The following is a 137,855-nucleotide window of genomic DNA, read 5'->3' as shown; positions in this document are numbered from 1 at the left end:
CGTGTGAAAAAGAAATCGCTTGGGCCCAAACGTGCGGAAGTGGAAAGATTGTTTTATTACTAAACTGTATTCCTTATTGTCAGCGTTGGGCTTGGTGGTTTTGTGATAGTTTCAAAGTCTTCAACATGTTTGGTAAAGGAAGAAAATGGCTCTTCCCACTGAAATTGTGGGTAGGCACAGGCATTCCCTGGAAATCTGAAAGGAAAACAGGCAACATTACCACAGTGATCATCCTCAGGGGACTCCAGAGCGGTTCCGCGCTTTCTCCTCCGGTTGCTCCCAGTAGGCCCTCCTGTTATCTGTCACGGCATTCTGTTGCTTTCATAGCACTATGACAATATTATCATGAAATGTGTATGCCTCGTGATACTTTTAGCCCTGTGATGTCAGGGGACAATTTTTTTTCACCTTTTTATATCTTTCTTATTTTTCTGAACTTTATTTTTGAAATACAGTTTACATTCAGGATTATTTTGTACTAGTGGCCCGGTGCACAAATTTGTGCACATTGAAAGGAAATTAATTAGAAGGAATATTTTAATATTGCTATTCGCCCTTTTTCTATAATAGAAGTGTCAACCAAATTCACGATCGACAATGACAGATGGAAACACACGCATGCGATTGGCGCCAGTGAGAGCTTTATATGTATCGCGCATGCATGAATTAGCCTTTTATAAATACAGAATAAACTTGCTTAATTAGACCTGCTTTCTAATTTAGCTAAACTTTTTCCAGCCCAGTGAAGCACCCCAACTTCTCTTTCAGATAATTGTCAGCAATACAGCAGTAAATATCAAAACGAAGTAGATTATTATTGTAAATCACGCAGGGAGAACAAAGGGTAAAATATTTAACTGCAGCAGTGTTTTACTATATTATATTTACTATTCAAAGCCCTGGCCAGGTAGCTCAGTTGGTTAGAGCATTGTCCTCGTATGCCAAGTTTTCAGGTTCGATCTCTCATCAGGACAGATAGAAGAATGAATCAATGAATGTATAAATAAGTGGAACAACAAATTGATGTTTCTCTCTCCCCCCCTCCCTCCCTCTCTTTAATTAAAGCTAACATCTTGCTATTTTTTTATTTTTTCTCATGTTTTCTGTGTTCCTTGTTTGCTGCCTTGTTTTGGATTAGTTGAGTATTGATTCCATTGTATCTCCACTGTTGGCTTAGTAGCTACTCCTCTTTGTATGTGTGCATGTGTGTTGTAGAGGTTGCTCTACGATTTACAATTGTGCATCTTTAACCTATCACAGTCTGCCTTGAAATGAAGTCACATCACTTCATGAGTAGTGTAAGAATCTTACAACAGTGCACTTCCATTTCTCCCTTCCTGTCCTTGGTGCTATTGCTATCATATATTTTAATTCTACATTTTATGGGTTTTTAATTCAATTCTGTTTGGTTGGAGAACATATTTTGTGTGATTTAAATCTTTTAAACTTTAATGATACATGTTTTATGGCCAAGCATATGGTCTTTATTGGTAAATATTTTGAGTGCCCTTCAAAAGAATGTGCATTTCTGCACTAGCTGATTTGGCTCAGTGGATGGAGTGTTGGTCCGTGGAATGAAGGGTCCCAGGTTCGGTTCCAGTCAAGGGCACTTACCTCAGTTGCAGGCTCGGTCCTGGCCCTAGTGGGGGTGCGTGGTGGAGGCAACCAATCGCTGCCTCTCTCACCTCGATGTTTCTCTCTGTCTCTCCCCCTCCCTCCACTCTATCTAAAAATAATCAATGGAAAATATCATCAGATGAGGATTACCAAAAAAAAGTGCATTTTTGTTTGGGGGTGGAATATCTATCCATATGAAATAGTTCTAATTAGTTGATATCTTGTTCATAATCTACATTCCTACTGATTTTTCAGTCCATTTCTATTGATCATTATGAGAGGGCTGTTATGTAGATTTATCTATTTCTCCTTTCAGTTCTGTCAACTTTTGCTCCATGTATTTTGAAGCTCTGTTATTTTATTTATTTATTCATTTAATTAATTAATTAATTAATTAATTATTTTTATTGATTTCGGGGGGGTGGAGAAATAGAAACATCAATGATGAGAATCATTGATTGGCCACCTCCCACACACCCCAGAGTGGGGATCAAGCCCACAACCCAGGCATATCCTGGACCTGGAGTCGAACCGCAACCTCTTGGTTCATAGGTTGGCGCTCAACCACTGAGCCACAAATTTATTTATTTGTTTTTAAATAAATAAATAAGTCTTAGGATAGTTTTGACCTCGTGAAGAATTAGCCCCTTTATCATTATGCAATAGCATTTTTTATCCCTGGTACTACTTTTCATTCTGAAATCTACTTTGTCTGCTATTAATATATCTATTCCAACTTTCTTTTGAGTGGTGTTGGTATTTTATATCTCATTCCATGCTATCATGCTTGATCTGTGTGAATCTTTATCATCACAGTGGATTTCTTATAGGCATCCTATAGTTGGTTCTTGCTCTTTTTATCTAACCTGACAATCTCTGCCATTTAATTGCAGTGTTTAGACCATTTTACATTTACTTTGATTAATATAGTTTACTTTAAATCTACCATGTTGCTATGGGTTTTCTAGTCCCATTTCTTATTCCTTTTTACTCTTTTTTGGCCTTGTTTTAGGTTGTATATTTTTATGATCCAATTTTATGTCTTGTAGGCTTATTGTATCTCTTTTTTTCTTTTTCTTTTTTTTCTTGTTTCTAGGGTTTGCTTTACTGGTTAAAATATATATCTTCAACTTTTCACAATCTGCCCTCAAGCAATATCATACCCCTGCAGATATAAGAACCTAATAACAGTATAGTATTTTTTCTCTGCTAGTGTCTGTGCTATTGTTGTATACATTTCAGTTGTGCATTTAAAATATACCACATAATATACTATATTATTTTTTAGTTTTATTCCTTTGTTTGGATATTGTCAGTCTTTTTTATTGAATTTATTGGGGTGACATTGGTTTGCAGAACCATACAGCTTTCACGTGTACAACTCAATAAAGCATCATCTGCACACTGCATCATGTGCCCATCACCCCAAGCAAATTCTCTTTCCATCCCCATGTTCCCCCACTTTGCCCACTTCCTCCTACCCCCTGGCTATCAACCACTGTTGTCTGTGTTCTGTGGGTTATGTATATATCTTCTTTGGCTAATTCCTTAACTATCCATTGTTTTAAAAATAAAAAAACATTTTTATATTTAATCACTTACTTCAGAGCTTTTCATTCCTTTGTGTAGGTCCAGATTTTTATCTGATTTCATTTTCCTTCTGCCTAAAGAACTTGCTTTAATGCCTCTTGTAGTCGAGGCCTCCTGGTAATTAATTCTTCCATTTCACAATGTCAGAAAAATTCTTTATTTCACCTTCGCTTTTGTGAGATATTTTCATTGAGATATTTTGTGAGATAGTTTCACCTATAAAATTCTAGGTTGAGCGTTTTTCTCTTTTAGCACTTTAAGATGCCAGTCCACTTTCTTCTGGTTTGCATAGTTCCTAATGTTCCGCTTCCTATATTTCTTATCTAAGTATCTCTAAGTGTCTTTGTAACTATATGTCCTTTTTTCCTCTGGCTGCTGTAGATTATCACATCTTCAGATTTGACTGTGATGTACCTTGGCATGGCTTTCTTTATATTTATTTCTTTATATTTCTGCTTGAAAGGTGTTGAACTTCTTGGATCTGTGGGTTTATCTTTTTAATTATATTGGGAAATTTTTTCACTCATTTCTTCAAATATATTTTCTGTCCTTACTGCTCTCTCCTCTCCTTCCGGCACTCTAATTGCATGTTCTGGGAAACAGAATAATGACTCCTCAAAGGCACCTGTGCCCTAACCCCCAGAATCTGTGAATATGTCAGGTCACATGGCAAAGGGGACCTTAAAACAGGGAGATTACCCGGGATTATCTGGGTGGGCCAGTATAATCACAAGGGTTATTAAAAGTGAGAGAAAGAAGCGTACGAGGAAGTCAGAGTGATGAATGTGAGGACCTGACTCACTGTTGCTGGTGTTGAGGGAGCTGGAGGAAGCCTCGAGCCAGATGCAGTGCCCTCTAGCAGCTGGAAGAGGATTCCTCTCTGGGGCCTCCAGAAGGAAATCATCCCCCTCACCACTGTGAGGCCCTCGTTAAACACAGTCTTCAGAATTATAAGGTAATGCATTTGTGTTGTCTCAAGCCATCAATGTGTGTTAAGCTGTTATAATAAAATTGCAAACGAATACACACATATGTTAGACTGCGTGATATTGTCTCACAGGTCACATGGGCTCTTTTTTTCTGCTTGCGCTTTATTTTGGATAGTGTATGTTGCTTGAAGTTCATTAACTCTGTCTTTCTCAGTGCCCAATCTGCTACTAATCCCATCTAATGTATTTTTCTTTTCAAATCTGGTATTACTTATTTCTTGAAGTTTCCATCTGTTACAGATATATATATATTCATTCACATCTGTCCTTATTATGTTCATATTGTCAACATAAAGAAGCATACAGGAGAACCAAGATGGCGGCATAGGTTAACGCCGGAGTTTGCTGCTCTGAACAACTACTTCAAAAGTGAAACCAAAAAACGGAAGGGACATCACCCAGAACCACAGGAACGCTGGCTGAGTGGAAGTCCTACAACTAGGAGGAAAGAGAAACGCATATGGACACTCAGAGGAGGCACAGTGCTGAAGGCAAATTCTGAGGTGCAGAGTGCGCGGAGCGGGCTGGCGGCGGAGGGCGCGGTTGGCGTTTTCAATCGGGAGGGAGTCGCAGACTCTGAGCTCCAGATCCGGGCGAGTCTTTAGGGACCCAGACTCAAACAGGAGAAGCGGGACTGTCTGGCTTCGGTCAGAGTGAGTGCAGCTTTCTCTCTGAGCTTTGCAGCGGGTGCTGGGACTCAGAGAGGCAGAGCCCCTGGGGACAGGACTGAGAGCCGCCATAACTGCTCTCTCCGGCCCACCCTGTTGATCCTGTGCGACCCGCCCCGCCCAAGCCCTGCACACAGGCATTTGCCGGATAGCCTCAGGCAAACACCAGATTAGCACCTCCCTAGAGGACAGAAGTTCTCTCACTGCTGACACAGCTGATTCTCATAGCCACTTGGCCTGGAGGTCAAACCCTCCCTGGAATTAACTACAACAATCAAGATTTAACTATAAGACTGTGAACAAAGACCACTAGGGGGTTCACCAAGGAAGCATAACAAAATGCGGAGACAAAGAAACAGGACAAAATTGTCAATGGAAGATATAGAGTTCAGAACCACACTTTTAAGGTCTCTCAAGAACTGTTTAGAAGCCGCCGATAAACTTAATGAGATCTACAAGAAAACTAATAAGACCCTCGATCTTATATTGGGGAACCAACTAGAAATTAAGCATACACGGACTGAAATAACGAATATTATACAGACTCCCGACAGCAGACCAGAGGAGCGCAAGAATCAAGTCAATGATTTGAAATGCGAGGAAGCAAAAAACACCCAACCGGAAAAGCAAAATGAAAAAAGAATCCAAAAATGCGAGGATAGTGTAAGGAGCCTCTGGGACAGCTTCAAGCGTACCAACATCAGAATTATAGGGGTGCCAGAAGATGAGAGAGAGCAAGATATTGAAAACCTATTTGAAGAAATAATGACAGAAAACTTCCCCCACCTGGTGCAAGAAATGGACTTACAGGTCCAAGAAGCGCGGAGAACCCCAAACAAAAGGAATCCAAAGAGGACCACACCAAGACACATCATAATTAAAATGCCAAGAGCAAAAGATAAAGAGAGAATCTTAAAAACAGCAAGAGAAAGAAACTCAGTTACCTACAAGGGAATACCCATACGACTGTCAGCTGATTTCTCAACAGAAACTTTGCAGGCCAGAAGGGAGTGGCAAGAAATATTCAAAGTGATGAATACCAAGAACCTACAACCAAGATTACTTTATCCAGCAAAGCTATCATTCAGAATTGAAGGTCAGATAAAGAGCTTCACAGATAAGGAAAAGCTAAAGGAGTTCATCACCACCAAACCAGTATTATATGAAATGCTGAAAGGTATCCTTTAAGAAGAGGAAGAGGAAGAAAAAGGTAAATTATGAACAACAAATATGCATCTATCAACAAGTGAATCTAAGAATCAAGTGAATAAATAATCTGATGAACAGAATGAACTGTTGATTACAAATAGAATCAGGGACATAGAAAGGGAATGGACTGACTATTCCTGGGGGGGAAAGGGGTGTGGGAGATGCAGGAAGAGACTGGACAAAAATCGTGCACCTATGGATGAGGACAGTGGGTGGGGAGTGAGGGCGGAGGGTGGGGCGGGAACTGGGAGGAGGGGAGTTATGGGGGGAAAAAAAAGAGGAACAAATGTAATAATCTGAACAATAAAGATTTAATTTAAAAAAAAAAAAAAAAAAGAAGCATACAAACCTGTAGAGAATTTTTATGAGTGTATTTGAGCCAAACTGATGACATATGCCAGGGAGCAAGATTCAAAGGCTCCAGAGAATAACAGTTTTGCAGTTTCTTTTATGCATCTAAAATTAAAGAGCGAATGTAAGGAAGATTGCATGAGGGTGGGAGAAAGCAAGGCAGGGATCAGATCACCAGCTACTTAAGATTCTAAACTCCTTTGAGGAAGGTCGTGCTTTAGAAGGGGGTGTTAACCTAGATGCACAGAAACAATGGACAGGGCGTGCTTACGACAGAGAGAAGCCTTTAAGTAAAGCAGTTACATGCCTGGGGCGTGACTACCCTCTATGACCTGCCCAGTTAGGAATTTAAGATCAGGTACCCTGTGAGGTTACTTCCCATAGAACCCCTTTTCACCCACAGTGTTTTCATTTATGATCCCGAGCAAATCTATATTTATATACCTGTATTTAAGTTCCTGTCAGCTGATCTCTTCATCTCTATCCTTTCTGGGTCTGTATCTATTGATTGCTTTTTCTCGCAGTTAAGGGTCGTCTTTTCCTGCTAGGAATTATTGATCAATGCTAAATATTGTGGATCCTAAGTTGTTGACCGGTGGATTTTGTTGTATTATTTTACGAAGTGTTGATTTTGTTCTAAGATGGAATACTTGCAGGTCAGTTTGCTTCTTTTGAGGTTTGCATTTATGCTTTGTAGGGCAGGTCAGAGAAGCCTTTACTAACTTGACCTCACTAAGGTGTGACCCTGCCAAAGACTCTCCCTTCTGGCTGATGGGAAAACAAACTATTCCCAGCTTTGTGTGAGCTCTGGGAATTGTTAGACCTACTGACTTCCAAGTTTTCCCAGTTTTGAGGCATTTCTATGCACTGATCGGTACTTAACCACACTCAAGGGAATGTCTTTACAGATATGCAGAGCTTTCTCTCAGTGTACTTCCCTTCTCTCTTATACTATGCTCAACAAATTCTATCTTCCTTGAACTCCAGTTCCACCTCAGAGATCTCCAGGCCGTTTGGGTTATCTTCATCTGTGCTGCAGCCTAGAAACTGCTCGAGGCAGTAAGCTGGGGCAATAGTCAAGGCCACTTCTATTTGAACTACCTTCGAGAATGATAGTAATAATATCAGTCTCTTACTAGGCATGAAACAGGATAGTATTTTATTTACATCTGGTGTCTTATTTAATCCATCTGGGGTTGGGTGATTCTGTTCTCTCCATTTAAGAAAACTGAAGCTGGGGTAAAGCAGGCCAGGTACAGAAGGTCAGCAGGGTGGGAAGCCCAGGTGCCCAGCAAAGGACAGTTGCTGGGTGGAACCTCACCCCCAGGGTGGCTTTTCCTCCCCTAGCATATCCCTGGTCTGGCAGTTTGGGCCCCCTGCCTTTACTCCCTAGAGACAACATTTAGGCCACAGTTGTATTTCAGCTCTAGGTCCCAAAAGGCAACAAAACCAGACTAGTGACCCCATGGCTGACCTCAGGACCAGCTGCATTGAATAATGACCCCCTGCCCTGGTGCCGGTCAATCAGTCAGTGGAGACCACAACCCTGAAAGGACACACCTGAAAAACTGCTGAACATTCTATTAAGATCAGAGGTTCTCAACCTGTGGGTCGCGACCCCTTTGGGGGTCGAATGACCCTTTCACAGGAGTAGCCTAAGACCATCGGAAAACACATATATAATTACATATTGTTTTTGTGATTAATCACTATGCTTTAATTATGTTCAATTTGTAACAATGAAATTGGGGGTCACCACAACACGAGGAATTGTATTAAAGGGTCGAGGCATTAGGAAGGTTGAGAACCACTGATTAAGATCTTCCCCTGGGACCTCTCCTAAAAACTCCACCTTAAAACCATTGGGACAGAGGACCCAGCATTCTCTCCCTCCTGGGTCCTCTCTCGTTTCCTTCCCCTGAGTCTTTTCCATTTCCTTCCCCTCCCTGAGGCAGGTTACCATTACCTTCCTCATTCCCAAGCAACTAGGGCCCTTCCTTTAATTCTATAACTTGTTTCCTAAGCCCATTTCTTCTAGAAATTATTTTTCCTATCTCTGTGATTTTATAAATAAACTAGAGGCCTAACGCACGAAATTTGTGCAGGGGGCTCAGCCCTCGCAGCCCTGGCTTCATCTGGAAGGTCGTCCAGAAGGACATCCGGAGGTCATTCAGCTGTTCGGACTAGAGGCTCAGTGCATGGACGTGTGCACTGGTGGGCCCCTCGGCCTGGCCTGTGGGGATCAGTGGACCTCCATGCCGCTGCAGCCCGACCTTATCTGCCAGCTCATCAGGCTCCAGCCGCTCCCTTTCCATGTCAATCCCACACAGCACAAAGTAATGAGGGAAGCAGCAGGTGGCCGGGGAGGAGCCCGGGCCGGGGCTGGGTGCCGCACTGCTTCCACTCATCCTGGCCCACTGTGCCTACCGCCACTTGGGCACACAGGGGGAGTGTCCACAGGAGAGGTTTGTACCCCTGCAGCTGCACTCGCCAGCTGTGAGCCTGGTGTCTGGTGCCATCTGTCAGCTGAGCGGCGCTCCTGCTATGGGAGCACACTGACCTATAGGGGGCAGCTCCTGCATTGAGCGTCTGCCCCCTGGTGGTCAGTGTGCATCATAGCTACCAGCCGGTTGTCCAATCGTCCGGTCACTAGGCTTTTATACTAGTACTAGAGGCCCGGTGCACAGATTCATGCATGAGTGGGGTTCCTTAGCCTGGCCTGCACCCTCTCACAATCCAGGACTGGGCCGAAACTGGCAGTCTGACATCCCCCCGAGGGGTGTAGCAGTGCTGAAGCAGCAGGCAGCTGGGGAGGAGCCCCAGCCAGGGCCAGGCGCAACTCTGCTGCCACTCATCCCGGACCCACTGCGCCTGCCACCACAGCTGTGCTCGCCAGCCATAAGCCTGGCTTCTGGCTGAGCGGCGCTTCCACTGTGGGAGCGCACTGACCACCAGGGGTCAGTTCCTGCATTGAGCAACTGCCCCCTGGTGGTTAGTGTGCGTCATGTGACCAGTCAACTGGTCATTCCGGTCGTTCAGTCATAATGGTCAGTTAGGCTTTTATATATAGAGATGTTCTCTTATAGTTTGGGTCTTGGCTCTAAATTCTTTCCTGGCCAGAACCCATGTACCAAGGTTGCTGATCCCAGGTGCCTTTTGTTTACAACAAAATGACAGGAACTTATTTTAACAATGTTCATAGAATGGTTAGGTTTCCTCCTACAAAATGAATTGATGATTCACAAACACAAAATAGATTTTGTTATAGTGTTCCTTTTTTTCAATCAATAGCCCAGCTTACCCATCCACCATCTTCATCAGTCTTGGGTCTAATTAGGTTTGACTGCTTCCTAAAAATCAAATTTATCCTCAACAGGTGAAATAGTGACATTCCGTCAAACCTGTTTTTACAAATGGGTCATGTATACTCTAGTTAACTCCCAAGCAGGTGTTCCAAACATATCCTGAAGATGGCAGCATTGTTAGAATACGAGTTGAACTTTAATGTTTACTAAAAATACTATTGACATTATTTTATGGTCATACTTTGGGTACAATTCCAAATTTAGACACCCCCCCCCCAGTTAATTAGGTAAAAAATATTCTTTTATAAGAGAATTTATAGTGATCTTTCTTTAAATATTACAACCCTAATAACTACCTATCATGTCTTAATGTAGCCATGCCTGGCCAGTATGACTCAGTGACTGAGTGTTGACCTATGCACAAATAAGTGGAATAACAAGTTGATATTTCTCTCTCTCTCTCTCTCTCTCTCTCTCTCTCTCTCTCTCTCTCTCTCTCAAACAAAAAAATCAATAAATATATTTTTTAAGAAGAAAGTTTTTAAGAGAATAGATCTTAAAAGTTCTCATCACAAGAGGAACATTTTGTAACTAAGTATGGTGACAGGCCTTAACTAGACTTATTGTGGCCATCATTTTGTAATATATGCAAATATTAAATAATTATGCTGTACCCCTGAAACTATTATAATGTTGTATGTCCGTTATACCTCAAAAAAATAAATGAAGTAAATAACTAATAAGGAAAATTGAATTCCTTTCATCTGAAAACACTGCCAAGCTTTGAGGGGTGGTCCTGTTGCAACACTAGGCCTGTCTTCAGGACACAGCAAGGCCCTGGGCCTCAGAGAAGTGACGGTAGCTGAGACCCTCCGCCAGGGCTGGGCAGAAAAGAAGTCCCATGGATCAAATGAGGTGGAAACGACTATGACATATACTTCTTTCCCTCTGGAGGTCCAGACTTTTTTACATTTAGAAGAAACAGAAATTCTATATCAAATATACACTGCCCATAAAATGTTAAATTGCTTCAATCTGAGTTTAACAGCCACCTCTCCTTTCATCTCTTACTAAATCATCTAAGGCTATATCTAGAATTCAATAAGAAAAATTATAATAAAAATGGGTTTTAGAGTTTTCTCAGGTTTATTTAATATCTCTACTGAGAATGGGTAACCCACAATTCAGAACTGCAGCAGGAAACAATACCTTGAAGCTACACTTAGGAGGAAACACATTAGATACACAGAACCACAAGAGACAGTATATACACCATTTCAAAACAGGCACGAGACTCTTATCCATTATGATTCTCCAGATCCTGCAGAAATGTAGCAAAGTGGAATTCACTCAGTACTGAAGGCTATAGACCATCCGTATCAACACTCAGGGAATGAAGATGCACGCTGAAATTCTTGTTAGAATAAGACTGGGTTAGCCTGATTGGACATACTATCCATTGAAGAGCAATGGGCATATTCTGCACATATATGTCCCTCGTCTAGAACACGCTCCACCCCCACTCTCTGTGTGCCTGGCCTTGAAGGGCTCTTCCTGGAGGAGGCTTTCCTACCCACGCTGCCCAGGTAGTTACGGGGTTGTACAGAGCCTAGTGACACAAGGCACTCAAAAAATATTTGTTGCCCTGACCAGTTTGGCTCAGTGGATAGAGCGTCAGCCTACAGACTGAAGGGTCCCAGGTTCGATTCTGGTCAAGGGCATGTACCTTGGTTGCAGGCACATCCCCAGTAGGGGGTGTGCAGGAGGCAGCTGATTGATGTTTCTCTCTTGTCGATGTTTCTAACTCTCTATCTCTCTCCCTTCCTCTCTGTAAAAAAATCAATAAAATATATTTTAAAAAAAATATTTGTTGAGTGAATATAATGATTAAAGGCTGTTTTTAAATTTCATTTTTCAGTCTTCTCCGACACTGTTTTACAATGACCAGTAGTGAGATCTGAGAGTATATAAACAGAGTTAAGCACATCACCATGTTGAGTTCTAACAGTATATGCCCCATCACTGGGGGGTGGAAATCCCTATGGGAAACTTTTGAAATCTCATGATGTTAAATTTAACCCAAGTTAAAAACAAGAAACCAGCTATCTTCTGTCTTTTCCCTTTAAAATTTTTGGTTCTTGCCTCCTTTTGAAAGGAGGCACTACAAATAAAATTCTAATTCAAGGATTCTCACACTTTAGTTTGACACGAAATGTTTTTTAAAATATTTTTATTGATTTCAGAGAGGAAGGGAAAGGGAGAGATAGAAACATCAATGATGAGAGAGAATCATTGATTGGCTGCCTCCTGCACACCTCACACTGGGGATTGAGCACGCAACCCAGGCATGTGCCCTGACCGTGAATCGAACCGTGACCTCCTTGCTCATAGATCAACGCTCAACCACTGAGCCATGCCAGCTGGGCTTATTCATCCTTTCAAATTAAATTTTATTTATTAATTTTTAGAGAGAGAGAAACATTGATTTGTTGTTCCATTTATTATGCATTCATTGGTTGATTCTTGTATGTGTCCTGAACGGGATTGAACCCGTAACCTTGGCATATCGAGAGGATGCATTAACCAACTGAGCTACCCCGCCAGGGCTGTTCACACTTTTAACTATCTTTTTATTACCAAAGACAAGCTCATTGTAGGAAATCTGTAAATAACAAGAGAAAGAAAAGTATTCATTTTTTTTTAGCATTGTTAATATTTAGTGTACTCCCGTTCAGTCCTTTTTCTATGTGTATAAAATGGAAATTATTCTCAATATAGCCATGCATCCTGTTCTTATTTTCCCCCTAAAGAGTCTTAGGTGTTTTCTAAAATTAATAAAACTAATAGTTGCTCATAAAAATGTTTTTAGAGTGCACAATAAAAAGAAAAGGACATCTCCCACCCCAAACCCAAATGTAGCAGTAACAACTTGAAGTGCTAGGTGTGTATTCCTTTTTTACTATTATAAGCATTTTGCCATATTAAATATTCTGCACAAAATGCTTCCAAAGTCTGCATTATATTCTACTTAAAAGTATGCCATATTTCTTTAACCATTTTCCCAGTTTTTCCTACAGAAGCCACTCTATTTCCTTAGAGTGTATTCCTAGAAGTGGAATGACTAGGTCAAAAGATAGGAACATTTTCCAGACCCTTGACGCCTACTACAAAAGTACCCTCCAGATGGGTGGCCCCAATTCACACTCCACCAGCAGCACATCAGCATGCCTATCTCACAAACTCGATCTAAGTCTTTTTGATCTTTATACCCCTAGAGACTAGGATCATGCATGAAACACTCACTTATTCAACAAATAATTACTGAATGCCTACTATGTGTCAGATGCCATTCTAACTTCTAGAGACCCAGCTCTAATGGATGTTGTGCTGTAGCAGAGATAGGGGGAGAGTGAACAAGGGTAAAATTATAATATGTCAGGTAATAAGTGCTCTGGTCAAAATCAAATCAGGGAAAAATTAGAGGGACGAGGGAGAAATAAAGAGTTTGCCATTTTATAAGGGGCAGCGAGGAAAGGCCTCACTGACCAGGTGGCTTTGGAGCAGATATTTGAAGCAGCATGCTGTGCAGGTAGTGGTGGGATGAATACTTCAGGCGCTGGAAAGGCCTGGAGTTGAGCACATGCTTAGGGTGTGTGAAAAGCAGAAAGGCCAGTCTGGCTGGAACAGTGAGGGAGAGAACAGTAGGAAATGGAGAGAGAGAGAGAGAGAGAGAGAGAGAGAGAGAGAGGAAGGAGAGGAAACTCAGGGAGGACTTGTTAGCTTCTTCAGGACTTTGTTATTTTGTGTGAGATGAAAAGCCATAGGAGGGCTCTGAGAAAAGAAATTACATGATCTGACATATTTTCAAAACATGACAAGCTGCTGCGCTGAAATAGAATGTGTGGGCTAGGATTGCGGGGGAAACCAGTTAAGAGGCTATTTTGAAAATTCAAGCAAGATAGGATGATGGCCGACATTAGATAATAATTGAGATGATGATAAATGAGTTCCAAATATACAGCAGTGAATCTTGCTCAGGTGTTGAATGTCCATTGTATAAGAAATGGAAGAGTTAGGCATGAGTCCAAGGTTTTGGGCAATTGAAATTATGAAAATACCACTTACTGATAAGAACAAGACTGCAAGAGATTTTTTTTTTTTGACAGTGAAAAAATTGGGGATTTTGCTTTGGGGTATGTTGAGTTTGAAATATTAGTCATCTCCCAAATTTCAGTGGTGCTCACAACACATTGGTTGGTTGCCTTTCTGTCCCATATCTTTTCCATTAAAAAAAAAATCTAGGTAGAAAAACAGCCCCTCTCTGAAACATACCATTCTCAGGGAAGAGGGAAAACAACTATGGCGGAATAGTGCGATAGCTCGTGAAATACCTGCTCAAACATGGCATATGCCACTTATGCTCACATTTTATTGGCCAAAGCCTGTTTCACGGCGGAGTCTACTGTCAATGGGAGGTACTGCAAGTCACATGGCAATGGGAGGATTATTCACCCGAGATGTATAGTACTCTTACATAAGGGCAGTGACTAATGGGGACAACCATATAATCTACCACCTCAGCCAAGTGGAGATGTCAAGAAGGCAACTGGATTTGAATCTAGGGTTCAAGGTTCAGGTGTCAACAATGGTTTTTGAAGTAATAGGATTGGCTTACTCAGAGAAGGAATGTGGACTGAAAAGTATAGCCTTGGACACTCCAATGCTTGGAGGTAAGAGAAATGAGGAGGAACTTGCAAAAGGCACTGAAGAGTGGCCAGTGGGGTAGGTGGAGAACTCAGAGAGTGGAGTTCTGGAAGCCAAAGAACTCAGTGTCAAATGCTGCTAAGAGACCAAGTAAGGTGAGAATTTAAGATTGATCACTGTGCCCGGCTGGTGTGGCTCAGTGGTTGAGCATGGACTCATGCACCAAGAGGTCACCTGTTAGGTTCCCAGTCAGGGCATATGCCCACGTTGTGGGCCCGATCCCCAGCAGGAGGTGTGCTGGTATAGGAGGCAGCCAGTAGATGTTGATGTTTCTCTTTCATTGATGTTTCTCTCTCTCCCTTCTCTAAAATCAATTAAAAATATCTATAATAATAAAAGGGTATTATGGTTATTAGACTGGACACCTGAACCACCTTCCGGATGTCTGAACATCCTTCCTGACAAAGCCAGGGCCCAAGGGAAGCCGGCCCGGTCCTGGATGCCTGCAGGTGGCCGGAGGAGGGAAAGCCCAGGACCCGGATGCTGGAGGGAAGCTGGTGCTGGCAGCTGGGGTCAGGAAGGCCTACTTTGGCATGAATTTTCGTGCATCAGGCCTCTAATATATATATATATATATATATGATTGACCACTGTACTGAGTGGGATGGAGGTCAAGGACAGGGTGAGTGGAGATACTGACAAAAGCCTGATTGGAGTGGGCTTCTGAGAAAATGGAAGAACTACAAGTATAGATGACTCCTGTGAGTTTTGCTGTAAAGGGAAATAGGAAAGTAGTTGAAGGGTTTTTTAGTGTGTTATTGTTTTAGTCTGTTTTTCTAAGATGGCAGAAATAACAGCATGTTTATAAAAATCCAGGAATTTTGTGTCCAACCAGGGCTGGGGATGGAGCCTGCAACTGAGGTACATGCCCTTGACCAGAATTGAACTTGGGACCCTTCAGTCTGAGGGCCAACATTCTATCCACTGAGCCAAACCAGCCAGAGCCACAAATAAATTCTTTATTGGCATAGCTCAGAATACCTCCCATTCAGTGAATTCATATTAGGATCACAACATAGTCTATACTTGAAATAGCCTGGCCATCACTGGCCCACAATTACCAAGTGCTTGTTTCTGATCCAGGCAGACCTCAGTGAACCTAAGAAAGCCAGAGGTCACAGCCAGGAGTAATTTCACTGTTCTGGTTCTCAGAGGAGGGGATCATCTGGATGAGACATCCACTGCCCTAGACCAGCAGGAGTGACTGGGTTGTTAACACTGCATTATCTTCCTTCTTCTAGTCAGTCCCCCCCCCCCCCCCCACACACCATAGTATATAGTAAGCGCTCAATAAATTTTGACATGGGCCAATCCATACAAAAAGTATCATAAAGAAATTAAACCAATCCAAGCAACTTCTTGGAAATTCCAATACTATTGGTATTAGACCATCTATCACCCAATTCTTTAATGTCCTTCTAACTCACCTGACCTGCTATAGTTCCAGGAGCAATCTAGTCAATCACCTTTAAACAGGATTACACAAAACAGAGATAATAGGATTCACATGGCAAAAGGATTTCTTTAAATCATGATCTTTAGGTGCTTTTAAAAATATTTAATTTACACAACTTCCAGGAACTTATTTCTTACATAAAGTGTGGTAAACTTGTAACTTCTCTCCTCATCATTTGGGCGCACCAGTGCTCAGTTTCATCATCATCAGGTGAGGAATGGTGTGATAATGACAGCACCTCGCTGGAACACCATGTATATCAATATTATCCTTCATCATTACGTAATAACCATGGGCAAGAACTTTGAATGGCTCAAGAACACCTTAGGGTTGACTTGTTACTTAACATTCAGAATGTTGATTGTGCATTTGAATGAGAGTTAAAGTCAAGTTCAAACTATTTTGAAGATGAGAATTTTTTTTTAATATATTTTATTGATTTTTTACAGAGAGGAATGGAAAGGGATAGAGAGTTAGAAACATCAATGAGAGAGAAACATCGATCCGCTGCCTCCTGCACACCCCCCACTGGGGATGTGCCCGCAACCAAGGTACATGCCCTTGACCGGAATCGAACCTGGGACCCTTGAGTCTGCAGGCCGACGCTCTATCCACTGAGCCAAACCGGTCAGGGCATGAAGATGAGAAATTTACTTGTTCTAAGTAATACTAGTTGGTAGCTTCAAGTTTTAGCCCAAGAGCTAATTATATATCAATACATTTATAAGTGCCAAGCTAGAATTTACCTTTGACTCCAATAAAAACTAGGCACTATTCTATTATACACTATAAAGATGCTCTCAAATATTAAAGAGGTTAGGATTACTTTAATCTGCCATATTAGTGCTGTGCAAAAGAACTTTCTGTAATAATGGAAATGTCCCATACTTGCCCTGTCCAACAGGTAGCCACCAGCCAGCCACATGTAGCTACTGAGCAAGTAAAAATGTGCTAAAGCCACTGGGGGACTGAATTTTTAATTTTCTTTAATTAATTTAATAGCCCTATGTCACAAGTGGCTACCATATTAAAGGACAGTACTACATTGTTATATCCTGATATAAAAACTTTCAGTGAACACAAAACTCTGAAAACTGGCTGTGTACAGATCCATTAATGTATATGTATTTTACCATTGGTGTAGAACGGAGGAAGTATATATTACAAACTTATGGGGTGTCCTCCCAAAATGTATACACACTTTGAATAATTTTTAATTCCAATGGGCTAAATCTGAAAAGAAAGAAACATCAATTGAGCTACCAGCTGGTAAAGTGTGTATACATTTTGGGGGACACTCTATATGTGTGTGGGCATGTATACATCAAATATAAGAACACATCACAAGCTTGTAACATTAGATGCCTCGAAAAAATAAATGGGTAACTAGGGATCAAATACAATTTTAAAATTTTAATAGTCTGATTAATGCTAATTTCCACACCTTACCCCAAATTTCTTTCCTACGTGGTTCAAGTCAATGACTGGCAGTTGAACTAAATATTATCTTGTGGATAATAAGGTGGCCTTTAAGTAATGTTTGCAAGTAAATCTCCACTGTAACAGACAATTCCTTGGCTTCCATCATATCAACATCCCACCACAACCCATCCTGCCATCCCCGTTGCAAGCAATCCCTGTTAGATCTGGCTAGTTGTTCTGACTACTGAAAATGCATACATTTGCTTATTTTAGAACACAATGAATATTTTGTTTCTACTTTCTATATAGTGTTACTTCTCTTGGGCTCTTCTGCTCAGCAGTGACTTACAGAGCTAGACCATCTGATTTCAAATCCTAACTGCTCCTTACCAGCTGAGTATCCTCAGACTCGCTGTGTATCTCAGTTTCCTCATATACAAAACTGAATAAGATCCCTACTTCACTGGCTCTTTGTAAGGATTAAATGTTTTAATGCATATAAAATGGTACCTGGTATAACTAGCTAAAATTATCCTGTTGATAGCTATCCTATCTAATAATAGACAAACATGGTAATTAACCATACCTCCAACACGCTTCCCATTGGCTAATCAGGGCGATATGCAAATTAACTGCCAACCAAGATGGTGGCCGGCAGCCAGGCAGCTGAAGTGAACAGGAGGCTTGCTTGCTCCAGTGATGGAGGAAGCCAAGGTTCCCCGCCTGCCGCTGCTGGCCTCTGAGCTTGCACTCTAAGAAACAATGTTGCAATTATAAAAGTTAAACAAAACCCAGAAACCTGCTTTCGGCCAGCCGGGCTTCAGCCAGCAGGATTGCAACAGTGTTTCAATTATAGAATCCAAACAAACCCAGATCTCTGCTTTCAGCAGCCGAGGTCTCAGAGCTGTAGCCGGGCCTCAGAGCTAAAGCTGGCTCTCAGCTCCAGTGACAGCCACAGAAGGTGAATAAATCCCAGAATGAAAGAAAAAAAGGAGAAGTTGGGAGCTTCAGTCGCCCGCCAGCCTGAAAATGGCCCTCAGCCCCTCACCCAGACTGGGGACCCCCACCCTGAAGGGGGTGCGACCAGCTGCAAACAGCCATCATCCCCTCATCCAGGCTGGCCAGGCACCCCAGTGGGGATCCCCACCCTGAAGCAACAAGATGGCAGCTAATTTGCATACTGAAGGCGGGCGGCAGCGGGCAAGGCTGTCCGTGGCCCGGGACCGGATCTGTGACCCTGCTGGATGGGGGGCAGCGCTTGAGGCTGTCTGCGGTCTGGGACCCAGATCCATGACCTGGCGGGCGGGAGCAGTGCTTGGGCTGTCTGCTGTCCCGGGACCTGGATCCGCGACCCTGCTGGGCGGGGGGCAGTGCTTGAGGCTGTCCGCAGACCCGGGACCCGGATCCGTGACACTTCCCGGTGGGGCGGCAGCTCGCACAGGGGCGGATCGACCGGGGTTGGGCAGGGCAGAACGCCTGGCTTCCGCCCAGCCCGTCACTCTGGGCAGGTGAGCAGCGCAGAGAGCCTCTGGACAGGGGAGGCAGGCTGGCGGAGGGCGGCCTGTACTCCCCACATGGCAGTGGTGACAGCTGTGAGCGCGTCAAGCGGAGCCTGCAGGCTGAGCTGAAGTAGCGCCTGCAGGCCATCAGCACCCAGGAGTGGCTGCTCAAGATCTGCCTTCTGGCCCAGAAGGTACAGGATCGCTGGGACAGCCACCATGGTGGGCCAGACTGACGTCCTCCTGGCCGCACCACAGGGGTTTGCGGATCTGCAAAGCCAGAGGCCCCAGCATGCGAACATCCCCAGCACACTGTCACCCTCCCGTGCCTGCAACAGTTGCAAACCAAGGTGTGCACAAGTTCCCCCCGCCTCTCCACCGCACTTCCATCAACCCAGCATGCCTAACACCCCCACAGGATGTGCACACATCCCCTCTGATGCACTCACGTCCTTTGGAGAGTGTCTGGGTGTTCTGGGTGCTGAGGGTGGGCGCCTGTGAGATGACAGTGAGAGGGTGGAGTGGTGATGCCCTGTTCCCACGGAGGCCAGTGCAGCTACGAGATCACCTCTAGGGGGTTAATGCAGGTGCTGAGGCGGGAGCAGATACAGACAGACACACCTGGTGGGTGTGGGCGGCCCTCACTGAGGTGGCTTCGGTCAGCATTCAAGATCAAGAACCCAGAGGTGGAGAGGAATTCCATCCTCTCAGTGAAACAGTGGGATAGTTGGGGCGACTGTAGAGGAGCAATGTGCACTTTGGGTGCCAGCACCCATGAGTGAAGGCTGCCCTGACTGAGCCTCCCTTGCTTGGGGCCTAGTGCACTCCTGCCAGGCAGTGGATGACAGGACGTGCTTTTCCAAATTAATAAGAGAAAACGTTGATTCTCCTGCTGCCCACAAAGGTGGAAAGTGAAGTGGGGAGACGTGGGGAGTGAGCAAGGTTCTCTGTCTGGGGGTTCCAAATCTGCTGTTGGTTTCTTTCACCGCTGACTAGAGATATACAGGTTGTCCCCCCAAAATGTATACACACTTTGAATACCTACTAATTCCAATGGTTTTAAGCATAAGAAAGAAACAACAATGGAGCTGTTATCTGTTAAAAGTGTGGGCACAAACAGATAGTTGGACATAATCTGAGGGGTCTCAGATTGGAGAGGGTGAAGGCCAGACTGAGGGGCCCTTCCCCTCCTCCTTACCCCCGTGCACGAATTTCGTGCACCGGTCTACTAGTCCTATATAATAAAAGCCTAATATGCTAAGTGTCTGGTCGGACATTCAACCAATCAAAGTATAATATGCTAATGATATGCTAAGGCTGCTCAACCGCTCACTGATGTGCACTGACCACCAGGGGGCAGACGCTCCAACCAGTAGGTTAGCTTACTGCTGGGGTCTGGCCAATTGGGACTGAGTGAGATGGGCTGGACATGCCCTGGAGCCCTTCTGCGATCCCTCCCCGGCTGGCCAACCTCCTATGTCCCTCCCAGGCCCTGATTGTGCACCAGTGGGGTCCCTCGGCCTGGCCTGCACCCTCTCGCAATCTGGGACCCCTTGGGGCACGCTCTAGAGCTGGTTTCGGCCTGATCCCGCAGGCCAGGCTGAGGGACTCCACTGGTGCACGAATTCGTGCACCGGGCCTCTAGTAATAATATAAACAGGTATGTTTTTACTTTAAAATCTCATTTTAAACATCTATAACCCTTAAAGATGAACACACAATTCTGTATTTTGCTCGTTTATCAAAATGTAATATTATCTATCACTAAAGGATATATTTTCTTAGATTTGTGCTTTAGCAAACACATGACATCCTAATAGCAGACTAATAACATTTCTCTTTATACTGAAAACCGATTTTAGAATTAAGAATTGTTGAAGTCCTAGCCAGTTTGGCTCAGTGTATAGAGCATTGGCCTGCGGACTGAAGGGTCCTGGGTTCGATTCCAGTCAAGGGCACGTACCTCGGTTGCAGGTTACTCGCTGGCCCGGGCCCTGGTTGGGACTTATGCAGGAGGCAACCAATTAATGTGTTTCTCTCACATCAATATTTCTCTCTAAAAATCAATGGAAAAATATCATTGGGTGAGGATTTAAAAAAAAAAGGTGTGATAGTTTTGTGAAACCAGGAAACTACAATCTAACAAATATACGCAATGAATAATAAATTCTGTAAAAAACATAAGCATGATTTTTAAGGTAAAATGTATCCAATTACACAGTTTAGCTCTTTTTTTTTTTTAATATATTTTTTATTGCTTTTTCACAGAGAGGAAGGGAGAGAGGTAGAAAGTTAGAAACATCGATGAGAGAGAAACATCGATCAGCTGCCTCCGGCACATCTCCCACTGGGGATGTGCCCGCAACCCAGGTACATGCCTCTGACCGGAATCGAACCTGGGACCCTTCAGTCCGCAGGCCGACGCTCTATCCACTGAGCCAAACCGGTTTCAGCCACAGTTTAGCTCTTAACACATGAGGTAAAAAAGGATTTATGTTACAAAAAAAAAAACCCAACCATTTATTTATCAGGGGGAAAAATCCCAAACTAATAAGTGAACTGCTCTTATTTACGTAAGACATTTATTAAGGAAAAAAAGCATCTTGAGGGACCAGGACCATCTTAATCTGCCAGTGAAATCAGACAACTGAAACACAATGTAATAGAAATGAAATTTCTCTTTTTCCATAAAACCAAGTCTAGGAATGCTAGTAAACTTAAGTGCAAATGTAAAGGCTGCAAGACCAATTTTCTATATAAATCCTTCCAAAGTCCCATTTCAGAGACAGGGATGAGGGAGTTAGGAGAGACAATCTCTGAATCCACATTTTACATTCAATTCTTTGCTTCACTGACTTCTGACAGTTTGGCGAATTGGAGGTCAGAATTTTTTTTAAATGCCAAAACTTGACAAATACAATTTGAGAAAGACAGTATAAATTCCAAATGCCTGTGCAGTTTTCTGTAGTTCCTAGCATTCTACCTCAAAAAGTTATCAGATTTAAGACATGTCATTTCCTTTATTTAGATGGTACAATTTTAGCAAAAAACATTATCCAAATTATAGGATAATTAAGGTAACACTAAAATCATATACCCAAAATTCAAGTGTTATTATGCCTTTTGTTATTCTGGGTTATGTGGGGTCTGTGTAGGATGATGTATGCAGAGATTAACTTTTCTGGGTGTGTGTGTGTGTGTGTGGCGGGGGGTGGATTTCCAATCTGATCCTAGCTCAGTTTCCTATGTTCAAAAATCTTCCTCTTTGGAACTGGATACTATTGGCCACCAATATGGCCCACTTAAATATAGGTTTCCATCCCTCATCCTCCCTCCCTCTGCCACGGTCTCAAAAAATGTGCCACCTTACCTAGTTCAGGACCTGATTAGAGATCCATTCTCAGCCAAAGCTGAAAACAAGCACACTTGACCTCCGATAGTTCCCAGATTTCAGCTTAGTATAGAGAGGAGTCATGGGCCCTTGACCATCATCTTCTGTCCAACATTATTCTTACAACTATTCTACTACAGGAACTATTTTCCTTTAAAATACAGTGGGGCCTTGACTTACGAATTTAATTCGTTCCGTGACGGTGCTCGCAACTCAAATTACTCGTATGTCAAATCAAAAAGTGAACGAGTGAGACACGTGATGCTGGGCTGATGTGGCGTTCACTGTGACATTCGCTGCGCCAACTAGCAGTGGGGTATCTGAAGCTGGCTCGTAACCCGAATTTTAGCTCGCAACTCAAAGCAAAAAATCGGCTGAGAGACTGCTCGTATCTTGAAAAACTCGTTAGTCAGGACACTCGTAAGTCAATGCCCCACTGTATTGAGCTTTGTATGTTTAAATATTGAAATGCTACGGAAGAGGACAAGACTTAAGAAGTATTAATTTGGAAACACACACACACACACACACACACGAAACCTGAATGAGATACCTTACTTTGAGACCCAAATTCCCTGGTTTTCAAATTCAAATTTGACTCTAGTTTAAAAGGAAAAAGGTCCAGAGAGGTCTTACATTTCCTAATCCCACAGAAATATTCAAATTGCTTGATATGTACTATGCTTCTTCATATCCAACTTTGCTCAAACAAACTGTAAAATACCAGTGCACAACAGCACTAAAATAAGACAGAAACATAAGCCTTCAATTCTTATTTAAGAATAGGTATGACCTCAATTAAATCAGATTAGAAAACCAAGTATTGGGAATTGGCCTCTTTTAGGGAGTCCTAAGAAATTTGAAATAACTTCTACACATCAATTTTTATAGAAATTTGTGCACTCAGGGGGGTCCTTCAGCCTATGCCCTCTTGCAGTCTGGGACCCCTCGGAGGATGTCCACCTGCTGGCTTAGGCCCGCTCCCTGGGGGATCAAGCCCAAGCTGACAGTCAGACATCCCTCTGGCAGCCCGGCAGCCCTCGGGGGATGTCCACTTACCAGCAGGGAGCAGACCTAAGCTGCAGTCGGACATCCTTAGTGCTGCTGAGGAGGCAGGAGAGGCTCCCACCACCACCGCTGTGCTGGCAGCCATCAGCCTGGCTTGTGGCTGAGCAGAGCTCCCCCTGTGGGAGCGCACTGACCACCAGAGGACAGCTCCTGCATTGAGTGTCTGCCCCCTGGGGGTCAGTGTGTGTCATAGTGACCAGTCATTCTGCTGTTAGGGTTAATTTGCATATTACCCTTTTATTATATAGGACAGGGGCCTGGTGCATGGATGGGGGCTGGCTGGTTTGCCCTGAAGGGTGTCCCGGATCAGGGTGGGGGTCCCACTGGGGTGCCTGGCCAGCCTGGGTGAGGGGCTGATGGCTGTTTGCAGGCTAGTCACACCCCCTTCAGGGTGGGGGGTCCCCACTGGGGTGCCAGGCCAGTCTGGGTGAGGGGCTGAGGGCCATTTTCAGGCTGGCCAAACCCCCCCTGGTGACGGAAGCTCCCAGACTCTCCTTTTTTTCTTTTATTATTCTGGGATTTATTTACCTTCTATAATTGAAACTTTATAGCCTTGAGTGGAGCTCAGAGCCGGCTAGGGTGGGCGGGAAGCTTGGCTTCCTCCATCACTGGGGCAACCACGCCTCCTGCTTGCTCCAGCTCCGTGGCTGCAGGCCGCCATCTTGGTTGGGTTAATTTGCATATAGTCGCTCTTACTGGCTGGTGGTCGTGGCTTAAGGCATAGTACAATACATAGTCAATTTGCATGTTTGTCTTATATTAGTGTAGATAGGTATGACCTCAATCAAATCAGATTAGAAAACCAAGTATCAGGAATTGGCCTCTTTTAGGGAGTCCTAAAAAATTTGGAATAACTTCTACACATCAATTTTGAGATATTTTTTAATGAGTTAAGTTATTCTTATCTAACTATGTGAAACTTTTTAGAGTAATTTTACAAGGAGGGAATTGGATAGAATTTGGTACTTTCCCATCTTGGCAGTGACATGGAAAAACAAATGGCAGGTGGAAAAGAGAAGAGAGGAAGAACACAAAGTACAGAGTGAATTATAATGGGGGAAAAACAGTTTCAGAAAAAAAATGAGTGAAGAATTTGAAACCATAAGAGCAGAGAATCAAATTGTGTATGTACAATAATTTTATATCTTAAAAAATAAAACTGGAATGTAATTTCATTTAAAATGTACAGCATGCAAAATGCTCTGTAATGGTAAAAATAAATGTACCACAATGTACACTTCCACAATTTTCCAGTAGATGACATTTATGGATCAAAAATTATCATTATAAACCCTTTAATCAAATGTTATTTGTTTCAGCATTACAATTTGCTTTAATTCATTAACTTCGATCTAAGTAAGTTTTAGACACTGACCTCATATAGGTAGTTAGGTCCTTATTGCAAGCACTCATTTACCTGCAAAGAGATCACACAGCCATCACTCGTGTGGACAATGCTCAGTGCTGCCTGAACCATCTAAAGTGCATATGAATTGTTCTGATGAAAGGAGACAGAGCTGTAGTTTTGCACTAGATTTTTAATTACTCAATTGTATTTCTTTTCACCTTGGTACCGTTTGATCATTAGAAAGCTACTCACTGAATGTTATAGCCATATTTATGCTAACTGCCCAAGGGGAACTCAGGTTACAGACATGATACAGACTATGGTGTTATAAAAAATCAAGGACACAAGTTCTGCATAAGAGATTTACTTCTCTCCCTTTCTCTTTAAAGCAAGAAGTATCCCACAGTTCAGATTTACATAAGTAGTGCCTTTTTAAATAAATTAAAAGTAAAATGTTACCTTATCTATAAAATTATAAATATTTTTAGCCCATTTTATAGAATGACAAAATACTTATAAATGCATTATGTCCTAGTAAATACACATGATGGCACTGAAGCCAGTTAAAAAACAAAAGCAAAAAAACAGTTATTACATGTCCCATCAGAAAAATTAAACCAAATAAGAAAAAAGCAAAAGGAGAAATAAGAAATTTTACAAAATGGCAACTACTATGACCTCAAAGGCTGTATTAAAATGCCTTCCTTCAATTCAATAACCAAGGCCATTCTGGAATGAACGTTTATGGATAACCAGGTTAGGAGAGTGCTCCTCTTCATGCTCAGGGCAAAATCATAAGGTATGTAAAAATAATTTCCACATTCTATAAAGGCAGACAGAAATGGAGTGACTTTAAAAACCACAAACCAAGATTTAGCCCGCATGTTAAGTATTGGCAGGTTTCGATGGAGTGAAGTCTTCAGTGGAAATAAAATTAATAACCCTATGGATGACTGAAGGTACAATATACTCTGACAGGCCAAAAAGAGAAATTGTGATAAATTTAAGTTAACTAAAATGTTTCCTACTAAAACATAAAAACATGATTTCCAAACCGGTTCAAATTGTAATGTGTCTCTTAGAAATAAGTAGTAGTTTTAGTTCCGTAGTTTGTTGAATTGCCCTTTACATAAAATATTTCCTTCATCTTAAAAAAAAGTGGCTTCTGAATGGCGTTGACTCCTTCAATGTGGGAGAGAAGGCTCAACAAACTTGTTTCCAAGGTCCCTCTCAAGTGATTCATTCCATCAAATCTATAGTATCTCCAAATCAACATGTCGAACTTCAGGATTTCGTTTCTGGAAGGAAAAATCACCACCATGTTATTCAGAGCAACACAGAATCTTCTCTTTCTTGTATTCCTTTAAATCACTAAAGCCACTGAAAACATTTGGTCAAACTATTTCATTGTAGCATAGTTTTAGCAAGAGAAATGATTTGATAAGGAAAAAAATAAAACCAATAGATGAATAAATCATACTATAAACGATATAGTAAGTAGTCTCACCAATATGAGTTTGTTCACATGTGCTAAGCATTACAAAGCACTGAAAATATGCTCATTTGTGGTAAAAAGAAAATCACTGCAAAACAATAATCAGAAAAAAATACATTGATATTCATTTACTTTAGTAACAATCCATATAGTGTTGGGCCAGGCATTTTGCCAGGAAATGGAGCTATGATTATTATTTTTTAAAATATATTTTTATTGATTTCAGAGAGGAAGGGAGGATAGATAGAAATATCAATGCTGAGAGAATCGCTGATCCGCTGCCTCCTGCACACCCCCCACTGGGGATTGAGACTGCAACCTGGGCATGTGCCCTTGATGAATCGAACCTGGGACCCTTCAGTCCAGAGGTCGATGCTCTATCCCCTGAGCCAAACCAGCTAGGGCTGGAGCTATGATTATTAAATAAGACTTAATACTCAGATGCCGAGGAACTCAGGTTAGACAGGGAAATAAGTATAACAATAACCATCCATGAGCTTAAGCACTATAGTTAATAATAATAGTTAACATTTAATTAACACTTACTCTCATGTCAAGTACTGCACTAGTAAAGGGTTTTATGTACATGTAATTTTAAATCTATCATAATAACCCAACTGTTTTACATATGGGAAAATTTAAGTTTGAAGAAATAACCTAACCTGTCCAAAGTCACATGGCTAATTAGTGATGCAGTCAGCGTGGATTCCAGGCCTGATTCCAGACCTCAAGCTCCTAACTGTTACAATATACTAAGTAATAACTCTAGGAACAAAAATGTGAGATACATCACATATGCTCATGAGATCCGGAAAGGCTTCACCGAGGATATAATACGAGGTTTGAACATGGTACTTTCCAGACAAAGGATGAAGAGGGTCTAGAGCAGCCGTGGGCAAACTACAGCCCGCGGGCTGGATCCGGCCCGTTTGAAATGAATAAAACTAAAAAAAAAAGACGGTACCCTTTTATGTAATGATGTCTACTTTGAATTTGTATTAGTTCACACAAACACTCCATCCCTGCTTTTGTTCCGGCCCTCGGTCCAGTTTAAGAACCCATTGTGGCCCTCGAGTCACAAAGTTTGCCCACCCCTGGGAGTCTACTAGACAGAAGAAACAGCATGAACAAAGTCAGTCCAAAATGTAGGCAAGAAGCCAGGTTGTGAAAAATCTTAAATGCTAAGCTCAGGAATTTTCAACTCAGTAAAAACAAAAATATCTTTGAAACACGCCTACCCAGGACCAGGCATTGAAGTATGTACAACAAGCATCTCAAACTCAAAGGCTAACATGGGCCAAATAAACAAGGTTTAAGTTTATGTGGGCGGCAAAAAAACCAAAAGCTTCAATTCTCATAGAAACGTAGGTTTATTTTGATAGAGATATGATGAACACAAAGGGCTGAAATAAATGAGTAATCATTAAAATAATAGAACATTTTAATAAAAATATCTTTTCTTGAACACTAACTTACAAGACACTGAATAACAGCACAAATTAAGCATAACGCAAATAAACCTATTTTTCTTGTTCTCCGAAAGCAAAATATTTCTGGTTGTTCACACCAAACAAGTCAGTCCAAGACTAATGACATGGCAATCAGCTGCTAAAACATTCGCTGCTAGTATTAGTGGAGAGAAATGGTGTGCCTGCACGTAAGACGCGTAAGGGAAATGAATGCAACACAATTATAGTAATCAGTCATTAGCGAACATTGTAGTTCGTTATTGATAATTATGTATAACAAGATATTTTTATAAAAATTAAGTTAAAAATTTTTTATTAAAATGTTTCTTATATACCACTAGAGGCTTGGTGCACAAAAATTTGTGCACTCGGAGGGGAGGGGGGTTCCTCAGCCCGGCCTGTGCCCTCTGGCAGTCTGGTATCCCTTGGGAGATAACGACCTGCTGGCTTAGGCATGCTCCTGGGTGGCAGAGGGCAGGCCTAATCCCTAGGTGCAGCCCCTGGTCGGGCTCAGAGCAGGGCCGATTGGGGAATTGGGGCACCGCCCCCTGTCATGCACAGAGCAGGGCGATCGGGAGGTTGTGATGCCACCCTCAGTCACGCTCAGGGTAGGGCCGATTGGGGGGTTGGGGCACCGTCCCCTGTCACACTCAAGGCAGGGTCGATGGGGAGGTTGCAGTGCCACCCCGTCACGCACAGAGCAGGGCCAATCAGGGGGTTGGGGCACTGCCCCCTGTCACTCACAGAGCAGGGCCCATCAGGGGGGTTGGGGCTCTGTACCCTGTCACGCACAGAGCAGGGCCAATCAGGGGGTTGGGGCACTGCCCCCTGTCACTCACAGAGCAGGGCCCATCAGGGGGGTTGGGGCTCTGTACCCTGTCACACACAGAGCAGGGCCCATCAGGGGGTTGGGGTGTCGCCCTCTATCACCCACAGAGCAGGGCCAATCAGGGGGTTGGGGCACCGCCACTCTCACACTCAGGGCAGGGCCAATGGGGAGGTTATGGCTCTACCCCGTCACACACAGAGCAGGGCCGATCAGGGGGTTGGGGCGCCACACCGTCACACACAGAGCTGCAGGGCGATCAGGGGGTTGAGGAGCTCCCCCCTATCAGGCACAGAGCAGGGCTGATCAGGGGGTTGGGGCGCCTTCCCCTGTCACGAACAGAGCAGGGTGGATAGGGAGGTTGTGGCCCCGCCCCCTGTCACACACAGAGCCACAGGGTGATCAGGGGGTTTGGGCGCTGCCCCGTCACGCTGATCCCGGTGCCAGGAGGCCTCGCGGCTCCGCTGATCCCGGTGCCGGGAGGCATATTACCCTTTTACTATATAGGGTAGAGGCCTGGTGCATGGGTGGGTGCCGGCTGGTTTGCCCTGAAGGGTGTCCTGGATCAGGGTGGGGGTCCCCACTGGGGTGCCTGGCCAGCCTGGGTGAGGGGATGATGGCTGTTTGCAGCTGGTCACACACCCTTCAGGGTGGGGGTCCCCACTGGGATGCCTGGCCAGTCTGGGTGAGGGGCTGAGGGCTGTTTTCAGGCTGGGGGTGACTGAAGCTCCCAACCGCTCCTTTTTTTCTTTTTTTTTATTCTGGGCCAGCTTTAGCTTTGAGGCTTGGCTCCAGCTCTTAGGCCTCTGCTGCTGAAAGTAGGTTTATGGCCTTTGCTTACAATGTTGCGATCCTGCTGGCTGAAGCCCAGCGGACTAAACCCCCTTGGGGTTTTGTTTAGCTTCTATATTTGTTACATAGTTGCTTAGAGTTGCAGCTCAGAGGCCTGCAACAGCAGGCGGGGAATGTTGGAGTCCTCCGTCACTGAAGCAAGCAAGCCTCATGTTAGTTTCAAGCTGCCTGGCTGCCAGCCGCCATCTTGTCTGGCAGTTAATTTGCATATTGCCCTGATTAGCCAATGGGAGAAGGGTAGTGGTCGTATGCTAATTACCATGTTTCTCTTTTATTAGATAGGATTATATTGGCTAGGCCGCAGAAATATTTGTTGTGGGCCACATGTGGCCCGCGGGACACAAGTTTGACATGCTTGGTGTACAACAATGAACAGGAAACAAATACTACTTGTCCTTGATGAACTTATGTCTAATAAGGATAAGCAGGCAATAACAATAGTTTGCCACTACAGAGCAAAGGAAAGGTGTTGGCTTATTTTTTCCCCATGGGTACATAATGAAAGTACACCTAACTCAATTTGGGAGGGAATTAAAAGTGCAAAAAAAGCCCTGGCCAGGTAATTCAGTAAGTTAGAATGTTGTTCCAATACACCAAGGATGCGGGTTTAATCCCATTCAGGGCACAAAGAAGAATCAACCAATGAATGCATAATTAAGTGGAAAAATAAACTGATGTTTCTCTCTTACTTTCTCTCTCTCTCTAAAATCAATCAATAAATAAAAAAGTTTAAAGTACAATAAAGTGTAATATAATGATACTGTGAGAATTCTCGGAGGGGAAAAGAGAGTATATAAAATAACTAAATCTATACCTATTAAAGACAAAATAATGTTTAAATTAGGAGCAGTATAAGACTTTAAGTAAAAATATAACAGTAAATATAAAAAATGTGAGAAGTATTAAAAATGATTATCTCTGAAAAATAGAATTAAGGAATGAGGAGGGTGAGGCTGGTGACACTTATTTCTCTTATAAGCTTTTCGGTTCTGTTTGATTTTATAAACTTTGTTAAAGTTTGGTTAAAATTGTAAAAATACATCAGCAGTCGCCAACTGGTGGTCCACAGACCACTGGTGGTCCTTGAGGTCCAAACAGTTGGTGACTGCTGGTTTAAGGAAACCTATGGAGCAGCAGTTGCCAACTGGTGGTCTGGGGACCACTGGTGGTTTACGAGGTCCGAAAGGTTGGCAACCACTGCTCTAAGTGATCTGATAATCTGTCAGGATCAATAATTCTTAACTTAAAAGGTATGCTGGGAACATTTACATATTACTCATGTTAAAGGAATCTATGTACATAAAAGCCTAAGCGACCGAAAGACTGGTCAACCAGTCGCTATGACACGCACTGACCACCAGGGGCAGTGCACACCATAGCTACCGGTCAGACTGTCAAACGATCAGCCAGTCGCTTAGGCCTTTATATATATACTAGAGGCACAGTACACAAAATTCATGCACTGGGGGGGCGGAGGGTGGTGTCCCTCAGGCCAGCCTGCGCCCTCTCGCAGTCCAGGAACCCTTGAAGGATGTCTGACTGATGGCTTAGGCCTGCTCCCTGCAAGTTGCCATGGAGGCAGGAGAGTTCCCGCCACTGCCGCTGTGCTCGCCAGCCGTGAGCCCAGCTTCTGGTTGAGCGGCACACCCCCTGTGGGAACGCAATGACCACCAGGGGGCAGCTCCTGCACTGAGCATCTTCCTCCTGGTGGTCAGTGCACATCATAGCGACTGGTCGTTCCACTGTTCGATTTGCATATTAGCCTTTTATTATATAGGATAGATGTACTAACAAAAATCTGGTCTCGAGTAAAAGAAACCAAAAAGTTAATTTACTCTGCTGTTTTAAAAATCATTTTCAGAGAAAAAACTAATCAAATTCCTAAAATATAATGTGACCAACACAAAGCAGATACACAGGGTTTGCTGAATGAATGAATAAATAAAAGAGTATGATTAATATCCTTAAATGTTAATTTAATAATAATATTAATATTTAATACCTAACAAGCTGCCATATACATAATAGAAACTGAATAAATATTTGTTAAATAGAATTGAAAATCAATAATTGGTGTCCAACTTTTAATTTTCCTTCACTTATTGATCTATTGTGTCCCAAGCACTGTTTAATGCAAACTGGAACATTTTACATACCACAGATTTTATTCCAACACTCATATTATGTAGAGATAAAGACCCAATTATGTAACCTATTTTGAAATGCTACAGTCTCAAGTTAAGAAAATGCTATAGGAGAATGCAATTAGAGAAGCAAACGACAAAAGTACAGAGTATTTAACTGGAACATTACTTATTAGGAATTTGCAAATGCTATGGCATCTTCCCATTTCCAACAGAATTATTTCCTTCCAAACACAAAAAACTTCATGGAAGTATAGAGAAGGGTCGACCAACAGATTGGAATATAGAGGCAGGACAACAACAAAAATCTTTCAAGTTAACAGTTCAAAGAACTTCAAAATAAGAACAAGATGTATCTCACATTTATAATATGGGACTTCGTAAATTAGCTTCTATTATTTTTTACATCTTTACATAGAACTATGCAAATTATACAGTTTAAGCTAAAAGTACCACCTATCCTAGTAGTTGGATCAATGGCATTACTCAACAGAGATCACTATTCTGCTGCAGAATTTTCTCACTGAGTGTGACCTTCCAAAGTACTTCAATAATTAGGAAAATTTAAACTTAGAAGGCAAGCATTCTTAGATACTAAAAAGGAGGGAATATGCCAGTGTACAATGGTTCTGTTTTCAAAGAAAATCAGTTTATTTTCATAAGAAGAAAGGAGAATTATATTCATGCATTTTCTGTCTGTGCCTTAACTATAAAGAACTTCCTTTGACTTAAGATTACTTATGCCTTATTACCTTAGTCTGAGATGTTTTCACCTGGAAATGTGGGTTAATTTGGCTTCCTAGTTTGAAAGGCTTACATAATTGAAAAACACTTATGACATAGTTCAAACTATTAATGATTAAATAGTCTTATTAAAACATAAAGTTATATAAAGAACAACCTAGACTGATGAACAGGGACAGATCCAAAGACAGAGAAACAGCGATCAGACTATCAATCCCCAGAGGGAAAGTAGGGGAGGGAAGGGGTAAGGGGAGAGATCAACCAAAGGACGTGTATGCATGCATATAAGCCAAACCAATGGACATAGACAACAGGGGGATGAGAGCATGAGTGAGGCGGGGGGGGGGGGGGGGGGGGACCGGGGAGGTTGGGGGTTAATGGGAAATGAGGACACTTTTGTAATACCTTAACCAATAAAGAAATTTAAAAAAACCATAAAGTTAGCAAAAAATAGTAAGCTTATTTGATTATAATAAGAGTATAGTTGAGAATGATCAATTTTGTATTTATTCTTAAATCTGGCTTCTGACTTCTTGTTTCTATTAAACAGTAAAGCTAAAATATTGAATTTAAAAGTCCATTATTTTCTCTGGAAAAGACAGAATGCAAAAGCAAAGTTTATTCATGCTTGTGTTATCCTGCATAAAAATAATCATCTCATATTTTATTTAAACAGTGGTTCTCAAAATGTGCTCCAAGGATCACTGGGGTTTTGAGACCTTTTGAGGAGAACTCCAAGGTAAAACTATTTTCATAATAACACTAAGATGTAATTTGCCTTTTTCACTATGCTGACCTTTCCTCTGATGGCATAAAAGCAATGGTGGATAAAACTACTGGCACCTTTGTACAATTCAAGGCAAATGGTACCAAACTACAATGGCAGTCATTTTGTTCTTTTATTGACACTCACAATTAAAAAAGAAAAAAAAAAGTAATTTCACTTTAAACTGTCCTTCACGAAGTAGTTTAAAGTACTGGTTTAGCCCTAGCCGGTTTGGCTCCATGGATAGAGCATCGGCTTGTGGACTGAAGGGTCCCAGGTTCGATTCTGGTCAAGGGCACATGCCCAGGTTGTAGGCTCGATCCCCAGTAGGTGGTGTGCAGGAGGCAGCCAATGATTCTCTCTCATCACTGATGTTTCTCTCTCTCTCTCCCTCTCCCTTCCTCTCTTGAAATCAATAAACATTTTTTTTTAAAGTACTGGTTTATTAAACCTGAACTCCTGAATACACTTTAAAAAATATTCTATGACCAAACAGGAAATATGTCATCAGACTTCAGTTTGATGTCACAAAGAAAAGCACTTCTGTGATTGATTCAGTTATGAGCTGAGTCAGATGCTTTTTTAAAAAAATCAACACCACTTTTACATAAAAGAATAACTAAAAAACTACAGTTATTCAGATTTGGGTATTTGGCAGGCATCTGCTAAAAAATAAACAAAATGAGTGTTCAAAGAAAACAGCTAAAAGTATTTGTTGCTAATAATGCAAGCTTTCAAGTGAAAATCAGAATGTTGGAAAACTCATAACCATCATTGTGAACCTGACAGCTTCTACTTTAAAATGTAACATTCGAAAGATGTGCATAGATTCAGTCAATCACTTGTTTTCCAAATGACCAATGCATAATACTAGAGAATCACGCATGGGTAAAAGATCCATTCAGAGTACCAAGACAGGCCAACAGATTTTAACATAAAAGTACCTAGTAGAGAATTAATCATACCCAAAGAGAGGTCTGGTTCGTCCTTGGCTACTGGGAGGTGATCTCCAATCCCTTAGAACATCCTGACTGCTAATTATGTCTTTACCTCCAGCCACACAGTGTCTGCTCTACCTCCAGAAGGAGCTGAAGATGTAAGGTCAGCTGCTTAGACAGTCAACTATGAAGACTAACAAAATCTCTTGATACGAAGGCTTAGTTAAGCTTCCCTGATTGGTAATATTCTTTGCAAACTGTCAAACAGTTGCTAGGAAAGAAATACTGTCCATGACTCTATGGGGAGAGGACAACTGAAGCTCTATGTTGGAACTCAGACCTATGCACCTCTTTTCCCTTGGCTAGTTTTAATCTGTATCTCTTCATTGTAATAAAACCTAACTGTGAGTTTAATAGCATTTAGTGAGTTCTGAAATTCCTAGTGGATTATCTAACCTGATGGTGCTTTTAAGGAACCCCTCAAACTTTGCAACAGTGTTAGAAACGAGGGTGGTCCCATGGACTGTGCCCCGTAACTTCATAAAGATATAAAAAGTTCATTGATATGGTTTCAGAACCACATTGCAACTACGCTTTAAGAGGCTACCAGTTGTGCCCGGCTGGTGTTGCTCAGTGATTAAGCATCAACTCATGAACCAGGAGGTCAGGGTTCGATTCCCAGTCAGGGCACGTGCCTGGGTTGCGGGCTCGATCCCCAGTAGTGGCATGCAGGAGGCAGCTGATCAATGATTCTCTCTCATCATCAATGTTTCTATTTCTCTCCCCCTCTTCTTTCCTCTCTGAAATGAATAAACTATATACTAGAGGCCCAGTGCATGAAATTTGTGCACGGGTAGGGTCTGTAGGCCTGGCCAGCGATCAGAGCTGATCTGTGGGGTGACCGGTAGGGCAACTGGGGGTATCCCCGCTGGCACCTGCCTTGGCTGGCCTGGCACCGCCCGCTCACCAGCCCGGCCCCCCTCCCCCTGCCACTGGTCACCTCCCTCTGCAGGGTGACCAGTGGGATAATCGGGTGGCTCCCGCTGGCACCCGCCTGGGCTAGGCTGGGGGCAGCTCCTGCATTGTGCGTCTGCCCCCTAGTGGTCAGTGCGCGTCATAGCAACCTGTCGTTCCGCCGTTCAGTCAATTTGCATATTAGGCTTCTATTACATAGGATTTTTTTTTTTTAAAGAGGTTATCAGTTGTCAGTCGTTGGTATCAAAAGAGAATAACACTATCATTTAAAAAGGCATAAGAACACGCTTAAGAGCTGCTTCCTTTCTTCATATTCTTCAACCAAAACAATATATGGCAACATACTGAATGTAGAAACAGATATAGGAATCTAGCTGTCTTTGATTTTTACAAAAGTATGAAACAACTAGAGGCCCAATGAACAAAAATTTGTGCACTCGGGGGTGGGGGGCCTCAGCCCAGCCTGTGCCCGCTCGCAGTCTGGGACCCCTCAGAGGATGACCACTTGCTGGCTTAGGCCCGATCCCCAGGGGACCAGGGGATTGGGCCTAAGATGGCAATCAGAAAATCCCTCTGGCAGCCGGTCAGCCCTCGAGGGATGTCCACTTGCCAGCAGGGAGCAAACCTAAGCTGCAGTCAGACATCCTTAGCGCTGCTGAGGAGGCAGGAGAGGCTCCCACCACCACCGCTGTACTGGCAGCCATCAGCCTGGCTTGTGGCTGAACAGAGCTCCCCCTGTGGGAGCGACTGACCACCAGAGGGCAGCTCCTGCATTGAGAGTCTGCCCCCTGGGGGTCAGTGTGTGTCATAGTGACCAGTCATTCCCAGTCTTTCTGCTGTTAGGGTCAGTTTGCATATTACCCTTTTACTATATAGGATAGAGGCCTGGTGCATGGGTGGGGGCCAGCTGGTTTGCCTTGAAGAGTGTCCCAGATCAGGGTGGGGTCCCGCTGGGTGCCTGGCCAGCCTGGGTGAGGGGCTGATGGCTGTTTGCAGCTGGTCACACCTCCCTTCAGGGTGGGGGTCACCACTGGGATGCCTGGCCAGCCTGGATGAGGGGCTGAGGGCTGTTTTCAGGCTGGCCGGCGACTGAAGCTCCCAGCCTCTCCTTTTTATCTTTTTTTTTTATTCTGGGATTTATTTACCTTCTATAATTGAAACATTGTTGCCGTCACTGGCGCTCCCAGCTCTGAGGCCGTGGCTGGCTGAAAGTAGGTATCTGGGGTTTGTTTAGCTTCTATAATTGAAACATTGTTGCTTCAGGAGCTCAGAGCTGGGCCACAGCAGGGGGGGAACCTTGGTTTCCTCCATCACTGGAGCAAGCAAGCCTCATGTTCGCTTCAGCTGCGTGGCTGCTGGCCGCCATCTTTGTTGGCAGGTAATTTGCATATCGCCCTGATTAGCCAATGGGAAGCATAGCGGAGGTACGGTAAATTACCCTTTTGTCTTTTATTAGATAGGATACCACTGTTCTCGCTAATTTTTTTCATTTTAGAAAACTTATATTTTGTTAAAATGTTATTTACATTAATATGTAATCAATATATGTTTTTAAATATTTTTCAATTTCTCAGTTTTAATTTATGAATTGGTAAATAACAACAACTATAAACAAACAAAAGCTCTTTGGGTCCTCGGTAATTTTTAAGAATGTAAAATATGTGAGAATTGCTCATGTACAAACTTCAAAAATACGGCCTGACAAAGTTTGTGAACTATAATATTAATATTAATAAAATTATCTTAATTGAAGTAATTCTATTAATCTGATCAGATCTGAATTGTAAAAGAAAAGAGAGAAAGCAGTGATATGTTTCCCCTCAATTTTTGCTTTTGTTTCCCTTTAATTTTTAACAAAACTAAAGAATGGCCAACATCAACTGAAAAAAAATGCATGACCTTCAACAAGCTATGTTAAAGATCATTCACAAGTTTTATTTACTGCAAACAAATAGAACTCAAATGTCAATAAATGATAATCTGAGAACACGGAGAGTTTTTAAGTCTAATCAAGTAATATTTCAGTAAAATAACCAATAGCTTGTTAGGATCTCCAAATGAACAAAACAAACAGAAAATATAACATCAGATGGACTAAAAAAGTAAAATGCACGTGTATGTTTCAGGTCACACGCCATTTTTTCCCTAACTTAACAAATTAAAACATTTGACTATTTTAAATACTAAGCAAGCAGTATAGAATAGCGATAGAAGTAAAAAAGTTAGAATTGAGCTCCATAGGTTCAAATCCCAATTACCCTACTTACTTCAACAAATCATCTAATTTTTCCAACCCAATCATTTTCTCACCCAAAGCAACCAATACATTATGGGCTACTGAGAGAATATACTTAAGATGCAATTAGCATAGTGTCTGACATACAGTAAGTACTCAAAAAATAAATTATATTATAGTATATTATATTATATTACTAGTAGCCCAGCCTCTTCCCTGCCCCGCCCAGCTACTCTGATCACTGGCCGGGGGGGCGTGCAAAGGTGGCCCCGGTTCTCTGATCACAGACCGGGAGGCAGGGCTCTTGCCTGCCGCCTGGGTTTCCGATCACCGTCAGCGGCAGGCGGCTTCCTCCATCCTTCCCCTTTCGCCTCCCAGCATTGCGCCTACGTATGCAAATTAACTGCCATCTTTGTTGACGGTTAACCACCATCTTTGTTGGCAGTTAATTTGCATATTGCCCTGATTAGCCTATGGGAAGCATAGCGAAGGTACGGTCAATTACCATGTTTGTCTATTATTAGATATTATATTGTATTATATTATAATGAATATATCTTACTTTTAGTTCCTTCTCAAGTCTATCTACTTCAGCTCCTAAAGTATCAATAATGTTTTCTCCATGTTTAAGCATAAAGATCTCTAGTTCTTCAGGAGTTTTTACTTCTTGAATTTCCTATAAAGAAATGATAGCAGAAAAACAAAAAACAAAAATTTTATAAAATCATAGTAATATGTTGATGATTTCTTTAAAAAAGTTATAACACCATTAAGTTTAATGAAAAATAAAAAACTTTTTCAAGCCAGCCCTGCTCAGGTGGTTGGAGTGACGTCACATATACTAAAAGGTTGTGGTTTCGATCCCGGGTCAGGGAGCTTACGAGAAGGCAACCATTGATGTTTCTCTCTCATATCAATGTTTCTGTGTCTGTCTCTGTCTCTCTGTCTCTCTCCCCTCTTGCCTCTCTCTCTAAAAATCAATAATCATGTCCTCAGGTGAGGATTAAAAAAATAAAAGACAACTTTCAAGCCACAGGCAATAAACAATCTATTTCTGAAAAACTTACGTTCAAGAAAAATTGAGTAAAATGCCACATTAGGTAGCATAGAAATTAGTGGTAAACAAAACAAAACAAAAACAAAAACAAAAACACTATTCAATAAATAGTGCCAGGGCAATTATTTTTCTATAAAGAAAATATTAAATCTCTACCTCAGACCGTTAAACAAAACAAAAACAATTCTAAGTAGATTAAAAACCTAAGAGTAAAAATCAAACTGTAAAACTTTTAGAGCAGCGGTTCTCAACCTGTGGGTTGCAACCCCTTTGGGGGTCGAATGACCCTTTCACAGGGGTCGCCTAAGACCATTGGAAAACACATATATAATTACATATGGTTTTTGTGATTAATCACTATGCTTTAATTATGTTCAATTTGTAACAATGAAAATACATCTTGCATATCAAATATTTACATTATGATTTCATAACAGTAGCAAAATTAGTTATGAAGTAGCAACAAAAATAATTTTATGGTTGGGGGTCACCACAACATGAGGAACTGTATTAAAGGGTCGTGGCATTAGGAAGGTTGAGAACCACTGTTTTAGAGAATAAAAAAAGTATGTTTATGATAATGGGATAAAAAGGATTACTTGGGCAAGATTATAAAACACACAGAGAAGAAGATTGTAAGTTTGACATTGAAATTAAAAACCACATTAAGTCTTTTGTACAACGAAGTGGTAAATCACAAACTAGAAAAAGATATTTGCATATACTCAATTGAGAAAGAATTAGAATCAAGCATATTAAAAATAAAATGTTTACAAATCTGTCAGAATAAGAGAAATTAACTTAAAAAAGAAACAAGTAGAGGGAATCCCAATGATCAATGAATTTCAATGTTTATTAACTTTACAACTACCAGGGAAATATAAATTAAAAAGAAGATACTATTTCACAGCTACCATAATGACAAAAATTTCAAAACACTGACAATACAATCTAGTAAGAATGTGAAGCAACAAATTTGATAAATAGTGGAAATTAAATGGACCCACTTTGGAGAAAAGTTTGCCAATATCTAGAGAAGTTGAAGATATGTTCACCCAAAGGCCCACCTACTTTTAGCTATATATTACATTAAAGAAATTCTTATACATGTGAACAAGGAAACATGTATGAGAATATCACTAAAGCACTGTTTCTAATAGCTTAACATGAGAAACAATGTAAATGTCCACTAGAGACTGGGTAAATAAATTTCAGATACTCATATAATGGAATATTATACAGCAGGCCAATGCTCTATCCCCTGAGCCAAACCAGTTAGAGCGTCTTTTAAACTACTCTTAATAAAAGAAACAATGGATTCTGGAGGCACAGAGAACTAAATTCATGTGACCCCATATAAGGCTCTCCAATTTTAGGCAAGTTTCTTAATCTCGCTGTGTCTTTCTTTGCCTATATATAAAAATGAAAATATAATTTCTTTTGTTTAAACTTTATTTTTTGTTAATCCTCACCTCAGAATATTTTTTCTGTTAATTTTTAGAGAGTGGAAGAATGGCAGGGGGGGAGGGGGAGACATCAATGTGAGAGAGACACTGCGATCGGTTGCCTCCTGCACCTGACCACTGGGGCCAGGAGATTAAACCTGCAACCCAGGTACGTGCCCTTGATGGGAAATCGAACCACTGAGCCACACCAGCCAGGACAAAAATATTATTTCTTTACCTCACAGGGTTGTTAAAAGTACATTAGGTAATGTATATAAAACTAGAGGCCCGGTGCACGAAAATTCGTGCATGGGGGGTTGTCCCTCAGCCCAGCCTACCACCTCTCACAGTCTGGGAGCCCTCAGGGGATGTCCTACTGACAGCTCCTCTGCGGGAGGCGACCAGGCTGATCAGGGGAAGGCACTGCCCCCATCACCCCGCTGCTGCCGCCACTGCCGGCCGCCACAGCTGCCAAGGTGTTTTCATCAACATGGACTCCAGTCCCTTCACCACAAAAAAATGACAACTTTCTTTAGGCATTTTCAAGATATCTTTTTCATAGGATATCACATTTCTCTCTTTTTTTTATCTTCACCTGAGGATATTTTTCCATTGATTTTTAGAGAGTGTGGAAGAGAGAGGGAAAGACAGAGAGAAACATCAATGTGAGAGGGACACCTCGATTGGTTGCCTCCTGCATGAGCCCTGATCTGGGCCCCGGCCAGGGAGGAGCCTGCAACCTAGGTACATACCCTTGACCAGAATCAAACCTGGACCCTGCGGTCCACAGGCCGAGGTTCTATCCACTGAGCCAAACCAGCTAGGGCAGGATATGACATTTCTTAGCCCCTCCAGCAGCGGACCTTCGTTTTGTCTTCCAGTAGTGAGGTGGAAAAACCATACATCACCTTCTTAGATTCTTATTACCCAAGTTACCAAGAACACTGTGAGTGGTGTACCGGGAGCTTAGCCAATGAGCGGTCAGAAAAGGTGTTTCCTCTGCAGCTCATGTGCAGAGGCGGGACTGCTGGCACGCCATGGATGGCAGGCCCTCTCCTCTCTGGGCCTGCCCTCAGCCACAGCGGCTGCAGGCGGGGGCAGGCCCGCCCTCTCTTCTCCAGGACTGTCCTTGGCTGCAGAGGATGCGGGCAGGACCACCCCCACCTTCTCCTCTCCAGGCCTGCCCTTGGCCATGGCGGCTGCGGGCAGGCCCAGCCTCTTCTCTCCGGGCAGCGGCCTGTGCCATCCATGGCTTGCCTCACTGCGCAGCAGTCCCTTCCCACCCACCTGCGTGCGCAGCCTCCTCCTGAGCGTTCAAGAAAAATTGAGTAAAATGCCACATTAGGTAGCATTAGGTCGTGACTGTTATGGCGTCCCGGCTAATTTGCATATTACCCCTTTATATATGTAGATGCCTGGCAAGCACTTTATACGTTTGCACTTCTCTCTCCTCTAGTCCACTTTATAGTAAATAAAAGGATCTCTGTCAAATTTTGAAACCCTAAGAAGTTGAAAGCTAAAGTGACTTTATGAGCTATAAAAAAAAAATGTTTTATTTTAGCCCTGGCCAATGTAGCTCAGTTTATTGGGCGTCGTCTGTGCACTGAAAGGCTGCTGGTTTAATTCGCGGTCAGGGCACATGCCCAGGTTGCAGGCTCAATCCCCATAGGAGGTGTGCAGGAGGCAGCCCATCAGTGTTTCACTCTCACATCAATGTTTCTCTCTCTGTCCCTCTCTTGTTTTCTGTCTCAAAAAACCTTTTTTAAAAGATTTATTTCATTTACTTAAAAAGTAACTTTTTAAACCATTGGCTTTATAAGAAAACAATAAATACATACACTTACCTGTAGCATTTGGTCAAAATCTTGTTTTTCCAAATATGATCTTGTAACAACTCGTCCATCAAAATCTACTTCTGCCTTAAATCTTACTTTACCTAGTCCCAAATCTGTGGCTTTAACATCATGAATTGCCCTGCAATCAATAACAATGGTCACAAATGGTTACACGTATATACATTTTAATGGCACATACATAGTCTAGAATTATTTTTTCCACCAGTGATGAAAATGGACTAAGATGGCTTTCAGAGTGTTTACCATTACGTGCACCTATCATTTTCCAAACAAATGTCCACTTAGCTATTTTTACATAATGCCAAAGATGTAAACTTAATAAACATTATTTAATGGTAATCTGAATATAAATTATAAAGTTGATAGATTTTTAATAATCAACTCTAAATTACTTTCCTATAATCTGGTCATTCTATCTCATAGTCCCTTTTTTCTTTTTTAAATAGCTTTTTAAAAAATATATATATTTTTATTGATTTCAGAAACAAAGGGAGAGGGAGAGAGAGAATCATGGACTGGCTGCCTCCTGCATGGCCCCTTCTGGGGATCGAGCCCGCAACCCGGGCATGTGCCTTGGCAGGAATCGAACCTGGGACTGTCAGTCCGCAGGCCAACGCTCTGAGCCAAACCAGCTAGGGCTAAATAACTTCTTTAAAAGTTTTCAAACAACGCTCTAAAGTACTCTATTAGAACAGCTTAGTCATAACTACCTAATGAAACAGATATAACAAACTGAGTCAACACATATGTAAAATGCCTAAAGTTACCAATTCCATGGCAGACATTTATTGAATGGCTTTTACAAAGTAGGTATGATGGTATTTTTATTTTACAGATGATAAAACAGCCCCACAGAGGCACATGTGACTTGTTCAAGGTAATTCAACCAGTCAAGAGCAGAGCCAGGACTCACCCATATCTTCAGATAGCCAAACCCAGTGGTCTTTCCAGTATACCATTTTGCCTCCCAGAAAGAGAAGCTCAAACATAACTGTGTTTCATCCTTTCTGCCCTTACCCTCTGGAATCAATCTTCCCCACCAAAAAAACTATTGAGAAATTATTTTCTTTCTATGATCATCACTATAACATCTATACAGGATATATAAGAGAATAAGAAAACACTGTGAATCCTAGGGACATAGAGAGCTATTGGGAAAACAAGTCTAAATGAGACTACAAGTACTCTTAAAACATTTGACTCTAATTTGAGTAATCTTGAGCAAGTTACCAAATACTGGGTCTGAAATTCTTATCTATATAAAGAAACATATTTATTAACTATCTAGGATAAAAATAAGAATAATTAATATTACCCTGGCTGGTGTGGCTCAGTTTGTTGGGTGTCATCCCATGCATCGAAAGGTTGCCTGTTCAATTCCCGGTCAAGGGCACATGCCTGGGTTTTAGGCTCAATCCCTGGTAGGGGGTGTGCAGGAGACAGCCAATTGATGTTTCTTTCACTCTCAAATTGATATTTCTCTTTCCCACTCCCTTCCTCTCTCTCTAAAAATCAATAAATTATTCTTTTAAAAAAGGAATTAATATTGATAAAGTCATATGTTTCCAAGTTGAAATAAAACTTATCCAGATTGTCAAGAGGCTATACAATTTATTCTTTTTAAAAAAGCATATCTACCTCAGTCCTTACAAAATATTAATAAATTTGAATATTTGGCTAGTACACGAGTAGCAGCTAATGAAAATATTCTAATACACACTTTCCTTGTGTTCTTATATAAAACTAAGCTGTCATAGGTAGTATCTGTCATGGCTCCATATGATCCCTGCCTCCTGTTTTTAAAGCCCTTATACAAGCCTCTCTTCTTGAATGTGAGCTAGACCTAGTGATTGCTCCTATCCAACAGAGCATGGCAAAGTGATGAGATGTTATTTCATCACTTTTATCTTGTTTACCCTCAGTCTCTATTGCCTTCTCAGCTTGTATACTTTGATTAATCAAGCTGCCATGTTGGAGAAGACCACATGGCAAAACAATTAATCTTATTAATAACTGAGTAAGCTTAGAAGCAGATCCATCCTCAGAAGATGACTATTGTCCCAGCTAACACCGTAATGACAGTCTGTGAGAAATCCTGAAGTAGAGGACCTAGGTAAACCATGACCAGATTCCTGACCCACAGAAACTGTGAGATAATAAATGTTGTTTTAAGTCACTGAATTTTGGGGTATTTTGTCACATAGCAATAGATAACTAATACATTATCTAAAAACTATATAGACTTTCTGGATTATCAGCATTTATTTTTTCCAACAATTTAATATACAGATCTTCACTCTTGCAGAAAAGTTCAAATTTGCCAGTCAGTCTTTCCACTTATAGCTCTTTTTTTACACTTTAATTATAAATATAAGCAAAATTATAAACATGTATGTACCTAACAACAAGGTACTAAAATACATAAAGCAATAACTGACAGAAATAAAAGGAGAAATAGGCAATTCAACAATAATAGCCAGAGTCTTCTAATATTCTACTTGCAGTAATGGAAAGAATAGTAGGTGTACCAGTTAATAATGTAGATTTTTTTTTCAACAGATGGAATTACACATATGTTGATATATATGCGATTTGATATGTATGCTATTTTGTTGTATTGACAGCAACCTTTAAAACTTCATATGGCCCTAACCGGTTTGGCTCAGTGGATAGAGCGTCGATCTGTGGACTGAAGGGTCCCAGGTTCGATTCCGGTCAAGGGCATGTACCTTAGTTGCGGGCACATCCCCAGTAGAGGGTGTGCAGGAGGCAGCTGATCGATGTCTCTCTCTCATCAATGCGTTGATGGTAAAACGTCCAGAATGGGCCAGAAGATGCGGCAAAGTAATTTTGCTTCATGATAACACACCATCACACACTTCAAAACCAGTTAAAGACACATTAAAAGATCTTGCCTGGGAAGTATTAACCCACCCGCCGTATTCACCAGACCTTGCTCCTTCAGATACCACTTGTTCTGATCGATGGCACACGCACTTTCTGAGCAGCACTTCAAAACATACGAATAAGTGGAAAATTGAGTCTCTGAATGGTTTGCCTCAAAACAAGAAAAGTTCTATTGGGACGGTATCCACAAATTACCTGGAAGTGGGGGGAATGTGTAGCTAGCGATGGACATTACTTTGAATAAAGCACTTTTGATGTTTCTCTTGAAATTATCGTGTTTTCTTTGATTACAAAATCTGCCATTATTAACCAGTACACCTAGTAACTAGACAATAAGATTAACTAGAAAATAGAAGACTTAAACACTATAAATGAATTAAATCTAACAGACATCTATACAACATTATCCAAGATAGAGCATATGCTACGTCATAAGCCAATAAATTTAAAGAACATGTTCTCAGACCAAAATGAAATAAAGTAAGAAATCAATAACACACAGACATCTGGGAAACTCACAAATACATGGAAATTAAGACACTTATAAATCACCAATGCTAAAGAAGAAATCAAAAGTGAGATTAGAAAATTATTTGAAATGATTGAAAATGAAGCCACAAAATACCAAAATTTATAGGATTCAGCAAAAGTAGAGCTTGGAAGGAAATTTATAACTGTAAAAGCTTATGTTAAGAAGAAAGACAGCAAATCAAAACTTAACCTACCATGATAAGAAATTTGGAAAAAGAGCAAACTAAACCTAAAGCAAGCAGAAAAAAGAAAATAATATAGATTAGAGCAAAAATTCATGAAATAGAAAATAGAAGAATAACAGAAAATGAATTCAACCAAAAGATGGTTTTCTAAAAAGATCAACAAACTGACAAACCTTTAGTTAGACCAACCAAGAAAAACGAGAGAAGACTCAAATTACTAGAATCAGCATTGAAAGGAGAGATATTGCTACTAAACATAAAGAAATAAAAGAACTACAAAGAAATACTATGAACTGTTTTTAGATAACTCAGAAGTAGTGGACAAATTCTTAGACACAAAGTACCAGAACTGACTCAAGAAGAAAAAGACAATCTGAAGAGATGTATAACAAGAAGAGATAGAATTAGTAATAAAATAAAAAAAAAAACTAGTCACACAGAAAAACCCATTCCCAGATGGCATCACTGCTGAATTCTACCAAACACTTAAAGAAGAAATACTACCAATTCTTCACAAACTCTTCCAAAAAATATAAAAGGAAACATTCCCTAACTTATTCTATAAGGTATTACCTTGATACCAAAATCAAAGATATCACAAGGAAAAGACATTAATATGGATTTTCTTACATTAAGTTACTAAGCCTAATACTTATTTTAAGAATGCTCAACTTCTTTTTTTTAATATATTTTTATTGATTTCAGAGAGGAAGGGGGAGGGAGAGAGAGACTGAAACATCAATGATGAGAGTGACTTTGGGTGGTGGGCACATGGCCTATATACAGATTTTGTAAATTAGTAACCCACACACGTAACCTGTATGTTCATGGAAACTAATGTCACCCCAATAAAATTTAAAATAAGGAAGAAGAAAAAACACATCAATGATGAGAGAGAATCATTGATTGCCTGCCTCCTGCACGCCCCCTACTGGGGATCGAGCCCACAACCCAAGCATGTGCCCTTGACCGGAATTGAACTTGGGACCCTTTAGTCCACAGAATGCTCAACTTCTGCTCTAGCTAGTTTGGCTCAGTAGATAGTGTTGGCACGAGGACTAAAGGGTCCCAGGTTCAATCCAGGTCAAGGGCACGTTCCTTGGTTCAGGCTTGATCCCCAGCCCTGGTCAGGGTGCTTGCAGGAGGCAACCAAGGGAGTGTCACTCTCACATTGATGTTTCTTTCTCTCTTTCTCTCCCCCTCCCTTCCACTCTTTCTAAAAATCAATGAAAAAATAGCTTCAGGTGAGGATTAACAACAACAAAAAGAATGCCCAATTTCTAATCTTGATCCATCTAGGTAACTATTTTTCAAGATTAAACATACAGGGCTTAATCACTCATTTGTTTTACCAATTCAGACATATAAGCCATTCTTAAAAGATTTAACTCAAAGAGTTTAATTATAACCCAGAAGAAAAATACACTCTTATTTTAAAGTTTAAAATTGGGATTTTAAAGGATTGTTCCTTCCACTTCACTCTGAAATCACACTGTGGCTGAATTTCACTGAAAAATACTATTAGAACTCTGTATCTTGCTCTAGCCAGTTTGGCTCAGGGGACAGAGTGTTGGCCTGAAGACTGAAGGGTCCCAAGACTGATTCCGGTCAAGGGCACATGCCCAGGTTGTGGACTCGATCCCCAGTAGGGGGCATGCAGGAGGCAGCTGATCAATGAGTCTCTCTCATCATTGATGTTTCTATCTCTCTCTCCCTCTCCCTTCCTCTCTGAAATCAATAAAAATATATTTTAAAAAAAATAGAACTCTGTATCTGATTCTCTCCCGTCTTTGTTCTTTATTCTTATACTAGTGGCCCGATGCACAAAAATTCGTGCAAGTGTAGGCCTTCCTTCCCCTGGCTGCTGGCACCAGCTTTCCTCTGGCAACCAGGACCCAGGCTTCCCTCCTCCGGCTGCCAGCAGGCATCCAGGACCCCGGGCCAGCTTCCCCTGGGCCGGCCACAGCGGCACCGGGGACCCTGGGCGGCTTTGCCCAGGCCCTGGCTTAGTTAGGAAGGACATCCAGAATGATGTCCAGAAGACATCTGGTCTGTCTGGTCTAATTAGCATATTACCCTTTTATTAGTATAGATAATTTAAAAGATAAAGATTATAAGGAAAAATTTAAAATAAACTAAAATAAGTTTATTTTCAAAGAGAATATAAATTATTTTAAATTTGGTAATCACTTCCCCATCATTAAAAATCTTCTTAAATTTAGTATATTCAATTTATAATACAAATATAAGGCAAATATAAATATGAAAGATCCACCCAAGTGGTTCCACATTAAGGAGGCAACTACTTTGCAAACTTCTGTTCCTTATTCTAAAAATTAAAGATACACAAAATTTAAAAGGAAACTTAAGGAGTTTCTTAAATGCTTTCACTTGCTAATTGTTGTAAGGTTGCAACTCTGAAAAGTAATAGATTAAAAAGTTCTGAAGGTTAGGAATCCAAAACCTCTTCTGGAAGTATTTACAAACCAAACATACCTATTTCTTAATGATTCTATGAACCTTAGCAGCAGCATAGGAATAAACTGACCTTACTGATGGGTCATTCTCCAGGAGTTCAGTAAGCCGCTGTACTTGTTCCGGCTGGATAGATCGCCCTAGCAGTGCTTCTGTGTTAGTGTAAATGAGGAATGCTGAGACAACACCTAATAAGGTGCCCACACCCAAAGAACCCAGGCTGTCATACAGTGGATTGCCTAAATAAAGCACATAACAAGTCAGTAAATTAACATTTTCTATTATTTCGATGAACTTTAGTGAGCAAAGAACATAATCAATAAATCAAGGGACTTCAAATTCATTCTGATTCCTTTAATGACTTTCTCCTGATAGATTTATTTACCTTACTACAAAATGGGAATGATACAACTTGCCTCATATTACATGGGAGTATAATGGGGTTTAATTATTTAAGATCTGTTTTTTGCATCTGGCCATTATATGGGTGAGGCTTCAGAGCATTTTCAGATTAGAGAATTTATATACATACTAGAGGCCTGATGCACGAAATTCATGCAAGGGCCTTGGCCCCAGCCCCTGCCCTCCGCCACCGTGATCGGGGGGCCCCACCTGCTGCGGCTTTGTCTGGAAGGAAGGACGTCCAGAAGGATGTCCAGTCTAATTAGCATATTATGCTTTTATTATAAATTAATAACATAATAAAGAGTCCATTTCTGTTAGCAGTATCAGTAGCACTTTTCCTATCCCAGGTTGACAAAATAATTGTAAGATCAAAAACTGAAATAACAATTTTTGTGTCTTATTCCTACCAAGGTTCTATGAGAAAATTATAAAAGCCATACAAAAACTTATATGGGTCACTCCTTTATCATTCAACCAAGGGTGATACATAGCTAATACTATTCTGGATACTAAAAAGAAAGTTTATTCATTGCTGCTCTGGGTATGTTTGAGCAGTGGTTCTCAAAGTATAGTCCTTTGACCATCAGCATCAGCATCACTTGACAACTTAGTAGAAATGAAAATTCTCAGGCCTTACCCTAGATCTTCTGAATCAAAAACTCTGAAGGTGGAGTCTAGGATTCTGTGTCTTCCTAACCTCCAGACAATTCTGATTCTAAAATTTGTTAGGGCTTAATTAATTCTCTTCCAAAACCAATGAGATGATTTATCATCTATAAATGTGTAGATTAATCTATATATTCTATATATACAAAAGCCTAAGAGACCATTATGACCAGTTGACTGAACAACCAGTTGCTATGACATGCACTGACCACCAGAGGGCAGATGCTCAATGCAGGAGCTTCCCCCTGGTGGTTAGTGCGCGCCCACAGCCAACCTTCTGTGGCCGGCCAACCTCCCATGGTCCCTCCCCATGGCCGGGCGGCCCTGATCAGGGCTGGGAGAGACAGTCCCAATTGGCCCCAATCACTGGCTGGATTGAGGGACCCCCCATCCGTGCACGAATTCATGCACTGGGCCTCTAGTATTTATGTAACAGACATCAATTAATTATTACAACACATGGCTTTTATAATTAGAGAAATCTTTATATTCTAAAGATTAAATTTAAGTCTCTTAATGCTTGATAAAACATATTTTACTAAAAAACTGAATTTACATACTAGTTTTACTAATATTTAGTCAAAAATGTAACACTGAAAAGTAAACTGACTTATCTGTACTGAAGTCTTAAAAATGATCCACTTGTGAATACAGTATAATGTACTAGGAGGCATATAATTATAGAGTTTGAAATAAAATATATTGCATTGCACTTTAGAAACTCAAATTTCGTCATTTTTATTTAAAAATAGCCCTGGCCGGTTTGGCTCAGTGGATAGAGCATTGGCCTGCAGACTCAAGGGTCGCAGGTTCGATTCTGGTCAGGGGCATGTGCCTTGGTTGCGGGCACATCCCCAGTGGGGGGGGAGGGGGTGCAGGAGGCAGCTGATCGATGTTTCTCTCTCATCAATGTTTCTAGCTCTCTATCCTTCTCCCTTTCTCTCTGTGGGAAATCAATGAAATATATTTTATAAAAAAAATAAAATAAAAAAATAAAAATAAAAATATATGTATATAAATAATCCTACAGAAGTCACAGAAATATTAGCTAAAAAATATTTTATTTATTTATTTATTGGCATGTTATTTAAATTTAAATGCATTAATTTAACTAATTAAAATTTAATTCATGTGAATACTCTTAAAACAAAAATTTTATGTTTGATTTGACTGGTTAACATTATAATATAAAAGAAAATAATCTATTAAAAGTTGACTTACTTGTCAAGTCACACTTTTCTTAAGCCTGAAATTTTGCTAAGTAATGATTTATGTCTAAAATGATATAGTTAACCAGAAAAACAATAAAACTTATAGAAATATTCTGGATCACAGTGAACATTAAAGAATGCTGGTTCAGACTTAAAATGTATATTCAAAATGAGAAAGACCTGTTCATATTTTAGAGTATTTTAAAAACACTGCAGAACTATGAGAGCTTATCACCTCAAATTATTTAAATATGCAAAAACAAATGGGTAAGAATGGAAGGAGTTCCATTCCAAGGCTCAGAAATTTGAGTCTTTGCATACTAAATGATTCTGATTTACATTCTGTCTTCTGATTCATCTGTATTGTACTGGCCTTTAAAACACTTAACTAGCTACTGAAATGAGGGTAGAACCAACTTGAGAGTCAAGGAAATAGGAAAGCAATAGTACTTATCATTGGGACTAACAGTGCAAAAGACAAATTAACAACAGCCACAATATATATTTATTTAGCACTCTAGAGTTTATTGAAGTTCTCTCTTGCATTATATTAATAAATTTGTCAGGTCACTAGGACAAATATCAATACTTCTATACGCAAAGAATAATTGTGTAACTTATGGTAAAGAATAATTGCGTAATTCATTAAGTCACAATTAGAAAGGTTTAGAGTATTACAGAAATGCACTATTAACAGCCTTCTTTATTTCTAAGAGAAATTCTTAACTCAGAGAAATTTTACACTTTTACTGACCAAATGTTTTATATAAATAAGTTAATAAGTTAGGGTAGTATAAAATTAGCATCTAACAATCTATCAGTTTAAAATTATTCAATGATGTAAAAGAAAATTTCCACATAGGATTATTTAAGTAGTACAAATAAATCACCTGTAATATAAGGAATATTTACCTGTTATAGAAGTAAGGCCCATACAAGTGGCTGCTATTGTCACTCCCAAGACTGCTGCAGTATCCTCCAACAATATAACATTTGTACTAGGATCACGACTTTCCATTACTTAATCATTGGGGAGAGATAAAAAAGAAACTTTCTGAAATCTCGATATTCTCAGATAACATTTTAATAAGTATCCATTTAAAATTAAGATATAAATGAAGATTAAAAATGTGTGAGATCCTACCAATGGACACGGACAACGGGGGGTGAGGGCATGAGCGGGGGGGGGGGGGGGGAGGGTAACGTGGGGACAAGGACACATATGTAATATCTTAATCAATAAAAAATATATTATAAAAAAAAAATGTGTGAGATCCTGATTTTAAAAACACTGCTCAGAGCAAACAATTTCTTGGCTTACATGTTCAAATTGTTTTTTTAAGTTATATAAGCATATACATAAATGCTGTAATTTACGTAAGTTAAATGCAAATATAAAGTATTCATGTTCAATTTACATTACATTTCTCTTTTTCAATGAACTGATACATATATAAGAGCCACACATAGGGAAGACACTGAGATATATTTTGTACATATCTATAAGGAACAAAGCAATAGTACTAGGCAATTTTAAGCAAATAATGGAGATAAAATAATACACCTGGTTTCTAAAGCACATACCATACTTGTAAAATGACATTCCTTTGGCCGCAGCACTCCTACGAAGTTCATTTACAGCAACAAGAAGTGTTGCTGAAAGAAAAGCATTCACATCAGCATAGGAGAAACTTCATGCCTCTCAACTTTAAAGATGGTATCTCAAAAGATAAATAAATATGTATAACACTTTAATGCCATGGTTGGAATTAAGAAAAAGTTCTGTATTAACTAGTCATTATCAAGGAACCAATTAATCATCAAACATAATGAATCCCATATTTCAAAACCATAGCAACTTAAATATCATTACCACAATAACAGCCGTACTTTATTGGACAGTTACTATTTGGCAGGCACCACACTAAGTAAGCATAGTCATTCTTGATCCTCCCAACCTTTTGAGGCAGGTAGTATTATCACCATTTTATAGACAAAGATGAACGAAATAGTATGCATAGAAAGTGACAACGTTTCAGAAGTAAACATACTATGAGTAAAGCAGTGAATTAGGCAGTTTCATACATGATAGTAGCACTTCTCTGTCATAATACTGCTATAGCTGAAACTTTCAGAAACTTTGATGTATTTGTATTACAAAAAATGACAGCCTTCTTTGATTAACATACTAAAACCTCATTTTTTTAGAACTCCGTATATAGTTATATTTTTATATTTCAAATGTTCTGAGTTTTATGATATGACTAGAGGACCTGTGCACAGATTCGTGCACTGGTGGGGGCGTGGCCTGTGGGGATGGGCCTGCTGTGGGAGCGCCGCTCATCCCAGTCAGCCAAGCGGCTGTGGACCCGCCCTCTGAGCAGCTGCTGAATGAGGAAATTAGTCTGAGCTGGTATTTCAGGGTAATGTCCTGGGTAAAGGTGTGTTCTGTGTCCTGGAGGAACCTGGCAGAGAGCTTTGCACCCCAAAGCCACTAGGTGAATGTCCTTGATGTATGATGCCAGGTCAGAGTCACCATTGGTATGTTCAGGGCAGCTGTGCTCCAGGATCCTCAGCCATCAGGACAGCCTACCCAGGGGGTCCACAGTCACGTCCCCTCTTGCAATCCGCCTATGCCAGTTCCCCGTGCTCTTTCTAGAACACACCCTAGAGGGCCTACATCAGCTGGTGGGGTCAGGCCAGAGTTTGGATTCTCTCAGGTATTTGATAGGTGTGGAGATTTGGACTCACCCTGGGCCTGCTAGAGGCTGCATCCTGGTCAGCCGAGCACACTGACCATCAGGGGGCAGCTCCTGCGTTAAGCGTCTGCGCCCCCTGGTGGTCACTGCGCGTCATAACAACTGGTCGACAGTCGTTCTGGTCATTCCACCGTTTGGTTGCTGGGCTTTTGTATATATAGACTAGAGGCCTGGTGCACGAAATTCATACACTCAGGATCCAGGAACCCTTGGGGGAATGTCTGACTGACAGCTTAGGCCCACTCCCCTAAGCCGGCAGTTGGACAGCTGGCAGTGTCTGCTCCTGGTGGCCACTGCGCATCACAGTGACCAGTTGTTCCACCTTTTGGTCAATTTGCATATTAGCCTTTTATTATATAGGAGGATACTCTAGAAGAAATAGCTTTTCTGTTGCCCCCACCCTTTACAGAAACAGCCACAGTACATCATATAGAGTTTACTCCTTAAAAGTAGACAAAGTTTAGATTCCTATTCCCAGTTTTTTTAATGAACTACTAAATATATTTTACTAAATTAAAAGAAATACTACGACAGTACATACCTCCTTCAGATAACAAGGATCCTGCTAAAATACAATATGCCTGAAAAATAAATATTAAAATAAAGCATAAATGAATATTTCACAAAAAATCAAAATTGTTCATACATAAAGTTTGTAATATTTAAAACGGAAACATGAATTTGAATTCATGCCAGATAAGGACCTTGATGGGGAAATAGTTCAAATGAGGAAAATGAGATAGGTGGTATCTTCACATGAGAAAACAGATAAAAGCTTAAAAATGTTATGGTCATCTCATTTTGTAATAATTAGAAGAGTGATATATATATTACTAGAGGCCTGATGCACGAAATTCATGCATGGGTAGGGTCCCTAGGCCTGACTGGCGATCAGGGCTGATCTGTGGGGCGATCGGCAGGGTGATCATGGGACCCTTGCTTGCACTTGCCTTGGCCAGCCTGGCACTGCCCGCTCAGCAGCTCTGCCCCCCACCACTGCCGCTGGTAGCCTCCCTCTGTGGTGCCAGGTTACCTCCCTCTGTGGGTCACCTCCCTCTGCGATGGGGGGGGCAGCACCAGCCCACACCCTCTGTGGGAGGCGACTGGCAGGGTGATCATGGGACAGTGCCAGCCCACTTGCCAGCCGGCCCCACCCCCCGCTGCCAGTCACTTGCCAGCCACCCCCGCCCATCACCTCCCTCTGCAGGGCAAATGGTGGGGTGATTGGGGGGCCCCTGCTGGCACCTGCCTTGGCTGGCCTGGGGCCTGCAGGCTAGGGGCAGCTCCTGCATTGAGCATCTGCCCCCTGGTGGTCAATGCACATCATAGCAACCAGTCATTCCACGGGTCATTCCGCTGTTCGATTTTCATAGTAGGCTTTTATTATATAGGAGTAGAGACCCATTGCATGAATTCGTGTACGGGTGGGGTCCCTTGGCCTGGCCGGCACTATTGGGGGACTGGCTCGTGGGAGGGGAGGGACCCCAGGAAGTAGGCCGGCTGGCCCCCCGATTAGGGCCATCCAGGGGCTGGCCTGGTGGGGGGTTGGGGGAGGCAGGGGCTGCAGGAGGTTGGCCAGCCAGCTGGGGGAGGTGGGGGGGTGGATCACGGGGGGGGGGGGGAGGGGCTGCGGGATGTTGGCTGTGGGAGCACACTGACCACCAGGGGGTAGCTCCTGTGTTGAGCATCTGGCCCCTGGTGGTCAGTGTGCATCATAGCGACTGATCGACCGGTCATTCTGGTCGTTCGGTTGTAATGTTCGCTTAGGCTTCTATATATATATAGAAATGTATACATGGGTGGGCAAAAGAAGGTTACATTTGTGAGTACACTACACAGAGTTTATTCCTGTATTATCTATTAACTAGGGGCCCGGTGCACAAAATTCGTGCACTGGGTGTGTGTGTGTGGGGGGGGAGTGTCCCTCAGCCCAGCCTGCCCCCTCTCACATACTGGGAGCCCTCAGGCGTTGACCCCCATCACCCTCCAATTGCAGGATCGGCCCCTTGCCCAGGCCTGACGCCTCTGACAGAGGTATCAGGCCTGGGCAGGGGACCCTCATATCCCCCCATCACTGGTTCTTCCCCCAGCCCAGGCCTGATGCCTCTGGCCCAGGTGTCAGGCCTGGGCAGGGGACCCCCAGACCCCTCCGATTGCTGGCTCTGCCCCTGGCCCAGGCCTGATGCCTCGGCCAGAGGCGTAGACCCCCATCACCCTCCGATCGCCTGATCGGCCCCTTGCCCAGGCCTGACGCCTCTGCCAGAGGTGTCAGGCTTGGACAGGGGACCCCCATCTCCCCCCGATCACTGGCTCTGACCCCCGCCCAGGCCTGAGGCCTCTGGCCCAGGAATCATGCCTGGGCAGGGGACCCCCATCTCCCTCTGATCGCTTGCTCCACCCCCCGCCCAAGCCTGACGCCTCTGACCCAGGCTTCAGGCCTGGGCAAGGGGACCATCATATCCCCCCAATCCCCGGCTCCGCCCCCCGCCCAGGCCTGATGCCTCGGCCAGAGGAGTTGACCCTCATCACCCTCCAATCACCAATCACCGGATCGGCCCCTTGACCAGGCCTGAGGCCTCCGGCAGAGGCGTCAGGCCTGGGCAGGGGACCCCCAGCTCCCCGCGGTTGCAGGCTCCGCCCCTGCCCAGGCCTGACACCTCTGGCCTAGGCATCCGGTCCGGGCAGCGGGGACCCGCAGTGGCAGCGGCCCCGCGATCATGGGCTTCGCTTTAGGCCCAGGCAAGGGACCCCTAGCTCCCGGGACTGCCAGCTTCGACCGTGCCCAGCTCCCATCGCTGGCTCCACCCCTACTTCCTGCTATCACTGGCCAGGGCAGCAAAGGTGCCTGATTCTCCGATCATGGCTGGGGGGCAGGGCAAAGGCGGACCCAGGGCCGCCTTTGCCCTGCCCCCCAGCTCTTAGCTCCCCACTGGGTTTCCGATCACTGTCAGTGGCAGGGGGCTTCTGCTTTCCCTTTAGCCTCCCTGCATTGTGCCTACATATGCAAATTAACCGCCATCTTGTTGGCAGTTAATTTGCATATAGCCCTGATTAGCCAATGAAAAGGGTAGCGCCGTACGCCAATTACCATTTTTCTCTTTTATTAGTGTAGATTATTATTTAATTTTCCATACATGCCCACCCCTATATATAATATAAGTTCTAGGTTATAAGTACCCCACATTCCAGAATGAGGTGCTATACCATTACAGAATGTATACCATGACCTAAGCTCAATTAATGATATAAAAGGTTAAAGTATTAATTAGTATAAAATTTTTGAAGTTCAAAATTAACACAAATTATTTGAAATCTGGGGTTGTGAATACCAGAGGCAGTAAGGTCCACTCCCATGCTCAAATAACTTCTGGATTTGTTTGGATGCCAATATAAAGAGAATCCTTTCTGAATTCTGATTCCAAAAGATAACTATAAGCAGTAATTTTTTTTGGTAACACTACTTTCCTTATAGTCCCAGGACATTCTTGGAATTAAATAAAGATCTCAGTAACTGTAATCCAAGGTATATAGAATTAAACTAGCAACACAAACTTTTAAAATTTTTAAATGAAATTCAAATCAATCATCTATACAATTTTTAACATTACCTTTTTTGGGCCCCTAAGCTTCCCTAAAATAGAGGTTGAAAATTTTGAACCCTGTTCAACACTTTCATAATTCTGTTAAGGAAACAGATTTCCAAAGGCTATGTGATTTGCTTGAGAACACAAAAATGATACCACAGTAAGAATTAGAACACACACACCAAAAAAAAAAATATTAGAACACAGACTTATTAGTTTCAATTCTAGAGTCTTTCCACTCAATCATGCTGCCAATCTGAAACATAGTAACTAAACTTCCTTGTAATTGTTTTAAATCCTTCTATCTCTTTCCAGAAAGGATTTAATAAAGGGAGACACCATATGTCCACCAAGATTCCAAAATAATACCTAATAAATATAAGCTGGTTTATGGTGTGCTGGATCTATTTTTTATAACAGTCACAGTCTAATGCAGTGGTTCTCAACCTTCCTAATGCCGCGATCCTGTAATACAGTTCCTCATGTTGTGGTGACCCCCAACCATTAAATTATTTTCGTTGCTACTTCATAACTGTAATTTTGCTACTGTTATGAATCGTAATGTAAATATCTGATATGCAGGATGTATTTTCATTGTTACAAATTGAACATAATTAAAGCATAGTGATTAATCACAAAAACAATATGTAATTATATATGTGTTTTCCGATGGTCTTAGGCGACCCCTGTGAAAGGGTCGTTCGACCCCCAAAGGGGTCGCGACCCACAGGTTGAGAACCGCATTTAGTTACTAAAAGAAGAGCTTCTAGAAGCTTTAAAACTTATACACACAATTGAAAATTTAATAATCAATCCCTAACTCCATAGCAATTAACTTCTTTGCTCTATAAAATAATATTGTACAAATTAGATGAATGCGAAGACAATAAGATAATTATAACATGGTCAAACCTCTGCAGAATGGAGGAAATACCCTTCTTCATTTTAATTATCTGAAATGTATTATAGTAAGAGACTAATCAGTAAGAACTATAGAAAAAGCCTAGTTTAATAGGGTGATTATTATGTAGGTATATAGGTGAAACAAGATATTAAAATGAGATGCACTCCAGTTGAGAACAAAGTAGGTTACAAGCACCCCACATTCCAAAACGAGGTGCCAATACCATTTATTCAAGCCTTGCATAGGTGGCCCATGCCTGATTTTACAACTCTTAGCTCCAAACCCACTAGCCCACATAAACACAACTGTGCTCATCAAGGGCACTGCCAAAGCAGGATAATTTCCTTGAAGTGCCCATGACAGAAGAAAACAAAAACCAAAAAACAGCTTTAAATCTCTACAAAGGAAACTGATGCAAAATGACATTGATGCCAAAAGGTAGTACTTTCTTGTCCCCTATTTTCAATGCTGCCGGAAGGCAACCTAGGGGTGGGAGAACATATACAGTGACTATGCTCCCCTTGCCCCATTCCTCCAGTATACCGGTAGCTTACCAGGATGGGGGAAATGAGAAGCTTTAACTTTATAACAATTTCAACATATGACTATTACATGGGACTGGATATTTTAAGTACTGATAGGTAATTGTTCTTGGGACTAAAAGTGAACAGAAGTCTTTCTTCTTATTTTTCAACAGAAATTAGAAAAATTAATGGGACTGCTCAATATTATAACTGTACCTACAAAGATGATCCTGTTCAACATCACTGAATCATGTATTCAGAAGTCATGCTCAACCATACTCTAAAAAATACAACTACAGATACATAACACTATATAACACAGTCAAGAAGGTATATTAGTCCCGTTCTTTAACATCAAGATCACAAAGGTATTCCACGATAATTAAATACTATTTCATATAACTTCAAAACTGAGGGGCGGGGGGTGGTGGGGGGAATAATTACCCAGAGCAGGGATTCCATTGGTTGAGGATGAAGCAATCCCATAATTCCATGGTACCAAGATAATCCTGCACCCATCATGAAAATACCAACACCACTAATTAGTGAAGCAATATAACGCATATTTGAAAATCCATACCTGGAAAATAAAAATGGTAATATAGTTTACAAGAAATGCAAATGGTTTCCTTTTAAAATATATGTCTATAATGAAAATAAAAAGCTTCTTACAATATTAAGGTGTTATGGTTTTATATTTAAGTTTAAGTGCCAAACTCAAATCTAATCAGAAAATCAACATGTAAAGTGGAAAAAACTTAAAACTTATATTTAAAAATACATAACTATAATGAATACAATTTAGTATAAGTATCTGCTAATTCCTTTTCCATATAGTCTGTTTTGATTTAGAACTTTACTATCATGTACCACAACAAATGCTGGTAAAATTAATCTTTTTAAAAAATGCAATCAGATGTTTTTTTGTTGTTGTTTTTGTTTTTTTAAAAATATATTTTATTGATTTTTTTACAGAGAGGAAGGGAGAGAGATAGAGAATTAGAAACACCAATGAGAGAGAAACATCGATCAGCTGCCTCCTGCACACCCCCCACTGGGGATGTGTCCGCAACCCAGGTACATGCCCTTGACTGGAATCGAACCTGGGGCCTTTCAGTCCACAGGCCGACGCTCTATCCACTGAGCCAAACCGGTTTCGGCGCAATCAGATATTTAATGAGCAGGATATTATTTAAATTTCCTCGTAACGCAGCTTCCGATTGGGTTATTTTTGTCTTCTTGTACAGTCAATGGATGATTTATATTACCCATATTTGATGCTGGGAACTTGCTTCTGGTTCTATATAGTTTAACACAGAGCAACTGACTACTATTATTAGTACTAACAGCTTCAGTTTTCTGGGTGTTTTTAATGACAATTTTTAAAATCTAAATTAGCCCCCAGTGGGAGGTGTGCAGGAGGCAGCTGATTGATGTTTCTCTCTCATCGATGTTTCTAACTTTCTATCCCTCTCCCTTCCTCTCTGTAAAAAAATCAATAAAATATATTTAAAAATAAATAAAAATAAAAATAAAATCTAAATTATTTTTTCAAGCATATTTGGTCTTTATGTGCATTCTTTTGTATTTCTATATGTACCAATAAAATACTAAGTTAAAAAATATGACATACTATAAAAGGAAAATAACCACTCAATAAATAAAAATATTTCCTAGGAAATTTACTCCCAAACCCAAATGCTATGGCACCCTTTTGGCAGATGAAAATTTAAACAAGAATTCTTATTAAAAACCAATTTTTAAATTCCTTTTGTAAGTATATAATCTTGACATACAGAATTCTTAGTTTATAGATGGGATAATGTTCTGCAAGCTTGATTTAAAAAATTTATTTGCTTCTAAAAGTTTCCCCCACCAAAGTAATATTGGAGATAAATATAAGTTACAGTAAATGAAGATCTAAATTAAACAGCATTACTTTCATTATGTATTTTCAAGAAATCTGTAGGTTCTTATTAAAATTTTTAATTCAGTAGATCTGCACTGTCCAAAATACATAATTAGCCACATAAGACTATTTAATTAAAACTAAGTAAAATTTTAAATGTAGTTCTTTAATTGCACTAGCTACATTTCAGGTGTTCCATAGCCACATGTCGCTAGTGACTATCATAATGAACAGATTTTGTAGAAAATTCTACTGGGCAGCAATAATGTAGGTTATTGAAAATACCTTAAGAAGAAATCTTCATAACCTACAATTTTAAAATTTTATCCTGTTTTAAAATTTTGGTGAACAAAGCTGTTCAGGAAGTATAATATTTTTAAAATGTTATTATTTGTAAAAAACAAACAAACAAACAGTAGTGTTCCGCCCTAGCTAGTTTGGCTCAGTGGATAGAGCGTCGGCCTGCGGACTGAAAGGTCCCAGGTTCGATTCCGGTCAAGGGCATGTACCTGGGTTGCGGGCATATCCCCAGTGGGAGATGTGCAGGAGGCAGCTGATCGATGTTTCTCTCTCATCGATGTTTCTAACTCTCTATCTCTCTCCCTTCCTCTCTGTAAAAAATCAATAAAATATATTTAAAAAAAAAAAAAAAAAGAGGCCCAGGTTAAATTCTGGTCAAGGGCACATAGATTAGTTGCAGGCTCCTCCCTGGCCCTGGCCATGGTCAGGGCTTGTGCAGAAGGAAACCAATCAATGTGTTTCTCTCACATCGATATTTCTCTATCTTTCCCTCTCTCTTCCACTCTCTCTAAAAATCAATGGAAAAATATCCTCAGGTGAGGATTAAAAAAAAAAAAGAAAACAGTAGTGTCTTGCTTTCAAGTAAAGAAAGGCATTTATATAAAGGATAGAGGTAGACTCCTTTACAGCAATAAAAGTGCTTTTTTTTTTTTGTCTTAAGATTCATTGAATTCTACTACTGAAGAGTGTTTTTTAAAAATGATGCATGTGGAATTCAAAATTTTTTCTGGTTATGTTAGAAGCAACAAAAAACATCTCTGTATCAAATAACTGGTAGAATTCAAAATAATATATTCTAAAAAGCATACTCATTTTACAAATAAATAGTCTTAAATATTAACAATGCTATTTCCAAATCACAACAGGAGGATTAAAGTAGATTAAGTATGGATTTAGTAAGAGTTATTGCTAAGATTTTATTTATATTTTTTAAAGCTCAGTCCTCATGGGCCTTGCATTCTCATTTACATATGTAGACAATGAAATAATTTATATATTTTGTTGTTAATCCTCACCTGAGGATATTTTTTCCAATGATTTTTAGGGAGAGTAGAAGAGAGAGGGAAAGAGAAACATCGATGTGAGAGAAACACATCGATTGGTTGCCTCCTTCATGAGCCCCAACCATGGCCCCGGCTGGGAAGCCTGCAACCAAGGTATGTACCCTTGACCAGAATTTAACCTGGGACCCTTTGGTCCACAGGCTAATGCTCTAGCCACTGAGCAAAACTGCCTAGGGCTATTACTAAGATTTTAGATAGAGTGGTCTGTTCGTCTCAGTATGAAATATGAAATATGTTTCCTTTGACCAAATAAAAGAGAACTCGAAGATCAAAATATGAGCTTTGTTTTTAATTATCAAATATAAAAAGTACAAGATCGCTATGCCATGTTACAAAGCATATAAATAGTTTAAACTCTATTTTCAAATTATATCTTAAATTTACTTTGACACAGCAGTGAGTATACTTCAGTGGAAGAAATAACCAAATCTTTAACATGAACTGCAGGTACAGAAACAGCAGGCTTCTAAAATTAAGTTGCTTTTATTCAATGACTTGCCACAAAACAAACAAAAAAGAGAAAGGCAAGGTCCTTACGGATGACTAGGATCTGGTGTTTGAACAGACTTGCTGATGCCCAATGCCAGTAAACCCTATGGGGAAGAAGCAGAAAGATAAATAAGCACTAGCAAAGGCGGAGTATAACATGGTAAAGCCGATCTGGAGGATGCAATCTGAAAATGACAGACACAAATACAATGTCCAATAGCCCAGCTACCTGCTTTCTACTACTTACCCGAGAGAAGTAAAAATGAACACAAAGGGGTTCAGAACACCACTGCTTATAAAGATGAAAAATCTGAAAGCAACCTCAAATCCATCACTGAGGAATGGCAAAATAAAACCATAAATTACTTCTACAACAGTTAAAAGAATGGATTTGGGATAGAGCTTTATGTACTGAATGCTAAAAGCTCCTACACATACCATTAGGTGTAAGGGAGAGGGGGAGAAGCGAATTTAGAAACAGTATTTACAGTACAGAACTTATGTTTTGTAGTTTTTTAAAACTATATATAATGTACAGCATAAGGAAAGGTCTAGAACAGGGGTGGGGAAAGTCCAGCCTACAAAATCAGTTGGTCTGGCCCTGCCAAGGCATTGGAGGTGAGTTAATTAAATGTTTGACGAAGTATAGCAGGCTAATTTTTAAATTGATAATTTTATATGGCCTGCGAATGATGTTATAAATATCCAAATGGCCCTTGGCAGAAAAAGGGTTCCCTATCCCTGGTCTAGAAAAATGCACGTTTAACTATATTTTTACCTCTGAGGAGAAAAGCAGGATTAGTGGTGTGTGTAATATCTTTTCTTTATATATAAAGAATAAATTGTATAACTGTACAAATCAAAGTGTCAAATTTTAAAACAGTATATATTGTCTATGGACACATACATTGCTAGTAAAACTGCAAAACCATGCACAGGAATTTTACATATCAATTATACAGAGCAGTGATTATCAGGGATGTAGAAGGTGGAAATAAAGATGGAAGACTGGTTATAAATAAGATTTTACTTCTTTACAAAACAACAACAACAAAAAAAACACCTAACATAAATATGGCAAAAATGAGACCATGAATTTTTAAGTTTTGATACTGGAAATTCCACCCTAAATATACAGACTATTACAATTTTGGTTTTTTCTACTGGACTCCAAAGGAAAAGAAGGTTAAAACTACCTAAAAACAAATGGCTTTTCAATGAATTAAACTAAGAAAATAAAAATAAAGAACATATAATTTTTAAGCCTGTACATTAAAACTGAAGTATTCATTAATTCACACTATGTATATATGTATGTGTGTTTATGTTTATGAAAGTCAATGAGGATTCAATTATTTTTAAAATCTTTAATATTAAGGTTGACTCTGCAATAAAGTATAGAAATATCAAGTATTCTATAAACTAAATCTGAACCATATTTATTAGTTCTTATAAAAATATCACATATCCTCTAATCCTGTTCTTCCCCAGAGGCAAGGTTGCATTAGTTATGTTTGATATGTCCTTCCAGACCTTTCTCTGCTCATTCACAACATATGTATATATGTGCATATATATGCTACATATATAACCTACATTTATTTGGTTTATAGCATTAATGAATATTATTAGCACCTAGTGGTTAAGAAGCATTATTAATATTTCCCCTTCTGTGATCATTTTTATCTTTTAAGCTTTTCCCCATACTATCATGCAACTATTTAAATGTTGTCTTAGAATATTTTTCTACTAGTAGCTGTTTTGTGTGTATGACCTGCTTACAGCAAAGCAAGGACTGACTGTCTTCTTTTTCTAAACACTTAATACATGGCAAACTAAAGTGTGCAAAAAATTCATATAAATTAATATCTAGGAGAATCCTCATAGTTTTTGCTGTTATGTTTGGGCCTATGATCTACCTCAAATTTTATATGATCTGTGGCAGGGATCAAGGTACTTTGATTTTTTCCCATAAGGCGATCCAAACCTTTCTAGCGCCACTTGTTAGAGAGTTTCCTTTCTTCATTCAGTTGCTTTGGGACCTTTATCAAAAATCAATTGACCACAGGTAACTGTGATTCTGTTGCTGGATCCTCTATTAAGTTACAATGGTCTATCAATCCTTAGGCCAATATCTCACTGTCTTAATTACTATAGTTTTATAAATTTTGAAGTCCTTCAAATTCTCTTCTTTAAAACTGCTTTGAATATTCCGAGTTCTTTGTATTTCCATTGTAAGTTCTAGACTTTATTTAGTTTTCAATTTCTATCAAAAAAAGTCTTCTGGGATGGTTGCAGTTATATTAAATCTATAGATCAATTTAAGGAGATTTGACATATTACGTCATGTCATCCAATTCATGAACATGGTATATCTCTCCATTTCTTTAAGTCTTCTTTAATTTCTCCCAGACACATTTTAAATTTTCACTGTAAAAGTTTAGCACATCTTTCATTAAATTTACTCCTAGGTATTTAGTTTTATATGATTTTAAATAAAATTTATTAAAAATTTAATTTGCCTTTTGTTTGCTGATAGTAGAAATGCAAATGATTTTTGCATGTTAACCTTCTATTCCTATTGATTTTGAATGTTAAATTAACTTTTTTTTTATGTCACTCATGCCTTTTATTTTTATTTTTTTTAATATATTTTTTATTGATTAAGATATTACATATGTGTCCTCGTCCCCACGTTACCCTCTACCCCCCCCCCCCCGCTCATGCCCTCACCCCCCCGTTGTCCATGTCCATTGATTAGGCCTATATGCTTGCATATAAGTCCTTTGGTTGATCTTTCCCCCTTACCCCCACCCTCCCCTACCTTCCCTCCAAGTCCCGACAGTCATCAGCTTATGTTGTTCATTATATTCCACAAATGAGTGAGATCATGTGGTATTTATCCGCTCTCCAGTTCCATCCATGCTGTGGCAAATGGTAAGAGTTCCTTTTTCTTCTTCCTCTTCTTAAAGAATACCTTTCAGCATTTCATATAATGCTGGTTTGGTGGTGATGAACTCCTTTAGCTTTTTCTTATCCGTGAAGCTCTTTATCTGACCTTCTATTCTGAATGATAGCTTTGCTGGATAAAGTAATCTTGGTTGCAGGTTCTTGCTATTCATCACTTTGAATATTTCTTGCCACTCTCTTCTGGCCTGCATGGTTTCTGTTGAGAAATCAGCTGACAGTCGTATGGGTACGCCCTTGTAGGTAACTGACTGTCTTTCTCTTGCTGCTTTTAAGATTCTCTCTTTATCTTTTGCTCTTGGCATTTTAATTATGATGTGTCTTGGTGTGGTCCTCTTTGGATTCCTTTTGTTTGGGGTTCTCTGCGCTTCCTGGACTTGTAAGTCCATTTCTTTCACCAGGTAGGGGAAGTTTTCTGTCATTATTTCTTCAAAAAGGTTTTCAATATCTTGCCCTCTCTCTCCTTCTGGTACCTCTATAATTCTGATGTTGGTACGCTTGAAGTTGTCCCAGAGGTTCCTTACACTATCTTCATATTTTTGGAATCTCTTTTCTTTTTTCTTTTTCGGTTGGGTATTTTTTGTTTCTTTGTATTTCAAATCTTTGACTTGATTCTTGGGATCCTCTTGTCTGCTGCTGGATCTCTGTAAATTATTCTTTATTTCAGTCAGTGTATGCTTAATTTCTAGTTGGTCCTTTTTCATGTCCTCCATGGTCTCACTATACTTATTGAGGGATTCATTAAATTTATCGGCGGTTTCCATAAAATTCTTGAAAAACCTTATAAACGTGGCCTTGAACTCTATATCCAATCGTTTGCTTTCCTCCATTTCTGCCATTTGTGACCTGTTTCTTTGTCTCCGCATTTTGGCAGCTTCCCTGTGTTGATAGAGTGGCCCTGTGCGCCAGGTGTCCTGTAGGGCCCAGTAGCTCAGCCTCCCCAGTTACCTGGGGTGGACACTCTTGGTGCACTCTTGGTGCCTTGGTTGTTGTAGAATCACTGGGAGGAATTGACCTCCAGGCCAATTGGCTGTGAGAATCAGCTGTGTCTAAAGTGGGAGAACTTCTGTGCTGAAGACACCCTTCTGGGGCAAGACTTGCTTCAGTGGGGCTTTGGTGCTCACTGAGTCTGCTCCCTGAGTGTGTCCCTTATGGATCTGAGGAGTTGCAATCTGGATGGTCCCACTCTGACCACTGGGTACAGTGGCTCCTGGATCTAAGGAGGTGCTAATTCAGCCTCTGCCTGAGGCCACACAGCAGGAGCCACGAAGAGGCTCAGCTGTGAAGCAATGCAAGCCGCTGCGGGGCCTTGGGCCTTCTCTTGGAAGTTCCAGGTCTGCCTGGCTGGGCTGCAGTTAGGTACATTCACATGCAAAAGCCTCTGCTGCAGCCTGGGTGGGGCGGGGTCTCAGGGAGTCAAAGGGCGGATCAAGGAGCGTCTGCCTGGGCTGCAGTTAGGTACATTCACATGCAAAAGCCTCTGCCGCAGCCTGGGTGGGGCGGGGTCTCAGGGAGTCAAAGGGCGGAGAAAGCAGCTATGGCCGATTCTCCGCCCGGAGTCGCGCGTCTCAGTGTCCCGGTAACGGCTGCAAGCACCTCTGAGGGAAAGCCGCCCTCAAGTTCGCCTGCTGCTGGACAGACCAGCTTCTCCCCGTATGAGACCTGGGTCCCCAGAGACTTCCCGGAACCGGAGTTCAGAGCAGTCGGGAGTTTGTGATTCAAAAAGACAGCCGCGTCCTCAGGTGCCACCCCCTTTCCTCGCGCGCGCGAGCCGCCGTACCTCTGCACTTCACCTCCGCAGCGCCTCTGGCTCTCAGCGTGCTTCTCTTTCCTTCTAGTTGTAGAATTTACACTCAGCCAGCCTTTCTGTTGTTCTGGATGATGTTTGCTCAGTCCTTTGCGGTAATTTTCAATTGTTGCGGGAGGCGACAATTTCCCGGTGTTTACCTATGCCGCCATCTTAGTTTCTGTTAAATTAACTTTATATTCCTAGGATAATATTCACTTGATTATGATATATTATTATTTTTATATATTGCTAGATTCAATTTGATTATATTTTAAGGATTTTTGCATCAATTTCCTTGAGGGATATTAGTCTGCATTTTTCTTTCTTGTAACGTCTTTGTAAGGTTTTGATATCAGGGTTATGCTGACCTTATTAGAGGAGTTAAAAAGCATTTCCTTCTTCTCTATATTTGAAAGTCTGTACACTGGCATTACTTATTCCTTAAATGTTTGATAGTACAGTGGGGCCTTGACTTACGAGTGTCCCAACTAACGAGTTTTTCGAGATACGAGCCGTCTCTTGGCTGATTTTTTTGCTTTGAGTTGCGAGCTAAAATTCGGGTTACGAGCCAGCTTCAGATACCCCACCGCTAGTTGGCGCAGCGAGCGTCACAGTGAACGCCACAACATCAGCCCAGTATCACGTTTCTCACTTGTTCACTTTAAGATTTGACATACGAGTAATTTGAGTTACGAGCTCCGTCACGGAACGAATTAAACTCATAAGTCAAGGCCCCACTGTATTCTCTTGATATTGTCTCACAGGTCACTGAAGCTACCTTCATTTTTTTCAATCTTTTTCCCTCAGTATGAATGTTTTCTACTGCCATATATTTAAGTTGATTTATTGTTTTTTCTATAGTGTCTGCTTTTAACTCTACACAGTGAATTTTTCATATCAGACATATTTTTCAGCTCTAAAAGCTCCATTTCACTCTTTTTTATATCTTCCATTTCTCTGATCAATATATACATGTTTTCCTTTCAATACATGAATAATAGCCATTTAACATCCTTATCATATGTCATTTAAGTCTGTTTCTATTGACTGATTTTTCTCCTGGTTATAAGTCAAATGTTCTGCTTCTTGGATGTCAAATTCTTTTTTGTTTTTAATTGAATGCTGAATGCCATGAATGTTATATTGAGTTTCTGGATTTTGTTGTCTTCCTTCTAGAGTGTGGGGCTCTGTTCTGGCAGGTAATTAAGTTACAATTTGATCCTTTAGAGCTCTGACCCTCTGTGGAATTCTGCCTTGTCATTGCTGGCCTCCTCAGACTGGATAAACTCTAATTTCTGCCTTCTCAGCTTAATGAGACCGTTATCTCCGACTATACTACACCATCCCACATGTGCCTCCAACAAAAGCCAGAGAGATCACAGAGTTCAACTCATTTGTTTTCTTTCTCTCCAGGATCATGGTCTTATCCAGGATCATGGACTATTGTCCAAAGTTTAAAAATATTGTTTCATATATTTTATGTAGTTTTTTAGTTGTTTACAGAAAAAGACTAAGTTCAGTTCCCCTTAGTTCATCATGGCGGGAAGCAAAGGTTCTTTACATAATGGTTTACAATTTGATTTTTTTCCTTAATTTATCATGTTATCATTTCAGAACAGTACATACATCACTATAATTAACACATTCTTTTAAACCCTTGAATAGTCTTTCAGAGTATGGACACTGAAAAACTATCTTTAATGTTTTAATAATAACAGCTAATAATGAAACTAATCATCTGTACATATCTCCTTGCCCATATGTACAAATATTTTTGCATTTCAATTTTCGTAAGTCCAAATAAGCTTTTAAGAAAATAGACATTATGTGGTATGTATCTCTCCCCAACCACTCTCCTCTCTCTCCACTCCACAACCAACTGGGAAAATATTATATTGATACAAGTTATTAAATATTTACTGCAAAAAAAATTAATTCAAGGGAAAGATTTGTGAGTACTGATAGCAAATGTTTGACTTGTTTCCTTACTTTTGCAAAGGGTTTTAATCTATTTGACAGTGAGTTAGGCAAGTTCTTGGGTTTAATTTTTAGTTAAGATGGCTCTCCCTACTCCCTACCATTTTATTATTTTTAACTTTGTCTTAAATATTCTTATTGAACCTGCTGTCTTTTATTGTAAGTTCTCCCAAATTCATTCTTACATAATAGTGGTATAAATAAATAAATACTGAAAAGGTATTCTCTTAAAAAAACACATTCTTTAAAATGTGAAATAATAACACAAGCAGAAAGTTTTATTGTGTTCTTTAAAAAGGCTTAAGTTTACAGTATTCAAAATTTGGATTAAAGAAGGTATTTTAATTTTATAAAAATCTTTCTTCATTTGAAAATTCAGGAAAGGAATTCAAAGTACAAGTCTAATGTGAAATTAGATCGATCAGATGAGACTAATTTACATAGTTATTCAAAATACTTAAATTCAATGGCTCTTAAATTCGTTGACCATAAGAACTTATGTTCAGATATAAATTTCCACCTAAAGTAAGAATCTCTTCTACAAAAACTTCTGCCCAAACACTTAGTGAATGATAATCTTACACTTTATATTCCACTGTTGGAAGTCCTTAAAGCCTAAAAACCTGCTTTAAAATACCATGATCATATTTCTATGTGCTTCATTGTTCAAAAGTAAAACAATTTTCTTTTTCTTCCACATGCCAACTATAGGAATTATTCAGTTTTTAAAACAGGCCAACTTTTAGATTAAAGCAGTAACAAATTACTTTAAAATTAATAAGAGTAAAGCTTTTATCCCTCACCTGATTACAAGTATCAGATAAAGAATGTATAGCTTCGGAGAACATACTTGCTGAACCCGTATAAATCCAAGCAAGAAATTTAAAGAAGCAATTTAATCCATTGCTAGGAGAGAAAGAGAAAGCAATTTAGCATTGGTTTAGACAAAATATTCATCTAAAACTTATTTAACTACCCATCTATACCTCTATACTAGATTGTTTCAAAGGAAATTAAAAAGAATCTCTAGCCTTCAAAAACGTACTATGTTTCTGGTAACAGGAGTACAAATTTCAAAAATACAAATTTGGTATTAAATACTCAAATGAAGAGGCATGACGCGTGTAAGCAAATTAAGTGCATTTTAAGAACTGATAAGAAAAGAGGATGTTCTACATTTGGAAAAAATAAAATTAGAAAGGATATTATGTGTCTTCGGTAGGTAAAAGATCTGCATCAGTACTGTCCAGTAGAGCAGTGTAAAAGGCAAGACTTTGGTGAAGGTCTGTTTACTTAAATAGATGAAGACAAACCTAGACCAAGCAGTCTCTGAGTCCTACTAGACCACAGATGTTAAAATAAATATGGTTAGCTCTGAGCAAGCCTGCTGTTCAGATTCCAACAGTAATGACTAGCATGATTTATCTCAGGCACTATACTAGTCATTTACCATGTTTTATTAAAATTCTTTTATACAAATAATATCATCCTCATTTCATAAATGAGAAAAGTGTACATCCCCTTCCTCCACTTCAAATAATGTCTTGAAAGAAGCATATCTGCTCCTGTTTCTCCATTCTCTCCACTTTGTACAGTCTTCAATGCATTAAATAATGGCTTCTACCTCTAATACCTCCAACCATTTCTTGCTATAAAGTTCTTAGAAACATTTTAGTATTTTTCTTAATCTCACAGAAGCATCTGCTACTATTTTCTTCTTTTATTTAATCTTCACCCGAGGATATATTTTTCATTGATTTTAGAGAGAGGAAGAGAGAGGGAGAGAAAGAGAGAGACAAGCGCCTCCTGCATGTACCCCCACCCCCAAAGGGGGATCAAACCCGAAACCTGGGCATGTGCCCTCATCAGGAATCAAACCCACCACCCTTCAGTGTATGGAACTGTGCTCCAACCAACTGGCCAGGGTTGCCACTATTTCCTTAAATCACTGCCTTCCTTGGCTTCCATGAAGCTCCCGGTTTTCTTCCTACCTTGCTCCTTATTCTTCTCCAGTATGCTCTTTTCCTTCTACCCAAGCATTCATCAAGTTTTTTTCCTGAGGGCTTTTTCTTCCTGACACTATACACATTCTTCTATGGCTTTAATTATTACCTCTATACTAAGAACTCTCAACCCTAAATCTCTAATCCAAATCTCCCTCCTAAGCTTCAGACCAATAAATATTAACGGTAATTATGAAGTACTTATTATGTACCAGGTACAATGCTAAGCAGTTTACATATATTACATATATTCCTCTGATGAAAACACTTTAATTACTAACGGAGTTTTACTGACAAAAAAGAAAAATTTAATCCTTTGACCAACTCCACTTGGGAGTCCTATAAAAACTCCAATTCGAAACTCAACATTTCCTTTGCTCCCACCCCGCTCCTCCTTCCAGTGTTCCTTCTCTCAGTGATGGTGCAATACCTATCGAATTGTTCAGAAATACGGGCAACATCTTTTTCCATACCTCCTAAGTACTTTCTGAACCTAACCAAGCCTCCCCATCCCTCCATGCATACTACCACTATCTTAGTTTAGTGTAACATCATCTCTTTTCTGTATAATTGTAAATGACTTCCTCTAGTTTAGTGCCCCTCTAATCCTTGAAGATAAGAAATTTGTATTTTCAGACCCTATCATAATTCTTGACTCACATATTATATATATTTTGGAAATAAAAGAACAAACTAATGATTTATGAAATTAATGCTTTTAAATATTTTAAAATAGGTTATTCAACAGAATGGAAAAAAGATAAACAAAACAATAGGAATCAAGAAGACAGAGGACAAAAGATGGCAAAAATACCAATTATGTTCTACACCAAGGTAAGTGGGAGAAAAATAATAGTGCAGATACTCTTTGATAGCTATAACCCAAGTTGATTTAATTACTCTAAAATAACCTTGGCCATCTCAACTTTTAAAAAAAAAGACTTATCAACTTCAATCAAAGTAAGAATTTTCAGATAGCAACTGTTCTTGGATCTTAACCACATCAAAAATATACACAGTACAAGCATGGGTATACATATACATATACATATACATATACATATACATATACATATACATATAGACTCTTCCCCCATCAACTTACAAAAACAAAGACATCCAACTTCCTCCTAAAACAATGTAAGCCTCTAACTCTTTATTAAGATACCGACTAATAAAGAATATATACTGCCCTAGCCGATTTGGCTCAGTGGATAGAGCGTCGGCCTGTGGACTAAAGGGTCCCGGGTTTGATTCCAGTCAAGGGCACATCCTGGGTTGCTGGCTCGATCCCCAGTAGGCGGGATGCAGGAGATAGCGCATCAATGATTCTCTCTCATCACTGATGTTTTTATCTCTCTCTCCCTCTCCCTTCCTCTCTGAAACCAGTAGGAAAAACAACAAAAAGAATATATACATAAAATAATGTATGTCTATTTTAAAATCAGTATTTTTCAGTACTTACATGCAAATGGCAACCATCACCACTTTTCCTGGCCCCTTAAGAAAAACTGATGTCATTCTGGAACGTGGCTATAAAAGAAAAACAATGTTTTATAAATCTCAAAAATTTATAGAAGCATTTTTATGCTTATAAGTGATTCTGACACACCAGAAAACATCTCCTCTATCAATAGCTCTAAACAACTAGGTTTACTTATTTAATTCAGTTCCTCCATAATTTCCTCTATAAAAAGTGGGAAGATGGAAATCTAAAGGACATCTAGGTCCTATTCCAGAACCTTATTTATTTATTTTGTTTCCTTGTAACTGACTTCCTGCCTACTTCCAGAAAGGACCCTGGCCAGTGCTGCTCAGTTGGTTGAGCATCCTCCCATCCACCAAAAGGTCACTAGTTCGAATCCCGGTCAGGGCACATATCCAGGTTTCAGGTTCACTCTCCGATAGGGGTCCAAGAGGGAGGCAACCAAAGTTTCCTATATTAATGTTTCTCTCTCTTCCTTTCCCTTCCTCTGTCTCTAAAGTCAATAAAACCATATATTTTTTTAAAAACTAGAAATAGCTCTTGCCAGGTGGCTCAGCTGGCTGAGAGTCATCCCATATACCAAAGGTTGCAGATTCAATTCCCAGTCAGGCACATACCTAGGTTGCGGGTTTGATCCAGAAGGCAACTGACCTCTCTTCTCTATCTCTCCCCTCCTACCTCTCTCTCTAAAAATCAATAAATCCTTGGGTGAGGACTTAAAAAACACTAGGGATAAAGTGATAAAAGTATACTGAATGGAAATCAACTCTAAAATTTTTCTATTTCTTGAGCATTTTTTAACTTTTAAGCACAGAATGACCCAAACCAACAAGTGTGCTGCTCTAATTTACCTCCTCACTAAAAACCAAAGACCTCAAGTGATAATAAAGTGTTTAATTCCAAAACAGATCAAAATAAAAGGAAATAAGTAGAGAAACATATTCAGAGAAAATATTTTTGAGTTAAATGTTCTTTAGCTGTTCTGTGAATATATACTTTCTGTGTTTTTTTCTCCCGCTCTTTCCTCTCCCTAGAATGCCATCATCTTCCACTGCAATCTATCCAGTTTTACTCATGCTCTTCCATGCCTGGCCAAGTGTCACCACCTTCAGTAGGAGGGCAAGTGTTCCTAACAGGAATATGGGAACAGTAGAGGGAAATTAAATACTAAAGTCTTATCCTATTACTACAAAAAAGGGTGTAGTAGATAGAAATTTGATTCAAAACCTAGAACATTTCAAGGCTGACAAGTACTAATCTTCAAAAGGCCTCGAGTGACACAGATTTCAGAAGTCAACAGCTACTGGTCAAATATTTGTTGAAGATGATCCTCCATGTGAAACAGATAGGAGGAAAGGAGTAAATCTTTCCTAGTGGCAAGTCTCACCAGCCTGTTATTCCACAGCAACATGCAGTGGCAGCGGCTGTCACAGCACAGAAGTGAAAACACTGGTTCACAGAAGGTTCTGCCACTGAAGAGAGTCCACACCTTCAGTGCAGCACTGGAGTGCCAGAAACACAGGGCTCAGAGAGGAATAAAAATCAGTTGTGAATGTAACAAATGCGGGGAGGGAGGGAGCATTTCATCACTGGCAATTTCAAAATTTTTCAAGAAGGGAGCAATGTCTCAAATATAACTCAGAAAAAAGAAAACAATTGGCACAGTTAGCCTTTCTCCAGATATGACTTCCACGTGTTGTTGTTTTTTAAAAAATAAGTATTTTCAATTTTTAAAAAATACGGTTTTATTTATTTTAGAGAGAGAGAAAGCAAGAGGGAGAAAGAGGGGGAAAAAATCCTACATGCCCCCTAGATCAAGCCCAAAACCCAGGCATATGCCCTGACCAGAACTGAACCGGAGACCTCTCGGTGCAAGGGATGATGCTCAACCAACTGAGCCATACCAGCCAGGGTGAATTTCACTTCTTTTTTTTTTTTTTTTTTTTAAATATATTTTATTGATTTTTTACAGAGAGGAAGGGAGAGAGATAGAGAGTTAGAAACATCGATGAGAGAGAAACATCGATCAGCTGCCTCCTGCACATCTCCTACTGGGGATGTGCCCGCAACCCAGGTACATGCCCTTGACCGGAATCGAACCTGGGACCCCTCAGTCCGCAGGCCGACACTCTATCCACTGAGCCAAACCGGCCTCGGCGAATTTCACTTCTTGATAGGAGATATCTCCAAGCTAAGTTTAAATGCAAAGTTGACTTTGCACATGACTACTTGGCATTTTGGCGGTGCTGGTGACTCCATTTCAGTGTGGTAGTGGAGATGAAAGCCCAACTGAAAAGGGTTCAGGAGAGAATAAGAGGTGGAATAGTCAAGGCAAACTTTCTATACAGGTGCCAATATTAATTTCCTCCTAGTAGAAAGGAAAACACAGTATTCTGGCACACACAGAGATAAGTTAATAACTTTGGTGATAAAAAGTGAGATACTTTTATCAGATTACATCTATTTTTGTCAACGAAATACGAAGCAAGGGCATCAGCTGAAGAATAAAGAGTGAGGCTGTAGGACATTTGGAAAGAGGAAAAGAAATTCAATAGCTATCTCAGAGTGGAAAAGGGAATATACTCTGAAAATTTAGTAAGGCTGTCAAATAATATTGAGTGCCCACTAATATAATAAAGAAAGAACAATCCAAATAGCTGTGTAATTTTCCCCTCCAGGGGCTGAACTTCAGTATAAGCAGAGAACTGGCAGTTTAAATGTGTAACTAGGGGGGCAGGAAGCTGGGAGTGGGGACAGGTAGAGGAGGGTATAGTAGGGATAAATAGCAATGAATGGAAACTTGACTTGGGGTGGTGAACACACAATACAGTATACATATGATATGCTGTAGAATTATGCATCTGAAACCTGTAACTTTCTTAACCAGTGTCACCCCAATAAATGCAATAAAAATTAATTTAATTAAAGACAATAAATAAATGTTATGACTAGGACAGGGGACAAAGAAAATTAAACGTGGCCCAGCTAGTGTGGCTCAGTGGTTGAGCATCTACCTATGAACCAGGAAGTCACAGTTTGATTTCAGTTCAGGGCACATGCCCCGGTTGTGGGCACGATCTCCATAGGGGACGTGCAGGAGGCAGGTGATCAATGATTCCCATCACTGATGTTTCTTTCTCTCTCAGAAATCAATAAAAAGATATTTTAAAAAGAGAAAAGAAAATTAAAAGTGGATATGAGAGAGCTAAATCTTGCTAAAAACCTGAGAAAATAGTTTTCTCTCTTACCTATATCTTAGGCTTACAACACAGTCCTGAATTTAAAGAGAACTTACGTCCCAATGTTTAAAATTTCAATAAACAGACAGAAGCAAAAATAGATTGTAAATTACAATGTGCTCAAGAAAATCTTGAATTAGGGCCACAGATGTGCTAGTATTTCGCAATGAACTAACACTAGAATTTCACTTGCAACACCTACATATCATTATCAGAAAGATATCCTTACCTTGGTGTTTCCCAGGAAGTCTCTATATTCTCTTAATATGCTTTGGTTTCTAAATAACCCTATAAGCAAAGAATTACAAAACACATTTAGCTCATACATATTCTTATCAGTCACATTTTAGATTAACACAAGTATTCTCTTTACGACTATGTTACAAATGCTCCATTAGCTCCCAGCAAAAACATCAGGTTATTATAAAAAATCTGGATTTGCAAACCAATTAAAAAATGTGCAAAGGATTTGAGGTCTTTTTTCCAAAGATAATATGCAAATGGCCAACAAGCACATAAAAAGATGTTCATATCACTAGTTATCAGAGAAATGCAAATCAAAACCACAATGAAGTATCACCTCACACCCTTCAGAATGGCTACTATCCTTAAAAAATAAAAACAGAAAATAACAAATGTTGGCGAAGATGTGGAGAAACTGAAAACCTTATGTACACTGGTGGGATTGTAAAATGGTACAACTGCAATGGAAAACAATATGGAAGTTCCTAAAAAATTAAAAATGACCATGTAATCTAGCAACCGCATTTGTAGATATATATCCAAAACAAATTAAAGCAGGGTCTCAAAGAGATATTTACACACCTATGTTCATAGCAGCACTATGCACAATAGCCAGGAAGTAAAAGCAACCAAAATGCCCACGGATGAAATGGCAAACAAAATGTGGTATGTACATATAATGGAATATTACTCAGACTTAAAAAGGAACCTTGAGGACACTATATGAAGTAACTCGGTCAAAAATATAAATGCTGTTCAGCCAGTGTTGCTCAGTGGTTGAGCATCGATCCATGAACCAAGAGGTGAGGGTTCAATTCCCGGTCAGGGAACATGCCCAGATTGTAGGCTCGATCCCCAGTAAGGGGTGTGCAGGAGGCAGCTGATCAATGATTCTCTCTCATCATTAATGTTTCTCTCTCTCCCTCTCCCTTCCCCTCTGAAATTAATAAAAACATATTTTTTAAAAACACAAATGCTGTATGATTCCATTTATATGACGTATCTTCAGTAGTCAAATTCATAGAAACAGAAAGTAGAATAGTGGTTATCAGGGGATGGGGGAGAGGAAAAGGGGAGTTCTTGTTTAACAAGTATAGTTTGTTTTGTAAGATGAAAAAGTTCTGGAAAAGAAAACTTTCTGGAGATGTTTTATAACAATGTGAATATACTTAAAACGTCTGAACTTACACTTAAAAATTGTTAAAATGATGAATTCTATGTTGCATTTTTTAATCACAATAAAAAAAAAGGCAGGGAGAAATCTGGATTTGCAATGAGATAAAGGCAGTTTGATAAGATGCTCTTAAAATTACCTAAAATTAATGAGTTATTTAAGCTTGATATAAGAACCAATTGTTCACTTTTAACTCCAAGTTTAAAAATATAGGATGAAATATTTTTCTATTAGCCTGTTTCCTCAAATTTTGTTACTTTAAATATTTTCTTTAATATATGCACAAAGCTATTCATGGTATCACTATTTGAAATATCCAAAGACCAGAAATAACTTATAGGAGAATGACTGAATAAACTATGGTATACCCACCAAAATGGAGTACTATAAAAGAAACAAAGAAAAGTCTCTATTACTATAGAATGCTCCCTGGGACATGCTCTCAAATGAAAAAAAGCAAGGGCAGAAAGTATGTTTAGTTGTCTTATGTATGAAAGGGAGGTGGTTATTTTATTATATTTTGTATGTAATATATGCATGTACCTATACTATTTTATACGTTTAAAAATAAAAAAATAACCCTAAGACTAACTTTTTAAGTGGTTACCTATGTGAGAGAAAGGGTGGAAAGGTCTGGGATAGAAGCTAAATTTCTCTGAAATATTTTGTAAGATGTGACTTTGGAATCATGTAAATGCTTTATATTTATTTGATGGTTTATTTACACAAAGAAATGTCAACAACAGTTATGTCTAGGAAGAAAAATGACAGTTACTAGAAGAAATAAAAGGAGACCTCTTCACGTTTTTGTATCCTTTTTAAAATCACAGCTATGCATCACGTCATTAATAAGTACATATATATGTAAATAAAATAATTATCTGAAATCTATTTTATATTATATAAATTCTATCAAGGTGGTTTTGTCACTAAACCATTGGGTTGTTAAATTCCCTAAGAGTCGCCGAAACCGGTTTGGCTCAGTGGATAGAGCGTCGGCCTGTGGACTGAAGGGTCCCAGGTTCGATTCCGGTCAAGGGCATGTACCTGGGTTGCGGGCACATCCCCAGTAGGAGATGTGCCGGAGGCAGCTGATCGATGTTTCTCTCTCATCGATGTTTCTGGCTCTCTATCTCTCTCCCTTCCTTTCTGTAAAAAAAATCAATAAAATATATTTAAAAAATAAAAAAATTCCCTAAGAGTCTTATGTACATCTAAATCTCAAGCACCATGCAGTTTCCAATTCATAGGTGTTCGATAAATATCTGCTGATTTAATTAATTAAGGTAGAAATGTGGTAGCTGAATTAACAGACTTTTCTCTAAGAAAGCACCATCTATTCTATCACTTTTAAAACAAGCATAATCTTCAAATTAGACCATTGGTTTTAATATTCATGTCTTATGGAAACCATAAATTAACTTCACTTCCTCTCATCATCTTTAAAAAGCTACAGAGGAAAAAAAAATAGGTATTTTTTTTTATAAAATAATTGAATCCCAAGTGGATATTGCTATTTGCTACAACCAAAAGAGCCAAAGCCAAAATTATGCAACCATCAGGGAGTACATAATTACAGGCACTATTCTTACCTACCAGTTACAGGCACATCTCGTTTTATTGAACTTTGCTTTACTGTGCTTCACAAATGGTTTATTTCAGAAACTGAAGGCAACTCCCTGCCTCACCACCACCAGCAAAAATATTGTGGTGGTCTGGAAATGAACCTGCAATAGCTTTAAATTGAATATACTTACTTTCTCTGTATTCTATTTCTGCTTTTTTACGCAGTTTTTTCTCTCTGGCAAGAGCTTCAGGGCTTCCCCAAACTTCCAAAGATCTATGCATGAACACATAACCAACAATGAACAATTTTAATGACTTTATTGTAATCATATTTAAATCTAGATGAACCATCTAAATAACATATGAGAATCTTACAGCAATACATAAGGTCCTTTAGAAAAAAATATAAAGCACTTAAGAAACTTTTCTAAACTAAATCTAAATAGTAAATTCAACAGCAAATTTTCTTATAAATTACAACATATTTTTAGTTAAGTAGTATATACTAGTAATTCCCAGAAAAATTTACAAATATAAAAAGTCTACCTTTAAAAAAATAAAATATATCCTTTAAAAAATTCTGAATCTAAGATGTGTTTTTATTAATCCCAATTTCAGCTTGTACTTTTATTCTAAAAGAACTATGTTCTTACTTTGCCTCCACATCTGATCTCAAGTATACAGTAAAGGATTCAGTATCTTCATGGGGACTTCGTTGTCTGATTTTTCGAAGTTGTTCCAGATCACTAAAGAAAGAAACATGTTAAATTTATTCAGGTAATATTCATACAGTTTATGTACTTAAAGGAATTATTAAGAGCAGATAAAAACCACTACATTGATCCTCCTCTTAAAAGACTATAGATCGCATAGCATTTAAAGATCAGTTTATAAAGACTGCACTTTGTAGACAAAAACTGGTTTAGAGACAGTGAAGAAACAATTATTTTTGCCCTGGCTGGGTAACTCGGTTGGAGCGTCATCCTGCGCACCAAAAAGTTTCAGGCTCAATTCCCGGCCAGGGCACATACCTAGGTTGTGGGTTTGATCCCCAGTCAGGGCACAAATAGGAGGCAACCAATTGATGTGTCTGCCTCTCCCTCCCTCCCTCTAAACACATCCTTGAGTGTGGAAGGAAGGAAGGGGGGGCGTGGGGGGGGGGGGTTGCAGGGAGGGGAAAGAGAGGAGAGAGAGGAAGAAAGGGAAATATTCTTGATGTTCAATGTAGAGATTAAGTTCCTTCCTAAGTGCTTACATTTTATCTGCTATGGACGCAATGCTGCAATGTCTCATGCATAAAAAAAAAAAAAAATGTGAAAACTAGAAAGAACATGGATTAGAGTATCATCCCTTTATTTAAGAATTTAAATTTTACAGCCCTATTTGTTTACATCCAGATTAATACTAAGTGTTAGTACCATTCAAAGGTAGCAAGTCACAAAGGTTTATATGTCAATTTCATGCTATTTAATAATTGTCCCTTCTCTTATATTCCAAAAAGGTTATATATTCATCAAGTAACAACTAAATAGTCATTCAATATTTGATCATTGGTGTTCCTAAGAAAATTCTGTAATGGCAATGAAAAGACCTATAAATTAAAATGTGGTGACGATGGACTATTACTAAGTTCTAGAAACTTAACCTGGAGTTTAAAAATATCAACAACCAACTATCACACATAGGTAAGACAGTGTGGACAAGCTACCAAAAGATTATTCTAGTTTCCTCTCTGTCACTGACTCACTAAATAAGCTGGGTCATCACTAACATCTTTATTATGTTTCCTGGCCTATAATGTGGAGACAGCAATACCTAACCTACTTAATTCCCAAAATTTTTGGAGAACTAAATGAAATACTCTACGTGAAACAGAATATATTTTTATAACAATGTTATAATTGATTATTATTTTATTAGTTGTATAAGTTATAAAGCAGATTGTTGGATTCCCTATTTCTTGATACTATACCATAGAGAATGACCATGAGGGAGAGGGGGGAAAAAAGAGTAGATCACATCTGATATCTCTAAAAATCCAAGAAATCTTCCATATAAATATGACTTTTGTAGGTAAACACATAAAGGGAGGGAAAATTTAAAAATATGTGACAAATATAATTTCCATAAATCTCAATGACTGCAAGAAAATTAGTAAATAATCTTATATTGTTAATAATTCTGACACATGTGAACATAACAATGAAACTCCTATGATCTTGTTTGACACAGAGGTTTTGAAAAACTTGCCTTTTTGAATTTAAGAAGCCCAGAAAGACTGAAATTGCTTATGCTGGAGCAGAATTCAATGTTGTTAACAAATAATTTTAACATTTTTTTAACTGAATAAACATATTTCTTTTTTAAAAAAATATATACTTTTTTATCGATTTCAGTGAGGGAGGGAGGGAGGGAGAGAGAGAGAGAGAGAGAGAGAGAGAGAGAGAGAGAGAGAGAGAGAGAAACATCAATAATGAGAGAGAATCATTGATTGGCTACCTCCTGCACGCCCCCTACTGGGGGGGATTGAGCCCACAGCCCAGGCATGTGCCCTTGGCCAGAACTGAACCTGGGACCCTTAAGTCTGCAGGCTGACACTCTATCCACTGAGTCAAACCAGCTAGGGCTAAACATATTTAATTTAGGAAGAAGCTATGGGAAAGTTTCCACATGGATGGAAGGTGACAGGAAACACATTCTAAGAAATAAATGAGTATTTACATTAGATAGGTAAGACTACTCTTTAAAAATAATAACTGTACCTGGATTTAAGGCAGAACTCATTTATTGCTCTGACTCCAGTGATGAAATTATTCTGAGTATACTTTGGTCCATACTCCCTCTTCTTAAGGACTGCTTTGACTAAAACCAAAAAACATAGGAAAACAAAAGTATGCACAACAAAAGTCATACTTAAAGATTAACATAAACTGAGGCTTCACTAATGAATTCCATAAAATATCAATCTTTTTCCTGATGCACAGAATGACATCAGAAAAAAATATTCTCCAAGTGCAGAATAGAATGGAATATTTGTAGCCATCTAGGTTTTATTTCCATAGTTCATCTATAACTGATGCCAAAATGCCATAATGGACACCTTGTATATATCACTTGTTGGTTTAAATTGTATTAACACAATTTAAATTGCTTAGTTTCTAAATGAAAATGAATTTAAGCTTCAGTTAAAAATTACTGGCTAGTTCAGTGTTTTTAAAACTGTGGAGTAAAACCAGCATTTTATAAAACATGAAAATAAGAAGCAATCAAAGAGTACTGCATAAAATTAAGAACAAGTACTTTTTGTGAACACTTTTGCTACAGTTAAATAATCTCTATATGTTTGAAAGCCACTGGACTGTTTCACATAATGCAACAAAGCTGAGTAAACAAAAGGAACATTTTTATCAGTTAAAAATTATAAAGTTTATTATAGATTATAAGTAAAATACTATCTTCTATTAAATTATTTACCTATCAAGGGTCAAATGTTCATAAAAAAGCCAGACACATCAATAACATTGATCTATATTTATAAGTCATATTATAAAGTGGACTTTTGGTCACAATATAAATAAGATAAGCAAATATCTAAAGAGCAAGAGAAAAACAACAGAAGAAACTTGTATGTTCTGTTACAAATTGTCACCTAGTCACTTCACATTCTAGTCTTATATCTATTAATTCATAAATTTTCTGTTCTACTTTCAAGTTCAAAGAGCAAATTAAGACTAAAACTATGTATCACTGCAGTAGGTAAAAAGACTCTTAAAATAACACATGAACTATTAAAATCAAATGTACAAAAAATACTTAAGAACATTTCAAAAATAAAGTTCAATATAAAAATCAAAACCTTATTTGAAAAAACCAATATATAAAGAAGTTCAAGTTTCTTTTTAAATGAGTTCAAGTCTCTGAACTGCCTTTCTCCAATAACCCTCAAACTCAAAATTCAGATGAGGTCCTCTGGAGCAGAGAGGGGAATTACATCTCTCTTTTAAAAGATTAGTTGTTTTTTTTTTAATTACTTTTGTAAAATTTCTTCAAAGTAGCTAGAAATCCCTGTTGGCCTGTCCTGGCCCAGATTATTAATGATAATGACTGCTATCATAATATTAATTATTCTTAATTGTAACTGCACACTACTAGTATGTATCACCTTCAAAATTATCCTACTAAAGAAATTCCATTTTTAGCACCATATTACAGAGGAGAAAACTATGACTTAGAGAAGTCAGGTACATTGCCCAAAGCCATACAGTTGGTACATGCTGGGGCCATAAATTGAATCCAGTTTTGTCTGACTCCAAAGCCACAGTGCTCCTAATCACAGAGTTACTGCCTCAGTGAAACATACTGATTTGGAAATGGGAGTCATAGCTCATTATAAAGAACAGTACTTTTTTTTTCTAGGCAATTATTCCTAGAAAAGAAAGTCAGACAAAAATGTCCAATCTCTACCTGGATTTGAAAAAGTTGAAGCTGAAAGGTGTTGACCTCTTGTTTTGTTCTTTAATCACCTTACTTTTCTAAAATGATAAAGTAATTGATAATTTTTATTTGCCATTACTCTTTTCCTTGGGTTTTTGAAAAAAACAATTACCACAAAATTTGTGACCAAAATGCAAAGTAAACTTCAGTAGAAAATTAGCTTATAAATCAGATACTAAATCCTTATGGTCAATAACCCTAACCTTAGCCCTCATTTATATAATAGAGGCCTGGTTGCACGAAATTCGTACATGGGTAGGTTCCTTAGGCCTGGCCACAATCAGGACCGATCTGGGCCTTCCAGCTGCCGGCCAGGGCCTCCCTTCCTTCCGTGCCGCCCCCTGGTCGTCAGTGCACGTCATAGCGAGTGAGCAAACTCCCGATCTCCTGGTTGACCTCCCAAGGGGGCACTTTGCATATTAGCCTTTTATATATATATAGAAGATATAAAAGCCTGAGCGAACTTTCAACCAGTAGCTATTACGTGCACTGACCACTAGGGGACAGACACTCACTGCACAGGCATGAAAACATGGAACAGACTGATTAATCTCAGAGGGAAGAGGGAAGTGGGGAGGACGGGAAGAGATTAACCAAAGATCTTATATGCATACTAGAGACCTGGTGCACAGATTCGTGCACCAATGGGGTCCCTTAGGCTGGCCTGCGGGGATTGGGCCGAAACCGACAGTCCAACATTCCCCAAGGGGTCCTGGATTGCAAGAGGGCGCAAGCCAGGCCGAGGAACCCCACCGGTGCACCAGGCCTCTAGTGATAAAATAACTATAAAGACCTCTATATAAACTAATTTTATATGTTTAATTCAAAACATCATAACAAAAAATAGGATTAAAATATATTTACCTCTTACTTGGAGAGGTTCTTGCTTAGTATGTGGACCTTTGAGTTCTGCTGTAAAGTTTCAAAAAATTTACATTAAGCAGTGGCTTGCATACAAACCTATAAATTTATGAGCTAATAATCTGGCAATGTGTTAAAAAGATAATATATGATAGACAAGTTAGATTTATCCCAGGAATGTTAAGAGTAGTTAAATGTTAACAGATTCAAGGAGAAAAACTATAGAATCATTTCAGGAGGTAAAGAAAAAGCATTTAATAAAATTCAACACCCAAGCAAGTTTTCAAACCCTTTCTGAAAATTAGGACAAAAAGAAATTTCCTTAAAAGGTAAAACAAACCTAAACATTGTATTCAATGGTGAAACTTTAGATGTATTCCTTTAAAATAAGGAACAAAACAAGGACAGACACACTGTTGATTCTTCTACTTAAAACTGTCCTGGAAATAATATTCAATGAAGAATGAAGCCCTGACTGGTTTGGCTCAGTGAATAGAGCGCCAGCCTGCGGACTCAAGGGTCCCAGGTTCGATTCCGGTCAAGGGCATGTACCTTGGTTGCGGGCACATCCCCAGTGGGGAGTGTGTAGCAAGCAGCTGAATCGATGTTTCTCTCTCATCGATGTTTCTAACTCTCTATCCCTCTCCTTCTCCCTTCCTCTCTGTAAAAATATCAATAAAATATATATATTTTTAAAAAGAATGAAGTAGTTACTAAAACTACTGTATAATCACCTCCCCCCCCCAAAAAAAAAAATTTTTAAAAGTAAATTGGAATCCACCTCACATCATCAACAACCAATTCCAGGTAGATTAATGACTTTAATGTTACAATATTTACATGCCTAACAAAACAATAAAGCCTATTTTTATGGTAGTGACATATTTCTTAACAAGGTATAAACAATACAAGGAAAAATTGATAAATTCTGCTTAGAATTCAGAACATCTGTTCATCAAAAGATCCCATTTAAAAAAGAAAGAAAAGCCTCAGACTGAGAAGATATTTCCAATAATTCAAATCAACAAATGATAAGTATCAAGACTATTTAAGAATTCCTCCAGATCAATAAAAGACAATTCACTAGAAAAAAAAGGCAGAAGACAAAAACAAAATTGAACAGAAAAACATTTATATATTGCAATATGATCCTTCTTATATTTTTTAATTTGGGAATTTGCAATGTTATTCTGAATAGGCTATATCCTTTCCCTCTTCCTCAAGCTTCAGGGCTCAGAACTCAGTCTGTTCTGAACCAGATACCAGACTGGCAGTTAGAATTCCTACCACTCAATCAAGTCTCCAAGCCAGCAAATGGCAGTTTTCAGTTCCCTGTTCCCTCTTACCACCCTGCCCTACTACCGCCTCCAGTAAGACACAGCCTTGGGTAACAAATAGAAGAGACTATTTTCAGCCTCCTGCATAAGGATAGGTACATAAGTTCAAACAGTGAGTCTGCCTCCAGTACCTCACTATGAATGTAGCACCTGCAAATCCATTACCCCAAACAAGCCAAACTCCTTCCTGGTTGCAAGTGCCTACTTAGCAACACAGAGTTTGGCATTTTCTGTTCCATTTCTTGGACATAAGCATGTCTTTTTTTTAATCCAGCTGTTCCTTCAATTTTCTCTTTTTACATTTTATCTATGACTCCAATGAGTGAGAAGTGAAACAGGTACTAAAGCATCTGTTTACAATGCCATCTTGATCAGAATTTCTGATTTATCTTCTTTCATGGCTTTTATGGATAAATTAAATATCAATAGACTAGACAGTAACAAAGGTAAAACTCCCTTTGAAATAAAGTAAAAAATCTTTTATGTAACTTTCAGTAATTGTCTTGATTATTTTTCAGTGAAAGCCACTGATCAAATGACTTAAAATAGTATATTTGTTATGTTTTGATAACCAAAACATTTACAGAAAATTCCAAAAGGCTTTTAATATATATATATATATTTTTATTGATTTCAGAGAGGAAGGAAGAGGGAAAGAGAGATAGAAGCATCAATGATGAGAGAGAATCATTGATTGGCTGCCTCCTGCACACCCCATACTGGGGATTGAGCCTACAACCCAAGCATGTGCCCTTGACCGGAATCGAGCCTGGGACCCTTCAGTCCACAAGCCAATGCTCTATCCATTGAGCCAAACCAGCTAGGGCATCCAAAAGGCTTTAACTATTCACCAAATCCTAAGTAGGTTACAATAGCATATTGATAAATTAAAATAGGCTTCAAAACACTTCTACTTAATAACTATAGCTTCTAACATTTGACATTTAACAGTTAAATGATTATTATGATTTTATTATTGTCTACCTTCGCAGCAAGCAAATTCTAAAGCATCTTTTTAGAATTTATATATCAATTTCTTAAATTTTTCCTTTGGTGAACAAAGAGTAGGGCAAAGAAAAGTGAATGGGGTGGTAGAATAACGAGCTTCCAACACTCACCTAATATCTGAACAACTGAAATCTACTGTCAAACATTTCACTAGCCCTCCTTTCCACAATGATCAAAGTCATTCAACCAAACACAGAAAATAAGGTCCTCTAAGAATTTCTGGATATAATTCTCACTACAGACTGTCTAGATGTCACTAATTATGTAGTGTTAAGAATTACAAACAAGAAATGCTAGCAAATGGCTCAAAAATAGGTATTGATACCTATTTTGCACACTGCCATCTTAATAAACTTACATGTATCACTGGAGTAGAAGCTTTATGATTTCATAAATAACCAGACATTTTATGCATGAAATATTTCTAGACATTTTGTTTTAAGCTCAAGTCCTGGCTGTTTGCCACACATCTGCTGTCATTAGCAAAATTAAAACTAATTTTACTAAAATTTAAAACATCTGAATGCTCCTTAAAAACGTAAGGATTCCTTAGCAAATCTCTGCCTCTTAATGAGCTGTGCCTGACTGTATCATGCGATCTGAATTATTCAAAAGTCAATCTCAAACTCTTAAATATACAAATTACCTTTCAATCAAGCAATTACTTGCTGTCTACCTGATGGCTAACAAAATCTAATCTGACCTAAGCTAATTCTGAAATATTGAGCCCAAAGTAAAACCATCACAAACAAACTATTTCTAATATAAGAAAATAAACTAACATTTTTATTTCAGTCAGCGTAGAAGAAAGAAACTACTCATAGATTTCAATTTCAAGCATTTTGTATAGAGGTACCAACATTAAGTATTTTTTGCCTGAGTCTAAGTTCACTTCAGAAGAGCATTATAACATAATCTACCCTTAATTATATTATTTCATCCCTTGTTTCTTCGTCCATTTTGATGATCTAATAAATAGGCTTTCTGGAACTTAAGGACGCGGTACACTCTCTATTCCTTCATTCTTTAATATCAAAATTCTCAGTCAATATTTACCCCAGCAGTTCTCCATCACCACAAGAAAAAGAAAAGAAATTGCTAAAATTACACAGTAAGCCTAAAGGGAGTGTAAGCCTTAGGGAAAAGGAAGAAAAAAAAGACATCATTACATGAATACATGTTTCTCAATTAATCTGTAAAACCTTCCCCTGTGAAAGACATTCAAAAGGGAAAGATGGCCTTAAAAGGTTTCTTCTTCAAACGTTCTCTTCTCCTAACAGTGTACTTTCCTTGGATTTTCTCCTACCTCTCTGGGCTGCTCCTCCTAATAATTCTTTGCAAGCTCCTCTTCTTCCATTTGTCCCTACTCATTGGGGGTTTTGTACTAAAAGATTTTTAGCTCATTTCAAACACTCTCCCTGCACTATATCAAACATACCAATGACTTCAGTCACCACCTAGGAATAGCTAACACCTCCTAAATCTGTATCTCCATGCTAGAATTCTACACATTCATTTATTTACAAATATTTATTAAACCCCTACTATATGCAAACCACTGCTCTACGCTCTGAAGTTCCTGCTGTCATTAGGCTTGCAAACAAGTGGGAAGTAAATAAATATTGAAAATACCAGTCAGTAATGAGTACAATTTAAAAGAGAATTAAAAGTAAGATAATATTAAAGACTGACTAGGTGGCTACTTTAGATTGAGTGATTAAAGAATGATGTGCAGAGATGCCGTTTCAACTCCAATGTAATGACCAGCAGAGGTCAGCCAGGTGAAATACACCTTGGAAAGAGAAAGCAACTAGAGCAAAGGCCCTATAAATAAGAAAAAGCTTGGTTTCCTAAAAACCAAAAGGAGATGGTTTGACTGAAACATAATAAGAAAGTCAGAGTGGAAGCACGGAGCCCAGGGAAACGGTTATTGCAGTAATCCAGTCAAGAGATGATGATGTCTCACAGTGGACTAGACCAGGTACAGCTTGTTTTATTGCGCCTTGCTTTATTGCACTTCACAGATAATGAGTTTTCATCAACATGAACAAAAAGATTATAATTCACTGCAGGCTCAGATGATGCTTAAATTTTTTTAGCAATAAAGTATTTTTTAATTAAGGTGCAAATCTTTTTTAGGCGTAATACCATTGTACACTTAATAGACTACATATAGTGTATACATATCTTTTATATGCACTGGGAAACCAAAAAGTTTATAACTCACTTTACTGTAATATTTGCTTTATTGCGGTGGTCTGGACTGACCTCACAATATCTCTGAGGATTGTCTGTAGTATACCCAACTGCCCACTAGATATCTGTTAAGATGTCTCAGAGACACCTACAATTTAGAAGATGACCAAAATTGAATCATCTTCTCAAAATACACTCCATCTAGCTTTGGTATTGCTAATTTTAGAAACCAATGAAATCACTACACAACTGCCCAATGCAGTAACCAGGCATTGACCTTTACTTGACCCCTTCCTTCAATGCCCCAAATTCAATCACCAAGCCCTAATTATACCACCTCCTAAATCTCCTGAGTTTATCTACTCCTTTAAAAGAATCATTGCCATTAGCCTGGTCTAGATCCTTATTTGTATTACTGCTCCTTTGCAATCTGTTTTCCAGTCTGCAACTAGTTATCATTCTAAAACCTTAAATCTGGTCAATTATTTCCTCTACTAAAAATACACCAATAGAGTCCCATTGCCTACAAAGTCCAAACTCCTGAACAAAACCCTGATCTGATTACTCTGTTTACCTCTTGAGTTAAATCCCTTGAATTTTTCAAAACTACCAACCCCAACACCAGGATCCTCTACTCCAGTGATGGCGAACCTATGACACGCGTGTCAGAGGTGAAACGCGAACTCATTTTTGTGGTTGATTTTTCTTTGTTAAATGGCATTTAAATATATAAAATAAATATCAAAAATATAAGTCTTGCCCTGACCGGTTTGGCTCAGTGGATAGAGCATCGGCCTGCGGACTGAAGGGTCCCGGGTTTGATTCCGGTCAAGGGCATGTACCTTGGTTGCGAGTGCATCCCCAGTAGGGGGTGTGCAGGGGGCAGCTGATTGATGTTTCTCTCTCATCGATGCTTCTAGCTCTCTATCACTCTCCCTTCCTCTCTGTAAAAAAATCAATAAAATATATTTATACACACACACACACACACACACACACACATCTTTGTTTTACTATGGTTGCAAATATCAAAAAATTTCTATATGTGACACGGCACCAGAGTTAAGTTAGGGCTTTTCAAAATGCTGGCACGCCAAGCTCAAAAGGTTTGCCATCACTGCTACTCACTACTTCAATCACACTATATTACTTGTAAATTTTACCTTCTTTTTCCACTGCTCATCACACCAATACCTAATTAGATATCATTCAGTTCCCTAATTAGATATTTCCTTATGGGAAACCTTTCCTAACCACTTTCTAGTAAGCTCAGGGGCCCTTCCCAGTATGTTCCTGCAGCACACAGTATTTCTCCTATCACAGGACTTACTATACAGTATTATATTTCTTTGCTGAATTTTCTGTTTTAGCAATAGACTATAAACTCAAAGAGTCATTCTCACTTGCTGCCATATGAAAAGTACTCAATAAATACTTCTTGAATAAAATAATAAAAACGTGAATAAAGGACTTCTTTTTAATGCTGCATAGCAAACTAGACAGCCTGAACAAAATCTTTTCAAATGCATTGCTAAAGTAGCAAAAAGTTTTCTTAAGAGGGCAAAACAAAGGAAAAGCTGGACCTCTATAGAATAAGTGAGCACACCAAAGCCAGTTTTTGCCTTAGTGATTTCTGTTGAGCTTATACTTTTTGAGCTTCTACAGAACTTCATGGCTACATGGGGCATGGGAGACCAGAGAAGAAGACTATTTCTGCTCAAGATGGAGACACTCAGAAAAAAAGTGTCTGCTAACAGAAAATACTCAGGAAAAAAGCCACACACCTGGTATAAACGTGAATTTAAAATAATACACACAGAAGGGAACAACAGGGAAGCATGTCTGCCTCTACTTTCCTGTTACATAGGGGTGGTGGGGGGGTGGGGGGGCGGGGGGGGGATTTCCCTGAAAACCCTAAGAATAAACCAGCCCTCATGCAAATTTGCACTCTGAATTCATGCTACCAAATGTGGTCTAAAAATGTAAAGCAGAGAATTTAATATGGTCCCAAGTTGTATTCTAGCAGCTAAAAGGCAAAAAGCAAACTCTCAATATAGGACATCTTCAATCCAGAGACATCAAATAATTCCAAGATATAGAACTGCAAAGAAAATGAACAACTCTTGGTTAAAAAACACAAATATGGTATAATGAATGAAAGCAAGAAACAAAGAAAAAAGATAATATAATTGGAACCAAAAGATTTCAGATAGTATAATTTTCTGTCGGAATATAAAAATTATGTTTAATGTGGCTAACTAATAAAAGTTTGAAAATATCAGCAAGAAACATGAGACTAACCAAGCAAGGTAAAAAAAACAATTACTTTCTAAAAATGAAAACTATAATAATTAAAAGCCCAACATATGTATCAATCAGCAGATTAGAGGTAACTGAAGAGGTAATTAGTGAATTAGGCAGACCTAAAAAAATAATCCAGAATTCAGGCCAGAATAGAAATATAAAAATGACAGAAATAGAAATACAAAATTCAGTAATAGAAAATATGACAGGCTTAGAGTCATGGAAAATAAAGCAAAAGGTAACATATTTCTAATGAGAGTTCCAAAAGGAGATAACAGAGAAATGGAAAGAGACAATATTTGAAGGGACAATGACAGAGAATTCCAGAATTCCAGAACTGTATAAAAATATCAGTAAGATTTTTTATAGGTAAGTTCTATCAAATATTCAAGAAACAAATATTCTTAAACCATTCCAGAATACAGAATTATTTTAAAAGATTTATACATACCTGCTTCATCAAGTGATGGTATTTTTTCCACTTGGAGAGTTTTTGATCCCTGCCCTTCTTTCTGAACATTCGTAGAGTACAACTTTACTTGACTCAGTGTACAAAAGTATGAGTGACTACAGGGAACCATGTTTGAAAAGCTTCCAAATGTCACCAAATTCTGCCATTCTAAAAGAAAAAATTTATTTTAATTTCAAACAAACTCACAAGGATTTTTATACCCAATAAAACATGCCTACTATGATTAGAATGAGAACAGTTTTACAGAATAACAATAAAACTTTCATACTGCAAGATACCCAAATGTACAGTGCCAAACCACTCTCTCCACTGGAGGTGTTTCCCTGACACCTAGGTATACAATTTTGTAAAGAAAAAAGTAAAGGATAATACTCCTATTTTCTCTCATTTGTAAACATAATCACATGGAAACCTTTAAAATATATTTTAAAAATTCATACTACTCAGCTATTCTGAAATACTCATTTTATATGCCGGTTACATGTAACAAACAAAAAAAAGAGGCATGTACTTTTCAGATATAGAAATCTTGAGGTGGGAGATCAGGAGGGCTTCTACTCAAAATTCTCATATACTATACTACTCAAAATTAAAGTGTTCTCTTTCTACTAGCTGCAGATTTATTCCTTTCATTTCATAATCAATAAGTGAGTTATGGGAATTTTAATTGAGGGAACAGGATATTAATTATGAAGCATTTCAGCTGCTGCATCTGGGTTGGCTATGAGCTTTAGAGGGCTGAAATACAGAAGAAAAAAAATTCCTCACTTGCCCTGAAGTGGTAGAAAAGCAAATCTGTCTATCTCTAGGCTCATGTGACCCTTCTCTTTTATTTTTATACTTGAGACCCAGTGCATGAAGGGTAGGGGGGTCCCTCAGCCCGGCCTGCACCCTCTCGCAGTCTGGGACCCCTTACACTTTACTACCCGCCTGCTCGCTGCTCCTTAGTGCTGCCATGGAGGCAGGAGGATACCACTACCACTGCTGTGCTTGCCAACTGTGAGCCCAGCTTCTGGCTGAGAGGCGCTCTCCCTGTGGGAGTGCTCTGACCACCAGGGGCAACTCCTGTGTTGAGCACCTGCCCCCTGGTGGCCAGTGCGCATCATAGCAACTGGTCGTTCTGCCATAACGGTCACTTAGGCTTTTATTATATAGACTAGAGGCCCGGTGCACAAAAATTGGTGCACTGGGGGGGGGGGGCAGTTGCTCAGCCTGGCCTGTGCCCTCTTGCAGTCTGGGACCCCTTGGGAGATAACGACCTGCTGACTTAGGCCTGCTCCCGGGTGGCAGAGGGCAGGCCCAATCCCTAGATGCAGCCCCTGGTTGGGCTCAGAGCAGAGCCAATTGGGGAGTTGGGGCGCCGCCCCCTGTCATGCACAGAGCAGGGCGGATTGGGAGGTTGCGATGCCACCCTCAGTCATGCTCAGGGTAGGGCCGATTGGGGGGTTGGGGCACCGTCCCCTGTCACACTGAAGGCAGAGTCAATGGGGAGGTTGTGGCACCACCCCCTGTCACGCACAGAGCAGGGCCGATCAGGAGGTTGGGGAGCTCCTCCCCATCACGCACAGAGCAGGGCCCATCAGGGGGTTGGGGCGCCTTCCCCTGTCCCAAACAGAGCAGGGCGGATAGGGAGGTTGTGGCCCCACCCCCTGTCATACACAGAGCCGCAGGGCGATCAGGGGGTTTGGGCGCTGCCCCGTCACGCTGATCCCGGTGCCGGGAGGCCTCGTGGCTCCGCTGATCCCAGTGCTGGGAGGCATATTACCCTTTTATTATATAGAATAGAGGCCTGGTGCACGGGTGGGGGCCGGCTGGTTTGCCCTGAAGGGTGTCCTGGATCAGCGTGGGGTCCCCACTGGGGTGCCTGGCCAGCCTGGATGAGGGGATGATGGCTGTTTGCAGCTGATCACACACCCTTCAGGGTGGGGTTCCCCATTGGGGTGCCTGGCCAGTCTGGGTGAGGGGCTGAGGGCGGTTTTCAGGCTGGGACTGAAGCTCCCAACTGCTCCTTTTTTTCTTTTTCTTTTTTTATTCTGGGCCAGCTTTAGCTCTGAGGCTCCAGCTCTTAGGCCTCCGCTCCTGAAAGCAGGTATCTGGTTTGTTTCGGTTCTCAAAACTCTGTATCAACTCCAGCTCTGAGATCCTGCTAGCTGAAAGCTGGTTTCTGGGGTTTTGTTTAGCATCTGTATTTGTTACAATGTTTGAAACTGCAGGCTCAGAGGCCTGCAAGGCAGGCGGGGAAGTTGGAGTCCTCTGTCACTGAAGCAAGCAAGCCTGTTAGTTTCAAGCTGCCTGGCTGCCGGCCGCCATCTTGGCTGACAGTTAATTTGCATATTGCTCTGATTAGCCAATGGGAAGGGTATCGGTCGTAGGCCAATTACCATGTTTCTCTTTTATTAGTGTAGATGACTACTTATAATTCTTTCTAAAAGAATTCAAAACCCTGTCTAGTTATAACATATATAAGGTGTCCCCAGAAAATGTATACACACACTTTGAATAATTGTTTTGTTAATCCTCACCTGAGGATATTTGTTCCCTGATTTTTAGGGAGAGCAGGAGAGAGAGGGAAAGACAGAAAAACATTGTTGTAGGGCCGGCGCAAGGGAAGCTTGGCTTCCTCCATCACCAGGGGCAACCCAAGGCTCCAGCTCCGTGGCCACGGCCCGCTGAAAGCAGGTATCTGGGGTTTATTTATCTTCTATAATTGAAACTTTATTGCTTTGAGTGGAGCTCAGAGCCGGCAGCGGCAGGCAGGAAGCTTGGCTTCCTCCATCATTGGGGCAACCAAGCCTCCTGCTTGCTCCAGCTCCGTGGCTGCCAGCCGCCATCTTGGTTGGATTAATTTGCATATAGTCACTCTGATTGGCTGGTGGGCATGGCTTAAGGCGTAGCGAAGGTATGGTCAATATGCATGTTTGTCTTTTATTAGTGTAGATTTTCAAACATATGCAAAGGTAGAAAAAGCTATACAATAAATGTCTACATACTTAATGCCCACCTTCAATAAGTATCAACTCATAGTCAACCTTGTCTCATCTCTATCTATACCAGTATCTCCTCACCTCCATTTTAATTGATGCAAAACTCAGACATAAAATAATCTGTAATAATAAAAGTGTAATATGCTAATTAGACCAGACATCCTTCTGGATGTCCTTCTGAATGAAGCCGTGGAGGCGGGGGCCGAGACAGTGGAGGTAGAGGCGGTGACAGAGCCACCGTAGCAGGAGTCAAGCCTCTTGCATGAATTTCGTACATCGGGTCTCTAGTTTCATTCATAAACATTTCAGTATGAATTCTTAGAAAGAAGAACTTTTAAAAGTAAAAACTAATAACAATTTAATATCATCAAATACCATCAATTTCCAATTTCCAGCTGTTATAGGTATTATAATTTTTGTGTGTGTGAACAGATCCTAACAAGGTCCACAAACTGTGACTGACAGATACCTTTTAAGTCTCTTTTAAGCTACAGGATATCTTCTTTTTTTTTTTTTTTTAAGAGCAGTTTTTATATTGAAGAGACCAAGTTGTTTGTCCTAAAATTTTGTTCTGGTAGTTTTCCAGTCTAAATTTTGCTGATTTAATTCCCTGTACAGTTTATCACATTCTATAAATTATCTAAAGGCTTTATCCAGGCCTCGTATCTCAGTTAATGCCGGGGTCCAACCCCAGCACGTCCAGGGGTTCCCAAAGGCGTAGACGGAGTCGGCGAAGAAGGAAGGACACGGAGACAGTGTTCAGTTGATCAGCAGCCTAGCCAGGATCTCCCCCCAGGATCTCCAGCCAAGTTCTGGTCTGGATCTCCAGAGAGGTTCTGCTGTTTATTGTCTTGTTACATCCGTATTTATACCAGTTTATTTTAATCCTGTCAATTTCTATTACAAAGGTTAGGGCGTTTCTTATCTCCATTCCAGGGAGTAAAGATTATGTAGCTTAAGCATGATTGTTTGTAGTTAAAGTGATTAACTACCCGCCTGGCACTTAGTTAAGGAGTTTCATCCCCTCCCTAACTTCAGGGAAAAATCCCTACCTGGGGAAACAAGCTTTCTCGGAAAGGTGACCTTGGTTAAAACACACAGCGCTAAGGGGAGCAAACATATTAAGAACAGTATGCTATATACGCCAGGTCCCTTGAAACATATGCTGTGCAGATGTTTCTATCCTGCAGCGACTGTGTCAAGCAGCAAGGATGGACCGGCTTCCGGCAAGTTAAAGCATCATCCTGATACACCAGGTTGCTGGTTCAATCCCCGTCAGGGCACATACAGGAAACAACCAATGAATGCATAAATTAATGGAAAACAAATCAATATTTCTCTCCCACTCTCTCTCTAAAAATCAATAAAAAATAAAGGCTTTATCCAAGTTCTGGTTCTTTTTATTACGGCAACACTACTTGTTCGGTGGTGATGAGTTCTTTCATCAGGAGCCACATAATATTTGATTGTCTATCTGTGACAGTGCATGCTGTTGTTCAAAGCCTAGAACCATTTATTCATTAGGTGGTTACAAAATGGTGATAATTTAATTTTATCACTTCTTCATTATTATTCAAATACTTCTACAAAGAGAACGTTCCCTTCAATTATTTGGTTATTCAGCAGTATAGTTCATATAGGAAAATCAAGCTAAGTAATTAACTCGTCCCCTTATTTTTTAGTTCTCAAAATAATGAGTTCATTACCATCCTGCAGTAGTGACAAGTAATTTCTGTGTGTGCATGTACTGTTATGATTTCACAGATTTAAACATTATTTGATGTATTTTAATCCATTTTAGTCATTATCTTGATTAATGCTCAAACTGTCCCATTTTTGGCTGGTATTCTGTTCAAATTGACACCTGTGTCCTTTTGGCACTATCTTAGTAATCTTTGATAGCTTCCTTGCCAGCTGTTTTGAAAAGTCCTTAATTTTTAACTTCAGGAAAATTTCAGGTATCAGCAACTTTAAAAGTACACATTTGGGCCCTGGCTTCTGTGGCTCAGTTGGTTGAGCATTGTCCCGTGCACTGAAAGGTCACTGGTTCGATTCCAAGTCAGGGCACATACCCAGGCTGTGGGTTCAATTCCTGGTTGGGATGCGTACAGAAGGCAACCAATCGATGTTTCTCTCTCTCTCTCTCTCTCTCTCTCTCTCTCTCTCTCTCTCAAATCAATAAAAACATTAAAAATTTGTGGCATTAAAATTTTACACAATTAAAAAATTACACAAAACTTACAGAATGCATTACTACCTTTAACAGTTTATATTCTAAAAAATACTCAGGACCACATTTGAGTCAATAAGCAAACATAATACCTCACACATAGTAGTAATAACACAAACATCTGTCAAATAAATGATTGAGTTCATTAATTAATTCTAGGCGGCAGAAAAATATTACCCACCATAATACCCTTTCTTCAAGGTGACTTCTAAAATAAGCTACATACAGAAGATCAGTCTTAAGTTTGGTGCTCACTCTTCTGCAGGTCTAGACAAGGACCTTCTTTTTGCTGTACAAATAAGGGTGGTTTCTTCATCAAGACTGCAAGCTACTGGTATTTTTATCAGTATGGTCATAACAATTATTCTTCTCCGCTTTTATTTTACTGTAGCTCCTAATGACCACTGCTACTGATCACCACTTGTCATCTCTCTCCAACCTGGTTTGGCATCTACCACTTACTCTGGCTTTCAGAGGAAATTTAGCCTTCTTTTTCAGACTACAACAACAAACAACACAAGAAACACTTTTTCTCCCATGTAAACTGACATACTGTACATGTTGCTTAGGGAGTAACAATAACTAAAAACAAACAGAATCAGAGTCAAATGTGCACCCTGTCTTTCAGAGGTCAGTCTCATTATTTAAGAAACGATTTCAGTAGTTTTTCCCCAAAATTTCTAAAGCACTGACATACTGAAAACTAAGTCATGGTTACTAAATCACTTAATTTCAAAGAGGTTAGTGATTGTGAATTTAAAATAAGACAATAAGTAGAACAGCACAGCAAAAGCTTGCTAGGCCCATATACTATTATTATATAGAATGCAAAAACTGTTCTTCATGGTATTATTTATTATAGCAAAAACTAGAAACAGCTTAAATGTTCCCCAAGAGAATGATTACATTATCAGACATCGCTGTATTTTCATTGTGTATTCATCAAAACCTTTTAATAACATGTAAAAATAGTCATGCTATAATGTATTTATAGGAGACAAAAGAATAAAGTCCGAATTCAACTATTACAAATGTTACTGGTAAAATATTTGGATTCTGCATAACTTTTTCTCCATACTTTTCTGTATTTTCAAAAAATGCCTAAATTTTTAAAAACTAAAAATATTATCATTGCTCAATTACTTTTAATATTACTAGTGCCAATATTAACACACTATCTCTAGTTTACTTTTACGCTTTCAGCCAGGCAAAAATGCAGAGAAATCTCTTTTATGCCTAATCAGCTAACAAGCAAAAGTGTGACTTTGATCCGGTAGCTCAACCTAAAAGACTAGTGCTGATTTGATTTTTCTCCAAAATAGAGTAAGCAATAGGAAATCCTTTTTTTTTTTTTCAAGTAAAGTATATGAGATGCTGGCAACTTCCTGCATTGCTTCTTGGCATACATCTCTATTGCCTTGCTTTATTCTTGTTAATATTTGCTTTAAAAAGTAAAAACAGTAACAGGAAAGCTAGAGTCCCAGACCAGCACATGTAATGAAACAGTCCCTGCTGGCTACTTTCTTGCACAACACTTATGTTTTCTCATTCCTAGTGTCTGCCCAATAAAGGTGAAAACTGTGTCTCTTGTTCAGCATTACACCATAGTAACTATAATGTCTACCACCTCTTTATTGAATAATTTTTACTCACAAAAACTCTATGAAGAACATACTCATTTTACAGTTGTAAGTCCTATCATTAACTTGAACTACACAGAATCATGCTGTCAGTCTGCCAAAATGGTCTTTTATAATTGTCAATGTTCCTATTAGTTATTTAAGGGAGGGAGTTCTGGGGACAAAAGTTAAATTGTTAAAATCCCTACTCTACTTATCTTACGGTAGTAAATATGAGCACATTACAGATAGGAATAAAATACAAAGCTTTAATTTCTATATTTTTATTTAAAAACTTTCATTAATCTCAGTTTTAAGCAAAAGCATGTGTCTGTTCATTTGATATGCAGTACTTAAAGGAGCATCCTCTGACCTCAAATTTTTGTCAAATTTTTTATAAATATATGAAAAAATAAGCCCTAGCTGGTTTGTCTCAGTGGATAGAGCGTCAGCCTGTGGACTGAAGGATCTCAGGTTCGATTCCGGTCACGGGCACATGCCTGGGTTGTGGGCTTGATCCCTAGTAGGAGATGTGCAAGAGGCAGCCAATCAATGATTCTCTCTCATCATTGATGTTTCTATCTCTTTCCCTCTCCCTTCCTCTGTGAAATTAATAAAGATATATTTTTTAAAAAGTTAAGTGCTCTATGCAAAGCCAAAGAAACTTAAAACAAAAAGGATATATTCACTATAGAAATTAAGTAACATCTTATTATTTAAAAGTATATGTTTATTGTAGATCATTTGAAAAACACAAAGCTAAAAAATTTTTCTAGAGAAACTCAGTTAACATCGCAGTATATTTTCTTACTAAATTTTTTTCTAATTTTAACTAATAGTACAAGAGCATTTTTCTATGTCACTAAATATTCTAAATTATTACTTTAAAAAATGGTTGCATATATCACCAGCCCATAATAAATTTACTATAATAATATTTTAGTTTCTAATTATAACTATGTTACCAATTTATTACTATGAATAATGAACTTATGCACACATTTTAATACATACCTGATTATTCCATTAAAGTAAATCCCTTTAAGTAGAATTGCTGGGTCAGAAGGCATAAACCTTTAAAGTTATTATTTTTTAACTATTTTTATTGATTTCAGAGAGGAAGGGAGAGGGAGAGATAGAAACATCAATGATGAGAGAGAACCATCGATTGGCTGCCTCCTGCAGATCCCACACTGGGGATCAAGCCCGCAACCCAGGCATGTGCCCCCGACCAGAACTGAACCTGGGACCCTTCAGTACACAGGCCGACGTTCTATCCACTGAGCCAAACCAGCTAGGGCTAAAGTTATTTTTATACAAAGAATAACTGACCTATAAAACACTGTTCAACTATATGTCCCAATCAGTAGTAAGAGAGTTCCTGCTTTCCTGCACCCTCAATATGAGGCATCATTATGAAAAACTTATCCAACACAGCCAGGCAATGAGTACTAAATCCTTTAAACTTATGGTTCTGTTTATTAGTGAGTATAAAACATTTTTGCTTTTTTTTTTGCCACTTGAACTCTTTGCCCACTTTTCTACTGAAATGTACATTGGTTTGTAAAAATTCTTTTTAAATTAGGGATACTAACTCTAACTGCACTATCACTAGAGTAGTCACTGTTCATTGAGCACTTGAAATGTGGCTACTCTGAACTAAGAGGTGCTGTAAGTGTAAGATACACACTGGACTTCAACAATTTAGTACAAAAAGATAATGTAGCCCTAGCCGGTTTGGTTCTGTGGATAGAGCATCGGCCTGTGGACTGAAGGGTCTCCAGTTCAATTCCTGTCAAGGGCACATGCCTGGGTTGTGGGCTCGGTCCCCAGTAAGGGGTGTGCAGAAGGCAGCCAATCAATGATTCCCGCTCATCATTGATGTTTCTCTCTCTCTCTTCCTCTCCCTTCCTCTCTGAAATCAATAAAAATATTTTTTAAAAGATAATGTAAAATATCTCAATAATTTTTATATTGATTACATGTTGAAATATTTTGAATATACTGGATAAAATAAAGTTAATTTCTTCTCATTTTTTAAAATATGGCTATCAGATAACTGAAAATTACATACATGACTCACATATTTCTTTTGGACAGTACTGCTCTAGAATACTGTTTTCCTTTCACCTTTAAATATTTTTCAGGTTAGTTTGACAAACAGTTATTTCTCACTTTAAGTATGCAAATGAAGCAATTGTTTCCCTCAAGGTTTCCTCCTCTCCTTACTCTTCATACGTTTTCCCAACCCCATATTCTCCCACACAAGAATTTTATAAGCATAGACTAAACTTTATTTCTTGACAAAAAAGTATGTTTTTAGAATTTTTCCCAAAAGTTCTTCAAATACTGTTTTCTTCTTACACTTAAACAGTACTCTTTTTCTAAATTATTTTTAAATTTTACCATAATTATGGTAGCCCTTTTAAAACAGTTTCAGTCTACTGAAACTAAATTTTCACAAACAAGGTTATTTTTAAAACCCACTAAGTGTTTTTAAGTGTGAAAACACATTTTAATTTTTTAATAATAAACATTCCAAAGAACTCTGCCAAGTCATTCTGACTGGTGAGATAGGAAATTATTATTTATGGTTCCCAGATGATAAGAGAACATAATTTTTGACATGACAGTTACAGAGACTAGAATTACATATTACACTATTTCAACTCCTTTTAACCAACATTTAAAGGGCAGTTTTGCCTAAATTCAACAGCCACTACAGCTAATTTAAATGCCAAGTACATAAATTATGTGGTCAATAGAAGCAATGCTACAAAGTTTACTTGGGTATTTTTTGTTGTTGTTCATCCTCACCCGGGGATATTTTTCCATTAACTTAGACAGTGGAAGGGAGAGGGAGAGGCAGAAAGAGAAACATCAATGTGAGAAAGACACATCAATTGGTTGCCTCCTGCAGGGGCCTGGTGGGGACTGAGCCTGCAACTGAGTTATGTGCCCTTGACTGGAATCCAACCTGGGACACTTCAGTCTGTCGGCCGATACTCTAACCACTGAGCCAAACCTGCTCGGGCTTATTTGGGTATTTTAAAGTGAGTATAACCAAATGATTCATTCTGCTCATAAGAGAATCAGGTATATTGCCAATATAAAAAACTCAACAATTATACTTTCCATCACCACCAAAAAGCCTCAAGAACATTTCTGAAAATTTAAGAGCCCACTTTTACATTTATTGCCAATAAAAAAATACAAATGTATTCTTTGCACAGCATAGGCGCTACCAGAGCTTGTATTATACACTAGTGGCCCAGTGCACGAAATTCATGCGGGGGGGGGGGGGGGGGGACCCTCAGCCCAGCCTGCACCCTCTCCAATCTGGGACCCCTCAGGGGATGTCCGACTGCTGGTTTAGGCCGGATCCCACAGGGACTGCTGGCTCCTAACCGCTGACCTGCCTGCCTGATCACCCCTAACCACTCTGCCTGCCAGTCTGCTCGCCCCCCAACTGCCCCCCCTCTGGCCTTATTGCCCTCAACTTCCCCCCCCCCACACCGGCCTGATCGCCCCCAACTGCCCTCCCCTCCTGGCTTGATTGCCCCTAACCGCCTCTGCCCAGCCACCATGGCTTTGTCCAAAAGGACATCCAGAAGGTCTCCCAGTCTAATTAGCATATTATCCTTTTATCAGTATAGATTTGAACAACTTGACTACAAATTCTATGGCCAGGTCACAAACATCCTACAAGTGTTTCAAACATGAATTTTTGAAAAATGTTTCTGCAAATACTCTTTGCATCCTCGGGAATCTGGAGGATTAGATTAAGGGTGGGTTTGGTTCAGTCTCCGCCCTCATTGTTTCCATCTCAGTTTTCAAGTGTCACGCTATGGCTGGCCAATCTATGGCCAAAAGCGAGGGAAGCCTGATTAAAACTTACAAGCTCAAAGCTATTTTGGAAACGATCGGACAATCTGCATTAGAAACGAATGTTGAAGTAGAGGGATAAAAATAACAGCTCCGGTAGATGCTTTTTCACCAAAAGGATTGTTCAACGGAACTGAGGCGTTCTTTTGTTTTTCCGCCAAAAATTGGGCTCAATTCAATGACGGTGAGATGGCCATAGCCTCATACTTCTGAATGACTCGCAAATTGCAACCCCGCGCGCCTTCATCCTTTTAGGAAATGTAAGAAAACAACTGGGAATCGAGACAGGAGCAGGGCAGGAAAACCTCCTCGGCTACAACGCAGGTAGGTCGGGAGCTCGAAAGCCCTGGAGTCTGAGGAGTCGGTCACTTCCCACGAGGCTGCCTGGGGTGCGAGGAGAGGGGTCACTGCCGGCACCGCGATGTGCACGCAATGCTTGATTAGCTACAAAGTGGGCGGCTTCAAGGTGGCGACCCTGTCCGCAAGCTCTGTGAGCCCTGACCTGCGCTAGGACCGAAACGACACCAGGGTCCCCAAGGCCGGTCAGGAGCCCCCCTGGCGGGCGGGCCCCACTGCAGAGGCGGAGACCCGAAAGGCTGGGGCTGGGGGAGGGCTCGCGGGCGCGCGGCCCGAGGAGAGGCGCCCAGCTCCGCCTGCTCCTCCAGCCCGGCTTCCGCGGAACCGGCGGCCGCCGGGGCGCGACACTCACCCGGGAGCCCGCCGGAGCCGCGGGCCGCCGCCCCGCCGCGCAGACGGAGCCGGCACAGGGAGGCCCAGCCCCGTCCGTGGGCCGCAGCGGCGGCGGCCAAGCCCGGCAACATCCTGGCGGGGCAGAGGCCCCTACTCGGACTGCGTCTCCTGCCGCCGCGCCACCACCGGCACCAGCGGACTCCATAGACCGGGTACCGGCGAGCGACGACGCCTGCGCCGCCACTGGCGGCCTCGGGGACCCGGAAGTGGCAACGTCATTTATTAACGCCGGCGCGGACGCAGCGGACGTGACGTCACGCGGAGCGCGAATCGCGAAGTTCTGAGTCGGGGCACCTAGACTGGGCGGGTGTGGGGCGGGCGTGGCTGCAGGTGAATTTGGGTGTGTATTCTTTTTTTTTTAAGGTATCTTATTGTTGAAAGTATCACAGATGTCCCTTTTCTGCCCATTGACCCCTCCACTCCAGCCCCGCCCCCCGGGTGTGTTCTTGTCTCCTCCGCGTCTGCACGTTCACTCCTTGCCTTGAAATCGTCGCCTAAGTTGTGGGCGTCTTCACAGTCAAGAAAGCCTGAGAGAAGTGACAGCCTGTGGGGCTTTTGCTTGCTTTTTCACTTCTTTCCGAACTCAAGACCCGGGCCAGGTGTTGTAGGTGGGAAGGAAGGTGGGAAGGAAGGACGGACGGACGGACGCTGTCTTCTGATTCTCCCTCCCGTGCCTTCCCTGGTAAGTTCCAGAGGAGGCCGGCATGTCTTCGGTGCTGCCGAACCTTCACCGGAGCCCGTCGTTCTTCGCCTGTAATGCCTTTTCGTACCCAGTACCACGAAGGCAGGGACCGGCTTCGGAATCAGTTACCTGCCCACTCACCTTTGAACCGCAGATTCTCGTCTGTAATACAGCAGAGTAAGAATTTTATAAATTCGAGATGTGTCTGCATAATCGAGATGTGCAGACATCGACAGCAGGAATCAGTCTGGGCCCAGAGAGAGAGAGAGAGTCCGCCCCATATTCACCGCGGCGTTAACCGTGTTTCTCTCCGACATGTTTCTCTCTGTGTTTATCTTCTCCAGGTCTTAGCTCAAACTTAAGAGAGGCCTTCCTCGACCACCCTTGCTGGTCAGGCCTCGTTGTTCTCTGCCTTGTCGCCCTGTATACATTCCAAGACACTTATCACTGTGTGAGACTATTTTATTTTCTGTCTCAAAATAGAAAATAAAGTGTCATGATGCTGGAATCTTGTGTTTTGTACATTGCCGTTTCCCAGGGGTTAAAACAATGTGTGGCACAGATAAAGTGGTTGAATGGAATGCACAGTAGTTTGTTTTCAAATTAATCTCAGTCACTTAACTGTATTACCACACGATAGCTATTTCAAGGGGAAACTAATGACCCTATTCCTAATTTTAAAAGAATTAACAGTCTTATACAGACTGAGATAAAGCCAAATTAGTGAAGTCATGGTGATTAAATTACCACAGATTGGTAAGCAAATTTAACTTCCTAAGGCAAACATAGTTTAAACATTAAGTGGTCAAACATTGAAAAGTGCTGTTCACCACCATATGTTCTTTCCTTTCAGCATCTCCCATACTCACTTCCTCATGCTACCGGTTGAGCTGATCTCACTCACACCTGCCAGGCGGGGGTCAGGCAAACCCACCATGGACTGTAAAACTAAATGCACTATACTTAGCACCAGGGCAAGGTCCAAGTGGATGAGTTGCCTGGGCAGCCACAGTGTGGCCCACTGCTCCCCCAGACATGCTTGGGTCCCACTTTTATTTCTGGCTCCCTAGGAGGGCCTTTTCTGTCTGACCCTCAGAGATCCTGGCCCTGAGATTGGCTTCTGTTGTGGGCTGAAATGTGCTATCCCCCCAACTTCATATGTTGAAGCCCAAACTGCCATCACATCAGAATATGACTGTATTTGGAGACAGGGCCTTTTCAGTGGTGATTAAGTTAAACTGAGGTCATTAGAGTGGGTCCTAATCACATCTGACTGGTGTCCTTAGCAGAAGAGGAGATTTGGACATCCAAAGAAACACCAGGGATGTGCACACACAGCGGGAAGACTGTGCCAAGGCACAGTGAGAAGGCATCCATCTACCAGCCAAGGAGAGGCCTCATCAAAACCAAACTTGCCACACCTTGATCTTGGACTTTCAGCCTGCAGAACTGTGAGAAAATACATTTTCTGTTGTTGAAAACACCCAGTCTGTTGATAGTTTGTTCTGGTAAAACAAGCAAATTAATAGACATTACAACTGGCCTTTGCTGTTTTCTGTTACTACTAATAATAATGAAAATAAAAGTTAACCTTTATTACATATCAAAAAAGTGCTGTCCCATAAATATAATCTGAAATTGGCTCATATATCTGAATATTACTATTAAGATAGACTTTAACAGAAATTCAACTTTATGATATAAAATGCATAAGGGTTTAACTCTTAATTTTATGGCAACTATGTAAATATCACTAACCTTTGCTATAATGCTATTTAAATGCTTTAAATTCTTAAAAATAGCCCCTGGTTTCAACTATCATTTTAATCAAACTGATCAAAGCTTCTTAGAGTCTATTATGTACTATATTGATTTCGGAGAGAGAGGAAGAGAGAAGGAGAGAGAGAAACATCGATTGACAGCCTCCCGCACCCCTAACTGAGAGTTGAACTGGTGACCTTTTGCGGCGACACTCAATTGAGACACACTGGCCAGGGCTTCCTCCTCTTTTTGCCTCAAATATCTATACAAGCAGGATAGGACAGGCCTAGACTCTTGCTCTATTTTATTTGCAACCTTCTGTGAACCCATCTTCCAAATATTTCAACAGCATGGACATCTTCATTAGAGTTTCATTGTTCCCACTAACTCTAGTACACTTTCTCCTGACACCTCCAACATTCCTTGTCCTTGGGTAGCTTGCTGGAAACTTTCATCTGACATGTATTAGATTTCTGTGAAAGTTTACACCAAATATCCAGGCCTTTATTTTATAGCTTTTTTTTTTTTTTTAATTAAAAAGTAGGTTGAATTGAGTTGATTCTCGTATTAATTTTGGTTACATTTACTTCCGGACACAAACAGCTACAGAGGAATTTGAGACAAGGGCGTGGGGTGGGGGAGAGGGAAGAAGCCTGTCCCTGCCTTGTTTCCTTGTTAAGAAGGAGCCAGCTTTGGAGAAGGGAAGCCAAAGCATGGTTTGTAACAAGCTGAATAGATGCCCTTGAAAGCTGAGGCCCACACAATACCCATGAAACAGTAAACAAGCTTGACTGTGGTTTTGGCTTATTTACAATAATGAGTAAATCAATTAAGAATTTCAAATTTCTCTTTTTACTTAAAAAGAAGTAGGCTATTAAGAGCCATAAGACTTTCCAAAGAATTTGGGGTAAATGGGAGAATTTAACAAACAAAAAAGAACTAAATAAACAAAAGAAAATCTTAAAGTAAGCAGCAAAAGAATAATTACTTAACCCACATGGCTGCGACAAATGAAAGGCCAGAGTACAAAAAAAATAATTACTCATTAACTTGCACTGTAGCATCTGCTACATGTTATTTCAGCAACTGAATTATGCAGTAATGACTTAGAATTCTAAACTTAAGTATCTAATCATTTAGCAGTCATTCCTGTTCCATACTTGCAAAAAAAAACAAACAAACATTTTATTGGAAAAGTGGTTAAATAGTATCACGACTAGTCATAGAATCTAATACTGTATACTGGTACATTCAAACTGGCCAGCAGCTGCTCACTGACCTCATTGTTGAAAACAGTGGTTTTTATGGTAACAAGTGAGAAGCCCTGAGACGGTTCAATATTTTACACCCTCGCTATTTTTTTTCTGATAATGGGCTTGTTCTCTTATTCCTTTTCCATAAGTAAAGAAAGCATCAAATTATTTAGTCACTGCACCCCCAGCCAAGAAGTACAGGTCTCTGATGGAAACTGTACTCTAGACAGTGGGTTTTGGCTATTTGTGAGGATGTCAAAAGGGAAAATACACAGCTGATAAAGCGTAGAACCAAGGTTAGCGTAATGCTCTCCAGTTCCATCCATGCCATTGCAAATGGTGAGAATTCCTTCTTTTTTACTGCAGTGTAGAATTCCATCGTGTAGATGTACCATAGTTTTCTAATCCACTCATCTGCTGATGGGCACTTAGGCTATTTCCAAATCTTAGCAATGGTGAATTGAGCTGCTATGAACATAGGGGAGCATATATCCTTTCTGATTGGTGTTTCTGGTTTCTTGAGATATATTCCTAGAAGTGGGATTATTGAGTCAAATGGGAGTTCCATTTTTAATTTTTTGAGGAAACTCCATACTGTCTTCCACAGTGGCTGCACCCGTCTGCATTCCTACTAGCAGTGCACGAGGGTTCTTTTTTCTCCACATCCTCGCCAGAACTTGCCGTTTGTTGATTTGTTGATAATAGCCATTCTGACAGGTGTGAGAAGGTACCACACTTCTATTTTTTAAAAAGCAACAACAAAAAACCACACCCTTCTATTAATGTAGCCTCTAGAATTCAGTGTTCTAGAAAATGGAAAGGAATGGCAGGGAAGAACACCCCATCCCATCATACATAAATAATTTTCATTTTATATTGCTCTATTTTTCAGAAGAATGAACAGACATGAAGAGTGGTTAAATGTATTACCCATGGTCATAGATTTGTGTGAAGTAGTTAACTACTGAAATCTGGTTCTGACCCTTATTCTATGCTCTTACCATTATATTACAACTAGAGACCCAGTGTATGAAATTCGTGCATGGGGAGGGGGGTCCCTCAGCCCGGCCTGCACCCTCTCTAATCCGGGGCCCCTTGGGGGATGTCCGACTGCCTCTCGCAATCCGGGACCGCTGGCTCCTAACCACTTGCCTGCCTGCCTGCCTGATCGCCCGGAACCCCTCTGCCTGCCTGCCTGATCACCCCTAACCACCTCTGCCTGCCTGGCCTAATCGCCCCTAACTGCTCCTCTACCAGCCTGATCTCCCCTAACTGCTCCCCTCCTAGCCTAATCGCCCCTAACCACCTCTGCCTCACCCTGTACCCGAGACCTGGGCTTCCCTCCCTCTGGCCAGCCACAGGTACCCAGGACCCAGGCCAGCTTCACCCGGGCTGGCTGCCCGCCACAGGGGACCGTGGCAGGCAGCTTCGCCCGGGCCATAGCTGCAGATGCCCGGGACCGTGGGACGGGCGGCTTGTCCCTTTCCCAGGATGCAGACACAGGCGCAGGCGCTGATGTCCGGGTCCACGGGGCATGCAGCTTGTCCCTCTCCCAGGCCGTAGCCCCAGCCTCTGGCGTCTGGGACCACAGGGCAAGCAGCTTGTCCCTTTCCCGGCCACAGGCGCAGGCACAGCCACTGGCACCTGGAACTGTGGGGCGGGTGGCTTGTCCCTGTACCAGACTGCAGCCTGGCTGGTCCCCATCTCTCTCTCGCAAGCTCATTTGTTCCTGGCTGGTCCCCATTCCTCTCTCCCCAGTGTCTAGTGTCTGAGCCATTACAGCATGATGGCATGAGGGCGTGATGACCATTTGCATATTACCTCTTTATTCTATAGGATATCCTGTAATCTTCAAAATTTAAACTTTCCTTGACAATTAAAAAATTTACAGCACCTGGGTAGGGGAGAAAACGGGATATGGTCAACACTACAAATATCAATTAGTACTCAACAGTACCTGGAAAATAATTTGATATTTTCTAACTGTTTGGGATATAAATAATTGGGAAATTATGATAACAACTACTCAATTTATTCAGTAAAGCACTCCATACAATTGTTCTAAATGACAGATCATAACAGCCAAAATGTTTTGAGCCCTTTTATCTGAAGCACTATTTTAAAATTCTATATGGTTGGCTCATTTTGTCATCTCACAATGTATGTGGTAATATCACCATTTTATAGGAGAAACAGAGATCACACAGCTAAGAAGTGACTGAACCCTACAGTTTGACCAAGCTCTTGTGCCTTCCTGATAATATTCTTATTTCCTCTACTTCCTAGGTGTCTCACTTAGGATAAGAATCAAGTCACTCCCCATTTTTGGCAGATTCCCTAAAGAAGACAGAATTGTAATTCTGGGCTTCATTCTGTGCACATTATAGATAAATTTAGTTTTGAGCATTTTATAGACTATTTTTGCATCTTATGCATTCATTTGGGGAAGTTTACAAAAGCATGTACTGAAGGGGACTTTTAATCAGTTACTGATTTTGAAGATGTACTTCTGGAAGAGCTCTTGTTACAGAAACTGATCTGATTTTGCTATTAATAAGTAATAGCACTTTTGCTTTCTGTCCCTGGAATTTACCTGAGAGTAAAAAAAAAGCAACTGTCAACACAAGGTTGTGTACTTTGCTGAGGGAAAGGGGAAAAAAAAATTCTCTTAACAGGTCCAAAGTTTCTTTTTTGCACAGAAAAGTGTTGACATAAAGCATAGCAACATAAGTTTAAACCACTACTGATTCATCAAGTAGGGAAGTTCTTTAAATTTCAAGAGTCTCAGAATTTCCTAAGGTAAAATGAGAAGCATATTATAAAATGTAGCTATTCACCTTCAACAATTCTCAACATAATTCTATGCTGACCACATTCTATGAATGAAGAAATTGAAGGCCAATGAAACAAAAAGAATGTGTACAGGTTGGAGGCACCACTGTGGGCTTCCTGACATTATCCTGATGCCATATTATATTTGTAACATTTGAGCTGAGACATCCTGAATTTAAAAGAGCCCAGAGAATGTGGTGAAACATTTATTTACTTTTCCCATGGAGTCTCTTATCAGATCACAGAGTCTACCTCAAATAGATAGTAGTTTCCTTTCTCTCTTGGCTCCTTGCCTTTCTACCATCTTCTTCCCTCTACCCATCCAATCTTCCAAATCTTTTCCTGCCCTCTGTCTCCCATTAGGTTCCCATCTCCGTGTTGATGGGCAATAAAGGATCATTCAGGTGCTATCTATCTTTGGAGAAACTTTTGAGTACTTCAGATTCTTCAGAATAAAACCCTACCCAACAAACCTTTCTCTGTATGCTTTCTGATTCTCAAATCTCAAAGCCCAACTTTGGACTGATTTGTTTCTGCTAGCAGGGTGAACTAGACACACTAGAAATAATCTTTCAGCTAAAATCAACCAAAAATATGTTAAACTAGAGGCTTGGTGCACGAATTCGTGCACAGGTGGGGTCCCTCAGCCTGGCTGGCGATCGGGGCCAATCAGGGCTATCAGGGTCGGCTGGCTGGGGGGAGGGACCACGAGTTGTCCACCTGCGGGAGGTTGGCTGTGGAAACGCACTGACCACCAGAGGGCAGCTCCTGCGTTGAGCGTCTGCCCCCTGGTGGCCAGGGCATGTCATAGCTACCAGCCAGTCATCTGGTTGTAAAGGTCGCTTAGGCTTTTATATATCTACTAGAGGCCCGGTGCACAAAAATTTGTGCACTTGGGGGGAGGGGGGGGTCCCACAGCTCAGCCTGTGCCCTTTCACAGTCTGGGACCCCTCGGGAGATAACAACCTGCTGGCTTAGGCCTGCTACCGGGTGGCAGAGGGCAGGCCTAATCCCTAGGTGCAGCCCCTGGTCGGGCTCAGAGCAGGGCCGATTGGGGGGTTGGGGCACCGCCCCTGTCAACTCAAGGCAGGGTCGATGGGGAGGTTGCGGCACTACCCCCTGTCACGCACAGAGCAGGGCCGATCAGGGGGTTGGGGCGCTGCCACTCTCACACTCAGGGCAGGGCTGATGGGGAGGTTATGGCTCCACCCTGTCACAGAGCAGGGCCCGTTGGGGAGGGGGGGGGGTTGGGGCGCCGCACCACGTCACACACAGAGCAGGGCCCGTGGGGTGGGGGGGTTGGGGTGCCGCACCCTGTCACACACAGAGCCGCAGGGCGATCAGGGGGTTGGGGAGCTCCCCCCTATCAGGCACAGAGCAGGGCCGATCAGGGGGTTGGGGAGCCCTCCCCTGTCAGGAACAGAGCAGGGCCGATAGGGAGGTTGTGGCCCCACCCCCTGTCACACACAGAGCCGCAGGGGGATCAGGAGATTTGGGCGGCTGCCCCCTGTCATGCTGATCCTGTTGCTGGGAGGCCTTGCGGCTCCGCTGATCCCAGTGCTGGGAGGCATATTACCCTTTTACTATATAGGATAGAGGCCTGGTGCATGGGTGGGTGCCGGCTGGTTTGCCCTGAAGGGTGTCCTGGATCAGGGTGGGGGACCCCACTGGGGTGCCTGGCCAGCCTGGGTGAGGGGATGATGGCTGTTTGCAGCTGGTCACACACCCTTCAGGGTGGGGGTCCCCACTGGGGTGCCTGGCCAGTCTGGGTGAGGGGCTGAGGGCTGTTTTCAGGCTGGGGGTGACTGAAGCTCCCAACCGCTCCTTTTTTTCTTTTTTTCTTTTTTATTCTGGGCCAGCTTTAGCTCTGAGGCTTGGCTCCAGCTCTTAGGCCTCTGCTGCTGAAAGTAGGTTTCTGGCCTTTCCTTACAATGTTGCGATCCTGCTGGTTGAAGCCCGGCGGACTAAAGCAGGTTTCTGGGGTTTTGTTTAGCTTCTATATTTGTTACATAGTTGCTTAGAGTTGCAGCTCAGAGGCCTGCAATGGCAGGCGGGGAATGTTGGAGTCCTCCGTCACTGAAGCAAGCAAGCCTCATGTTAGTTTCAAGCTGCCTGGCTGCCAGCCGCCATCTTGGCTGGCAGTTAATTTGCATATTGCCCTGATTAGCCAATGGGAAGGGTAGCGGTCGTACGCCAATTACCATGTTTCTCTTTTATTAGATAGGATCTATCTATCTCTATCTCTATCTCTATCTCTATCTCTATCTATCTATCTCTATATCTATATCTATAGATAAAGAATATCTATATGTAAAGAATTTTCAGAATACATGAATGCACACAGGTAATCTATTCTAGCTCCTACTGAACGTGGGGTAAAGGCTGGGACACTGAATGCAGGAGATAAAGAAGGCCCAGCCCAGCTGGTGTGGCTTAGTGGTTGAGCATCAACACATGAAACCAGGAGTTCATTTGATCACGGCACTTGCAAGCTCGGTTCCAGTGAGAGGTATACAGGAGGCAGCCAATCGATTATTCTCTCTCATCATTAATGTTTCCGTCTCTCTCTCTCCCTCTCCAGTCCTCTCTGAAATAAATAAAAAAATATATATTATATATATATATATATATTATATATATAAAAAAATATTATATATATATATATATATATATATATATATATATATATATATAAAGAAGGCCCATCCAAGGAGGAAAATCTAATAGACATTTGCATAACCACTGTATTTGAAGTTAAATGAGACATCTAGGAAAGTTGCCTTTTTCTACCTGTGTGCCAGGTGTAGTGAAGAAAAATCTCCCCTGAGAAGTCATAACCACAAGCCAGTATTCATAACATTGTGCCCCAAATTTATAATTCCTATACAGAAAAATAATATCCAGAGCTAAAAATTTAGTTTAAAGTGTTCCCAGTTTGGTAGTGCCCCAGGCATCTGGCAGAAGCAGCTGTAAATCTTTTTAACCTCAAACTTTATTAAGTATGCATGTTCAAATTTCTAAAGTTTAATGAAAACAATACAGTAGCAAATGTGTATAAATTTCAAAATGGTAGGCGGTATGGGGGGAAATGGGATGGAAAAAGCCAATCAAAACAAAACCCAACCAAATATTATACAGAAATGACATTAATATAACCAGTGTTAAGTTCTTCTGATGTCTGGGAATGATAATATGCTAACTCAATGAAAGAATTGGAATATTTGGTGTAAATGGTTATGCAGTACTTTTTTTCTTGGCATGGTACTTACATCCATTTATAAGAGAACCAATATTGATAACCAGAAAATGTTCATTTACAGAAGAGTATCTCCACTTATCCTAATTTGCTCAAAACTTGGAAGACATGTAAATGTCTAAGATGACCTTCTGAGATTGGGCAAACAGCAAATATGATGGAGGCATCTCCTAAGTATTGAATCATTTATTCTACAAATTTTAAAAAGAATGAGCTAATTGTATGAGTACCCATTAGGATGGTACACCAAAGAACACCCACGGGGGCTGCTGTTTCCTAAGACTGTCACTTAGACTCTGCAATGCATTCTCAGTGAACATGGCCTGAATGAGGGCTGTGCTCTGTAATGATTTATGTCAGGAATTATCAGTCAGGAATTCCCACTGACTCATCTGTGGAATTTGGGTTTCTCACACTTAAAATAGAGACAAAAAGTCTGCATAGCCGAAACCGGTTTGGCTCAGTGGATAGAGCGTCGGCCTGCGGACTGAAAGGTCCTAGGTTCGATTCCGGTCAAGGGGATGTACGTGGGTTGCGGGCACATCCCCAGTAGGGGGTGTGCTGGAGGCGGCTGATCAATGTTTCTCTCTCATCGATGTTTCTAACTCTCTCTCTCCCTTCCTCTCTGTAAAAAGTCAATATATTAAAAAAAAAAAAAAGTCTGCATAATTGTCATAAATGTAATGGGAAGAATTATTAGCTTACTTAGGCATGTTGAAAACAAATAGTAAGTATTAACCAGTGATAATGGTCTAAAAACTTTTATAACATTAAAGGTTGAAATCATAATAAGCCCCTTATAACCTTGGTTAGGTGTTTAATGTAAAAACCAACTGGAAATAAAATCAAAAGCCAAGCAATGGTCCTTTCCTCCCCACTCCTATGGTTATTATTACATGCAAAATGAGAGGCACTAGAATTATTTTGCAGAAAAGTTGCCATCAGGGGACAGTTTGTTTATAATTAAAACTAAAGGCCCAGTGCATGGATTTGTACACTGGTGGGGTCCCTGCGGGTATCAGGCTGAAACTGGCATCCAACATCCCCCAAGGGATGCAGTAGTGTGTGAAGCGGCAGGCGGCCAGGGAGGAGCTGCTCCTGCTCATCCTGGTCAGCTGAGCAACTGCCCGTCTTCCCCCGCCGCCTCTTGCATCTCCTGGTCTGCCACACACAGCTATGGAGAAGTGGGTCCCTAGGGTGGAGCTCCCACAGCCTTTCTAGGGGTGCAGACTGAGGCTCGGAGAAGTGGGGTGAGTGCCCGAGGGGCACCCCAGGTGGACCAGGGAGTCGCCGTAGCTGCGTGGCAAGGCTGCCTTTACACGCTGTCCTGCAAGTCCTAGGGTGGCTCCGGTCTGATAGGAGGAGGCAGATACTAGGGACGGAGTTTGTGGTCTCTTTTTTCCCTCCCTCCGTCCCTTGGTCCCGGCTGCCTGGGGAGGATGTGGCTGGAGGGGTTGATGGGGGTCGGGGGTGCTGTGCCTCTGGAGCGGTGCCTGGGAGTGGTGGAATTTGGGCCGATGGCCTGGCCTCCCAATGCGAACTGCAGCTTGGCTCCACCTGCTTGTGATCTTTCATAGACTCAATCACCTGTTTCTCTTTTCATCTGTTCAAGTTGACTGCCCCCTGGTGGTCAGTGCGCGTCATAGCGACTGGTTGACTGGTCTTAAAATCTGAGACCAGTCTTAAAATCTGAGAATCTGATAATAGTATATAGAGAATAGACAAAGAAAGACTATAAACCTGCTTCAAGGTTATTTGTACATCTTAATGTCAAAGGATTAAAAGATTATGATGCTGTTGAAAGCACATTAGTACAATATAAACACTTATAGTTAACTATAACTTCCACAAAACCTTTTGAGCATAACATAAAAAAAGTTGCAATAAGCCTTACATATCCTTTGACTTTACCACAATATTAAAAAGGCAAAACAAAACAAAACAAAAACACAAAAAACCCTCTGGTAGGTTTAATTATTAGGATGTTTAATTACTACTCACTTTGAAATATATTTTATTCCCAGAAATATATTCATATAACTGAAAATGTGAAAGGGCCCAAATTAAAATATTTTTCTAAACATTGTTCCAATATTTTTGTAAGAAATGTTCTGTTTTTATTTTGAAATTGAGGATTGTCCTCAGGAAAGGGAACTATAAAGTTCATATAAAAAACACTAATTCAAGCCTTGCCTGGATGGCTCAGTTGGTTGGAGTGTCATCCCATACACTAAAAGGTTGCAGGTTCGATTCCTGATCAGGGCACATACCTAGGTTGCTCAGGAGGCAACCAACTGATGTTTTTCTCTCTCTCCTTCCCCTTTTCTTTAAAAACCAATGAAAACATATCCTCCAGTGAGGATAAATAAAAAAAGTTGACCTAAAAAAACCACACTAATTCAAAATAAGCCCAATAGTACAGTAAGTCCAAAAAGGAAGTTTAACCTTTTAGGTAAAGGGACGAAAATGTAATTTCTAAGCATTTAAAAAGATTATGCTTTTACTAAATTGAACTATGAAACATGAACCTGGTAATTCAGTGTCAAAGATTGTTACTTCAGATTGGAGAAGCCTGTTTATATAACTGTATCTTTTATGAGTTGAAAAAAAAGATATATCCACTTTATTCTGGATCACTGCAAATTTCATTCTTTTGTCTCCAGGGATTTTGATTTGTTACTTAAATGAATTGTCCTATTACTTTTGGAACTGTAAGTAATAATGTTTGTAGAGCTCCAAATTTGAAGAATGTAATGAAAAAACAAACAACACAAACTACAAACTATTGGGTATTTTTTAAAGGATATAAATTTAAAAATAAAACTGGGAATGAACTGACCTAAATCTCACAATTATTTGGAACTACTTACAAGGAAATTTAACAAGAACAATGGTTCTAATATTAAATCCCTTTTAAAAAATTTTTATTTTTCCATCACCATTTATCCCCGTTATGCATTCTCCCACCTTAAATCCCTTTCTTAATCTAGTGTCACAGCCCCAAATTACTTATCCCCTTCTTTGGTTAACAGTACTTGCTTTTTTTAAAGAACTTACCTGCCCCACTGTTTCTGGTAAGACCACCAAAATCCCACACTTCCATGTTTTCAACTATCTCCTATAGGGGAGGATAGTATAGTGTGGGAAGGCAAAAATCTATCATTTTGCCAAGAGGATGGTGGCCTTTCTCTGAGGGCACAAATATAGGGAGAAAAGTCTTTTTCTGAAAAATAGCAAAATTTCCCTCTCCCTTCATCTCCTGCTTGTTATAAAATTGTGGAAGACTTTTTCACACCAGGGCATTATTCTTAGTCACTTCTAGTCATCCAGTCTAAATAAACCTGTTAATTATTTTTTATATTGATATTAAAAAGGAATTTTTGAGGCTTATAATGAAAATTTTACTAAGTAGTGTAAAATAATGTGAAATTACTTAAATCAAAAGGGAAAGTGATCACAGGTGAGGATAAGGCAGGGTTGCAGGGCTGGTTAAGGCTGGGTAATAGAAGGGAGGTTCATTAACATTCTATTTTTATGTAAGTTCATAACTCACCATAATAAATTTTTAAAAACACTAAAACACTTGACAAATCACCTGCTTAGACTGACAACTCTCAAGGATCTCGGTGGGCCACTTCTTTGAGGGGTCTCTCCATTCAGCCAGCCTTGAGGAATGATGACCCTTCCCTTCTCAAAGCACAGAATTATGTTATAAAACAGCTCCATGTATTCCCACACAATAAAGGGAAGAGCATATGAATCAACAATGTATAAGACTCTTAGGGAAGACTCTTCACCATTAAATCTTTAGGAAATCAATTTTCCTAATACTCGTTTCCCCTTATGTGGATAATTCATGTACTAATTTAGTATTTACTCAACTATTAGAATGATCTTTGCACAACTGATTCCATAATGTCTCTTACATTATGACCTCTAAATGGACAAAGATTTGTTTAACTTGGTTATACTGTGTTTTGCTTAGTACACGTTAAAAATTGACACAAAAAGTAAGTATCTGCCAACTATAAACACCTAGATGGAAAATATATTCTTGTGTTGTCCTGTATTGACTTATGACTTTGGATGTATTGTATATTGTGAATCACTTTATGGTTATAAAAAACTTTTACAGTAGGCTGTGAATTTCACTAACAAAAAAAGTACAGAAGGAAGCAGGCAAGCTGCGGAGAGATCCACTGTAATTCTTTTTCCAGTTTCATATTAGACCACAAAATTCTACCATTTCTATTATTTGTGATGAACTGAGGACAAAGAAATGTTCAAATTCTCCTTATCCTAACAATAAGGCAATGAAGCACAATGGAAAGCTGAATTCTAACTGTAAATGTTTTCTGCAACGTAACATTTTCAAATCTGCTTAAATCCAGAGAGGTTTTTATTACACAATTTGATTTTTACATCAATAAAATCTTAGATATAACAATACAGATGAAGGAACAACAATTTAATTTGTACTGAAATAAATATTAGATATACAAAGAACATACAGTGAAAAAGGGGCACAATAAATTACAAGTGGAGACATTATTTTGCTCAATCACCAGAGAAAGCCCTTGACACTTCCAATTCCACACCAGCAAATTTATCATTCTTGCTGATTTAAGCAGAACACACAACAAATGTGGATCCCAGGGCTTACTTTCACAGGTACCAGCATAGATAATTTACTACCGTGATCCAATTTGGAAATCAGTAGGGACCAGCAAATCGCTGCATAAAAGAAAGAGCAAATGAGGTCCTTTTTCCTTAGTGTCAGCAGGCTATGATTATTATGTTTATTAGATTTTCCTGAAAGGACTTCACATTTTCTCAAATATTCAGGAGAAATATATTTCCCCTCTGAGCCCTACATTAGCATTTATGTGCTTTGGTCTTGAATACCAGGGAATGATGAATTTTTCAATTTATTTTATAAATTTATACAGTCTGGATAGTATTGGCCTGAAAAGTATAACTCCCCAACCTGTACAATATTAGATATTAAAAATGGATTCAAGAAGTTACTAAGAAATGCTGACATATCATTTATACAAATTTTTAGTTCAATATATCCCATTATATAGAGCACCAGAAGTAATGCATTTATAAATCAAGCAGGTTTTTTTATGACTCTAATCTTTGCGACCCTTTAACATTTCTTCCAATATAACACATCACAAATGTTACCTGCCCAAGACTTTGCCCATTTGGTCTAACTTATGTATGTATGCAAAAATTCATGTCAAAAGCAATTGTTTTATTTTAAAGTTATAAAACTATAGTCCAAGTTTGGAGCTAAACTGTCATGAACCAAGAAAAAAATGTTTAAAAAATGCTGAACACATCGAAAAAGTAGCTTCAGAAGGCTAGGAAGGAAAAAGTGAAATGATTTTGGGGCCCTTTTGTCCTGGAATATGAGCTATTTTTTAGATTCCAGCAAAGATATCCATCAATAATTTTTTACCATCACTTTCTAAGAAAAATAATCTACTTTAGATTTAAAAAAATACCGTACTTTATTCTCTTCTCACATTATCTAAAAGTCAACGCAGGTCGGTTTTCCTATTTGCACTACACAAAGAGAGAAAGGCCACTTAAGTGAATCCCTCACACAGGAGTGTGTTTAAGAACCCACTCGAATGTCACTTTAGGAGGAAAACATGTCCTACTTAGAATGACTCCTACTGTCAGGAAACCTCCCCTGCCCAAATTTTTTAAACTGAATTTATTTGAGTGACACTGGTTAATAAAATTATATAGGTTTCAGGTGTACAATTCTATAATATATCATCTGTATATTGTAGTGTTCACCCCAAGTCACCTCCCAAAATTTTAGCAGCTCCTTTCTTATCCTTAATTTCAGATCCCATAACAACTCCCCACCTGGAATATTATAAGAGGAATGCTCATTAAAACAATCTCTGAAAATAACCCCTGGATATAAACATGTTTTTGTATACTATCTGTTGAGCTACCCTATCATTAAGCCTCTGTAGAATTCTCCTAATCCTAGAGAAATTCCAATGAGGTGTTAAGAGAAACCAGTTGTCTCTGCAACTCAAAGTGAATTTACAAGTCTAGGTACCATTCCTTAAAAAAAAAAATTTTTTTTTTAAATATATTTTTATTGATTTCAGAGAGGGAGAGGGAGGGAGAGATAAACATCAATGATGAGAGAGAATCATTGATTGGCTGCATTCTGCATGGCCCCCATTGGGGATTGAGCCCACAACCCAGGCATGTACCCTTTACCGGAATCGAACCCAGGACCCTTCAATCCGCAGGCCCACGCTCTATCCACTAAGCTAAACCAGCTAGGGCTAGGTACCATTCCTAATACAATATCCAAATATTTCATTATGCATTTGTATTTCTATGAAAGTTTAAATTTTAAGACACTGAACTGCCTATAACCTTGTGTACCTACAAAATGATCATGAAAAAAATTTATTTACCATTATTCTACACACCTGAAAATGAAGGCGAAAGAACAATTTTATAATTGATGTGTTTAGGTGATGTAGAAACTTACAATGAAATTTTAAAAAAAGAGAGACCATGATCTGCATAATATCACTCATAATTGTGGCCTATTTTACTATTTACCTAGAAAGCATGTATTAGCAGGATACTTCTTTCAGCTTTTGAGCATTTCAATATTTAAAAAATGTATTCAGAATAAATGCTTGCTAAATATTGGTTGAATATTGAGTAATTACATATTTTAAAAGGTCATGGGATTAAGATCCTTCGTTTTATGGCTGACTCAGCCCTTTTAGTGGCTTTTAACCTTCCAACAGGGCCTGTGAAACGGAGGCTACTTGAGGAAAGAGTGCCACCTACTGATCTGTAATTACCCGTCTGTAATTATTTTCATAACTATCTGTAATTATTTTCTCCCTTGAGGTTTTGGACAAAATAGGTAGCAAAGTTAATCTAAATCTGGGTAATAGCGTTGATGCTAGCAGATCTTAAGGGGATTTGGGTAGGGAAGAAGCTTTAGAATAACTATATTAATAAAAATAAGTCCCACAATCCCTCAAAATTAATTTCATTTGTTCTGATAGCAAACTTTAAAAAAACTAAACCAGTTTACTTATCTTATTACATATACTCATTTTCTTTTTCCAGATGAATAATATTTATGTCCTAAACTTACAAACTTAATCTGAATTTACAAACTTTATTCTGAATTTGTGATCCTGACTTTTAGGAAGAAAGGAAGTATTCTGACAGCTTTATAATTCTTTGTTATACAAGACCTCATGAATCTTTAATAACTTCTGGTCTAATATTAACATGCCTTGATTTTTCCTGTAAGGGAGGTTCTTAAATATCTAAATAAAAAAATAAAAGCTAGCTTTCATTCTTGCTTACTTCCAGGAGCATCTACCTTGGTCACTTTATTCCAAGTAACTTTAACTACAAATTGTTATTTAAGAAATTTCTCTTTGGAATGATGTTAGAGTTTAAATTTATGAGGGATCAAGCAGAGAAAAGGAATGTAGACTTGTTGCTAGATAAAGCAGGTTTTGTATGATGCTTCCACCTGTCTGAAAGGATGTAATATCTAAAAATGCTAGAAAAACAGCAGCACTGTACCACCTCTTAAAGAATTCGCTATTTTGGATGTTAAATCAACTTTTTAAAAACCTGTTAGTAGAAATAAGTTCAGGTATACTGCTATTTTTTCTACTGCATTCATTTTATATACTGCTATTGTGTTTCCTTAATTTTGATTTAATAGGTATACGTTACACTCTAATTTCAAATGCTGTTATCAGCCGGTTGTACGTTTTCATACCATAGAATTTCATGCAAACTGAACATCTGGTAATGTTCAAATTGTAAAATTTACTTTGGCATGAGTATAGAAATGTTTTATTTATAAATCAAGCCTTCCTTTAAGTCAAACATGAGCATGTCAGAAATACAATCCTGTTTTTGATAGAAAGCCTTGAAGGGTCTAAATGTTCACTTTCTTTTTGTTAAAATCAACATGAATTCTTTTCCTTAGAAAATCTTTTTGACCAACAGTAATTTTCAAAAGAAAAACTCAGGGGCAAAAGAGGAGAAACTAGGGAACATCTGTAATACCCTCAACAATACAAATAAATAAATAAAAAAGAAAAACTCAAAACAAGAGGCACACTTAAAGGGCATTAAAAGTAAACCATAATAACCATGGTAAAAACAGAGCAAAAAGAATATTAACAAATGTAAAAACTGGTGAAACCTGAATAGGTTCTATACTTTAGTTAACAATGTTATCCAGGGTTAATTTCATAATTTTGATAAAATGTTGTATAGTTATATAAGATGTTAACATAAGGGGAAGTAAAGGATATATAGGAACTCTCTGTATTATTTTTGCAATTCTTCTATAGATCTAAAAGTATCTCAAGATTTAAAAATTGCAAAAAACAAAAAAAACTAAACTTAAAAATAAATATGCCTTCACTGCCAAAATTTCTTGATTTAATTCAAGATATAATTTTTAAAAACTCATTAGAAATCAATAATATACTGTTCACTTAACATTATAGTCACTTTATTGCTCTAGAAAATTTAGTTCTTGAAATCATCAGATTACATATATAGTGATAATGAGGCTAGCCACAAACACGTATACACACAAAATCAACTGTATATTATGAGGCTGCTTCTCTAACTTAGTAGAAAAATATTACAAAAAGAGCTGGTTATGGTTGAGCTATCAAATAGATATCACATTTCTATAGATCTGAAAGTTGAACAAAAAACCTGATGTTACTAATAAGTTACCAATGAATGTATTTGAAGAATCCATATTACATGCAGACAGAAGAAAATTGGTTACAAAAACCATTACATTATTCTGTACTAAAATTTTTGCAACATTTTACACATTTCCAATCATGTAACAGTAAAGATCAAAATAAATTTTATAGAGTTGATAGAAGCTCAACAAGTAGGATTTAACATATTACACAACTCAAGTCACAGTTGCATAATACATCTAATTCCCCCAATTTTATTTATCCAGCATGAAACTGAAATGTACACTATTCTCCCAAAATGCCTCCTCAGGCACCATTCCCAATCAATCACCTTACCCATAAACCTTTCCATTTAACCTTTCAATACGATTTGCTGGGTATATAATCTACGGGATAGTCTTCATTATTATTTCAGAACAGACACTAAGTATCAGTGATATGATCTTCAGTTATATTCTTTTCAAAAGGTACCTGCACTGCTGCAACTGTCCATGAAAATTCAAGCCTAAGAAACAGAGAAAGTTGGTAGTCAAGAATCTGATCTAGGCAATTCTAAAACTATACTAATAACCTACGTGTCCACACTGTAAAAGGATTTCCTGTCTGAGAAATGTTACTCAGTGGGTCTGAAAGGAAAGTTGTAGGACTACTGCTCTCTGATGTAAAATGGTTAGGTAATTCCAGATATTTACTTAATTGACTAGTAAGCTTATAGTTGAGCCTTTTAAAAAAATATTCAAATCCACAGAATTATGGAAATAAAATTTTAGGTCATAGTGTAAGACACATACAGAACTCATCTTATAATGGCACATCCAAAATAAATCTGTCCTAACAAAGCAGCACAAAATCAATTTAATGACAATTTGAAACCAAATACAGTGGGAAATGCTTCTGTTAAAATCATCAACCAAAATTCATAAATGGCAAAAGAATACTGTCTCAAAATATACTGAATATGTAAATTTACCATAATGAACTAATGCCAGATATAAATAAATTCAGATTACCAATTAGGTTGAAACAAATTTTAGAACTATTTTCACAAAAGAAATAAATGTACATGATAAAGGCACAGTAGCATCTAAAAAAAATGTGATACATTTATTACAAAACACAAACTTCCTTAACCATTAACAACACAACACAGAATTTTCTTGGAAACTTTTTTTATAAAGGCTTGATTTAACATGCCAGGAAAATATTATTTTTCCGTTAAGATGCATTTATGTAAATTATGTAAGTTGGATTGAGGTCAGTTTCACACCTGGAATTCACAACCCCTGGCAGAAGTACCAGCTGCTAATAATGCTTACTTATATCATATATAACTTAGCTGGATATTAAACTACGCAACTGTTGGTGCCAATCTGCTTATAAAGGCAATGCTCTGGAGACAAAGTCTTCTCACAAACAGAGGGCAAGCAGGTTTCATTATTATATGTTCAACAATAATCCTCAATTCATTAAACAAGGTCCTGCAAGATAAAATAGTTTTCTTTCAGAAACACAAGGGAAGAAGCAACACAATGCAAGGCAAATGCTAATGAAGGAATTTCCCACAGCCATTAAAGAATTTGAAGAAGTAAAAAAAATAACTAGAATGCAATGCCCAGAATTTCCCCTACAAAACACAAAATAAAATTCTCAAATCAACACCTGTCCTTTGGGGAGAAAAGTTCATTTAACAAAAGCATTTAATAAATGGCTACCTCTGAGGGCTGAGATTAGGGATGATTTATATCTTTACAGTAGAATCCTATCATTTTCATACTTAGGCAAATTCAACTAGTTCTAAAAAAGAGAACAAGAAAGTGAAAATTATGTAACATGGGCAATCCCACCTACTATTTCCTTAAATAAACATACTGTTTTCTAGAATAGGCACTTTATGGAGTTGTAGTGAAGTTTAAATGAGATAACACAGATGTTCAATGGATGTTAGTTCCCAGTTGGATCATTACACTGGTCAAACTGGCACTTGTCTTCCTTCAGACTAAAGCCCAAGTCCTTAACATCTAATGCCCTCCAGAATCTGGTCTCAATCAAATTGTCTTCTTCATCTCCTGCCACTCTCTGCCACGACTCCCATGTTCCAATTATGTTGCATGTTTGTGCCCAAAACAGGTTGAAGACTTGACTTTGCATTAATTGTGCTCGTTGCCTACAAAGTACTCTTTATTACACACGCTACACATCCCACATATATTGTACAGGCTAGCAGACACAATATCATGTATCTTGTACCGTAATTGATCATCAATGGTAATAATTTTCACCTTATGTGCTGACTCATCCTGTATAAAGACAACTCCTGCTATACTTTTCTGTATCTTCCATGTTATTTTTATGGTTAGGAAAAAGCAATAAGCTACTGCTCAAACAAACAAATGAAAAAGGAGCCCTGGCCAGGTGGCTCAGCTACTTAAGAGCATTGTCCATACACCAAAAGGTTGTGGGTTCAATCCCTGGTCACGGTACGTATGGGAGACTACTGATAGATGTTTCTCCTCTCTCTCTCAAAAAAACAAATCAATGAAAACATATCCTCAGGTGAGGATTTTTAAAAAAGGGGGATGTTATATGCCCTCACACAAAGACAAGAAGGAAATTTGAAAATATCCATGTGTGAGAGAAACACCAATTGGCTGCCTCCAGCATGCCCCTAACAAAGATGGAGCCCACAACACAGGCTGTGCCCTGACTGGGAATGGAACCAGAAACCTTTTGGTGCATGAGACAATGCCCAACAACTGAGCTACACCAGCTAGGGCCAATCTCAGTTTTTAAAAAGAAATACAACCACCACCCGGCTGGCGTGGCTCAGTGGTTGAACATCAACCTATGAACCAGGAGGTCACAGATTACCAGTCAGGGCACATGCTGGGTTGTGGGCTCAGTCCCCAGTGTGGGGCGTGCAGGAGGCAGCCAATCAATGATGCTCTCTCATTGATGTTTCTGTCTTTCACTCTCACTTTCTCTCTGCAATCAATAAAAGTATATTTTTTTAAAAAAGAAAATACAACCACCTTCTCACCAACCCTAGACAGTTCTAAGGCCTAGAGTTTAAATGTATAAAAACATTGTTTGCTTCTAAATTCTAACATAAAACTGAACTAACTTAACTCAGTGGTTGAGCTTTGACCTATGATGAACCAGGATATCATGGTTCAATTCCTGATCAGGGCACATGCCCAGGTTGTGGCTTACTCCCCAATAGGGGACATGCAAGAGGCAGCCAATCAATGATTCTCTCTCATCATTGATGTTTCTATCTCTTCCTCTCTGAAATCAATAGAAACATATATATTTAAAAAAGCAAAATAACTTAAAAGTTACAAATACTGTATTTCACAATACTCTTAACAAACAAAACAGATTTGAACTAATCCCCAGCTTACCGACAATATGGATTTCTTCGAGAAGAGTATCGGAGAGTAAGAAATCTATAGTATATAAAAGGCTGGAGCAAACTTCCTTGACCGCTAAAAGAAACAAATACAGAGGTAATAAGTATACACCATTAATTCGTATACATACTCTCAAAACTTAAAGGCAATTTAATTGGAGGGTGTGTCTTTATTAATCAAACTAGAGGCCCTCTGAGCACCGGTGAGGTCCCTCAGACTGGCCTGTGCCCTCTTGCAATCTGGGGTGCAGGTGAAGCAGATTTGGAGCCGACAGTGCCCCAGCAGCACCATGGCCAATTCCACAAGGAATCAGGCCCCCTCCTCTACTGGTTGGAGCGTCTGCCCCCCGGTGGCTACCGGACGAATGGTCGGATGGTTGCTTAGGCTTTCATATATATAGATGGGTCATAGTAATACCTATCATATCTAAATCCATTATATCATTCCAGAATTATATTTAGGTTATACTATCTATTTTGGACCCAGCAACTTAAGCAATATGTGGTGATTCTGTTTTTTTCAGGGGAAAACATAACTTAAAGGAATGGAACAGATGCCTTTATGAGAAAATCTATAAAACTCTTACTACCTTGAAAAGAGAGTGTTAAAGAAAGGAATAACTGTCAGGTACATAAAAACCTCAGGCAACGAAAATTAAAATACTTCATAAACCATGGTCTATTAAATATAAAATGCACCCAGCGTAAACTCAGCAAAATCAATTCGGGTATCTATGTTAGAGATAACACTGAGAGAAAAGTATACTAGTAAGCAGACAAATAAAAACATGTTTACTGCATCAATATTTGGAAAAGTAAATAGTTGGAAACAAATGTCCATGAATAAGGGAATGCAGAATAAAATGTTCCATGTTAACATAATGGAACATTACACAGCCACAAATAAGAACTCTATATGTCGCCCTAACCAGTTTGGCTCAGTGGATAGAGCGTCGGCCTGTAGACTCAAGGGTCCCAGGTTCGATTCCGGTCAAGGGCATGTACCTTGGTTGCGGGCACATCCCCAGTAGGGGGTGTGCAGGAGGCAGCTGATCGATGTTTCTCTCTCATCGGTGTTTCTAACTCTCTATCCCTCTCCCCTCCTCTCTGTAAAAAATCAACAAAATATATTAAAAAAAAAAAAAGAACTCTATATGTCAACATAAATAGGTCACAAAAATACACTGTATGAGTGAAAAAGGCAAGATGCAGACAATTGATGCATTATAATACTTTTGACGTAATAAAAAAACTAAACAAAATCCCTCACCCACAATATAATAATATACACTTTATACCCATCTGCATAAGTGTTTTTAAAGACAACATACATGTACACATTATCAAACTCCATATATCTGGGAAGGAGAGAACAGAACTGCTACTAGGATTCATAGTCAAACATAGTGTCCCAATACTTGTGAAACTAAAAATTGAAAAAGCAATAATCCTGACAGAAATGTAGTTTTAAAACTTAAATGCAAGAATATTGCCGAAACCGGTTTGGCTCAGTGGATAGAGCGCCGGCCTGCGGACTGAGGGGTCCCAGGTTCGATTCCAGTCGGGGGCATGTGCCTTGGTTGCGGGCACATCCCCAGTGGGAGATGTGCAGGAGGCAGCTGATCGATGTTTCTTTTTCATCGATGTTTCTGACTATCTCTCTCCCTTCCTCTCTGTGAAAAATAATAAAATATATTTTAAAAAAAAGAATATTGATGGAGTGGTCAATACTCTATTTTTTCTTAAATTTTAAAAGGAAGACTTTCTTTATTCATGTATTATTTGTATCTCTTACTCTCTCTCTCTCTCTCTTTTGCCTTACTTCCGCAATTAAGATATAAACTATTGAGGTTCTAATAGGCAACAATTAATTCTAGACCATAATTAATGAGAAGGACAATAGGCAACAATTAATTCCAGATTTTTCTCTAGTACAAAGAAAAATCATCTTAAAAATAGAATAGACTACACTTCCCAAGATTCTTTCAAAGGTAGTTATTCTGAAATTAACTTTCCAAATGTTAAATGATACATGACAAGGAATGATAAAAAGACATGTTCCCAGGTTTACTATAATGTCTCAGGTTCTCCACTATAAAGTGAAAAGAGAATTGCTAAGATCCATCTAGCTCTACATATCAGGATCTACTTCAACATTCAACAGATTGAAGCAGGATAAAATTTGAGTTAATATATTTATTATAGTCACTTAGTTATCAACCTCCTAAAACAAATGTATTTTCATTCTTACCTAAAAAGCATAAAAACTGTAGCAGGCATCAAGAGTATTTCATTACAAGCAATGAATTTCAGAATATTCTGTTGATTAGCACTTAATTTATCCAAGAGGGATCTCAGCAGAGGTAAACTATTTGAACCCTTTGCCTAAAACATAAGAAAACAAACATTAAAAATAACAAAGCATTTCTGATCACTCAATTATTTTCTTCCTTTAGATAAATAGCATATTCAACAGGCCATACGAGCAAAAGACAAATATTTGGAAATGATGACATAAAATATAGAAACTATGTAAGGACAAAAGTTAGTGTATTTTCCTGCTTTGTTATATTTTATGTACTTGAAGATTTAAAAATAAAAACAACTTTAATACAAGTCCTTTACATTTCTTAAGATTAGAAAAATGGTGGTTATTTATCTCCAACCATAACAAAACCTGATTATCCAGTAATATAGTTAAAGTATCTGTGACTCCTTAGCTAACTAAAGGTAGAAATCACCGAGTCCAATTACTGCTGTGACCAAAGAACAATAGGGATAAAGAAAAAGGCCAACACAGGCAAATTTGGTATTTTAATTCAAATTCTGGTGCATATGCAGTCAATTTGCCCAGCACACTTACGTTGGGCTTAATGTTCCAACCCAAACATAAGAAATTTTAGTAAAGTAGCAGTTCAGAACATTAGAGTAAAAGAAATTCAGTACACTCTACTTGCCTGATATGTTAGAATTAAACCCTGACAGAACAAGAGCTCTCTAACAACTTATCACACCTAAAGGATTCAATTCCTTTAAATAATGAAGAGATTTCAACTTCAGAAATTCCTCTGGCAACTGGGGGATAATTTTAAATGCAATATTTTATCTACAAAATATACTGTATTATGAAATATAAATAAAATATTCCAAACTTAAAACTTTCAAATCATTAAATAATTTAGGACAAGTTTGTAAGAATTAGAGGAGCTTTTTGTAACAAACGTCAAAAAGTCTTAGTGTTCAAATTCATATCAACTAGCTCAAATTCATGTCAGGAGTAAAAAAGAAAACAAAAACCAAGCAAAAACCAAAAAAATAAAAAATCCCTGCATATTTTTACTTACATCAAGAACCTTTTTTGTGTATGTGGCAGCATGAAGCAAAGAGAATAACAACACTGGGAAAATACTCACTGAAGAAAACAATTAAGGAAAACATTTTAAATTCATCAAGTACTTTGCAAAACAGGCTATTGTATTATGTCCAAATATTCACATCTGAAATGGCATCTGCTAAAATGCGTGCAGTGACAATTTTTTTCAGTGTTGCAAGGATTAAATATGTAAAATTCATATACATTGGCGAAATAGGTGCTCAAAAAATTTCCCTTTCCTCCTATTCCCTTTAAGACTTACTATCTAAAAAGGTAGTACCTTTTAAATGCAATTTAAAAGGAGCACAATAAAATATACCTTTAAAAGGTATATTAAAAGGTACTACCTTTTAATGCAATTCCAGATTTTTCTATTAAAATACCAAAATTGCATTAAAAGGTAGTACCTTTTAATATACCTTTTAAAGGTACATTTTATTGTGCTTCCATTACGTATAGTTGAATAAATTACTCAAAAACTCTTAAGAGCAGCACTTCTCAAAGCACAAACCACTTTCCTGAGAGATGATCCACAGGAGGAAAATAACAAAACAATTAAGTTTAGGAAACACTAGTAACTTTTAGTCTCACAAAGTACATTAGCATTTCAAAGGTCCTACAGTAAAGAAACCTATGGGTTAACCTCGTGCTTCCCAGACTAAACAGCACACCCCCTTCTTTATCCCTTCCCCTCATTTTTTAGAATACCTATTATCATCCCACAACACTTTTGAAATGTGTAAACATACAAATTCCAAATGAGTTCTTTAATTCTCATTAGCTCCTGAGATTATCCAGTGACTTTATTTTCTACTCTGTCCATAGCAATGGGCAATTTCATTGTCAAAAGGTACAAAGGATACTTGTAACAGGGTAGGAATTGACAAAGATGAGTGAATACAGCAGGTAGTGGCAGCTGTCCTCTAGCAAAGCTTGGGCCAGGAATGCTCTGCTTAACTGGAAGTGCGGTAATCTCTGGTGCAGCCTCAGAGCACTGGTAAGAGCATTTGCCAGCAAAGCGCGTTGATAGAAGCTTGCTGCTTCATGCAACCTGCAAATTACCAGAGGAGAGGTTATCATGAGACATAAACAACTACCATGCCTCTTCCTCCTTTGTGAATTGCATCATAATTGCACAACACCTAAATCTATTACTTAATTATAAACAGAAAAAAATTACACCGGTGTGGCTTGGTGGCTGAGTATTGACCTATGAACCAAGAGGTTACGGTTCAAGTCCCCATCAGGGCACATGCCCGGGTTTCAGACTCGATCCCCAAGGTGTGTGTGTGCGTGTGTGCGTGCAGGAGGCAGCAGATTGATGATTCTCTCTCATCATTGATGTTTCTCTCCCTCTCCCTCTCTGAAATCAATAAAAATACATTTTCAGAATTTACTAGAATCTATTAGAAGCATCATTTCATATATATGCCCTACTGAATTTTACAAAGCAGCCATTTTTCCTATTAAGTAAAAAATGCAAAAAAAAAAATTTCTCATTTCCACACATGTATTTTCTCTCAGATTTCAATGTGATGTCAGTTTCCACATAGTACATAATATAAAATATTCTTCCTGTTAGTAACATTAGGTTATTAGTGCCTTAAAGATAAGACTTGTCTATTTGTTCCTAAATCCCTTGCAGTTTAGCAAGTCTTGCACTTAAGATATTCCATAAAAACTGGCTGAACAACTGAATAACAAAGACAGAAATAGATATAATACATACCCAAGAAGAGGCAGAACAAACAAAGCAGAACAGTACACTGTGAACAGGCGAGAAAGCCACATTGCTGTGTCCAGTTTATTGGTCATCATGAATTGCTGAATTTAAAAAGAAAAATATTGTAGTAAACTAAGGCTGCAAAATGTTTTTAAAGATGAAAATTATGTAGTTTTATTCCTATTCAAAATGTTTGAACAATTCTATAATAATACATTTTTTTTTTTAAGATCATTAGGTGAAGCCTCTTAAAGCAATCACTTCACCTAACAAGTCTGAACACCCTACTGTTTTGATGTGGTAAGTACAGAAAGTACTTAAATAGGAAAATACCAGTAGACATATAAAAAAATAAAGAGACTAATCAGGAGCCCCGCCGGTGTGGCTCAGTGGCTGAGCGTTGTTCCATGCACCAAGAGGTGGCTGGTCCGATTCCCTGTGGTCGGGGCACATGCCCTGGTTGTGGGCTCAATCCTCAGTAGGGGGTGCATAGTAGGCAGCCAATTGATGTCTCCCTCTCCCATGTTTCTCTCTCCCTCTCCCTTTCTCTCTAAAATCGATTTAAAAAAAGACTAATTAGGAAAGAAAAATTTGTTCAGAGATTTAACTACATTTGTCTGTATTCTTTCTAAACTTATAAAACTGACTTCATCTACTTTAAGACTGTTAAATAAGAACTGCTCTCAAGAGAACCAGAATGCCTATTCTTACAAAAATCTCAAATTGAAATAGGTTGGTCTCAGATCTGAATAAAAATGTATACAAAGCTAGTCTAGATTAAGTAAACCTTACAATGTAGAAATGTAAAACATGCTAACAGTAAATCACTACTGAACTCAGCCTGAGGGTGATTTGCCGATTTACACACAAGGGCATGACATACTCTAAGTCAACGGTTCTCAACCTGTGGGTCTCGACCCCTTTGGGGGTCGAATGACCTTTTCACAGGGGTCGCCTAAGACCATCGGAAAACACATATATAATTACATATTGTTTACAGTAGCAAAATTACAGTTATGAAGTAGCAACGAAAATAATTTTATGGTTGGGCGTTACCACAACATGAGGAAGTGTATTAAAGGGTCGCGGCATTAGGAAGGTTGAGAACCACTGCTCTAGGTGCTCAAAATATGGCTGTCTGGTGTTAAACAGCACCTGCCTCTTCGATTTTATAACTTGCTCATCCCTAGGAAGCTCCCCTACCGGTCTTACCCTGGTTTCAGTGGCTCTAGATTAATTAAACTTCTATATACCATTTTCTTCTCTGTTTTTTTTCTCATTCTCTGTTCTTGCTGCTTTTTGCAAATAGATGTGCCCTTCAATAACTTGGAATCTCTTTTTACATTGAAAAATCAACTTGTATTCAAATTCGAAAGTGGCTTTCAAATTTTTGATAGGATCTACATAAGTAATTTTTACATTAAGATCCAACACAAATGTGTGAATATATAAAAAAAAGTTTCACAAAACAATACTTACCCATACTATGTGTGATGGATTTTGGTATTTTGCTTTCTAGTTAATGTTTTAAAAATACTTAAGTGTTGCCCAGTCGGTGTGGCTCACTGGTTGAGTGTCAACCCATGAATGGGGAGGTCATGGTTCAATTCCCAGTCAGGGTACATGTCCAGGGTTGTGAGCTAGATCCCCAGTAGGGGGCGTGCAGAAGGTAGCTGATCAATGATTCTGATGAGCTGATCAGCTCATCACTGATGTTTCCATTTCTCTCTCCCTCTCCCTTACTCTCTCTGAAATCAATAAAAGCATTAAAAAAGAAAAGACTTAAAGTGTTTCCATGACACTGATATCAAAACTCACTAATGCACCTTAACCTGGAGTCTGAAACACTAGTCTAAGCAATCCTATATAACAAAAGCCTAATATGCTAAGTGTCCAGTCATCCCTTCAACCAATTAAAGAACAATATGCTAATGATATGCTAAGGCCACTCAACGGCTAGTTATGACATGCACTGACCACCAGGGGGCAGACAGTTGACTGGTAGACCATTCACTATGATGTGCACTGACCACCAGGGGGCAGACGCTCCAACTGGTAGGTTAGCTTGCTGCTGGGGTCTGGCCAAAAAGGACTGAGTGAGACTGAGTGAGATGGGCCGGACATGCCCTGAAGCCCTCCTGTGGTCCCTCCCCAACTGGCCAACCTCCTGTGTCTCTCCCCAGCCCGATCGTGCACCAGTGGGGTCCCTTGGCCTGGCTTGCACCCTCTCGCAATCTGGGACCCCTTAGGGGATGTCGGAGAGCAGGTTTCGGCTTGATCCTGCAGGCCAGGCTGAGGGACCTCACTGGTGCACGAATTCATGCACTGGTCCTCTAGTCTAATATAATTATATTTGCAAGAAGATATAGTAAAAAACTTTTGGAATAAATGCAAGTACATGTTAAAATTCAAGGACGTTTTATTGCATGTCTTTTTTACTTCTTATAGCCATTTTCAGGGACCTTAATGGCTTCAATGTCTTTAAGGCTCGTAACAGGGCTTTATTATTACCAGCTTTCTCTAAATTTTTGCAGAACACATTCAGGTAAGCAGACTTATTGGCTGGCTTTGCATGTCTTTTAAACAGTATGCCAGTAACTTTGGAAATATGCCTCTAGTTTATTCTATCCAACTATACTGTTGACACCATTAAGTTTAAATGATCATCAGTAGTCAAGTGAAAGGATGAATCTAGCTCACTATGCTGTTTCTATATAATATTCAGATTCTACAAATGTTCTAATTTTAGAACATTTTCTTAAAACCTATTTGTGTTTACGGTGTTCACTTTGTGATAAATCATTGAGCTATGCATTCCATTTTGTTCATTTTTTATGTGTGTGTAACCTTATTACACAACAAAGATTTAAAAAGGTGTATTGGTTTAAATTTTAAGAGTGAACTGCCCAATCATGTTATAAATAGTTCAGGCAAAAAATATCAATGGATCTTTGAGTGAAAACCTATTAAGGTGAAAAACTATTCACAGAGTGTCAAACTACTATGTCATAACTACTTAAAAAAAATTTTTTTTTCATTGATTTTCAGAGGGAGAGGACAGGAGAGGGAAAGAGAGAAACACTGATGTGAGATTGTAACATCAACTGACCACCTTGCATGCCCCCTACCAGGGATGGAGCCCATAACTGGGGTAGGTGCCCTGACTGGGAATTGAGGTGGACCCACGGATGATGCCCAATCAACCGAGCCACACAGGCCAGGGCTCACAGACTACTTAATTACAAAGGCAAAAAAGATATTTTTACAATGGAGAATCTGGTGGATACCACGCTAACCAGATAATCAAACTTAGTATCTCAGATGATGAGAAAAATCAACATAAAATGCATCCTGATATATATAATATACTGAGGATAGAATATCACTTATCAGACAACTCCAATTTGAGGAGTATTCTGCAGAACGGGTCTGGGTATGGACTGAATATTACGTTATAACATGTATCAATGTTAAATTTCCCAAATTTAACTGCAAAAATTGCAGTGATGATTGCACTGTAGTCATGTAGAATACGGAATTATTGATGGGTTAGCCATCATGATGTATGCAACTAACTCTCAAAAGGTTCTGCAAAATAAAGAAAAAAGGAAGAGGTATATATAAATAGAGATAATGGCATAAACTGAGCAGACACATTCTCTGCCAGCACGCATGTGCAGAATGAGGCGTGTCCTGGCACGATCCCACTTGGCATCTTCAACCTTGGGACCTGGGATAGAGACCGAGGGGCGGGAGAGGCAAGAAGGCCCAACTTCCAGGGCATACAGGTGTGGGCCACCTGCTCCAGGCGGGCCCGACAACTAGCCTGAGGTCGCTTCCGAAAAAGAAACGTGCAGGTGCCTCTACATCTTCGCTCACGACCTCCCTCGACCCCACCGTCAACCCTACCCCAATCACTAAGCCCAGTCCTGAAAGCAAAGAGCTTCTGGAGCCCTCGGACCGACTGGCAACACTTCCTGCTCCTTCCTAACTCCTGCAAATCAAGTCAGATCACCTGGCCGGCTCACTTACCACTGCGCCCGCCCCTTGGGGGCCGTTCGGGGTCGTATCCGCCATGGAGAGGGCACACGCACGCGTCCGGGACGCTGCAACTAGGAAAAGAAACAAATGTCAGCTCGGGGCCCCGGCCCCCGTAACCGGCTTCTCTGCCGTGCCACAAGCCGGGAGCGCCCCGCGAGAGCTCCAACCCCCTCCAGAGAGGCAAGTTCCCCCCAGCACCAGTGCGGCGGACTGCCCCGGGGACCCCCGTAGTGGCCGGGAAGTACCTGTCCGTCACCGCCAGGAGCAAAGCTGGGTTTCTAGAAAGACCTGAGCGAAGGCGGAGCTTCCGAGCAAGGCCCTACGGGGCTGACCTAACGCCGCCGGCGCGGGGTTTTGCCGGGACCGGAAGTGCTCCTTTCACTTCCGCGAGGAAGAGGTGGTGCTGAAGAGGGGAAACCCGGAGCGGTGCCCCGGGGCATAATGGGAAATGTAGTTTTTCTCGTTTTGGCTCCACCTGCCCTGCACGCCTATTGGCCCAGTAAGCTAAAAATCGAGGCTGGTGAAACAACTTTTTTCTCTTCTCCAGCTCACAGATGCCCCCCGCCCCCTGCCATTTCCAGACCACGAAATCTCTTTACTCCCTAATATAGAAGGCTCAGCAACCTCTTCTTTGCTGTTTTTCTCCGGGGGCTCATTCAGCCCCATGGTTCTACTTCTGAAATGAATTCTTTCAACGGGCATTTAAGGCGGCTGCTATGTGACAGGCCCGAAGCTTGGCACAGAAGATAAAAAGATGAGTATTGTAGACTGCAGGAGAGACAGACAAGTAAACCGAAATCACGCACAGTGCTGTGTGATACCAGCAGAAGCCTAATTAATCACAGGGAGCACTTAGGAGGGGACCTAGGCCCGAAGGAATGTGGAAAGGTTTCCTGGAAAAGGTAATACTGGCCCTAAGTTTTGCAGGGCAGGCGAAGTTGGCTAAGTGGGGAGGGGATTCCTGACAGCAACAAAGTGCAGGAAGCAACAAACGGGAGTCGGGAGTCGGGTGATTAGTTCAGGGTGGCCAGAATGAAGGTGCCAGTGAGGCAGATGAAAGATGTGAGCTACAGAGTCATGCAGCTGTGCTAAGGAGACAATCTGAATTTAACCTTGAAATCCAGGTACAATTTTAAGCAGAAGTGTGACCTCGTGAGATTTAAGTCATTCTGGCAACCAGATAGAAGATGATCAGTAGGGCAAACTAAAAGCCCAGAGATCAATTGGGAGGCCATTACATACATATAGGAGAGAAGTGATGAATTAATTCTAAACGGAGGCAATGTTGTGGGGGAAGAGCTGACTTGAAGAGGCCATCCAAGATTTGCCTTTTATTACTCTCCATTATTATTGGTTTGTTAGCGTTTAAAAAATGTTTACTTAAATGTTAAAATTATGTTTTGATGCTAGTCTTTTGTTATGAGTTGAAAATTTTCCTTTCCCTTTCAAAGCTGGGGAGGTGGGGGGACAACAACCTAAGTTTATATATGAGGGAAAGGTGGAGGAACACTCTGTTCTACAACCTTAGACCTCACACTGAACTGCCAGGCCATGCTCCCTGAAGCTGCTAAATTAAGATAAATGAAAGGGGACACAAACCAGGTGGCTTTCCAAATGGTTCATGGTTTGCTTTCTTGATTTATGAAAGATGATACTCCTTTTAATAGTTTGACTTCAAACTATTAAAATTCTTTTTAATAGTTTGACTTCATTTTTGGTGAGTGAATCACCTTAATCATATTATTCTAATAATTGAGTTATTTTGATTTCATTCTCTTTGCTTCTTCTGCATTCTCAGATGTGCTGAAGATAGACTAAAAAGCACCACAGATATAGGCCTACAATGGAGGTTCTAGAAAGGTTTCAAAGGAGAAATAATCTGTTTTTAATGGATGAAAATAAGGGATAACAATTTATCAAATTGTGCTATAGTTATTCTTACAAATAGCACTCATTCTTAGTAACAGCTAGATTTTCTTCCATTATCTCTCCCTAGAGCATAAGTATATGACAGGCAGACTATATTTTCTCCATTTCTGTATCATTCCCCCAGGCTTTAGATGCTGATATGGATTCCAAGACAGTGTTTCAGGCGATTTAGGAACAGTATAAAATATATTGTGATCATGGTAGGAGTTGAAGCCACTTTGCCAAGGCATTGGTTTCTGTAAGAGCTTTTAGTGGTTAGTGTTAACTATCAAATGCAGTGATTATCAAGAAGTATCATGAATAGATGATATTTGGTCCTTTTTTATTTATTTTTAACAATTGAAATTTGTCTCCTCCACCCACCCCCACCCCAGTGTATTTACTTTCTTCCTTGACCAGTCTGTTTGGTAGTGTTAAATTAATTAAATATGGAAGCCATTAGACCAAGGTAATTCTAATACTTTAGCCATCCAAAACACAAGCCCAAACATGCCTCAAGGTTAAGAAGGCAAAACTTAAGGGCAACCAACCACAAACAGCCAACTAGTCTTATTTTTTCAAATAAGGCAAGTATTTAAAGTATAGCCTATCAAGTAATTCCATTGCCTTGCTTCTGCCATTTCTATATAAAAGTCTTCTCTAGCTCCTGTCAGTGGAGTGCTTCTAGCCACTTATGGTTTGGCACTTCCTGCTTTGAATTAATTTTTGCTCAAATAAACTTAAAATTTTTAATATGCCTTGGGTTATCTTTTAACAGTAGTGAGATAACTTATCAAATATACATGGTTGTCTTAGCCAGGACTCTCCTAATGGCAAGTAACAGAAATTAAGCCCAGACAGACTTATGAGGGAAACGGAACGAAATAATTGATTACATTGGAAAAACCAGAGGTAGATGATCTTATAATAGACATGACTGGAATTAAGAGTACAAATGAGCCTGGCTAGTGTGGCTCAGTGGTTGAACATCGACTCATGAATCCTGGGGTCCCTGGTTCAATTCCCAGTCAGGGCACATGCCTGCATTTCGGGCTCGATCCCCAGTAGGGGGAGTGCAGAAGGCAGTCTATTTATGTTTCTATCTCTCTATCATTCTCCCTTCCTCTCTCTTTCTCAAATCAATAAAAACATTAAAAACACACACAACAGAGTACAAATGATATCAAATGACTCTGTGTTCTCCTTTCTGCTTCCCTCTGAGTTGACTTCATTGTCAAGCTGATTCTCCCTCAACTCAAGTCCATATTCTACCATGTTAGCAAGACTAGACCATAGAAAGTGCCTCTTACCTGATACTTTTCAAATAATGATCCAGGCTTGATTCTTAGTGGGTCAAATTTGGTCCCCTAAATTCTTTTTGTTTTTAAACATAGTTTTATTCATTTCAGAGAGGAAGGGCGAGGGAGAGAGAGAGAAACATCAATGATGAGAATCATTGATCAGCTGCCTCCTGCACACCCCCTACTGGGGGCCAAGCCCGAAACCTGGGCATATACCCTGACCAGGAATGGAACCATGACCTCCTGGTTTATAGGTCGATGCTCAACTACTGAGCCACACTGGCCAGGCTCATAAATTCTTAAACCTATCATTGATACAGATGGGCCAGGCTTGGGTCATTCACCTACTCTTGTCTGAATGGAGTGGTAAGAGGAATATGTATGAGATCAGCTTCCTCTGACACTCTTAAGTGTTGTTATGAAAAGAATGAGATATAGATGCCAGGAAAACGAAAGTCACATGATTCTGCTTTAATCTTCATTTTTTTTATCTGATGCTTTTTATATTTTTGTGGGTTTTTTTTTTTCCAGTGTCTGTCATTCAATTTCTACTTGATAAGAATTTCCATAGGATAAGAGTCCAGTCATAAGTGTTACACAGCTTATTTTAATTGAAGGAAAGAAAATTTTGCTGTAACATAAACCCTGAAGCTGCAGCAGTTGGATACCAAGAGGCTATTACTCCTTTCGGCTAGAAATTGGCTGATGGAGCAAGAATTGCTTCCAGAGTTATTGATGATTTGGCTCTCCCCAGTTTTCAAGGGAGATCTACTGAACCATCAAGTCATCAATTTGCTCATTTCTGCTTCCATCAGTGATTAATGATCCTGTGGTTGGATAGGGCATCTTTGTAATTGCTAAGTGCTGAGTCATTCATCTCATTAGGAGTACATTCCAGCTTTTATTTGCTGCCTGAAAGGTAAGCTCCATAAGCTCTGCTGATGTAGCTAAAGTATGAGGTCTTAATTGTGTGTGTGTGTGTGTGCGCGCGCGCGTGCGTGTGTGCATGTGTGTGTGTGTGCGTGCGTGTGTGTGCGTGCGTGTGTGTGTGTGTGTGCGCGCGCGTGTGTGTGCGCGCGTGTGTGTGCGTGTGTGTGTGTGCGCGTGTGCGCGTGTGCGTGTGCGCGCACACCTTTGTTTTTACGCATAGGCAGCTGATCTATGATTCTCACACAAAAAAACGTGCGCGCCTTTGTTTTTACAGGCTATTTTCAAACTCTGGGCTATTTTTAAACTCTAACTCGTAGATAACTGATAGCAATGTACCTAATTCTTGTCTACTATGTTAATTTTCTACTGCTCCTTTAAAAATTTAACACAACTTTACTGTCTTATAGGTTTGGAGGCCAGAAGTCCCACGCAGGTCTCTCACTGGACTAAGCAAGGTATCTGCAGAGCTCCACTTTTTTTTTCTGGAGGTTATAGGGAAAAATTCATTTTCTTGCCTTTTCCAGCTTTTAGAGTCCACAGCATCCTGGATTCTTGGACCTCTTTTCCCACCTTCAAAACCAGCAATCTTGCATCCTTCTGGCCTTTCTTCAGTGGTCACAGCTCCCTTTAACTCTCTTCTGCTTACT

The 137,855-nt window shown here is 39.8% G+C and overlaps 2 protein-coding genes and 1 non-coding gene across 10 annotated transcripts; all 3 read right to left on the bottom strand.

Moving 5' to 3' along the window:
* Positions 1 to 24,195: 24,195 nt before the first annotated feature.
* Positions 24,196 to 102,192, bottom strand: SLC30A9 (solute carrier family 30 member 9). 4 transcript variants are annotated; one of them, XM_036332516.1, is made up of 18 exons: positions 101,937 to 102,192; positions 90,489 to 90,656; positions 83,196 to 83,243; positions 80,600 to 80,699; positions 78,491 to 78,583; positions 78,029 to 78,111; positions 75,084 to 75,142; positions 71,595 to 71,662; positions 68,930 to 69,032; positions 61,442 to 61,497; positions 58,076 to 58,211; positions 53,161 to 53,200; positions 51,445 to 51,516; positions 50,773 to 50,880; positions 47,652 to 47,817; positions 41,469 to 41,598; positions 37,685 to 37,798; positions 24,196 to 25,975 (listed from the first exon to the last, which is right to left on the bottom strand). In XM_036332516.1, exons 1-18 carry the CDS (start codon positions 102,046 to 102,048, stop codon positions 25,931 to 25,933), a joined length of 1,701 nt encoding a protein of 566 aa, XP_036188409.1. In that variant the 5' UTR covers positions 102,049 to 102,192; the 3' UTR covers positions 24,196 to 25,930. The 4 variants fall into 4 exon arrangements, with proteins under 4 accessions (XP_036188409.1, XP_036188383.1, XP_036188401.1 ...); XM_036332490.1 differs by having other exon boundaries at positions 83,196 to 83,240; positions 101,937 to 102,185; XM_036332508.1 differs by lacking the exon at positions 101,937 to 102,192 and adding an exon at positions 95,905 to 96,012.
* Positions 102,193 to 116,137: 13,945 nt separating this feature from the next.
* On the bottom strand, positions 116,138 to 133,451 carry TMEM33 (transmembrane protein 33). 5 transcript variants are annotated; one of them, XM_036332451.1, is made up of 9 exons: positions 133,315 to 133,451; positions 133,061 to 133,140; positions 129,035 to 129,129; positions 128,169 to 128,356; positions 127,277 to 127,344; positions 126,184 to 126,317; positions 123,925 to 124,008; positions 121,840 to 122,001; positions 116,143 to 121,028 (listed from the first exon to the last, which is right to left on the bottom strand). In XM_036332451.1, the coding sequence occupies exons 2-8, from the start codon at positions 133,103 to 133,105 to the stop codon at positions 121,872 to 121,874; spliced, it is 744 nt and encodes a 247-aa protein (XP_036188344.1). In that variant the 5' UTR covers positions 133,106 to 133,140; positions 133,315 to 133,451; the 3' UTR covers positions 116,143 to 121,028; positions 121,840 to 121,871. The 5 variants fall into 5 exon arrangements, with proteins under 5 accessions (XP_036188369.1, XP_036188344.1, XP_036188351.1 ...); XM_036332458.1 differs by having other exon boundaries at positions 121,881 to 122,001; XM_036332476.1 differs by lacking the exon at positions 121,840 to 122,001 and having other exon boundaries at positions 116,138 to 116,495.
* On the bottom strand, positions 131,469 to 131,597 carry LOC118662048. The gene has a single exon (XR_004969584.1). It is a non-coding gene; the product is annotated as a small nucleolar RNA SNORA33 (small nucleolar RNA).
* Positions 133,452 to 137,855: the final 4,404 nt, after the last annotated feature.

The sequence above is a fragment of the Myotis myotis genome, unplaced genomic scaffold, assembly GCF_014108235.1.
Source record: "Myotis myotis isolate mMyoMyo1 unplaced genomic scaffold, mMyoMyo1.p scaffold_m19_p_1, whole genome shotgun sequence".
Classification (NCBI taxonomy): Eukaryota; Metazoa; Chordata; class Mammalia; order Chiroptera; family Vespertilionidae; genus Myotis; species Myotis myotis.
Note: the sequence above shows the minus strand (reverse complement) of the source record. Positions and strands in the feature narration are given on the sequence as shown.

Coding starts and splice junctions, on each gene's coding strand:
- SLC30A9 (XM_036332516.1), bottom strand. CDS start 102,048: ATGTTGCCGGGCTTGGCCGCCGCCGCTGCGGCCCACGGACGGGGCTGG. Junction 78,112..78,490: donor AGATCAGATGTGGAGGCAAA/GTAAGAACATAG, acceptor GTTCATGCATAG/ATCTTTGGAAGTTTGGGGAA. Junction 53,201..58,075: donor CAATGGAATCCCTGCTCTGG/GTAATTATTCCC, acceptor TTTATTTTTCAG/GCATATTGTATTTTAGCAGG.
- TMEM33 (XM_036332441.1), bottom strand. CDS start 133,105: ATGGCGGATACGACCCCGAACGGCCCCCAAGGGGCGGGCGCAGTG. Junction 129,130..133,060: donor CCCAAGGGGCGGGCGCAGTG/GTAAGTGAGCCG, acceptor TTTTAAATTCAG/CAATTCATGATGACCAATAA. Junction 122,002..123,924: donor CGAAGAAATCCATATTGTCG/GTAAGCTGGGGA, acceptor TTTATCTTGCAG/GACCTTGTTTAATGAATTGA.